The 139,469-nt window shown below is 41.6% G+C and overlaps 4 protein-coding genes across 13 annotated transcripts; 2 read left to right on the plus strand and 2 right to left on the minus strand.

Moving 5' to 3' along the window:
- Nucleotides 1-5,631: 5,631 nt before the first annotated feature.
- On the plus strand, nucleotides 5,632-59,771 carry ZBTB8A (zinc finger and BTB domain containing 8A). Of its 4 annotated transcripts, none has more exons than XM_036885258.2 (6): nucleotides 5,632-5,656; nucleotides 5,912-6,005; nucleotides 15,998-16,097; nucleotides 52,071-52,891; nucleotides 55,404-55,573; nucleotides 59,177-59,771. In XM_036885258.2, exons 4-6 carry the CDS (start codon nucleotides 52,072-52,074, stop codon nucleotides 59,510-59,512), a joined length of 1,326 nt encoding a protein of 441 aa, XP_036741153.2. In that variant the 5' UTR covers nucleotides 5,632-5,656; nucleotides 5,912-6,005; nucleotides 15,998-16,097; nucleotide 52,071; the 3' UTR covers nucleotides 59,513-59,771. The 4 variants fall into 4 exon arrangements, with proteins under 4 accessions (XP_036741153.2, XP_057355934.1, XP_057355933.1 ...); XM_057499950.1 differs by lacking the exon at nucleotides 5,632-5,656 and adding an exon at nucleotides 14,602-14,637 and having other exon boundaries at nucleotides 5,701-6,005; XM_057499951.1 differs by lacking the exon at nucleotides 15,998-16,097 and having other exon boundaries at nucleotides 5,640-5,656.
- On the minus strand, nucleotides 59,291-86,964 carry ZBTB8OS (zinc finger and BTB domain containing 8 opposite strand). Of its 4 annotated transcripts, XM_036885267.2 has the most exons (8): nucleotides 86,531-86,958; nucleotides 75,845-75,869; nucleotides 75,455-75,576; nucleotides 75,151-75,233; nucleotides 74,283-74,335; nucleotides 73,023-73,059; nucleotides 63,910-64,047; nucleotides 59,291-59,440 (listed from the first exon to the last, which is right to left on the minus strand). In XM_036885267.2, exons 1-7 carry the CDS (start codon nucleotides 86,643-86,645, stop codon nucleotides 63,916-63,918), a joined length of 567 nt encoding a protein of 188 aa, XP_036741162.1. In that variant the 5' UTR covers nucleotides 86,646-86,958; the 3' UTR covers nucleotides 59,291-59,440; nucleotides 63,910-63,915. The 4 variants fall into 4 exon arrangements, with proteins under 4 accessions (XP_036741162.1, XP_057355935.1, XP_036741163.1 ...); XM_057499952.1 differs by lacking the exon at nucleotides 59,291-59,440 and having other exon boundaries at nucleotides 63,183-64,047; nucleotides 86,531-86,964; XM_036885268.2 differs by lacking the exons at nucleotides 59,291-59,440; nucleotides 63,910-64,047 and adding an exon at nucleotides 70,088-71,709 and having other exon boundaries at nucleotides 86,531-86,698.
- A 290-nt stretch (nucleotides 86,965-87,254) lies between these two features.
- RBBP4 (RB binding protein 4, chromatin remodeling factor) lies at nucleotides 87,255-105,219 on the plus strand. 2 transcript variants are annotated; one of them, XM_036885264.2, is made up of 12 exons: nucleotides 87,255-87,416; nucleotides 88,005-88,149; nucleotides 92,155-92,300; nucleotides 97,320-97,493; nucleotides 97,826-97,941; nucleotides 98,056-98,216; nucleotides 98,325-98,451; nucleotides 98,589-98,666; nucleotides 100,437-100,513; nucleotides 100,609-100,666; nucleotides 100,758-100,868; nucleotides 104,220-105,219. In XM_036885264.2, exons 1-12 carry the CDS (start codon nucleotides 87,401-87,403, stop codon nucleotides 104,283-104,285), a joined length of 1,275 nt encoding a protein of 424 aa, XP_036741159.1. In that variant the 5' UTR covers nucleotides 87,255-87,400; the 3' UTR covers nucleotides 104,286-105,219. The 2 variants fall into 2 exon arrangements, with proteins under 2 accessions (XP_036741159.1, XP_036741158.1); XM_036885263.2 differs by having other exon boundaries at nucleotides 87,256-87,416; nucleotides 88,002-88,149.
- A 277-nt stretch (nucleotides 105,220-105,496) lies between these two features.
- SYNC (syncoilin, intermediate filament protein) lies at nucleotides 105,497-118,882 on the minus strand. Of its 3 annotated transcripts, none has more exons than XM_057499949.1 (5): nucleotides 118,770-118,882; nucleotides 112,863-114,039; nucleotides 107,741-107,865; nucleotides 107,481-107,557; nucleotides 105,497-106,384 (listed from the first exon to the last, which is right to left on the minus strand). In XM_057499949.1, the coding sequence occupies exons 1-5, from the start codon at nucleotides 118,781-118,783 to the stop codon at nucleotides 106,374-106,376; spliced, it is 1,404 nt and encodes a 467-aa protein (XP_057355932.1). In that variant the 5' UTR covers nucleotides 118,784-118,882; the 3' UTR covers nucleotides 105,497-106,373. The 3 variants fall into 3 exon arrangements, with proteins under 3 accessions (XP_057355932.1, XP_036741150.2, XP_036741151.2); XM_036885255.2 differs by lacking the exon at nucleotides 118,770-118,882 and adding an exon at nucleotides 117,958-118,294; XM_036885256.2 differs by lacking the exons at nucleotides 107,481-107,557; nucleotides 118,770-118,882 and adding an exon at nucleotides 117,958-118,295.
- Between the last annotated feature and the right edge of the window lie 20,587 nt (nucleotides 118,883-139,469).

Consider the following 139,469-nt stretch of genomic DNA (forward strand, 5'->3'; position numbering starts at 1 on the left):
CCCTGAAGCTATAGTTCAAATAGATGCATTCACATGAGACTGGAAAGCAAGAAATGTGATGTAGAAAGCATGCTCATAGGTAGATCAGCTCTTCTTGCAAGCATAGTTTGAAATTACATGGTTCTGAGGCAGAGATGTCAGTGTCTCTTCCTAATGTCATAATATCAGGCGGTGGCAGCATTGGGGTTCTATGTCAATAGCCATATGGTATGGTTAGGGGTTTCTCCTGGATGCTGTTGTCCTGAACTTTCAGTATCTAAACATGATTCTCTGGCCCACCTGGACATTCATAAGCCACCTAATATTGTCTAATAAAACCCTTTCTATTTAAACTACCTAGAGTGGATTCTATTCTCTACAAGTAACAATATTGACTGTAGAAGACTGTTAGTTATCCCCCAATGTCTTTTCTCTCTTTCTTACTTAGTAATAGAATATTTATCTATACACATTACTACCCTATATAAAGATTATATTTCCCAGGCTCCCTTGCAGCTAGAAGTGACCATGAACTAAGTTCTGACCGATGGGATGTAAATAAAAATGTAATGTGGCAGATTCTAGCAATCTTCCTTAAGAGAAAACAAGTACATGACCTTTACATTTTCTCCCTTCCTCTATCCTACTTGGAATGTGGGGTTTGGGGTCCATTTTAGAATAGGAGCATGAGGGAAACACTCTAGGATTGGTGAAACAGAAAGTTAGTAACAGCCTGGTACCCTGGAGGGCTTCATAGAATGGAGCTCCTACACTAGCCTTGGATCATCCACTCCAGATTTTACACAAGAGAAAAATAAACTTCTATCTTGTTTAAGTCACTGTTATTTTGGGTTTTCTGTCACTCTCTTAAGCTTAATCTAATTCAGATCAATCAGTGACCAATAAATCATTGCCCCAATTCAGAAAATATACAGACTCCTTGTCCATAATCTCTGGTTCATATTTCAGGGATTGGTTTAAAATTCCATATCATTCTAATCCACATCTTACAATCACTGACAAGAGTGTAGTACCTTAAGTACAGCTCCTCATATACAGTTCCTCTTGATCTTAAGTCCCGTGAACTAAAGAGACAAGTTATCTGCTTCATACACATCCAACAGGGAATGGTGGTACATATAGGATAATCACTACAGACATTCCTGTTCAAAAAGTGTGGGAATTGAGGTACAAACGAATCCCTGGTCCATAGCAATTCTGAAATCCACTGGACTTAGTTGGAAATTGCTTGGTTAGAACTCAAGACCTGGGAATATTCATCCATGGCTCTTGGTTCTGCCCTCTGAGTTATCCCTTCTTTTCATGAAAGACAGCCCATATTTGCAATTGCTTAGTTTTCACAGATTTCATTTTACCAGTAGAATTTGGGAAGGCAAAGCTATCTTTTCATTTTGTATTGCCCCTGACCCTTTCAGTCCAAGTGGACAGTGTTCCTCTGAACACTCTCTTAAAAATGTGGGTCTCTTGTGAATTCTTTTGGGGTTCACTCCATTAGACAAAAAGTCACCCTCACAAAGTTCTTCAAGAGAAGCTGTTCTCTATCTTGGGCTTCTTTTGAGAACAGTGCCCTTAAGTTTCTTGAAATTCTATTGTTTGATTGAGAGGATCCATGAGTTATAACCTTAAATCTTTAGAGGACTGTTTATCTAAATAATACTCTGAGGTACTACCTCAGATCTTTCTTAGATCTCAACAAAGGATTTTACAGCTACTGCCTTGACTTCATCTTTAGACTGTGTTTTCCTGGCATTGCCCTGGATTTAATCTTTGTTCAGAAGCCATTTCTTAATTTTAGTATCATTTGCCACCTGGATGGACTGGGAATATTCAAAGCCAGCAAGTTCTGGCTTCCTTTTGTTTAATAGTCCTTCCTTTAGCTTATCTCTCTCCTATCATATTTTACTACTAGTGGCAAGAAGAGACCAGGTGGCCCCTTCAACACTTTGCTTGGAAGTCTCCTTAGCTAGATTACCAATTCATTAGGTACACTTTCTACTTTTCACTTTACTGCAGTAAACAGTGTTGCTAAATCTTTGCCAATAGATAACAAGGACCCCCTTCAGTAGCCAATAAAATTTTTATGATTTTCCTTAAAGCCCTCACTTGCAGCTTCCTCAAAGGCCATCAGGGCTCTACTACTGAAAGGCTCAAGCTTTCACTAACATTCATCTCAAAGTCCTTCCAGTTTTGACCTTTTGCCCAGTTCCAAAGTCACAATTTTGGGTTTTTGTTATGGTAGCATTTTTAGGTACCACAAGTTATCTATTGTTGTGTAGCAAATTACTCCCACAACTTAATAGCTTAAAACAACAAACAATGATTACTTCACAAAATTTTTGAGGTTCAGGAATCCAGGAGCAGCTTAGCTGGTTGGTTCTGATTCGGTCTCTCATGAGGTCTCAGTCAAGCTGTTGGCTGGGGCTGCAGTCAGCTGAAGGCTTGTCTGGGGCTGGAGGATACATTCCAAGTGGCTCGTTCACATGGCTGTTGGCAGAAAGCCTCAGCTCATCTCCTCATGGCTACCTGAGTATTCTCAAGCAGCTGTCTTCTCCCAGAGCAACTGATCCAAGACAGAGAAAGAAAGGAAGCTCCTTTGCCTTTTACCATTAAGACTAAAATCACACACTATCATTTCTGGTTTATTTTACTCTTCAGAAGCAAGTCACTAAGTCTAGCTCACACTTGTGCACAAGAGAATAGGATGGACCTCTTGAAGGGAGCAGTGTCAAAGGATACATAGGTATTTTTAAACCACCACACCTATCCATGCCCTTCTCTTTGACCTCCAGTTTCAATGGGGATAGTGGAGTTATCACCCTTCCTATCTAGGAGCTATGCCCCTATTTGAGATTTTAATCTCCCAGAATTTGCAGAAATTCAGCCACTATTAATTATTCTTCCTGTATATTCAACATTTCCCTCTCATCTTCATGCTTTCCATAAGCATTTAGACATGGGTCTTTAAGTGTTTCATCTATTTACCTTTCTAGCTAATACCCTCTCTGTTTTCCTGCAGTAATATAAAACAAGGCCCCAAATTCTCTGACATTCTTCCCATTAAGACATAGCAGCTATATTCCCTTCTGTATGAATCTTGGTAGGCTTGTGACTACATTAACCAATGGCAAATGGCAAATGAAGCAATACAACTTGTATAGAAGGGTATAAAAAATGAGGCTGCTCCTTCCTGGTTCTCTTGGAATATTTCCTCCTGGTATGCTCTCTCTTGGGGACACTCCCTCTCAAAACCCAGCCACCATGCTGCAAGAAACCCCTCAAAGAGAGGCCATGTGTAGGTGTCCCAGATAACAGTCACAGCTGAATTCAGTTTTCAAGTGATCCCAGCCTTGGTGCGTGACCTGTGAGTGAAAGGAGCCTCCAGATGATCCCAGTTCCCAGCAGTTCAAGTCACCCCCAGCCATTTGCATCTTCTCAGCTGAGACTCCAGACATTGTGGAACACAGACAAGCCATCCCTGCTGTGACTTGTCAAATTCTTGACCCATAGAATACATGAACAAAATAAAAGTTTTTATTTTATGCCGCTAAGCTTAGGTTGGTTTGTTACACAGCAACCGTATCTCAATCTACAATTTTGAGAGATTTACAAGCAAATCTCTCAAAAGAGGTGTTTGCATCATCTTTATTTTTTCATGCACACCTCCCCACTTATTCTTCTAATCTGGATTTTGCTCCCCTCTTTGAGGTTAATAATGTTGTCTGAAGTCAATGATCTCCAAGTTGTTAAGTCTAATAGACATGTTCTCTTAGGTTGCTAAGAGAAGCATTTAACAACGCTGTCCAATTCTTCCTTCTTGAATTACTCTCTTCTCTATCTCTGGTCTCTTCTGTCCACTCTAGTCACTTCTCAGTCTTACTTACAATTTTACTAACCAGTAGATGAGGAAGTTGCTCCACCTTGGTTTTAAGCCTTCTTCTCTTCTCACTTTATATTCTCTCTCACCATTCATATGTATGGTTTTAATTCCCATCTCCATGACATTGATGACAACATTTCATATCAAGTAATTTTATCTGTTAAGCTCCAGGCCATATGCCTTCTTAATATTTTGTACTAGTCAAAGTTCTTAGTTGTACAGATTGGCCTTGGCTGATTTAAGCAGATATCAATGTGTTAAAAGTTCACAGAATCACAGGGAAGCCAGAGCACAGGGTTTGGAACCTATGCTAAGCAGGCAGAAACAGTAACCAGGTTGCATTGCAATGTGGCCTGGTGAGGATACCAACACTGCTCTCAGCAAAGAGACATAGCATCTGGCACTACTGATAGCATGAGCACTGGACCGTGGGTGCTGTCATTGCCACTAAGGCACCTGGAGATATTATCTTGACAGCTGCAGCTGACACCACTCTCAGAAAAGATTCTTTCAGGTTCCAGCTTCTTGGTGGTGTCACAGCCAAGGACTCGTCGAAGTCCCTAATGGGTGCATCTGATTAAGTGTAGACCATCACCATTGTCTTAGTTGCAAGGGATCCTGGGAAAGCAGGTCACTAGCATTTCTGTTGCACAGGGTAGATTCTACCTTCACCAATTAATCATAACATAAGGAATTCTCCAAATACTCATGAGTTTTGGAAGCTAGGAGGAAGTAGGTAAGGGAAAAAGTCCCATTACTTCTTCCTTGCAACAAAGAGTTTATTACTAATCTGATGTGCTCACTTGAGGAACAGGTTTGTAGAACTCTTCTGCACGTTTTAATTAACTAAGGCTAAAATAAAACCATTTGCTATTACAATGCCCAGGTATTTCTGAGAGAATTCTCAATGGGGATGCCAGTAGAGTAGCTTGACTACAACCAGTACATAATGGTTTTCAAACATATTTCCGTTACCTGTACAGATTGTAATAAAATGCAACTAAACAACAAAACATCTCTAATGTAATACCAAAGTAATGTTAAGAGATCAGTTGTTAATATCTTGTAACTTTTTCATACAGCATGTGATCCTCACAATGCACAGCTAATTGTTGATGAAACCAAAGTAATAAACTTTGCCCAATATGAATGAATATCAGATAAGAGAGGAATCCATCAAGAAATTACATATTTTGAATTTTTGTCTTTTTTTTATTTTTCAGTTTAACTACATCACAGTACTTTTCAGTACCTGACCCAGGCAGGCATAAGGAACTAGAAAACTAACTTATTTTATGGAATTAATGTTTCTGTAGTAACAGTGAAAACTCAATGATTTAAGATTTTAGCAAATATATAACCTGCTTGTACTCTAAATATTAGGGACATAAAAATGTCAGAAGGCTTGATGTACAATGAACTTTAGTATTTGAAAACACAAAACCTGCTTGCTGTTTTTACTAGTTTTGTATTTTCTCTGAACTTAACCACGAATTTCTTTTATCTCAGCCTTTGGGTTTTCTTGTTCAAGTAAAATGCTTGTGACCTGTAGAGATTTAGAAAAGGTTACTCCCTACTAAAATAAGTGCTTCAATAAAGGGGAAAATTCTGTGGAAATCTCTTACATTTGACGTTGCTAAACTTAAGTACAATAATGTCACATATACTTATACAGTAATTGTGGGCACGCCTAAATCCCTCCCTCTTTCCTAAACCAAATTCCCCAGATCCTAGAAATCCAGCCCTTCTGCCCTCCGGAGGCGCCTTTCTCAACGTACAGTACGATTTTAAATTTAAGCTCCTGACTAAATAATGATTCCGTGGTCAACTGCTGGGGAATGTGGGCACCCCGGTGCGTCCGGAGGGTGCAGCGAGGTGTAGGCAGGGGCAGGGGGAGTGGGCGAAGCTGCTGGTTGGTGCCTGAAATCTGTGCGTTGCCCCTTTAATTGTGTCCCCAGCCCTCGGGCGTTTCTGTCCAACGCCCACGTCAGCAAATACCTTTTGTTTCTCTCACGCTGGGGCTACTTGTTTTAGGGCGCAAGGGAACGGCTTCGAAAGTGGGTATTTCCCCCTGCTGAGAACCAGGAATCTTCCCCCAGCCCGCGCGCGCGACCCGCCGCGGCCCGCGGTAAGTGGTTGCGCGCGGCGCGGGCGGAGGACGGGCGGGGCGGCGGGGCGGCGGGGCGTCGGGGCTCCCGGGACGGGCCGCGAGCCTCGCTGCGGGCGGAGGCGCCGCGGGCTCGGACCGCGCGGGCGGCAGCGGCGGCGGGATGCAGCCCGGGCGCGGCGCCCCCAGACGTCCCCGGGCCGGCAGAGCGGCGGGAGGCGCAGAGGCGGGCGGGCGCCATTTGCAGCCCCGGGCGCAGCGGCGGCGGCCCACCGGCTCCGAGGGGCTGGAGACAGTCACAAAGGAGGAGGCGCGGGCGGGCGGGCGGCCGGCGGCGGAGGACGCGGCCTCGGGGCGGCGGCCCGTGCGGCCCGCCGGGACTGGCGGGCGGCGCCGGGGCGCACCGGCTCCTGGACCCCGCGGCCGCCCCTCCTCGCGCCCGCCTCGCCTCGCCTCGCCGCCCCGCGCGGCCAGCCCCTCCTGCGCGCCCGGGAGGGGCTGCGGGACAATGGCCGCACCGTCGCTGCCCGCGCCCGCCTGGTCTCCGGGCCGGCCGCGGCGCGGGGAAAGGCGGGAAGGCGCGCGGAGCCTGGCGGCGGGAAGGCGGCGCGGGGACGGTGCCCGGCGCGTGTGGAGCCGTCGGGCGCCGCGGACTCCCGGAGGGTCGGCGGCCCGTGGGGCTCGGGCTGCGCTGCGTGCGGCGTGCGGGCCCTCCCAGTAGGGCGGCCGAGGGCGGTCGGGTCGGGGGCCCCGGGCGCTTGCTTGGGAAGGTGGCTCCCTGGGCAGTAGTCCTGGTTTCTCCGTATATCCTCCATCCTTCGGTTTTACATCGTGATGCAGTAGATCCGGGCTTAGAACCGAAGGCAGGCTTACTACACCCTGCAAATACTGAGCTGTATTATTGTTTTATGATGGAACCTCACACACGCACCTTCTGCCTATGTAGACTGCCTCTTTTGTAAGTTAGTTAGCGGTGTGGGCCCTTTTCCTTCGAATGTGCTTATTTATTGTTGATGGTGATAGCAGCCAGACTCCACATCGTTCAAATACGAGTTTTTGTTTTTTCTTCTTTAAATTGAGATATAATCGACATATATAACACTGTATTAGTTTTAGTCCAAGAGGTTTTTGGAGAGGGTAGATTCCCACGTAGTGGCCTTTTGTTTATACACATCTTTATTCTATGCTTAATAAACGTGTTTTTTTGCAGAATTTATGGAGTGCTTTCACCTATATGAAGTGTTTCACTTAGTTTTGCATAACACAACCACCCATTAAGGCCGATGGTTACTCCCCTTTCCAGTTGAAACCAGAGTTTAAGCCAGGAGGTGAAGGAGGGCAGCCTCCCAACTCCCTTGCCTCCTGGTCTTTCTCTTCATTCCTTCCTAATGATACCTCCAGGGCCTTCCCCAAAACAAGGTGGTCACATTGCTCTCCTGCTCTAAAAACTTTAACTGGTCTTAATGAGAAAAAGTCCAAATCCTTAGCAGAAAAACCAAGACCCAAACTTCATCTGTAGTCTAATCTTCCCCAAGCCTCAGATATAGGTAGGTTTGTGGGACCCCTGGAGTAAGAGCCCTTCACTGAGAACCAGGGGTCAGATTATCTTTATTGCTGGAACCTCCCTGGCCACACAAGTGGTAAATGAGAAGTGAGAATCTAACCTGCCACCCTTGGCCAAATGGGCACATGGGTGAGGCTGTAAGATGTCAGTGTGCATCATAACTACCTGGGCTCCTTCCAGGTCATCTAGATTTCCCACCCTAAGAAAGAGGGTACCCTGCCAGACCTCATTTCATAGCCTTGAAATCAGGAGCTCTGCTGTTAGTAATGTTTTGGGCCCAACAAAAACTTTGTAAGATAAGGTAATACTTGATTCATCCTCTATCATTTAAATCTTATATTCTAGATGAAACTGGATTTCTGCCTAACAGGCTTAAGCCCTTTTAGTGACATGTTTCTAATATGTAAGGGATTTGATGTAAGTTTTTGATTCCCCTTGAGGAATGTTTTTATTCTTCCTCAAAATTCGTCAGTGGCTCCCCATTTTACTCAGATTTAAAGCCAAGACCCTGCAAGGGCTGGTCCCACGATGTCCTACCTTTCTCTCACTGTCTGCCCTTCTTTCTGATTCCGTCTCTCATTGCTCTTCCCAGCCCTCTGATGCTTTTTCTATCCTCCTTAACTGCTCCACCTCAGAGCCTTTGCTGTTCCACCTGCCTGGAACACTCTTCCCCCAGATATCCCCTTCTCTATCTTCTTCTCTGTCACCATATTTGGACTTTACTTAAATGCCATCTTCTCCGTGAGGCTCTCCCAGTTATGATGTTGATTCTCTTAAAGTTTATGCTTAATTCTAAATCTTTTCAGGGTTAAAAGATGTTTATCCACCAAGATATAAAATTACCATGCTGACAGAACCCAAGAATGGACTAATAGTTACCAAAGGGAAAGGGACTGGGGAGGTTGGGTGGGAAGGGAGGGACAAGGGCGGGGAAAAAGAAAGGGGGCATTACGATTAGCATGTATAGTGTGGCGGGGGCATGGGGAAGGCTGTGCAACACAGAGAAGATAAGTACTGATTTCATAGCATCTTACTACGCTGATGGACAGTGACTGTGAAGGGGTATGGGGGGGGGACTTGGTGAAGGGGGGAGCCTAGTAAACATAATGTTCTTCATGTAATTGTAGATTAATGGTACCAAAATTAAAAAATATATATGTCTAAGATTTAAAAAAAATTCCATCCACAAGAATCACAATTAAATGCTGAATTAATAGTTTAAAAAAAAATTACCATGCTGAAGTTCTTTATGTATGACCCAGGGATTTTTGCAAAGGAGACTCATAGGTTTGTTTTGGTGACCTTGATGGGACACTAAATTCTAGATTAATGACTATTTCTTAAAAGTGATGGTCTTCTAGCTCACAACCTTAATTCAAATTACACTTGTTACCTACATCTTCAGCCTGGCATAGAAATACCTCTCTTCTATTCCAAAGACCTTTGAATTTAACGGTTCGTAAAATATGTAATTGTCTTTTCCATTCACCTTTTTAAAGATCTTTGAACTTGATGGTTATCTTGACTTCTTTAATATTTTTAGGGCTATATAGACATTTAACTCTTACAGATATTTAAAAGGCTAATACTAAATATTAAAATGAATTTTGGGTTTCCCACATGAATCAGCATAACTTGCAGTTTCAACTCATAAGGTCAATCTACTGAAAGAAAAAATTTGAAACATATTACTAATTATGTATATTACTAATATTACTAATGGACTAATTTCCATGAATTAGTCACATATTTTTTAAATAAACCTTTCTTCCTCAAGAGTACTGTTATGAATGCAAGGTATGTTAATATCCTGTAGATGTAAATGTTATCAAGTTGTAACTGACCCTAATTTATAGGACAATTCCTATTTTCTTTCAAGTTTCTATTTTTGCTCCTTCCTCTGTCTGCACTACCTTAGTTCAGTTCCTCACTGTTTCTTGCTTTGACAATTGCATTAAGCCTTTGCATTTGTCTCCCTGGCCCTGTCTGTCCCTTCCTCCGTGCTGTCTCAGGTTTTCTTCTAGGTATGCAAATTGATTATCCTAACAATAATGCCTAGTATTTATTGAGCCCCAGCTGCAGGTCAGGCATTGTGCTAGGCAATTTACATACTTTATGGTCAGAAGAACACAGACTTAGGAGTGCTGGTTGGAGTCAGCCTGAATTCCAGTCTCTGTTCACTTCCTCCTTGTGCAATCCTACGGATTTTCTTTTAATTTCTGACTGTCTCACTTTCTGTATCTATACACATGGGTCACAGCAGCACTTACCACATAAGGCTATTGTGAAATAAAATACTGACTATAAAGTGTTTATCATAGTGCCTAGTAAATATCCAAATAATAGCTATTTTTGTTGAGATATAACTCATGCCATAAAACATGCCCTTTTAAAGTATACAATTCAGTGTTTTTAGTGTATTCACAAATTTGTGCAAACATCGCCACCCTTTAGTTCCAAAACATTTTCATTACTGCATAAAGAAACCCACTACCCATTAACTGTCACTCCCCATTCCCACATCTACCTAGCCCCTGGACAACCACTCAACTACTCTATCTCTGTTGTCTGTGCATTCTGGACATTTCATATGAATGAAATCATCAAATAGATGGTCTTTTGTGACAAGCTTCTTTCACTTAGCTTGAGGTTTTTAAGTTTCATCCAAGTTGAAGCATGTATTGATACTTCATACCTTTTTAATAGCTGAATAGTGTTCTGTCATGGTGGAGATCCCACAGTGCTTATCCACTTACCGGTTGATGGACATTTGTTTTTTTCTATTTTTTGGCTGTGATGAATAATGTCTCTATGAACATTTATGTACAAGTTTTTATGTGGACATATGTTTGCATTTGTTTTGGTTATATATCAAGGAGTAGAACTACTGGATTAGGTAACTTTTGAACAGCTTTATTGAAGTGTAATTCACATACCATGCAATTTACCTAAATAAAGTGTACAATTCAATGGCTTTTAGTACAGTCATAGACATGTACAGCTGTCACCAGTCAATTTTAGAACATTTTCATCACCTCAGAAGGAAACCCTGTACCCTTTAATTATCATGTCCCTCATCCCATCCCCCATCCCCGATCCCTTTCTTCCTAGCTCTTGGCAACCACATACCTACTCTCTGAATCTATAGATTTTCCTATTCCAGACTTCCATATGAATTAAATCATATAGTATGTGGTCTTTTGTGATTGGCTTCTTTCAATTAGCGTAGTGTTTTCAAGGTTCATCCACAGTGTAGCATATACCCGCACATCATTCCTTTTTGTGGCTGAATAGCATTCCACTGCGTGAATGTACCATGTTTTCCTACTGGTGGACATCTGGGTTGTTTCCATCTTTTTAGCTATTGTGGGTAATGTGCTGTAAACATGTGTATACAAGCTGCTGTGGAGACATATGTTTTCATTTCTCTTGGATATATATCTAGGAGTGGAACTGTGGAGTCCTGCTGTAACTCTGTTTTATCATTTGAGAAACTGCTAGACTGTTTTCCATAATGGCTGTACACACATTTTACATTCCCACCAGCAGTATTTAAAGGTTCTGATTTCTTCACATCCTGGCTAACACTATTTTCATGTGTGCATGTAAGTGTTCATTGTAGCCATCCTAGTGAGTATGAAGTGGTATCTCATTGTGATTTTTTTGATTTGCATTTCCATAATGACTTATGATGTTAAATGTATCTTCATGTGCTTATTGCTGTTTGTCTTAATTTATTTCTTATTGTTATTAATCTTATTTATCTTAGCTGTTATCTTATTTAATTCTCTTAACAGACTTCCATAGAGCCTCTTAACAGTTAACTATCCTCATTTCACAGAAAGGCAACTGATGCTTAGAGTTAAGTAACTAAGTCACACAGCTACTCATTGCTAGACTATTGTCAGTCTTCTTAAAATCCTTCAAAAGTGTCCCAAACCTGCAACAGTGGAGGGGGTTCAGGATCTGGTGCTCGCATTCTTTTCTCTTTTCAGCTTCCATTGTCCCTTGTCAAGCCCTAAGTCTCTAGCTGTAGCAAACTTTGTATCACCCCTGAAGAGGCCACAGTGTTTAATTCCTCCCTGTGTGTGCCTTTGGCCTTGTGCTCTCTGTCTACAATGCCCTTTGCCTTTTTTTCATGTATGAATTTTCACACATCCTTTGAGACCCATCTCAACTGTCACTGCCTTTTGGAAACTTTTCTGGACACTCTCAGGCACAGACATTTGCTTCCTTGGCTTTATAGTTCCCCTCTACTAGTAGTATTTTCTTTACTGTGTTGTAACTTTTTTTAAAAACCTCTCTCTGTCTTCTTGTCTCTCTCTTTCTCTGACCCTCTCCCTCTTGATAGGTGTTGAGGTGTTCCAGAGCACTGACCTTTGACATGTCATCATCTTTGTATCCCCAGGGCCAGGGATAGCCTGGCACAGATCAGGTACTCAAAAAAAATCCATCGAGTGAATACATTTCACTTTTCAGTTTGAATACCTGCCCTTTTCAGTGTCCGCCTTTGTATGTTAACATTCTGTAGGCCACAAGAAAATGTGTAGCAATCAAATTATAAAATGTTTACATTTTTTGTTCACTTAAAGCAGTATTTTAAAGTGTGCATAATTAATAATGAGTGATTATTGTATTATTTCTATAAAAAAAGCTAACAATCTAGTAAGGGCGTGTGGTAAGCCAGGCACTATTACAAGCACTTACTTAGATTATTTCTCATTTACTTTGTCCCATAACTCTAGAAAGTAAAGGTAATACTACTATTCCCATTTTACAGGTGAAGAAACTGAGGCACTGGAGGTTAACCTCCTATGTTATCCAGATAGCACGTGGCAGTCAGAATTTGCACCTAGGCAGTGTGATTCCAGAGCCAGAACTCCCGAGGACACTGACCTATTACTGCTGCTCACAGACTGCTCACCCTTCTGCTTAAATTTTGAGGCCAGTGATACACGATTATGTCTGCTGCACCCAGCTGCAGGAAAGGCAAACCACTTGAGTGTTTTAACTTGCTTACTGAAGGGAATTGAGTGCTTACAAAGTCACTGAAAGGGCTGGGAGGACTGGGCTCCAGGCTGGGCCTTCAGAAATGATTCCCAGAACTAGACTGCTAAATAGGCCCTCCAGGGGAGGGAATCGGGAGCCACCACCCTACTCCATCTCACCCCACCACACCCCACCACACCCCACCCCCAGCACTGCTGAGCTCCCTCCAGATGATGTTGCTAGCTGCAGTTCAAGGGTCAAGAAATTGCGACCCTGAAACCACCCCTCAACACCCACCAACTAGTGAGAGCTGTCTCCACCAAACTTGTCTCTTGATGGCCAAGCAGCTCTGGACACTGGAAGCCTGTTGCAGAAAAACCCAGTGTTTCCACCACTGTGTTTGCCAACATTAACAGTCCAAACGGAAGATAGATGGTTCCCGCCTCATTTCTGCCTTCCAAATCTCAGAGCATCTGATGAATGGACCCCATTTCACATGGGGAAACTTAACTGTAAGGAGTCTGGGAAATGTATTTTAATTTTCCAGAGGACAGTTAGAAAGGATGCTAACGGTTAACACACTATAATCTACTAGGGTAGAACTTGGTGGTATCCCTAAAAATGACATTTTGTCAGCATGTAAAAACTGTTTAGGCCACAGACCATGTTCCAAAATCAGTTCTCTTACAAAGCCGCACAACTGACTTTTGCCTACCACCCTAAGGCCCAGCACACTGGACCCTGGACAGTACTAGTCAGTGTGCTTTTAAGGTAGCATTGTTGAAACAGTGAAGCTAAAGCTATCAAAGTAAATAATACCTTTTACTGAATGTCTTCCTAGCTCACTGGGGCTAGGTGATAGATGGAGTTTTTAGCGTAGCAAGGAGTTGTTCTCAAAAGTTATTAATTCTGTTCCCCCAACCACAAAATCCTAGTTTATCTTCAAATTTGATCCTGATGTTTAATTACAGGTGTTTCTTAAAATCTTTTTCATAAAAGCCAGTTCTGTGCTTTATTATGCTTTAAATGCAACACTTAAAAAGCTCTTGACCCTTTATTTAAATTTCTTTTTATTTTTCCCATTCTTCCCATTTATAGAGACTGTGGGCCCTTTTTTTCTTTTAAATAACCTTTGCCTATCATAAGAAGGAATCGCATTACATTTTATGGGATACTCAGATCATCCAGGCTATTTTCCCTGTTGCTTTCTGCTCAACCATTTTTTTGTTAAGCCTTAGGTCATCGGTGTTTTGAATGGTGTTAAGTTGCCAGAATTTAGACCTCCTCATAAGTGGGGAGTTGATGCATTTGTTTTACTAACTTGAAGTATAATTGAGCAGTTTTCCTCTCTTTAGTAGTGTTTTTAGGATGCTCATTTAAAACTATTTCCATTTCTCTTCTTTATACTTGCCTGTGTTTTCTAAATTTTCTATAAATACATATTTTTATAATCAGAAAAAATGCATGTTATTTAAAAAAGTGATTCCATTAATGTAGTCAAAATTATTTTGGTGAGAATTCTTAGTTCAATTGATTGGTTTAAAAAGCATCAAATTCATTTTTCCACTGCCTATGGACAGGAAGCCTTAACACTTTACATTAACAAAACTTGGTGGTCGATTAAAAAAATAGTTGACTACATATTTTTTGTAATTAAAAAGGTTTAGAATATAGGAGAAACTGAAACTTTTATAACAAGAGTCGTTATAGCAGATGTTACAAATTGTGGCAAACTCTGGTACAATCTGGCAAATTGAACTAAGAGTTTAAAAAGATCTGGGTGACTGCTGTGGGACTTTCTGAACATATGTAGTAGGATTTTTTTTTCCCACTTCACTCTTAATCATACAGTTTTTAAGAAATTTGAATTTTTCAGGTTGAATCTTTAAACCTACTCTGTTTGGTTTTCGTGCAAATCACATTGATGCCACATGCAGGAAAGGGTAATTAGGATATATGTTGCTCTTTTGGTATCTCATCTGCTGGCCTGCCTTTGAATAGCTTTTGTCCTAGTAAGTTTATGTCAAAGTTAAAAAGTATTTTTCCTTAAATCTCTTCTTGCAGATTTTAATATCAAGGTCCAGGATAAAAAATAAATAAGTAAGTAAGTATAAGTAAGTAAGTAAGTAAGTATAAGTAAGTAAGTAAACAAACAAACAAACAGATCCATCCGTCTATCCATCCATCCATCCATCCATCCATCCACTAGCTAATAATCTGCCAAGTTATCTATTTTTATATACTAAAAATGATACCTAATGAACAAAGCTTCTGTACAGCACAGGACACCATCAGAAGAACAAAAAGGCAACCTATATTACGGGAGACTATATTAAAAAACAGTTTATCTGATAAGAGATTAATATCCAAATTATATAAAGAACTCATACACCTCAACACCAAAAAAACAAATAGCCTGATTAAAAAATGCACAGAGGACCTGAATAGACATCCCTCCAAAAAAGAAATACAGGTGGCACATGAAAAGATGCTCCACATCGCTAATCATCAGGGAAATGCAAATCAAACTCCAATGAGATACCACCTCACACCAATTAGAATAGCCACCATCCAAAAGACAAGAAATAACAAGAGTTGGCAAGGATGTGGAGAAAAGGGAACCTTCCTACACTGTTGGTAGGAATGTAAATTGGTGCAGCCACTGTGGAAAGCAGTATGGAGGGTCCTCAAAAAACTAAAAATAGAAATACCATATGACCCATTAATTCCACTTCTAGGAATTTACCTGAAGAAAACAAAATCTCAGATTCAAAAAGGATATCTGCACCCTTATGTTTATCGCCGCATTATTTACAGTAGCCAAGTTATAGAAGCATCCTAAGTGTCCATCAATAGATGAATAAAGAAGATGTACATATACACAGGGGAATATTATTCAGCTGTAAAATAAAGAAATCCTGCCATTTGCAACATTTATGGACTTAGAGCGTATTATGCTTAATGAAATAAGCCAGGTGGAGAAAGACAAATGCCATGTAATTTTACTTATTTGTGGAATATAAAGAGAAAACAAAACAAAATAGCAGTGGACTCGGACATGAGAAGTGACTGGTGGTTACCATCGGGGAGAGGGTAGGGTAAGTGGGTGGAAGAGTGAGGGGTGTAAAGGGGCACAAAAATTCTCAATCATAGTTTAAATTGGTCATGGGGATAATAGTACAGCCTGGAGAATATAGTCAGTGATTCTGTAACATCTTTCTACGTTAACATCTAGTAACTGTACTAGTGGGAGTGAGGATTTAATATGAGTAACTGTTGAACCACTGTATTGTTTATTTGAAACCAATGTAAGATTGTTTATCAAATATACCTCAATTAAAAAAAGATAACCTGATAAATGTACCTATGTAATTAATTTAAATAAATATTATGTACCTTCGCAGATGTTTCTGTCTTTTATTACAAAAGTACATTAGTAATAGCTTTTTCCTCTCTGCAGGACAATCCTTCATACACAGACAAACACTTGGAATCTCCCCTCCTTTACTTCATTCAGTTGACTTAGCAGGATTTCCAGAGCAGCATTCGTAAATTTTGAGGTATGAAAAAGCTTAATTCTTGATATTAATCCTAATTTAGCTCTATGGGTAAAAAGTGGAATTTTTAAATTATAGATTTCATATATCAAAGTATGGATTTACTGCTTGAAAACTCAGTGTATAAAGGATTCAACATTCTGGTTTTCTTAGCCAGGTCTCCCTTCTGACTTATTGCTAAATTTTTAATTCATTGCTTCTCTGTGTATCTCTTCTATTCTACCTTAATCAAAGATTCATATTACCTAAGGGCTGGAGATTACCTAGACCAATCACCTCAATTTGCAGAGAAGGACATTAAGCATAAAAAAGTGAAGTTACTTATCTGTAGACATACAGCTAATTTAGTGGTACAACTAGTGTCAGAACTCTACCTCCCAGCTCTGCCCTGGCAACAGTGGTGGAGTATAGCTCAGCAGTTATACACCCTCAGCACTGGAGTCACTGTCTGGGTCAATACTCTTCTCTGGAAAATGGGGATTATAATACCACTTCCTTGATAGGGTGTTGTGTGAAAGGAAAGGAGCGACACACAGCAGGAATTCACCGGAGAATTCCGCTTATTAGGGAAAGGTGCTGGGTTATATAGGAAGGGGCATGGGGTGATTGTGGTATTACTTCTACAGGGCTGGTGGCTATTGGCTAGGTACTGGGATTAGGGGGGCGAGGGGTGATTGGGCTTCAGGTGGCGCCGGCGGGAACTGAGGACCCGGAAGAGAAGCAGGAGGTTCGCCATCTTATGGGTGGGGGCCCTTCATTCTCCCCTTTCTCCTCTATGGGGTTGTGGACGTTGCTTTCTCTCTGACTGCTTCCTGCTGAACGGGGGCGGAGAAGGGAGTGAGGGCTTGAGGACTGGGAGGAAAGGGTTGATAGGACTCCCCACAGTAAGGACGAGTAGATGTGGACTTCTTCAGGTTGGAAATCAGTGTAGGTTCCCTGTAACTATAGGTCGAGGACTTGTTGATTCTAATGGTGCCAAGAGGATACGAGTGCCAAAAGCTAGGCATCTGCGGCCATTGTTTCCAGGAACAGTTTCCAACGGAGAGAGGGGTCCATCTCAGCGTGTGGTGAGGAGGTTACGTGAGGGTGAGGGATCTTCTGTGGCTAAAAGCTGGTAGTTCCTGAGTAAAAGCTGGTTGAAAGTTTGATTAGAGATTTTACCGACTTGGGATTTGATAAACTTTACTATACAAGGTAAGAAGAGACAGGCGAGAAGAATGATTATTATAGGGCCTGCAATGGGCCACAGCCAGGTGAGGAAGGGGTTTGTTAGTATTGAAGAGAATGGGTTGGAATTGGAAGCAGAGTGGAGGCTGGAGGCAAGGTCGGTGAGTTTGGTAATGTCAGTTTCTACAATGCCGGATTCGTTGATGTAATAGCAGCACTCTTCCCGAAGGAAGACGCAGGTGCCGCCCTTTTCGGCTGTAAGCAGATCTAAGGCCCGCCGGTTTTGAAGGGTGACCTTAGCTAGCGAAGTGACCTGTCTTTGGAGAGAGGCCAGGGAATTGGCAGTGGATGTCAGGGCGCCCTCAAGTTTGGCGTTGCGATCTCTAATTGCCCATAGAGAGTGACCCAAGGCTCCTCCCGAAAACCCTGCCCCAATGGCTGAGGTGGTCAAAGAGATACCAACCATAGTGGGAAGGAAAGCAGCCCTTTTTGTGCGCGAGGGCAAGGGAGGTTGGAGCTCAAGAAATTCTGCCATGCTGTAAAGTGTAAGCTGTGGGATTAGGGTGACAAGAATGCAGGGTATATTGGAGTTGGGAGGCAGTGAGTTAAAAAGACTGGCATTGCACCAAAAGAAGTGACCTGGTTGCGTAAAAGTCTTGAAGCCAGAGGTAGGGGTGTAGATAGAGAGACAGTGAAGTGTGCTGGAGGGGGGAGGGGTTGGGCCTACACAGTGGTGGATGGTGAGATTATCTGCGTATTCTGGTTCCCATAGGGGTATGTCTGCCAGGGGACGGAAGGGTTGTCCTTCTGCATGGAAGGAGTAGTTGGAAATATTAAGGGGCACGGCGGCCAGCAGTGGGCGCTGTAGTGATGCGCACAAGAAACAATTGGCGGTGCTGAGGGTGTGGTTGAGAAAGATGGTGGTGTCTTGAATGAGCTGTAACCAAGAGTAGGAGTGGGGGTAAGAAGATGAAGAGGCGCCGTCAAGAGTTTGGACAATAACTTTTTCGGAATGTCCGATATCTGATGCAACTTGAGAGATCTGGGAATGAGAGGGAACATACTTTCGAGAGATATGAAGGGTACCGTGGGGGGTCGAGGACCCCCCATAGTAAACTGAGGCTGTGACTCTGGTGGCCCATCGAGAGTTCCAGGGATCTGGGATTGATAAGGAGAATGAGCTGTTGGGATATTTTATGAAACGGTTGGAGGAGTAATACTGTGGGTACCGGGAGTTACCCATGTAGTGAATGGCGCAAGACCAGTAGGGACATCCCCCGTAGGTGTCTGGCCATCTCCTGCAATAGGCTTGTTTTTGGTCATAGACGAAGCAGAGGTAGGGAGAATAAAGGTAGCTGCTAGTGAACACTTCGGTGGAGGGAGGAAAGTGGAGGTACAAAGGCTCGGAGCAGCCTTTCAGAGGGCAGTCTGATGTGGCAATGAGGGCAGTAATTTTTGTTTGATGCTGTGTGTAAGTCTGTCTGACTTTGAATCGCCATACAAAGGAGGCTGGGGTGGCGGGGAAGACAATAGGAATGAGGAAAAAAAGCGAGAGAGAGCGAGGGAGCAGTAAAGGAGGAAAAAGTCATGATTCGGGTATGGATGGCAAAGGGGGTGAATGGGATTTTGGAGGAAAGAGAACAACAGTAAGGTCAGGAGTCTGGAGGGAGGGAGAGTCTGTAAACTTTTGTAGGTTAAGAGATCCTTTAGATGATGTGGGGACAGAATGGTAAGGGGCACCCCGAATGTCAGTTTATGAGCTTCCTTCTGCAAGAGCTGTCCAGCGGCTAATGCCCGTAGGCAGGGGGCCCATCCCCGAACTGTGGGGTCTAGTTGCTTGGAAAGATAAGCTACTGGGGCAAAGAATGGGCCATAATGTTGGCCTAGGACTCCTAGAGCTTGACTGGACCTCTCATGAATGTATAATGAGAAGGGCTTCAACAAATCAGGAAGATGGAGAGCTGGGGCTTCCACAAGGGTTTGACGGAGCTTAATGAAAGAGTGTCGGGGTGAGGAGGATAATGGTTCTTCAGGGGGGCCCTTGCTGAGGTCGTATAGGGGTCTTGCCAACAGGGAGAAGTTAGGGATCCACACTCTAAAATACCCAGCCAGGCCTAGAAAGGAAAGGATTTCTGTCTTGGTTTTGGGAACAGGCAGGTCAGAGAGGAGCCGTTTTCTGTAAAAAATCTTGGGAGGAGGGGTCCAGAGGGATAGAAAAAAAATGCATCCTTGACGTCTAGGACTGAGAAGTGGGAGGCCGAGGCAGGGATCTGCGATAAAAGGGTGTATGGATTTGGGACTAAGGGATGGATAGGGACGATGGCCATGTTGATGAGGCAAAGGTCTTGGACGAGGTGGAAAGATCCGTTGGTTTTTTTTAACAGCTAATATGGGGGTATTAAACAGGGAGTGAGTGGGTCTGAGGTAATTTTTGTTTAAAAGATCTTGAATGATGGGTTGGAGGCCTATGAGGGCTGAAGTGGTTAGGGGGTATTGGGCCTGACAGATATACTGAGAGGGGTCATGTAATTTGATAGAGGCAGGAGGACACAGAGCCACGGAGGGGCTTGTAATGTCCCAAACTCTGGGATTTACAGGGTGTATGAGGGCGGAACTGGAACTTTCATTGGGTAGAGGGGGGTCATCGGCTATGAGGGCCATGAGAAAGGGGGTACTGGGGGCTGTGGGAGTGGATATAGTTATGGAAACATGGAGGAGAGAAAGGATGTCCCGTCCTAGTAAGGGGATGGGACACTGGGGCATAACCAGGAAGGAGTGGGAGAAAGGTATGGGATTGTCCTGGATTGTGCATAAAAGGGGGGGTTTAATGGGAAAATCTGTTTACCTCCTACCCCGACTATAGGAGTAATGGCAGGCGTGGTAGGGCCCCGGTATTCCCGCAAGACTGAGAAGGTGGCTCCTGTATCTAGGAGGAAGGAGATGGGGCAACCGTCTACTATCAAAGTAACCCTGGGCTCCTGTTTGGTGATGGAAATGGTCGGGCGAGAAGCCCCCGGGCCCCGTCAATCTTCTTCTGCCAGCCCCACTATGGCGGGCTTAGGATGGGGGTTGTTCGTCCAGCCTCCCCTTCGGGTGGCTGGGCAATCAGACCCCCAGTGGCCCTTTTTGTGGCATCTGGGGCGTGGGGTGGTAGGAGATCTGGGGGAGGGGCACGCCCTTGACCAATGTCCTTTTCCGCACTTGAAACAAGCTCCTGGGGGGTCTTGTTTGTAGAGGGGCGCCCAGGTTGTGGTTTTATCAGCTGGGCCAACATTTGGAAATTGGCCTGATCAGCCTTTTGTTTACGGCGTTCCTTCTCCTCCTCCCTGTTATGGAAGACTTTAAAGGCCACTGTTAGGATCTCAGTCTGTGGGGTAGCGGGGCCCTGTTCTAACTTTTTGAGTTTAGCTTTAATGTCGGGGTAGCTTTGAGCTAGGAAGTATGTCATAAGGACGTGTCTCCCGTCAGGCGTTTCTGGGTCCAGGCTGGTAACTGTAATAGAGCTTGAGTGAGTCTGTCTAAGAACTCGGAGGGAGCTTTTGAAAATTGACTCTTTACAAGCTGCCTTTTTCAGACCTGCTATTAAGCAGCAGGCGAAGATATCTCGAGAGCGGAGACCCACGGCGGTGGGGGACTGAAGGGTTCTGGCTCAGTCTGTGGGGGAGAAACAGGTGATGGGGGCAAAGACGGAGGAGGCTCCTGGGACTTAGAGGGGGGCTGAAAGGCTCAGGCTTGATCTGCAGGGGGGTGAGGTGGGGGAGGAGATGGTGGTGGAGGAAGGGGGAGGGGCTGAAGTAGGAGAGGAGGGGGAGGGGAGTGGGCGGGAGGCTTCTGCGGGGGAGACGGCTTGCAGGCTAGGAGAACTTGGGGGGAGGCGGGGGAGGAGGCGGAAAGCTTCGGTATAGGGAATCTCCTTCCATTTTTTCAGGCGCTGGCAGTAGTTAAAGAGATCGCGAGTGATGTTAGGATCAAGAGCTCCCCCTGCGGGCCGTTGGTTGTTATTGTCTAGGGTCTATGTCGGCCAATCTTGGGAGCAGTATTTACGGAGAAGTTTTGGTTTTATATCAGGCGACAGGGAGAGGGTGGCTAGATACTTGAGCAGGCATTCAAGAGGTGAGCTTCCAGGGAGGGATGAGGAGGCTCCCATGGCTAAAGGACAGAGAAGGAGACGAACAGGGGAAGACGAACGGAGATCCTCGGACTGGGAGCAGACGGCAAGGAGACAAAGGGCGTCCCCGGTGATCCTTGGGGGTCTGCGGAAACTCGTATACGAGTCGGAATTTCTTAGTTAGTGTGGGTCATCACCCCGACTTCTCTAAGAAGGCAGAGTGCCGGAGTCTCGAGGTACCTAATACTAGGAATTTTCAGCGGAAGGAATTTTCGACGGAAGGGTGGGGGGGGAAGGGAGCATTCTCATCCGCAAAGGAGTCACCTCGTTTATGGCTGTTGGAGGGGGGCCTGAGGGTCCGCCGCAGCCGTGAAGGCCTGAGGTGGGGAGAGTTCCCTCCTCGTCCCCGAGCATCAGGGCCTTGCCGGACGATCACGGTCAATGGCGCTGCGATAGCTCGGGGAAGAGCGGCCCACTCCAGGGGAAAACTTACCCAAAGGCCAAAGAGGAGTGGTGAGTGTGAGGAGCCAGCGCTGGAAAAAGAGGACGAGGGCAAGCTGCTGCTGGTGTCGGGGGGAAGACGGGGTCCAGTTGGGGTGTCCCGTCTCCCGGGTTTCGGCACCAATGAAAGGAAAGGAGCGACACACAGCAGCAATTCACCAGAGAATTCCGCTTTATTAGGGAAAGGTGCTGGGTTATATAGGAAGGGGCATGGGGTGACTGTGGTGTCACTTCTACGGGGCTGGTGGCTATTGGCTAGGTGCTGGGATTAGGGGGGTGAGAGCTTCAGGTGGCGCCGGCGGGAACTGAGGACCCGGAAGAGAAGCAGGAGGTTCGCCATCTTATGGGTGGGGGCCCTTCATTGTGTGTGAAGATGGAAGGAGACAGTGCATATTGCTATTATTCTTCTTGCCTGTGACCCTTTCCAATCTCATGGGGATGAGTCCTTCACTCCTTGAAACTCTGCAGTCTTGGCTAACATGTCACAATGCTCTGTTGAGCCTCCCTGAAATTCTCTGCAACACTGGCTTCTCTTCCCCATCTTGCTGCATAGTCGTGAGCCATCCTCCAGGTTCTCATATACCAGCCCGTGTTTCCTCAAACCCCTTCATCTGTATTTATAGTATCGCCCATGTCTCTATCTTCAAGGCTGACTTTCCTCTAACTTACCACTGGATCAGCATTTCCAGGGGCCCTTGAGTCGTCTCTGCCTGCTTTCTTACTCACTTCAAACACTACGTCCTTAAAACCAAAGTCACTGGTTTTCCTCTAGACTAGTTCTTCCTCCTAACTTGCTAATTTCTGTTAGTGCTACTAAACACCTATGCTTTAAAAATCACTGTGTTCTCTTTATATCACTCTAGCGTTCCACAGCCAGTTACAAACTGTGGCACACTCTCTACCATTTGACAAATCAAATAGAGAAGATCGGGTGACTGCAGTGGGGCTTTCTGAACATACGTAGTAGAATTTTTCAATCGGCCATCAAGACCCACGAATTTATTTCCCATTCAGATCTTTTGCATCTTTTCCTTCCTTCCCATTCCTGCCATGATCATGGTGTTCAGGCCCTTAACCACCGTGTTCAGGCTGACAATTGCAGCAGAGTAGCTGTTCCCTTTACCTGAAAGTAGCTGGATACCTTTTCGCCCTCTCTCTCGTCTCCACCCACCTTTTCCCAAGAAATACAGCTTTTTGACTTTTTATAATGGAATGTCAACTTGTCACTTGTTCATGTAGCATATGATTTTGATTTAAGTAAAGAAACAGAATATCATTGCTTTGAGAGTTCCCAAGATACCTTAATCTTGAATTGCAACCTAGATCTGGCTAAATGTGACTGATAGTTAATATTTCACCCATTTGTTTGACAAACTTTAAAAAAATTTAATTTTAATTATGTTTATGTGATTCAAGACTCAAAATATTAAAAAGTATATCATGTAAAGTCTCTCTTCCATCCTTTTCTCTTGCCCCCCAGTTCCCACTTCACCTCCAGTTGACAACCACTGTTACAGGTTTCTTGATCATCATTCCAGGGTTTCTGCTTATTTTTTTCATATATATATATATATATATATATATATGCTTTATTCTTGTTTTTTAAAAAATTTAACAATGTGTGCTAGCCGTCTTGCCAAATAACTGTCCCCTATTGATGGACATTTTTCTAATCTTTTGCTATGACAAACAGTGCTACAGTGAAGAACTGTGTACATGTGCTGTTTTGATCATGTGCCAGTATACCTGAAGGATAAATTCCCAAAAGTGAAATTACTTGGTCAGAGAATACATGCTTCTGTAATCCTGGGAGCTATTGCCGAAATGCCCTCCATGGGCTTTTATATTCCCGCTGGTAATGATTGAGAGTGCCTATTTTCCCACAAACTAACCGATACTACCAAATTTTTGGGTTTTCTTGTCGACTTGAAAGGGAAAAGAAACACATCAGTGTGGTTTTTAACTTGCATAGATATTTTTGTGACACAGGTTGGACATCCTTTCATATGATAAGGGGCACTTGTATGTCTTTTTTCTGTGAACTGTCCTTTGTCTTACTTTATCTTAGGTTTTTTTTTTTCCTGGCCAGTTTCTTAGAAGCTTGGCGTATGTTACAGAGATGACCCTTTTCTCTGATAGACCTTTCCACCATGTTGACATTTATCTTTTGCTTTTGCTTGTGGTATTTTTTGCCACACAGAATTTTGTTTTATATTCGATGTAATCAAATGTATCAATCTTTTATTTTATGGCTTTTGTATTTTGAGTCATGGTTATAAAGTCTTTTCCGACACTGAGTTTATGGAGTCTTCCATGTCTTCTCTTAGAACTTTTATGGCTTTGTTTTCACACTTAAGTCTTTGATCCATATGGAATTTATCCTGGTGGGAGGTGGGAGGTGTAAATCCAGCCTACTTTTTTTTTCCAGAAGTCTAAAAATTGTCCCAATGCCATTTATTAAAATGCTCATCTTTTTACCACAGGTTCATCATTTATTAAATCCCCACAGATATTGGGGCGTATTTCTGGATTTTCTGATATACTCCACTGGTCTTTCTCTTTATCAACAGCATGACAGTTCTAATTGTTGAGGAAGTATAGTATATGGAATATCTGTTGGTGCCAATTCCCTCCCTTTGTTCTTCTTTTTTAGAATTTGACTGGCTACTGTTGTTTATTTATCCATAGAATGTTAGCATTGACTTATATTGCTCTTAAAATAATCTCCTGCTATTTTTATTATGATCATGTTACATTATAAAGTAATTTAGGAAGAACTGACATCTTCCTGTGTTGAATCCTCATACTGAAGGAGTTTGGCTTTTCAGGCTTCTTTTAGTGGACATCCTTGCTCTGTTGCTGACTTTACTGGGATGCTTCTGTTTATAACATTAAGTTTTGGGTTGGAATAGATATATTTTATCACTGGCAAGTTTTGTTGAAAACAGATTATAGACCAGACTCTGTGCCATTAAATAGAGATAAAAAAAGAAAATGAATATGACTCTACCACTTTGAAGAGTTCATAGGGAAAAAGCAGACATAAAAATCAGTGTTCAGGTGTCACAGTAAAGTTATGTATAGTACACAATGGAGACACAAAAAAGGGTGAGATATAATCAGTTGGAGATTCATGTCAAGATAAAATTCCAAAGAACAGTGTATGAAAGCATATTATCTTGGTTTGCCATTGAAATGTTTTCATTGAATTAATTATGGGATGTCCTTGGCTTTAGAGGGAACATATAGGGAAAGTCATATGAACCTTTGTTAGTTCAGAAAAATAAAGACACCAGTAAAGACACTGGTGAAGATATTTCTTGAATACTTCCAAAATACCAAACATTAAACTAAGGCTGAGCATTCACATAGACATGGTCTCTACTCATACAGATACTATAATGTAGCAGCAAACATACATTAAAATAGGCAAATAAAATGCAGTCCATCAATCGCCATGAAATACATGTATAATAGAAATTAACTAAGTCAGCCCAGGGAAGCCAAGGAAAGCTTCCCAAGGGAGGTGCTGTTTGAGCTGAATCTGAAGGAGTTAAGAGTTTCTTAGATTAAGAAGGGTGGTTTTATTGTAGCACAGAAACAGTATGAAAGCTTGGTGGCATGAAGGGTATAGTGTGCCTGGGACTTGGCATATAGTTTAAAAATGGGAGGTAAGGTAGGTGGTAGTAGATAAGCCTAAAGAAATTATCAGAAGCTGGGTCCCAAAGGGTATTAAATCCATTCATAGAAATGTGGACTTTATCCAGTAGGCAGGAAGGAGGTATTAAAGAATTTTAAACAGCAGAATCTGAAAAGATAACATAGTTCAGGATGAATTGAAGGAAGAAAGATAAAAAGCAAGGAGACCAATTAGGAAGTTCATTTGTTCTCTATGATGACATTTAATGTCCTCATATAAGCGTTTATATGACAAATTTCCTGTAGAAGTTGGTGCCAGAAAAATGCTCATTTCTACTGCAGAAATGATGTGAGCATTTTGTAAAGTATTTATTTCTCTGTTTTGTTTCTGTTTCTGCCATGGATTCCAAGACAAATGGGTTAAATGTAAAGTACAGATACCATCTCATCTCCATGTTAAATTTCTAATTTCTGTTTCAAAATGTGTTGCATGTATATTTATTTAACACTACTTTAGATCACTTTAAAAAGGATATATGATCATTTTGGAAAACATACACAAATATAAAACTATACATAAATTCCTGAAGTCATCTAGTCCCACCTCTCACCAAGTGCAATCACTCTAAATCAATGGCATTCTGCCTGCACTACAACAGCAACATAGAGTTTGTTACTTTGCAAGGAGGCAAATTCTGTTGTTGAACACCTTAGCCCAGTATTTGTTTTTTGTTTTGTTTTGTTTTGTTTTTACAAAAGACTACAGTAAGACATAATTTTACATCATGACCCAGTACACCCATATTTGTGATTCTGTGTATTAATTTATCTGAAACAAAAAAAATTATGGGTGAATTTTCACTAATAATATGCTCTATCATATTTTAAATTCTACTTTGTGTTCTTTAAAGTCCTAGTTGTGACCCACTAAATTGATTTCAAAACCCACTAATGGGCAGAGACAAGCAGTATGATAACCACTGACTTAAAACTTTCCAAATCTTAGTTTACTTGCATACAGATATGAAGGCACTAAATCAGCACACCTAAAGTCCAGAAATTCCGTTAAGTTTCATTTTTAGAAATCTGTTTTTTATATTGAGCTGAAATCTGTCTCCTTTTAATCCTATCCATTGGTCCATTCTGCTTTTCAGAAACACACTGAACATTCACTTAACAAACACTGAGCACTCTTGTGCCAGACATGCTCTGTGCAAGAATGCTAAGATGAACAAAACAAAGTCTTGGCAAGTAGTGACTCTGTGGCATCTTGCTACGCTGATAGACAGTGACTGCAGTGGGGTGTATAAGGGGACTTGATAATATGGGTGAATGTAGTAACCACAATGTTGCTCATGTGAAACCTTCATAAGATTGTATATACCTTAATTAAAAAAAGAATATAAGAAATAAAAAACAAAACAGCCTTGGCCCTTTTGGAGCTTACATTCTAGTGATCAGTCAAGAGGACTAGTTTGCTAAAGTCTCCTTATCTACTAAAGCATAGTTCTACTTGTTCGTCCACACAACCACCCTTCAGTATTGAAAGATAACTATCAGGGTTCCTTTTTATCCTTTCCCCTTGTTTCTAAACTGTGCCTCATATGACATCATTTCTATGACCATAGCTATTGAGCTGTAGTGATAAAGTGGCGTTCCCCATATTAAAGATGAGGTTGTCAAGATAACCTCTGATGAAGTGACATTGAAGCAAAGGCTTTTATAAAGTTGGGGAACAAATAGTATGAAGATCTGGGTTAGGAGTGTTCCTGATACAATGGCCATCAGAAGTGAATTGGAATGAATAGAGCTGGGGTGTGCAGGGGTGGGAGGAAAGGAGTTCTTGCAGCCCTTTTAGATCAAGGTAAAGGTTTTAAATGTCTTTCTGAGTGAGATGGAAGCCATTGGAGGTTTTGAGTAGAGGAGTAATATGATCTGACTTACATTTTAGCAGAGACCAGTGAGGAAGCTACTACATTAGTCTTTTTTGTTTTGTTTTGTTTTTTTTAGGAGAGCAAGTCAGAGGCTTTTATTTAGAGAGAAAGTGCTAGGACAGAGCTCCTGGCTCAAGCCGGGAGGGGACAAGAGAGCCCCAGGGTTGGTGCCTTGTCTAGGGGTTTTATAGGCAGTTGAGAGACTAAGGATGTACACCTGCTAAGTGGTCCCAAAATGTTTGTCTTTGAAGGGGCATTTTCTTATTAGTCTTCCTGGTTATTTACAAGAATTTTATTGCTCTGATTTCCTCCCAGGATAGCAGTTTCCTGGTCTGGGAGCATATCACTCAAGGCTGCCTGCTTTGCTCCCATGGTGGGCTGAGTTATTTTGTTTGTTAAGAAACTTACTTTTTAACTAATTGGGTTTTAAGATGTAATCTTATTTTCAAGATGGAATCCTTCCTGTTTTTACTACATTGTTTTGGGCTTGCTTGCTACATTGCCCAAGTTGCAAATCATTTGTTTAGGGCTGGGGGAAGAAAAGCAGCACCTGGGTAAAGTCAGAAAAATAAGCTGGGCCCCCCAGCAGGCCAAAGCAAATCCCACAGTGGATTATCTTGCTTTGTTTTTTCTGGAGGCCCTCACCCTACTCTGACTAAGCCCACCTTCCCTGTCTCATTCCCCCCTCTACAGATGGAAACCCTAGCTGCTGCTAGGGGAAGGGGGTGACGACTGCTCTGACTGCTTCATGCTGAGAGGGAGTGCAGTAAAGGGTGCGGTTAGGTCTCCATCACTTGTCAGTCAAGAGGGCCTCGGAAGATGGGCACTTCTATCTGGGGTTCCATTTCCATCACCATTTGCAGTTTTAAGGCTTCAAAAGGATTTAGAAAACCAGCTCCATATCGTAGTAGAACATAGGACACCTGGGCCTGACATAGCTTGGACTTGCCTTTGGAGGTCCTGGAGTGAATCAGAGACATTTTGTGAATAATCTGGAATGTACACACAACACTCAACTTTAATTGTAGCACAGGATCTACCCTGGGCTGCTGTTAAGATATCTAGGCCATTCTATTTTGTATAACTTCTTGGTGCATCAGTTTAACTTTAGTATTAAGGCCTTTTGAGTAAAATTGGTTAAGATTTGATATGCCAAATTACATCTTCTAAACCGAGAGATGGTATAAAAATGGAGGCTAGGTGATCTACCAATGAAAAACACTCCTCATCCATCGATGTTGGAGGCTTGGGAAGTTTGCAGGGAGTGGGATGTTCTTAACTCAACATCCTTGCAATCAGTAAGTTCAGTTACTACACTTACTTAAGTTCACTTGTTCTTAACAACCATACTAGGTTACTTACAAAACCTTCACTAAACATGACAAAGTCAAGCTTCTCTTTAAGCATTTTTTCTCTTGAAAGCCGGGCTGTATTACAGAAGATAAATTTCTGTCTCAGGGAGTCTAGTTCAAAAACTTCCCAATTTTTGAGGATAATGATGAACCCAATAAGTAGAGTAGATTTCCAATACAAAGATTTAGAAAACCAGTTTTATATTGGTAGTAGTTCACGGGACTTTTGACCATTTTCCTCCCTGTGGCAAAATAAATCTAGCTGTATAACCTTATTATATTGTATACTTCTCTCAGGGGCCAAGCCTCTCTAATCAGAGAGTCTGTATTGAGGACAGGCTTGTATGCAGAAGATAAGACACTTCCTTTTCAGGGTTTGGGGGTCAAATTGCTCCCAGCTCTTTAAAATGCATGCCAAAGGTGTGTCTGGATTTAAACTTGAAGAGGATGCTCCCATCTGGAAGAGAAAAAGACAGATGTGCGACACCTGGTCGGCCTTTTCTCTGTGTGAGGGCGTCCCCTCGCCTTGGAGCTTGGGTGACAGTGGCCAATCACCTCCTCTGCCAGGCCTACTGGATTTAACTTCAAACACTCACTCCTTACCAGCGTGGCCTGTACCTTGCCTTGATTTGATTTCCCTCTTGCTTTCCCACTAACCAAGAGTTGCCTCAGAGCTCTGAATTTAGTGAGGCCTTACCAATGTGCTCTTACTTTACGCCTTTTGGGAGTTCTAACCCTGACCCTAATTTCTTCTGTACGGGCTTTAGCATAGTGTGCTTGGGATCATTCTTTGAGAGGCCCCTGCCTGTCTGGTAAGTGCAGGGACTGTGACCTCTCATTGCCAGAACAGTGGTTGGTCAGAGTCACAAGCCTGTTCCACTTCCCTGGGACTGCAGAAAAGGAAATGCCACACTCCAGAATGACTGCCTTTAAGGAAGAGAGGTCAATAGTATAGAGCCATTTACATGTTGGTCTCAGTTTTCAGCTTGACTACTTCACAAACCTCATTTACACTACACAGGAGAAAGTGGCACAGTCCCAAGAGGACTGCTTCGAATGAGGAGCAAATGTATTTGCTAACTATAGGCCAAAGATAAAATCCAGACAGAGGCTGCCATGGACAGTTATGAAGGGGGGGATCTATACTCTCAAACACCAGTTTCTGCCACTGCCTGGGAATTATCCTACTAGTCACCCATTGTAAGAAATCTGACTTGTCAAAGAGGTCAGGGGTCAGCTGCTTCTCTCGGATAGGCAGGAGCCTAGCTGGAGGTTCACTCAGCACCATCGGATCAATTGGCTGGAGCTGAGATCCAAGGACCACTGTTTACTAGTCCGTTCTGCCCTAGAGTCTGCAAATTAGGATAATAAAGTAGGAAATCAGCTCAGCCACTCCCCAACATTCCTGTCCAGAGGTGGGGGATCAGGGAGTGGCAGACACCGGGAAACCTTTCACCTGAGACTTAAGCCTGGTAGCCGACACTAATCGTCTTTTAAGTGGCTAACAGATTCCCAGACACACTTTTATGGGCTGAAAAGTACAGCATTTAGTCAAGAATAAGAGCAAGAATAGATCTCCTACCTTGCGGTGGTGAGCATCAGGTTCCATGAAATTGATGAAGTTAGAGGCGCACACAGAGCATGTTAAGAAAGTAAAGAGTGGCCCTGCCTCAGAGGCCAGGCTGGAAGTCAGAGAGACACAGAGAGACACTCCTCACAGATACCCAGTCGGGCTGTCGGGGCCTGATCCCAGACACGCGGCCCTTTGAGAAGCCACTGAAGTGCAGCCTCAGCCTAGACTCTCGCAGGTGCCCACGCTGCCCACGGCTTTCCTCAGCCCCTTGCATCCAAGGAGAGGCTCTGAAATGGAATCCTGGCCTCCACTCGGCTGACTTTCCCAGCTCCCAAGGGAGACGGGGGATCCCCTGAGGGAAACTCAGGGGAACCTATCACTCGAGACCTTGAGATTGGCAGCCGGGCTATTCCCATTTAAGTGGCTGACGAGCACCCGATTTTGAGTGCCATAGATGGCTTCCTTCTATAAGGAGAGTGAAAGAAAAAGGCAGGCTCAGATGCCAATACTCACCTCCGAAGTTATCCCAGACGAGCCCCCAAAAATGATGCTGGGGTTCTTGTTCGCAGAGTTGAAGAATGAACCTTGCAAACACTCAAGGTAGGAGAGCAAGGCAGAGGCTTTTATTTAGAGAGAAAGCGAGAGGACAGAGCTCCTGGCTCAGGCCAGGAGGGGACAAGAGAGCCCCCCAGTAGTCTGTTTATTTAAGTGTTCTTTTATGACCCTCAGTACAGAGTTTTATCATTTTCTTAGTAAACTTCCTGCATATTTCTATTTAAAATATTTAATTTCAACTGTTTGTGAAAGGGATCTTCCATTGTATTTGCTAACTATTCATTTTTGTGTATTAATTTTATAACTGGCTATCTTACCAAATTCTTTTGTTTCTAGTTTTCATGTAATTGACTTTATTATGGTATAATTTATATATAGTAAAATGGTGCCCACTTTAAGTGTACAGTTCAATGAGTTTTGACATCTATTCATGAATAATAGTCACCATAAATAAGATATAGAACATTTCTATCACCTAAAATTTCGCTAATGTCTTTTTTTCCCTTGTGCCTTTTTTGTAGTAAGCTTTCCTGTCTCACTCCCAGCCCCAGGCAACTATGAATCTCCTTTCTTCACTCTTGATTAGCTTTGCTGTTATAGAATTTCATGTAACTGGATCGTACAGTGTGCACTGTGTTGTGTTTGGCTCCTTTTGTTGAGACTAACGCCTTTGAGATGCATTCATGTAACTGTGTATATCAGAGGTTTGTTCCTTTCCATTGCTAACTACTATTCGATAGTGTGGATGTACCACAGTTTATCTGTCCATTAATTGATGGACATTTTCTTTCCAGTTTGGGGCTTAGTATGATTGAAGCTGCTGTGATAATTCTTGTACAAGTCTCTCTTTGACACGTTTTCATTTCTTTTGGATAATACTTAGAAATGGAATTGTTAGGTAGGTTAGAGGAAGTTTAGCTTTATTAAAACTGCTAATTGGTTTTCCAAAACAACTGTACCGTTTTACATTCCTACTGACAGTGAAGGAGATCTAGTTTCTCCACATCGTTTTCAACACTTGGTATGGTCAGTCTCTGTAGTGTTAGCCATTATAATGGGTATGTAATGACATTTTATTGTGTTTTTAATTTGCATTTTCCCATGACTGATGATGGCAAACATCTTTCATATGCTAATTTGTGTATCTTTTGTGAAATGTCCAAATTGTCCTATTATTAAGTTGTTTGAGGTCTTTGTATATTCTGTTTTTTTGTCACTTACATGTATTGCGAATACTTTAGTCTAGTTAATGGCTTGGCTATTCATTTCCTTAATGTATCTTTCATTATTAAAGAGGAGAATTTCCTTATGGATTTAAGCATACCATCCTGCTATTTGTTTTCTATTTATGCCATCTGTTTTTTATTATTTTTCTCCCTCTTCCTATGCTTTCCTTATCCTTCCTCAAAAAAAGATGTTGAGTAATTTTTAGTATTCTATTTTATCTCTACAATTGGTTTATTAGCTTAATCTCTTTGTCATATTTAGTGGTTACACTAGGGGTTACAATATACATTTTCCCTCATCACAATATGTATTTCACTTATTAATCATCGCATATTATACCACTTCATATATAGCAAGGGTTGGCAAACTACAGCCTTCGGGGCAAATCTGGATCACCACCTGCTTTTTATAAATAAAGTTTTATTGGAACACAACCACAACCATCCATTTACGTATTGTTAATAGCATATTTTGTGCTACACTGGCAGAGTTGAGTAGTTGCAACAGAGACAACTAGCCTGCAAAGCCTAAAATATTTACTTGGCCTTTAAAAAAAATTTTTTTTATTAAGGTATTATTGATATACACTCTTAATGAAGGTTTCACATGAAAAAACAAGGTGGTTACTACATTTACCCATATTAAGTCCCCACCCATACCCCATTGCAGTCACTGTCCATCAGTGTAAGATGCCACGAGTCACTACTTGTCTTCTCTGTGCTACACTGTTTTCCCTGTGATCCTCCACACCATGTGTACTAAACATAATACCCCTCAATCTCCTTCTCCCTCCCTCCCCACCCACCCTCCCACACCCCTCCCCTTTGGTAACCACTAGTTCCTTCTTGGAGTGAGTCTGCTGCTATTTTGTTCCTTCAGTTTTGCTTCATGGTTATACTCCACAAATGAGGGAAATCATTTGGCATTTGTCTTTCTCCACCCGGCTTATTTCACTGAGCATAATGTCTTCCAGCTCCATCCATGTTGTTGCAAATGGTAGGATTTGTTTCTTTCTTATGGCTGAATAATATTCCTTTGTGTATATGCACCACATCTTCTTTATCCATTCATCTGCTGATGGGCACTTAGGTTGCTTCCATATCTTGGCTATTGTAAAAAGTGCTGTGATAAACATAGGGGTGCATATGTCTTTTTGAATCTGAGAAGTTGTATTCTTTGGGTAAATTCCAAGGAGTGGGATTCCTGGGTCAAATGGTATTTCTATTTTGAGTTTTTTGAGGAACCTCTATACTGCTTTCCACAGTGGTTGAACTAGTTTACATTCCCACCAGCAGTGTAGGAGGGCTCCCTTTCTCTACTGTCTGGCCTTTTACAGAAAAAGTGTGCCAACCTCTGATGGATAATGTAAGGATCTTAAAAGAGTATATTTCTGTTTCTCATCTTTTCTTCAAATATTTTTTCTGCCCCCTTCTCTTCTAGAACTTCAATTACAAATACATTAGACCATTTCGTACTGTTCCATGTATCACTAAGACTCTGTTCATTTTTTGTCGGTCTCATTTTCTTTTACTTCAGATAATTTCCATTGCTACGTCTCCACATTCATGAATTATTCTTCTGCAGTTTATAATCTGCTATTAAGCCTATCTAATGAATTTTTAATTTCAGATATTGTATTTTTTTGTTTCTAGAAATTTTATTTGCTTGTATTTTATGGCTTTTATTTCTCTCAATATCTTCATATTTTTCTTTAAATTTGCATATATGTATAATAACTTTTTATATCCTTGTTTGCTAAGTCTAGCATCTCTTTCATTTTGTTTTCTTTTTCTTTTGACTAATTTTTCTTCGGATTTTAGGGTACTTATTTTCTTTTTCACATGTCTAGTCATTTTTGATGGAATGATAAGGCATTGCAAGTATATTGAAGTTTCATTGTCTTTCTTTAAAGACTTTTGAATTTTGGCTTACTTGTTAAGTTGCTAGTGGATCAGCTTGATGATTTTGAGGCTTGTTTTCGAGCTTTGAGGCAGTTCTAGAGTGATCTTTACTGTGGAATTAGATTAGTCCTACTACTAAGGTGACAGGGATACTACTAAATGCCCTAGTGTTCAGTATAGAATCTTTAATCTGGCTGGTCAAAATTTGTCTCTCATCCCTGTGTGAGTTGTGGAGATTTTTCTGCTCACAGTTCACCAATAGTTCTTTACCTGGACTCTTGAAGTTTCACCCTACACATGCATGGATTAGTATTCAGCATGGATTCTAGAATATTCCTATATAGATTTATTGATTTACTTTCCTATGTGGTTGCTTCCTCTGGTACTTTGCCCCACAACCTCCAGCACCTCAGCCTTCCTGAACACCAACTCTCTCTGTTCAATCCAGTTTGATTTTCCCTCCCTGTATTACAATCCGAAAAACCAAAGTGATAATAGCTTTACCTCATTTGATTTCCTTCTCTCAGAGAGCATAGTCGCACTTTTCCTGTTTTCATTGTTTGGAAATAATTTTTTTCATATATTTTGTCATTTTCTAATTGTTTATAGCAGACAGCCAAGTCTAGTACCAGTTACTCTTAACATGGCAAAAGCCCAACAATTTTACTTAAAAAATAGTTTTCTAATTTTACTTTTGCATTTTAAAGATATTTAAAATCATCTGCAATAAAAATAACTGTTTCATCTTTTCCAATATTCATATTTAATATTTAGTTATCTTGTTTAATTCATTGGCTAGTACTTCTAGGACAATGTTAAATAATAGTATTGACATTTTCCTGGTATTTTTCCCCAAGAATAGATGGCAAAGCATTTTAAAGAGTTAATATCCAGAGTTAATGGAAGTATTGGGGGGAAAGGGCACTATCATATAGTGTTGGTGAAGACACAAATTGATAATAATGTTTTGGGAAGGTGATCTGTCTGTATCCACTTAGCAACTCCACCTGTTGGGATCAAATTCACAAGTGCTCAAGTATCTACATGCGAAGGTATTCATCATACCTCATATATGATAGCAAAAAATTGTAAAGTCATGACACCCGCCATGTTTGAAATGAGAAAAGGGAATTATTAGATTTTTAACTGACAGGATATGATAGTAAAAGATTGGATATTGATTTGGTATTTCTCTAGCAATATTCCTAGATGTCTTTTTTTGGCAGTGTATGACACAACCCTGAATATATTCTAGCTCTGTTAGTATCGTATCCCTGGTTTGTTTGTACTCCACAGAGACATGGTCATATAAGGACTCAGCAAAAGCTGGGTCTTTGGACACATGAGAATGTGAAAACCCCATTATCTAGCCAAGTGATTCAATCTTTTTTATAAAAAATTTCCTGGGAGTTTTGAGATTTCAAAGTCTACCATTCACTAGAACCTGGATTACAGTGAACATGGAAGAAACTTCAGTATAAACATAACTCCTGGAGCTCTAATTTATTATCGTATTCTTCATCTCTAAATATGTTCATATTTATAAATTTGATACAGTACCAACTTTAGTTAGTACATTTTAAAAATAACTGTTCAGCCAGTTCAACACAGCACTAATGAGAGCTGATTTAGCAGATTGTATGTGCCTGAGTTTGAGAGCCTTCACTAATCTATTCATGTTTCTAAGCCAGGGTCTCACTTTCTGTCATTATTTCATGTTCTGCTGATTGATTTTGACCCATGACTTACCACAGGTGTACAAGTATTAAGGCTGAAGTTACTGTAAGAGTACGAAGTGCAAAGTATTGCTTTGAATGTTGAAATGGATATTTAACACTGTCTAGAGCCAGGAAAATACCTTCAGAAAACTGATCAACTGTTAAATTGAGGTCAGTGGAAGATTTCTGACATCATACCATAACAGTTATTGTAGCCAAAGAAGAAATGACTCACAACTATCTGAAGGAACAAAGTTGAAAGAAACTTTGCCTGGAGGCATGCCAGGTTTTCAGAGGATATGAAGGAAAAAAAACAGTTGCAATATTGCAATATCAGAAACTATGCTTTGGTGGGTGAGCAAGAAGAAGGATTCTAATCATAGATTGGAAGCTGCTGTGCCCCTGAGTTGGAGTCCCCAGATCTGCACTGGCTGCTGTACTCTTGGAGTTGCTGACACAGTCGGTTCTGTATTTGCCAAAGAGGTGCCACTTCTATCTGAAATGGAAAGTCCAAAGAATGGAAAGGCTACTGGAGTCTAGAATCACCCACCCCCACCACTACACCAATAGCGAGCAGCTACCAGCAGTTGCTGCATTCCCTCTACTCAAAGCTGAAAACTTCCTTTCCTTTCACTGATCTCCTATCCATGCCCCCTATTGATAGAATCTAACAGGAAGCCAGTTGCAAGGAAGGAAGCCTGGAAAACGTCATTTGCAGAATTCCAATTCCATGCATAGAGAGTAAAGTAGAGCATGGCAGGCATTGAGCTGAGAGACAGCAGGTAAATAATCAGCATAGTCCACCCTTTGGCCACTTGTCATCCATATACAACACTCTTCCCATACTTAAAATTCCAAACAAGTTCACGAGTCTGCTTTACAATATGCAACTATCCTTCATACAAAGATGGCTTCTTTCTCCCCAAGATGGGTGATGCTAATTCCTCTTTTAAGTCAGTCATAATCAAATTTAATGGAACCATGCAATGCTTTCCTGGTGGAAGCATTCTTCTCCAAGGCTTCTGCAGGGACAGAAAGCAAAAATTCTCTAAGTGGGTTATTCGAGGTAAAAGTGAAAGAAGGTACTGCCACTTTCATCCCTTGATTTCTAGAGATGAGTATTCTAGCTGTGGAAAAAATAGAATCAAATATTGGTCAGTGGTTAAAAGCACATAACACACGCATTTGGATGGCACCCTAATATCTCAGGGTATCATCTCTCAGATGGAGCCATAGTGGAATATTTTGTTGGTTATTCTGCTGTTTTATCAGGCAAGCTGCTTCTGGGTGATGCAGAACATGGCAGACTTCATGGTGACTAGGGAAAGAGGCTGGCTGACATCCACAGAACAGGTCGTTTTATCTGCCTGCTTTCTGAGAGCCTCCTCTGCAGTGGGTAGGTACCCTTTATTAAGCATTCACATGAGACATTAAAACCTCATAACCTGTTCCCATTCCAAAAGGTACATCTACCTGCTTCTTGGCCACCAAAAGGCCACATGCCTTTTGGCTAGCAATCTTTCTATCTGGTTCTTTCTAAATCCTTGACCATTTTTCCAGTTTACTAGCCACTGTCCATGAATCAGGGTAAAATCTGTACCTGTATCTGTCTCTTTGTCAGTGCAAAGTGGACAACCAGATGCTCACTAGGGAGATTTCCCTTCCCAGTGTCTTTCAGGGACACTGATTGGAGTTGGGATGTCTTAGCCATCTACTTCCAGCTGGTGCCAGCATATTGTGCAGAACCATCTCTAAATCAGGCCTTGACTTTTTCTTTCTTAGTCAGCTACTTATAGAGAACTCACCATGGAGCCATATGTGTGAGTTGAGGAAAGGCAGCAATATACTAGGAATTAGGTGCTGTGGGTAATGTGTATTCATGAATTCAAGACCTGTTCAGTCCAGTCTTGTATACCACACTTCCAGATCTCAGAGTCTCCTTCACAGTCAGTGCCCATCACATAAAGAGACTTGGTTAGGATGTAATTTGTTTATGTTGTAATTTTGCAACCCACACAATTAGGTCTAATTTTTAGCTATATCCACCCTGTGGCTTCACAGAAAGGTTCCTTTAGGGCTACTATCAAAGTTCTCTGGTTCTCTGATGTTGACTGAAGCTGAGTTTAAAGCCTGGAGCTTATTATTTACTTATTATAAGTGCTCTAGTACCGTCAGGAGCAGCTAGCCTCCAAGTCCTTACAGTCATCATTACTATCATGATGGTCAAATGTAGCAGCCACTTGGTCTCTCAGAGTTGCCTTCAACAGGACTTTATCCTAAGCAAACACAAGTGATAAGTATCATAATGCCATTATATGACATGGATTACCCATTATTTCCATTTTCCACTGGCAGTAATCTAAAAGTAAAAATGTTATCACTCTGCTCAAGCTCAACAGGCAGCAAACCAATCCCCAAATCCTATTTTGGAGGATCTATTTTCTGGGATCTTTTCTTTCACCAAGATGATATAGCAAGAGTCCTACCGAGAACACCCTACCGAGAACACAAAATCCATTCTAGATATTCCAGACAGAGATAATTTAATAGAGGAAATTGCAAGGGTGTGGGAAGGCCTAGAAGAGCACATGAGGGTGGGGACTGGAAGAACAAAATAAAAAAAGGAGGAAATGACAGTGAAAGATCATAAGCTGCCAATGCCCCATGGAGCTGGCACTCATGAGCATATGCATCTTGCTGCACTACTGGACACAGTCAGTCTTGGATCCACTGAAGAAGTGTTACCTTGATCAGAGCTCAGCCCACCAGAAAGTCTCTGCGTCTGCTGAGCTGTGTAATCCAGAGTGACTCCACCCTGTTGCTCCAACCACAGCCACCAGCCATTGTGAGAGCCAGAAGCAGGAAATTTCCCTTTTCCTCTGGTGTGCTGGTTCCCACCCGTGACCCAGTTAGCATATCCTACAGGAAGCCAGCTGAGGACAGGTCCTGGGTAATGTAGTTTGCAGACTCTCAGCCCCATCAGAGCAGAGCAGAATATTTAAAAAGGACAGTGGTGGGACTTAAAAACAATAGGTTAATAACCAGTACAGAAACCAAAGCCAGTTGCCTTACCTAATGAGGTCAGTGCTTCTCTACAGGAACAAAGAGATGAATTTATTCATCCACAGATGGTTAGGTTAAAGAAAAATGGGAACTATGCCTGTCAGTTGCTACAGTCTACCAGTGGGAAGTTTGACCGATGGGAAGCCACCAAGTATTTATTCTCTACTGTGGATTAAGCCCAACTTGGGTTGTGATGCTTTAATCTTGTGAATTAAGTGAAAAGTATGTCAGACTTGATTAGAAATCAGATACACGTTTTTATACTAACTACTGTCATTCTACCACATTTCCTACATCATCATTTTCAAAAATAATGATATTTTACTTAGAGATCAAGGGCAGCAGAATGAGCTCCCATGTTATCCCTTCCCTTAGGTATCTGCACACTGTTTGCTTCTCTCCTCCCATTGCAAAGAAGGTTCCTCTCCACCCCTCACTAATCCTTTCTAATGATAACCTTTTTAGTGTGTTCTCAGTCTCATCTCTTCCTGCTTCATCTGGAGATTTATTTCTTGAGTTACTTTTTTCTCTCCAAAATAATTCAAATTCTTCAGTCTTGACCCCACTTCCCCTTACTATCACTTTCACTCACTCTCTTTCCCTTTACAGCAAAACTCTTTCAAAAGAGCTGTGTACTTGTTTCTCTCATCACACACATGCACACACACATGCACTGCTGATAAATCCAGTGGTCAGCTCTTCATCCTCATCTGACCAAACTAACACAAAGGTCACCCCTTCTTCCTTGAAATGCTTTCTTCATTTCCAGGATACATTTCTTCCTATCTTTCTGGCTTTCCTCTCTGAGATCTTTGCTAGATATCTGCATCTCTCTGTTCTCTAAATGTTGGAGTGCCAGGGACTCGCCTATCTAGGTAGCCTGCCTCCTTTGGCAATCACACCTAATCTCATGACTTTAACTACCATATACATGCTGATGATTTCCAATCTTATATCCCCAGCCTGGACCTCTTTCCTCAGCTCTGCTCATATAGCCAGCTGCCCATGTTTTCTCTCTTATTGGATGAATAACAGGACATGTTAAACTGAAATGTCCAAAATGTGCCCCAGATACTCCATTCTGCCAGTTCTAAGGTCATAAACCTTGGAGTCATTCTTGATTTATCTTTCTCCTCCCTCCTATATGTGTGTTACCTTAGTGTGTGTGTGTTGCCTTTTCCCTTTTATCTGTTGGATCTTTTCATTAAGCCCCTTAAACTCACTCTTAACCCTGTCTTGAAATTATATCCTCCTTTACAAGATGGAGTACACAGCACTAGGAATTCAGCTGCCAACTTGGGGTATTTCACTTTAAGGTATAGTGTCGTGACTACCCTTTGACACAGTCTGCTGCTGAAATCATCCCCACAGCTCCCAACCTTTTCTTGCAGAAGTTCTCTGCTGCTCCCTCATTTGTCAAAGGCAATGCTCAAGTCTCTCCAGTCATGAAGAGATAATTTTCCACTTTCACTGTTCAGTATCCTCCCACTCCCCATCAACTCTTAGGAGCCTGTTGAAATTCACACACAGTGACTACTGTTTGCGACTCTTAACAATACTGATGCTCATTTATAATGTCTACAAATTGCCTGGAAAGCAAATTCTGATTGAAACTTAAACTAAAAAAAAATTTTCTTTTCCTCCAAGGAATTAACTTTTTATAGAACTTTTAAGAATAGAATTAGTGTTTATGTAACACTTTTATGACTGAAAAAGACCTGGCAATGACTTGGACATGTGAAAGACCAAATATTTAACAAAAGATGCTGTCATTTCTATTTCCAAATGAAATTACATTCTGAGGTTCAGGTAGACATGAATGTGGAGGGGACAGTATTCAATGTGCTACACAGTTCAATCTAATATTATTGGAGAATTGAGGAAACAGAAAATTTATCTTTTCAGTCGAATAAATAGACTGATAAAGGTAAAAACTAGGCTAGGGTATTCCAGGAATGCAAAGCACATTCAACATCCAAAAAATCATTAATGTAATATAACATGTTAACAGATTGTTATGGGTTGAATTGTGTTTCTCAAAAAAAAGATATGTTGAAGTCCTAATCTGCAGTACCTTATTTGGAAATAGTTGTTACAGATATGATCAGGTAAGATGAGGTCACGCTGGAGCAGGGTGGGCCCTTGTATGACTAGTGTCCTCCTAAGCAGACACTGTGAAGATAAGAGGAGAGGGCCCCTTGTGAAGACACAGGGACACAGGGCAAGATGGCCACGTGAAGGTGGAGGCAGAGGTTGGGGTTAGTCAGGCACAAGCCAAGAAACACCTGGGGCCACCAAAGAGTAGGAAGAAGGAGAGAATGATTCCTCTACAAATTTCAGAGAGCATGGCTTGCTTACATCTTGATTTTCACTATCTAGCCTCCAGACTGTAAGACAATAGATTTCTATTGTTTTAAGTCACCCAGTTTATGGTACTTCGTGACAACAGCCCTAGGAAATGAATACATAGATTAAGAGGAAAAAAAAACATACAGTACAGAATAAGCACTTAATAAAATTTTAAAGCTGGCTTTTTTCCTGATAAGAAAGAAGATAGACTGGGCTGGTAAATTACCTTTTGCCTTCTCCTCTTCTTCCTGCCAGGACTGTGGACAGGAGGCTGGGATGTCCATCTTGCAACATGGGGTGTTTCATTTTAATTAATTATAGTTTTCATTTTTTAAACTCATTTGGCTCCTCTTCAAATCTACCTCTTGCCCCCCCACCCCAGTTTATTTTCTTGTGTATATTATATAAGAATATTGAAGTAAAAAGAATGGGTAACATTTATGAAGTTCTACATGTTCAACACTGTTTTGAGTGCTGCATGTACATCATTCAATCTTCATAATAATTCTATGAAATAAGTGCTATTTTTCATTCCATTTTACAGATAAAGAAACAGGGATACAGAGGTTAAATAAAATTGCCCAAGTTCACACAGCTATTGAGTAGTGGTGCTAGAATTCCAAATCGAGCTACCTGGCTGTCGTGTCTGTCCTCATAACTTACGCTAGACTATATCATCTTTTATCTCCGTGACCATTTTAAACATATTTAATAATCTCTAAGATTTTTATTCTATTTTCTGAAATTCTTGGGGTTCTAATTCTGTTTGTTATGTTTGCTGATTCTTTATAAAGAACGATTTCCCTGTATGTTTTAACATTTTTATTCATTCATTCAGCAACATTGATTGAGCATCTATTGTGTGCTCAAGTGCTGTTCAAGGAGCTGGGGATATATAAGTAAACAAACCAGGCAAAGTCTGTTCTCTAGAACCTTAAATTCTAGCAGGAGGCAACACAATAAACGAATAAATAACAGGATAGAGAGTGGCAGGGAATGAATGCTTAAATAGGATGGTAAAGGAAAGCCTCTCTGATAAGGTGACATTTGAGCACAGACCTAAAAAAATGTGAGAATGTGAGCTATGTGTGTATCTGGGGAAGAATTTTCCAAGCAGAGAGAATAACAAGTAAAAGACTGCATGGCAGGAACATGCCTGGAATGTTCAGGACTGAGCAGAGTTCCTTGTAGCTGGAATGTAGTGTGTGACGGGTAGAGCAGAGGGGATGAGGGCAGACAGGTGGTGGGGGTGGGGGGGTGTAGATCATGTACGGCCCTTTTAGGTCAAGAGAACTTGGGTTGGATGGAGAAACTTTGGGTTGTTTTGCATAAAAAAGTAACATGATTCCACTTATGCTTTAGAAGGGTCAGTCTGGCTGCTGTGTTTGCTGTTGATGTTGGGTGATGGCAGCTTTCATCAGGGTGGTAATATCAGTTGTGGTTTGTTTTTAACAACAACATGGAGTCATGATTCTTAATGTTTTCGGTCTAAACAGCTGGAATGGAGTTAGCATTTCCTGAGATGGGTAAGACTGTAGGAAAGGCAGGTTTAGAATGAGGGTGAATGAGGAGTATGTTTTTGGATATACTGAGCTAAGGGTACCTATTAAATATCTAAGAAGATGCAGATAAACAGATATATGAGTCTGAGGTTCAGGGACTAGATATGTAAATTTGTGAGTCATAAGCTCAAAGGTAACATTTACAGCTGTGAAACTGGATGGGCTCATCTAGGGAATGGTTTAGGTGGAGAAGAGGTTGAGGCATGCCAGCCATAGGGGTAGAAAGACTTCCCTTGACCCTCTTCCTGGGTGGGCATGAAAATTAAATTTACAAAGACTGATTAACAGGAGAAACACATACCCATCTTCTCAGTGTAAGTTTTCTGTGACATAGAAGCCTTCATAAGGAAATGAAGACCCAAAGAAACAGACCTGAGTACTTTTGGGTTGGTGAAGGTGGACAGCATGGAGGGGCATGGGAGGATGGGGAGTATGAGGTAAGTTGAGGAAACTGGGAAAACAGCACAGCGTGTTTGTTCAGATTCTTCTCGGACTCCCTTCACCTTCTGAAGTAAGGGCCTCCTTTCCTCAGGGTGCAGGGAGGGCACCTCTCAGGAGCGTGGAGGGGGGTGTCAGAGTGACCTTTCTGCTTCTACTGTTTTCTCAAACTCCTTCAGGTCAAAATACCCAATATGCCAAGGTGCCATGTTTTGGGGTAGCATGTTCTGAATCCCACAGATTAGGAAAATGAAGCACCAGCAAAGGCGAGTGAGTGAGGAAGAGGAGTGGCCAGTGGGAGAACCATGAAGGGGTGGTGTCCTGGCGGGTGAGTGAAGGTGCTGTGGGATAAAGAGAGTGATCCACTGGGTCAGTAAAATGAGGACAAAGAATGACCATTGGATTTAACAACATGCAAGTTACTAGTGATCTTTTTAAAAATGGTTTTGATGCATGGGGATGAAAACCTGATAAGAAAGGGGTCAAGAGAGAACGGAAGGAGATGTGAAGACACCAGATGAAAAAAAAACAGCAAAAAGCTCTTGGGTAAATTTTGTGTAAAGGGAGCAGAGAAATGGAGTAGTAGTCAGGGGAAGATGTGAAGTCAAGGGGAGGTTTTGTTTGCTTGTTCTTTCTTTTTTAAAATTTTTAAAATTAAGTTATGATTGATATACACTCTTAGAAAGGTTTCACATGAAAAAACAATGTTGTTACTACATTTGCCCATATTATCTAGTCCCCACCCATACCCCAATGCAGTCACTGTCCATCAGTGCAGCAGGATGCCACAGATTGACTATGTGCCTTCTCTGTGCTACACTGTTTTCCCCGTGACCCCCCACACCATGTGTACTAAACATAATACGCCTCAATCCCCTTCTTCCCTCTCCCTCCCCTCCCCTTTGGTAACCACTAGTTCCTTCTTGGAGTCTCTGAGTCTGCTGCCATTTTGTTCCTTCAGTTTTGCTTCATTGTTATACTCCACAAATGAGGGAAATCATTTGGTATTTGTCTTTCTCTGCCTGGTTTATTTCACTGAGCATAATGTCCTCCAGCTCCATCCATGTTGTTGCAAATGGTAGGATTGGTTTCTTTCTTATGGTTGAATAGTATTCCATTGTGTATATGTACCACATCTTCTTTATCCATTCATCTACTGATGGACACTTAGGTTGCTTCCATATCTTGGCTATTGTAAAAAGTGCTGTGATAAACATAGGGGTGCATATGTCTTTTTGAATCTGAGAAGTTTTATTCTTTGGGTAAATTCCAAGGAGTGGGATTCCCGGGTCAAATGGTATTTCTATTTTGAGTTTTTTGAGGAACCTCCGTATTGCTTTCCACAATGGCTGAACTAGCTTACATTCCCACCAGCAGTGTAGGAGGGCTCCCTTTTCTCCACATCCTCACCAGCATTTGTTGTTCTTAGTTTTTTCAATGCTGGCCATCCTTACTGATGTGAGGTGATATCTCACTTTGGTTTTAATTTGCATTTCCCTGATGATTAGTGATGTGGAGCATCTTTTCATGTGTCTGTTGGCCATCTAAATTTCTTCTTTGGAGAACTATCTCTTCATATCCTCTGCCCATTTGTTAATCGGGTTATTTGCCTTTTGGGTATTGAGGCATGTAAGTTCTTTATATATTTTGGATGTTAACCCCTTGTCGGATATGTCATTTACAAATATATTCTCCCATACTGTAGGATGCCTTTTTGTTTTGTTGATGGTGTCCTTTGCTGTACAGAAACTTTTTAGTTTGATGTAGTCCCATGAGTTCATTTTTGCTTTTGTTTCCCTTGCTCGAGGAGATGTGTTCAGGAAGAAGTTGCTCATGCTTATATTCAGGAGATGTTTGCCTATGTTGTCTTCTAAGAGCTTTATGGTTTCATGACTTACATTCAAGTCTTTAATCCATTTCGAGTTTACTTTTGTGTATGGGCTTAAGCAATAATCCAGTTTTATTCTCTTGCATGTAGCTGTCCAGTTTTGCCAATGCCAGCTGTTGAAGAGGCTGTCATTTCACCATTGTATGTCCATGGCTCCTTTATCATTTATTAATTTGGCTATATATGGTTGTGTTTATATCAGGGCTCTCTAGTCTGTTCCATTGGTCTATGGGTCTGTTCTTGTGCCAGTACCAAATTGTCTTGATTACTGTGGCTTTGTAGTAGAGCTTGAAGTTGGGGATGGTAATTCCCCCTGCTTTATTCTTCCTTCTCAGGATTGCTTTGGCTATTCGGGGTCTTTTATGGTTCCATATGAATTTTAGAATGATTTTCTCTAGTTCCTTAAAGAATGCTATTGGTATTTTGATAGGAATTGCATTGAATCTATAGATTGCTTTAGGCAGGATGGCCATTTTGACAATATTAATTCTTCCTATCCATGAGCACGGTTGTGTTTCCATTTATTGGTATCTTCTTTAATTTCTCTCATGAGTGTCTTGTAGTTTTCAGAGTATAGGTCTTTCACTTCCTTGGTTAGGTTTATTCCTAGGTATTTTATTCTTTTTGATGCAATTGTGAATGGAATTGTTTTCCTGATTTCTCTCTCTGCTAGTTCGTTATTAGTGTATAGGAATGTCACAGATTTCTGTGTATTAATTTTGTATCCTGCAACTTTGCTGAATTCAGATATTAGATCTAGTAGTTTTGGAGTGGATTCGTTAGGGTTTTTTACATACAATATCATGTCATCTGCAGACAGGGACAGTTTAAATTCTTCCTTGCCAGTCTGGATGCCTTTTATTTCCTTGTGTTGTTGCCATGGCTAGGACATCCAGTACTATGTTGAATGGAAGTGGGGAAAGTGGGCATCCTTGTCTTGTTCCTGATCTTACAGGAAAGGCTTTCAGCTTCTCACTGTTAAGTATAATGTTGGCTGTTGGTTTGTCATATATGGCCTTTATTATGTTGAGGTACTTGCCTTCTATACCCATTTTGTTGAGAGTTTTTATCATGAATGGATGTTGAATTTGTCAAATGCTTTTTCAGCATCTATGGAGATGATCATGTGGTTTTTGTCCTTTTTGTTGATGTGGTGGATGATGTTGATGGATTTTCAAATGTTGTAACATCCTTGCATCCCTGGGATGAATCCCACTTGGTCATGGTGTATGATGCTCTTGATGTATTTTTGAATTTGGTTTACTAATATTTTGTTGAGTATTTTTGCATCTATGTTCATCAGGGATATTGGTCTGTAATTTTCTTCTTTTGTGGTGTCTTTGCCTGGTTTTGGTATTCGAGTGATGCTGGCCTCATAGAATGAGTTTGGAAGTATTCCCTCCTCTTCTATTTTTTGGAAAACTTAAAGGAGAATGGGTATTAGGTCTTCACTAAATGTTTGATAAAATTCAGCGGTGAAGCCATCTGGTCCAGGCGTTTTATTCTTAGGTAGGTTTTTGATTACCAGTTCAATTTCGTTGCTGGTAATTGGTCTGTTCAGATTTTCTGTTTCTTCCTTGGTCAGCCTTGGAAGGTTGTATTTTTCTAGAAAGTTGTCCATTTCTTCTAGGTTATCCAGTTTGTTAGCATATGATTTTTCATAGTATTTCCTACTAATTCTTTGTATTTCTGTGGTGTCTGTAGTTATTTTTCCTTTTTCATTTCTGATTCCGTTTATGTGTGTAGACTCTCTTTTTTTCCTGATAAGTTTGGCTAGGGGTTTATCTATTTTGTTTATTTTCTTAAAGAACCAGCTCTTGCTTTCATTGATTCTTTCTATTGTTTTATCTTCTCGATTTTATTTATTTCTTCTCTAATCTTTATTATGTCCCTCCTTCTACTGACTTTGGGCCTTATTTGTTCTTCTTTTTCTAGTTTCATTAATTCTGAGTTTAGACTGTTTATATGGGATTGTTCTTCTTTCCTGAGGTAAGCCTGTATTGCAATATACTTTCCTCTTAGCACGGCCTCGGCTGCGTCCCACAGATTTTGCAGTGTTGAATTATTGTTGTCATTTGTCTCCATGTATTGCTTGATCTCTGTTTTTATTTGGTCATTGATCCATTGGTTATTTAGGAGCATGTTGTGAAGCCTCCATGTGTTTGTGGGATTTTTCATTTTCTTTGCATAATTTATTTCTAGTTTCATACCTTTGTGGTCTGAGAAACGGTTGGTACAATTTCAATCTTTTTGAATTTACTGAAGCTCTTTTTGTGGCCTAGTATATGATCTGTTCTTGAAAATGTTCCTGATCTTACAGGAAAAGCTTTCAGCTTCTCGCTGTTAAGTATAATGTTGGCTGTTGGTTTGTCATATATGGCCTTTATTATGTTGAGGTACTTGCCTTCTATACCCATTTTGTTGAGAGTTTTTATCATGAATGGATGTTGAATTTGTTCTTGAGAAGAATGTGTATTCTGCTGCTTTTGGGTGTAGAGTTCTGTAGATGTCTGTTAGGTCCATCTGTTCTAATGTGTTGTTCAGTGCCTCTGTGTCCTTACTTATTTTCTGTCTGGTTGATCTGTCCTTCAGAGTAAAGGGAGTGTTGAAGTCTCCTAGAATGAATGATAGCATTTTATTTCCCCTTTTAATTCAGTTACTATTTGTTTCATATATGTAGGTGCTCCTGTGTTGGGAACATAGATATTTATAATGGTTGTATCTTCTTGTTGGATTGACCCCTTTATCATTATGTAATGTCCTTCTTTGTCTCTTATGCCTTTCTTTGTTTTGAAGCCTATTTTGTCTGATACAAGTACTGCAATCCTGCTTTTTTCTATTAGTTTCATGAAATATCTTTTTCCGTGCCTTCACGTTTAGTCTATGTATGTCTTTGTGTTTAAAGTGAGTCGCTTGTAGGCAGCATATAGATTGGTCTTGTTTTTATATCCATTCATGACTCTATGTCTTTTGATTGGTGCATTCAGACCATTTACATTTAGGGTGATTATTGATAGGTATGTACTTATTGCCATTGCAGACTTTAGATTTCTGGTTACCAAAGGTTCAAGGTTAACTTCCTTACTATCTAAGAGTCTAACTTAACTCACTTAATATGCTATTACAAACACAGTCTAAAGGTTCTTTTCTTTTTCTCCTCCTTTTTCTTCCTCCTGCATTCTTTATATATTAGGTATCATATTCTGTGCTCTTTGTCTATCCTTTGATTGACTTTGGGGATAGTTAATTTAATTTTGCATTTGCTTAGTAATTAGCTGTTCTACTTTCTTTACTGTGGTTTTATTACCTCTGGTGACAGCTATTAAACCTTAGGAACACTTCCATCTATAGCAGTCCCTCCAAAATAGACTGTAGAGATGGTTTGTGGGTGGTAAATTCTCTCAGTTTTTGCTTATCTGGAAATTGTTTAATCTCTCCTTCAAATTTAAGTGATAATCTTGCCGGAGAAAGTAATCTTGGTTCGAGGCCCTTCTGCTTCATTGCATTAAGTACATCATGCCACTCCCTTCTGGCCTGTAATAAGGTTTCTGCTGAGAAGTCTGATGTTAGCCTGATGGGCTTTCCTTTGTATGTGATTTTTTTTTTATTAAGGTATGATTGATATACACTCTTATGAAGGTTTCACATGAAAAAACAATGTGGTTACTGCATTTACCCATATTATCACGTCCCCACCCATACCCCAATGCAGTCACTGTTCATTAATGCAAGTTGCCAGAGATCCACTATGTCCCTTCTCTGTGATACACTGTTCTCCCCGTGATCCCCCACACCATGTGTACTAAACATAATACCCCTCAGTCCCCTTCTCCCTCCCTCCCCACCTGCCCTCCCACACCCCTCCCCTTTGGTAACCACTAGTTCATTCTTGGCATCTCTGAGTCTGCTGCCATTTTGTTCCTTCAGTTTTGCTTCATTGTTATACTCCACAAATGAGGGAAATCATTTGGCATTTGTCTTTCTCTGCCTGCTTATTTCACTGAGCATAATGTCCTCCAGCTCTATCCAGGTTGTTGCAAATGGTAGGATTAGTTTCTTTCTTATGGCTGAATACTATTCCATTGTATATATGTACCACATCTTCTATATCCATTCATCAACAGATGGACACTTAGGTTGCTTCCATATCTTAGCTATTGTAAAAAATGCTATGAGGAACATAGGGCTACATATGTCTTTTTGAATCTGAGAAGTTGTATTCTTTGGGTATATTCCAAGAAGTGGGATTCCCGGGTCAAATGGTATTTCTATTTTTAGTTTTTTGAGGAACCTCCATATTGCTTTCCACAATGGTTGAACTAGCTTACATTCCCCTTTGTATGTGATCTGCTTTTAATAGTCTGTCCTTATCCTTGATCTTTGCCATTTTAATTACTATATGTCTTGGTGTTGTCTTCCTTGGGTCCCTTGTGTTGGGAGATGTGTGCATCTCCATGGCCTGAGAGACTATCTCCTTCCCCAGATTGGGGAAGTTTTCAGCAGTTACCTCCTCAAAGACACTTTCTATCCCTTTCTCTCTCTCTTCTTCTTCTGTCCCCTATAATGCAAATATTGTTCCGTTTGGATTGGTCACACAGTTCTGTCAATATTCGTTCATTCTTAGAGATCCTTTTTTCTCTCTGTGCCTCAGCTTCTTTGTATTCCTCTTCTCTAGTTTCTATTTAATTCATCATCTCCTCCACCGTATCCAATCTGCTTTTAATACCCTCCATTGTGCTCTTCAACGATTGGATCTCTGACCTGAATTCATTCCTGAGTTCTTGAATATCTTTCCTTACCTCCATCATCATGTTAATGATTTTTATTTTGATGTCATGAGGTCCATGTCATCTTTCTCAGGAGTTATATTAATTTTACTCTGGACCAGGTTCCTTTGGCGTTTCATATTTGTATATGGCGCCCTCTAGTGCCCAGAAGCTCTACTCTCTGGAGCTGCTCAGCCCCTGAAGCAGTGTTTGGGGTCACAGGGGAGTGGTGTTGGTGCCTCACGGGAGGAAAGAGCTGTTTCCTGCTTCCTGGCCGCTATACCTGTCTCCACTGCCTGAACCAGTGGGCCAAGCATACAGGTATAAGCCTCTATGCTTTGCATTTGTAGTTGCTGTAGACAGATCTTCCCTCTGGCTGGCCTAAAGTAAGGGTAGGGTTTGCCAGTTTGCGAGCCAGGTGGGGCTGGCCGGGGGAAAGGCGCAGTAGGCTGTGTGTCACGGAGGGGGTCCTTGGAGCTGTGTAGCCAGCCAGGGAGCTGGAGCACCTGGAAATCGTGAAAGCTCCCAACCTGCTGGGCAGAGTGCACCTGGATAATTTTGTCTACCTGTCCTTTCTCCTGAGCAGTAAGCTCTGTGCAATCCTTGCCCCTTTAGCAGCCCTCTTGCTAAGGGCTTCCTTGTTAGGAAGTCTCTCAGACTGCCTGCCTTTCTTTTGTCCCAGAGCAGCCGGATATGGATCCCTGCCTTCCACAAGCGGCTGGAATCTCAGTCTCTCCAGGAATTCTGCCTGTCTTAGCTTTCCAATTCCCTAATCACGAGACTATCATGAAAGCACCATGAAATGCAGGTTTGTGCTCACAGTGCAGATCTCCAGAGTTAGGTATTCAGCAGTCCCAGGCCTCCACTCCCTCCCCGCTCTATTTCTCTTCCTCCAGCCAGTGAGCTGGGGTGGGTGAAGGGCTTGGGTCCCACCAGGCCACAGCTTTGGTACGTTACCCTGTTCCATGGGGTCTGCTCTTTTCTCCAGGAATATGCAGTCTGGCGCAGCCTTCTTTCCTGTTGCTCTTTCAGGATTAGTTGTATTAATTATATTTTTGTATTATATGCGGTTTTAGGAGGAAGCCTCTGTCTCACCTCTCATGCCGCCATCTTTAATCCTCTTGCTTGTTTGTTTTTAAGACAAGGAGATATTAGGCATCATGGTTGTATGCTACTGGAAATGATCCACTTTGTATAAAGAGGGGCAGATTTCAAGTTCAACTTCAGCAGAGCTTATTCCCCACCTGGCTTGGGGTCTGAGGGCATGCATCTCTCCTAAGCAGTCCTAAACCCAGGACTAATTTTCATGTTAATTTTTCAACTTGAGGCTTCCTACACCAAGCAGGTAAAATAAATTCGGACTCCAGAACCTCATAAGGCACAATCTTGGGTTTGATATCTCACCTAGGTACATTTTTTTTCCCAACAAAGAGCCTGCAAAGACAAACTTTCTTAGGTTTTTTCTGGGACTTATGAGCAAGTTTCCTAGTCCTTTTTCATTAAGGCTGTGGTCCTTAGAGAGTTCCAACTTCTGTTAGTGATAAAGACCAGAACCCATATTGCTGCTCTGGGCTGTTCCCTTTTCAGTGCTGGCATCTAGGGATTTCTTACACTTTCCTGCAAGCCCAGCCATACACTTAAAAAGTTTCGGTTATACTTTAGCCAGCATCTCTAGAGATTTGTGGCAGGAAAGTTTCAGCACTTTCTAGACCATCATTTTCTGGAATCAGAAATCTTCTCCCTTGATTCTGTTGATTTGTAATCACCTAGTTAATTCCTGGTCATTTTTGAGGTCTCAGTTTAAATATCACCTCTCAAAAGAGGTACTCCCTAACCCTCTCTGTCCCAGTCTAAACTAATTTACACTATTATGCTGCTCATAGCACCCTCTTTCTGTCTTAGCACTTGTCATTAATAACTTCATACAAGTACTTATTTAATGCCTGACACCCTCTCGAGATTGAAAACTACATTAAGGCAAGAATCAAGAATCAAGGGTGGCATACAGCAGGTAGCCTGACATGCAATAAAGCTGAGTGATGGAGACAAAGAATTGTCTACACATCTAATAATTAACAGGACTGTGTTAAATGATGTCCAGGAATTGTTATCTTCTTTGTCTTGGAGACCATATTCTCTAAGAAGAAAAAGTTTTTAATAGATTGTTATTTTAGTTGGCTCATCTTAGAAAAACAGCATTATTTCGTTTTGGTAACCATGTCTTTCCCTCTTTAGGATGGAGATCTCTTCTCATCAGTCTCACCTCCTGCAACAATTGAATGAGCAGCGCCGGCAAGATGTATTTTGTGATTGCAGTATTCTAGTTGAAGGGAAGGTCTTCAAAGCGCATCGAAATGTGTTGTTTGCTAGTAGTGGCTATTTTAAAATGCTTCTTTCTCAGAATTCAAAGGAGACAAGTCAGCCAACCACAGCTACATTTCAGGCTTTCTCCCCAGACACGTTTACAGTTATCCTGGACTTCGTCTATTCTGGCAAACTGTCTCTTACTGGGCAGAATGTCATAGAAGTGATGTCAGCCGCTAGCTTCCTTCAGATGACTGATGTGATTAGTGTCTGTAAGACCTTTATTAAATCTTCATTAGACATTAGTGAGAAAGAAAAAGATCGCTATTTCAGTCTCTCTGATAAAGATGCCAATTCTAATGGCATAGAACGTTCCTCTTTTTATGGCGGTGGCTGGCAAGAAGAAAGCAGTTCTCCACATTCCCACCTAAGCCCAGAACAAGGGACAGGTGTGAGTGGAAAATCCTGGAGTAAGTATAATTACCATTCAGCCTCCCAAAGGAATACTCAGCAGCCTTTGGCCAAGCATGAACAAAGGAAAGATTCCATTAAAAAGTCCAAACATTTGAGGTTGTCCCAGCCTTCTGAAGTTGCCCATTATAAGTCAAGCAAACGAGAAGCACGGACATCTGATTCTTCCAGCCAGATTTCCCAGTCTGAAGAACAAGCACAAATTGGTGCTGAAATAGACTCTACTCCTATTGGCTATCCATATGGTCAAGGATCTGATGTCACCTCCAGAAGTTTCCCAGGTACCCAAAAAGAGAATCATTCCCATTGCTGGGTTCTGGGACTGCCTTCATTAATCAGTCCTATCTCAATATACCCTTACTTTTTGGTGTTGTAGACAGTTGAACCAAGTGATTTTTATTTTTTGTCGTACTTCTGTAATGAAATTTGTTTTACAAAACATGATTTTTTCAAAATTAATTTAAAATAATATTGGATAAATTTAATAACAGTCAAAACAATAAGAGTTCTGAGGTTCAAAAGCGATGATTTTCCAAACTTGTACCTGTGGGTAATTAGATTACTGTTAAATGTTTAAAGCTCTTTTTAAATGGTTCAATCCCTAACACACATATTTTCACCTTAGTTTTTTTTTTTTCTGAGTGTTCACTCAGGAAGAATATTTTTATACCGAAAAGTTAAACAGAGCAACCATGCATATTTGCAGTTTCACACCCAAGAGCTAAAAGAAATTAGACTATATCCAATAAAAAGATAATTTATAAATAAACAGTTTTTTTAAAAAATGAGGTTTTCCCATCTCCCCTAGGTCCTATTCAGTTCAGTCAGATGTTTCCTATATAAATGTTTTGTTCTGCCTGTTCATTTTGGTGGGTGGCCTTTCCTCCCGGCCGTCACCCATCACCCTCTCCAGTCTGCCCTGGCCTCTAGCCCCTGGGAGCAGCCAGGCTGGGGTCTCTGAGTCTTCCCTCTTCTCTCCTTTTTTTCTGTTGGTTGTCACTCCAGCTGGCTGTATTGCTTTTTAATATTGCACCAAAGGTTTTTTAAATAAAATAAAATGCAAAAAAGAACAAACAGATACAACTAACACACACCCCATAACACTGATGTAATTTCATGTGCAAAAACTATGTGAGACATCTCATTTTTATGATAGTAGTAAAATGCAGAAAGATATTATAGGTTGATAGTTTCAAATAACCCCTCCTCGTAAGACTGAAGTAGAGAACAGGGATTAGAAGTGCATGCCATCAAGTTTACCACACTTAGCAAATTTACTTAATAGTTTACATGTGAATTTAAAGGAAATTATGGTAAAATGAAACTCGCTTAGGTTACATGATTTGGATTATATATTAAAAATTTTTTATTTTAGAAAATTTTCAAACATATACAAAAGTAAAGAGAAAAGTATAATTAACCTCCATGCTCCTAATCGTTACCCAGTTCCAACAACTCTGAACTCATGACCAATCTTGTTTCATCTATACCTCTACTTCTGACCCTCCCTTTATTATTTTTAAGCAACTTTCAGACATCATAGGTTTTTATGTGTAAATATTTCAACATGTGTCCCTAAAAGATATTCTTTAACAGAAAAGTCCACTACAATAGCATAATCATACCTAAACAAAACTAACAATTCCTTAATATCCACTAAATAACCAGTCAGTATTCACATTTCCCTGGTTGTTGTATAATTTTTTTAAATTGAAGTATAGTTGATAGTGTCATATAAATGTTTTTAAATAGTGTGATTGTAGATAACACATTTTAAAATAATAGGCAACCTAATTAATCTTTACTAATCATATTTTTCTATGGGATACTAATTGAAAGTACATGAAATTATATTGTATTATAGAGCTTTCTGAAAGTCCTTTTGAACTCTGACTGTTGACCAGGGCATACAGAAATAGCAGCACAATGGTGGGGGGTGGGTAGAGGGGCACAGTGATTTGCAATCACAATGTAAGTCGGTCACCTGGATGGTAGTACTGCCTGGAGAATATAGTCAGTGATTCTGTAACATCTTTCTACGTTGCCAGATAGTAACTGCACTAAAGGGGATGAGAATTTGATAATATGGGTAACTGTTGAACCCCTGTGTTGTGTATTTGAAACCAATATAAGATTGTATATCAACAATACTTCAATTAAAAGAAAAAAACAGCAAAAATGGGAAATCTTCATTGTATTTTAAAACAGTAAAAAAGTGATCTTTTCTTTATTTGGGCATTGCACTTTTAAAATTCTAGGTTATTTTAAATCTAACTTTAATACTGAACAGTTTAATTTAATACATGTTAAATTGATAAAGTTTGCTTCCAGTCACAGCTAACATTTTGAGTACATATGTTTTAAAACAAAAAATTAAAGATTCTTGACATTTTTTTCACATTTAAAAGAAAAGTATTAAACGTGCATGCAAAGTAAAGGCAAGGGGATAAAAATATGTAAATACAGCAACTTACTTAAAAGCTTTAATTGGACTTTTACTTTTGGATTGTATATAGTTTTAAAATCCAATACTGTACATTAAATAAAACGATAAGCATGGCAGTCCAGATTTACCCAGACTTGTACATATATCAAATACTGAAGTTATAGTTTTATTCTTAGGGTTAATTGATAATCTAGTTTTAATAAAACTCCTTTCTGCTCCTTTTTTTCTACCTTTCCGAGATTGGACTCACCAACTCCTTTTGGATTCTTTATGTTAATAGAATTATTTTTATGAACTTCCCAGTGATTTAATCAATCACTGTCCTTAACCACACTATCTCCTGACAGATGATCTGCCTAGGATGCGATTCAAATGCCCATACTGCACACACGTGGTGAAGCGGAAAGCAGACCTCAAGCGCCATCTTCGTTGTCACACAGGAGAAAGGCCCTATCCATGTCAAGCTTGTGGGAAAAGATTTAGCAGGCTAGACCATCTAAGTAGCCATTTTCGAACAGTATGTATATGATTTTTCATCATCTTCTTAAGAAATATGCACATTTATCTGCTTTAAGATGATCTAATTTACTGAGAAATCTTTTTACACAACTCTACCATGTTAAAAAAATTTTCCAACTTAATGTGCTTATTTTGCACATAATGCATAATTTTACATATATTTATTTATTTTTAATTATCCCTTGGAGACCTTAAAGTAAGAGATATGCTTTTGGATATCCATTTTAGTTCACTTAAAATCGAATATATTTTTATATACTGGTCTTTTCAGAGCCATAAACAATATGAACTAAAAATGTTTCAGATGTCTAGGTCAGCATCACCACTTGAGATACTCCACATCTTGAATCCTTATCTGGTAGGATCTCGGCCTAGTTTCTGCTGTCTGACCTCTCTCCTCTGTACACCCTCTAGTCTCTGTTTCTGTAGTTTCCTGAAGTAAGGGAGCAAGGTGGACAATAGAACCATTCCCAGTAGGGGAATAGACTGTCCGCAGTCAGAAAAATCTCAGGGAATTGACAGTTCAGTGCTCTGGTGGTTTAATAAGGTAAATGGCATTGGAATTATGCTGCTGTTCCTCTAGCAGTAAGAATTTTTCCTAAAATCTGTGTTTCTTTTTAGGAAAACCAAAAACTACTAATACTTACAATTCCTTATACAAGCTCCTTTTAATTTTCAAGCACATTGGGTCACTTAAGGTGATTTCTTCATGCATTGCTTTATAATTAGTTATTCAACAAATATATGTTGAACACCTGTGGGTCAGCCCCTTTCTAAGTGCTAGGTACACAGCAGTGAACAAAACACAAAATCTCTGCCTTCATTAATCTCATGAAGCTAGATTTTTTTAGTAAGAAATTTTTTATTGAAAAAACAATACACATACATTATAAAAAATAAAAATAAATTACCCTATTTTTACCACCCTGATATTACTATTCTTAATTCTTTGTCATATGCATATATATGATTATACTGTTTTTAACCAAATTAGACCATACTGTACATGCTGTTTTGTAACCTTTTTTTAGTAAATTATTTCTAACTTTCCATCTCAATAAAATTTTATCTAACATCCAGTACAATTTTAAGTTTCCCAGTAGTCCTCCAAATACCTTTTGTAGCTGGTTTGTCCAAACAAACCAATCCAGGACTGTGTATTCCATTTTACTGTTAAGTCCCTTAAATATGTTTTGAAGCTAGCACAGTCCTCCCTGCCCTTCCCTCACTGACTTTCTGAAGATATCAAACCAATTGTTTTACAAAATATTCTACCTCTGGATTTCTCTCCTTGCTCCTGCATAGAATTATTTAGCTTGTTCCTCTATCCCCTATCCATTTTCTATAAACTAAGTTTTATAGAAAACTTTTGGCTTAATGGATTTAAGTTAATACTTTTAGATAGAAGGAATACATCAAGAAGCAAAATTATTTACTTCATATTGTGTCATATTAGGAGACACATAATACCTGGTGGACCCATCATTCATATTGTTGAGATTGATCACTGGATTAGGGTGATGATACTGTATTACCACCATTGTATGGTTAAAGGTGTATGCCTTGTGATTAGGAAGGAATCTTTGTGGAACTATTTTGATGTTTTAACACTATCCATTTCCCCATCAACCATTCATTTAATGGTATTGACACCAGTTGAGAGAGTCTGTTCAAATTATTAATGTAACTTGGAGTTGTAGAAAGATGTATTAATTTTAACATTCCTTCTACATTATTAGCTGGAATTCTATAAAGTAAAGCTTTTCCTCATTACTAGGGACTATTTGGTTACTTTGAAATACAGTTCCTACAGGAGAAGCAGGATAAATAATTCATTCTTTCCCTTTAATTACCAGTTTTAAAAGCAAAGAGTTGATTTAATAGTAGCCTCAAATAATACGAGTTTTTCCTGGCATTATTTTCTTAAACAGCATATGGTCTCATGAATTTTCATTGGTTCATTGTGTTTGGGTGTACAACAATTACTATTTTTGATATTCAAATTTTAACAGTTTTGTTCAGTGGGGACAACTTGATTCTGGCTCTTGTGTCCTTTTGTTGTAACTCCATTAAATTTTTGAAGTGTCCTGGTTCTCTGGCCCCAAAAGAGCCTTAGGCTTACCTTGTACTTTCTCTGCCACAAAACTGTAATCAGCCATTTCTCAAAGAAGCCTTTTGGTGGGGAATGAAGTTAGAGACCAAAATTTGGACACATAGGATACTCACTGTTATTAGGTTATCATTCCTTTTAGACTGTTTCAGTGGACAGAACTAGAATATATATATATTTTAAAATGAATTTATGATGATATTTTTCTATTCTAACATTATGGTGTTTTACTTAATTTCTTTGACTTCATTATTGTGTTAGAATTGGGGGGGATGAAAATGAATCTGTGTCAGAACTTTGTAACAAAACAATACCATATATGATACCCATAATAATATCTCAGGAGAAGTAAGGGTACACTCAAATTATTTACTTTGAATATTTACTGATTAATATGTCAATGTTTAAGCAAAAGATAACTTTTGAGTGGTAGTCCCATATATTTTTAAAAAATTTTTACCGGACTGCATTAAATTTTGTGTTTGATGGTCTACTTCCATACTGATCTGACTTTATCTAAATGAATACACCATAAAAATTAATTCAGTATTATACAATTAATTGTAATAATTTTTAGATTCGAACCCATAATCTGCTCTGACAATGACTGAACAAAGTCGTTTATTACTAACTACAATTATTCATTAATTACAACTTTTTCCCAAAGCATTTCATACATACTAACTCATTTGATCCTTAACAACCCGAATTGTAATAATGAAGTAGGTAGGGATAATAATAGGCTGCTACATAGCAGAGCCACTGTGGTGGTGTAATGACCAGTGTCTATTCTGATTAGTCAGGTTTCTAGTCTTTTTGGGTAGTGTCCTTACCTTAGTAGTTGTTAAATATTTTGACTATCACCCTAGAAACAGGTTTATATTGTTTTAAATTACTTGCTTCAAGGTACATAGTTAGTAAATAACAAAACCAGGACTAGAACAAAGGACTTTAATTTCCTAGTTCAGTCCTCTTTCTACCAAATCTTTCATTAATAAAAGTGGCAAGGAATCCTTATATCCAAAAATAATTTTTTGATAAATTTACAGTTGGGACAATGTATTTTCTCTAGTGAAATAACAAAAAATTAATACATGAAACAAAGAGTTTTTTTCCCCAAAAATTAAGATATGAAAAGTCCTTAGAATAGTACATGGCCTATATTGTTTGCATTTTATTATTACGCTGGAAAGGTGGTGTCCCTTATTACTACCTCAGATATCAAAATAGTATTGGATTAAGGGATATGTGAAATTATTTAGTATATATTAATCATGAAAACAGCCATTATTTAGAGAAAACTGGTGTTTAATATTTCTCTGATATCAATTTATCACCAAAACCTGTGATCTTTTACTAATAACTAGGTGTTAATTTAATATTAATGCTTGGCTTTGGACATCTTAAGTATATGAATTGGTACCTAAAATATCAAACTGTCCTGCTTTTGAAAAATCTTTTTTTTTTATCACTATTTAAATCTCTACACAGATTCACCAGGCATGCAAACTTATCTGCAGAAAATGCAAACGCCATGTGACTGATCTAACAGGGCAAGTGGTACAGGAAGGAACCAGGCGCTACAGACTCTGTAATGAGTGCCTTGCTGAAGTTGGCATAGACAGCCTCCCCATTGATTTGGAAGCTGAACAGCATCTTATGTCCCCTTCAGATGGAGACAAGGATTCCAGATGGCACTTGAGTGAAGATGAGAATAGATCATATGTGGAGATTGTAGAGGATGGGTCTGCTGATCTGGTCATACAACAGGTTGATGATAGTGAAGAAGAAGAAGAAGAAAAAGAAATAAAGCCCAACATTAGGTAGCTGTAATATGGACCACTAGAGCTGGAATGTCTGCAACTTAGATTGACTTCCTGTCTCTCTCTATTTCCGTGGTCAGAGACAGATTTATCAGACTGACTGAAAAGTAATGACCTGATACAACTTGCATGCTTTCTGGTTAGGCCATTGTATCTGCTCTGAACTTTGTTGCCCTGAAATGTGTTGCTGCGCTGTAAGAAAGATGTAGCTGGAGTTGGCGTGATAGCTAAACAAGTCATCTTTAATGAATTTATTAAAGAGATACCTTTTTTCTTTTAATATTGGAAATTCTGCTTAGCCAAGTTTTTTCAAAGGAAATATTTTAAATAAGTTTACCACAACCAAACTTTATGTTTAAGATAATTTCAAGGTGTTTCAAAAACATATAAACTACCAATATTGAATTTTCACAGAGAACCAGGTAAGAGCACATTTAAGGCTCTGGCATCCTAAGTGACTGAAGTCTTTCTATGAACTTGGGATCTATAACAACCTATCGTTATTCCAGTATCTTGAATGTTTTAGGACTATGGCAGAACACAAATCTAAAATATTTGAAATCATCATATTTGAACTTTAGTTATTAAGTTGAAAATTACTCCTATGTAGTCAGTGTTGTTCAGCAAAAACAAAAACCTAAAGTACAGGCTGACCAGAGATTATATACAGATATCATTTTCTTAAAGTAGGGAACCTAATACTGCTTTAAGGTCACGGTAGTTTGCAAAGATCTGTCAGTATGGTTCTTTTCTTCCCTAAAGAAAAAAAATTTTTTTAAACCAAGAAAACTGGAGGTTCTTACCAGTTTCTATGATTAATTTCTAACATTTTATTGTACTGCTGTATTATTTATAAAGTGCTCTCTTACATATTTTCTCATTTAATCGGCAAGGTAAATATTATTGTTTCTGATTTACAAATGAGGAAGTTAGGGTCAGAAAAGTTAAGTGGTGGGACTGGTGACTGGACAAGTTTTAATTTTAGACAGTCCTCTTTCGACTGTCTCCGTATTGTCTCCTGAAATGGCAAAGAATGGAAGTCAAACCTCACCAATCTGTAGTAATTAAAAAAAGAAACCTAACAGAATTAGAAAGTATGAAAGAAGAATTTTATCATCTTCAACATACATCTTGAACTAGAGTTATTCAAATAGTACTAAGTGATGTCCCTATGGTATCTAGTGATATGATTTTATGATGGGTTATTTATATGTAAATTTTACATATAAAACTATTTGAACAAGTTATTCTCTTAAATGCTTTAACCATTTTTACTTTATATAGTTTTTCAAAACAAACATTTCTCCTAGGCTACAAAGTTAAGTTTAAACTCCTTCCCTATAATGAACTATGAAACATTCCAAAATTATACAGTTAAATTGAGGAAGCATTGTTGAATTCTAAAAATAAAATCTAAATACCAGAATAACTGACCTTCATGAAGGTCTCTGTTAGTTATCACAATTAAGCTTGATATACTTTAATTTTGGTAGAGGCACCATGTATATTATATTGTATTTTTAAATGCCATGATTTACCTCAGATAATATTTTTTATGTTATTTTCTCTTATTCTTTAAGGTTGTCCTTGATACCCATTAGTGGGCTAAAATGGCTAATTTCTAAAAACAAAAATTATAAATAGATGAATAACCACTGTGTTTTTTGGTACTTAATTCTGAGACTTTGTAAAGATTGCCCTGATGGTAAATATCCAGTTGCTTCAAGACTGGATGGTGTGCACTGAATTTATTGTTCTCCCAACATGACTGGTCCTGACTCATGAGTCCTGACAGATTAACTTGTATTCAAATGAGAAAGAGAACATGTCATTCTGTAGTCGCACCAGATGATGTGACTTATAAAATTATTTAAAAGATGCATCTTTTAAAATTATGACCTGATTTTTAGTTGTTGGAGCCAGTAGGAAAAATGACTGGAGCTTTATTCATAGAAATGAAGTAGTGCTTGCATGTGTATACTCTAACAACACACTTTAGTCTATGATCTAAATGTTCTTTTATGCTACTGTCTTCTGCATGGAAACTTTACATTCATCAGCATGAAAGTCAGCAAAGTTCACTGAACACAGTGCCACCAGCACTTGTAAAGCCTTATCAGAAGTAACGCTTCTCATCATTGTTTATAACAAGCATCAAGCAATACCCACAGGACAACTATCAAGTTCACCAAACTAGATGGCACATCTGTCTATCATTTCCATGTCATAAAAGAATAACATTCCTGACATGTTTGTAAGCTGTAAATAATGACTTCGTTTGTCATGTCATCTATGTCTAAGACATTAGACACTAGTTCTTTTCCTAGAGTAAAACTTGTCTATTAATGGTTTCTGAGAAAACTGAATTCTTTGGCTTTTAAAAGTGGGAAAATGTTACATAGGGGTATAACCAATCTGTTAATATAAGCTTTACTTATGCCAAGGACTTTTTTTTTTAATATTAGGGAAATAGCGGGAGTTGGTTAGACCAAAGTTTGCTCTTGCAGTAATGCTGTTTTGTTCTGAAGACCCTTCTAACTGTATGGTCCTCAAGAATGTCTGTTTGATGGGATGAAGTTTTGCAAAAAAGGACCACTGCAGTCATGCCTAGTGTCTGGAGAAAGCAAAATTGACTAGACAAGTGGTTTAGAAGATTTTTTTTTTTTAACCAAGAAACCCTTTCGTCAAATGAATGTTTCATAGAGAAGCTCAACATTTAAGGGAGAAACGCTAAAATCAGAGCTGCTCTGGCTAAAGCCCCTACGAGCCTTTCACTAGACACCTCTGCTGGAGAACAGCATGAAAACCTTGGAACTCGCTAATGTTTTGAATTCCCTTGAGCATATAGAAGTGTTCCTTCTATATTTATTGTTTAAGACTTTTCAAGAATAAAATTTTCAATATTGTATTTTTTGAGTAATGAAATCAAAACAAACATAGTTAACTGCTAATTTTTATGTGGCCAAGTTACTGCTTAATGGATGAAAAAAGTTTGGTGTTTCAATCACTTATGGGCTCAGAACTTCATTCATTAAAGATATTTTGCCAAGTCATGGTAAAATATCCTCAAATTTCCACTCATACTGGGTTTCTTAATATATATTTTAAGTCCTAAAATTAATATGATGGAAAATGACTAAAACAGTACAGGCATAAGACATGTTTAACTGGGAAGGGTGATAACAATAGGTACTGGAGGACCAAACTTTCAACTTTAAATGGAAAGTTCTATGTTATTTTATATTAGAGTGGATCAGTATTACTATTTATCATTTTATATTTGTAAAGTATTTAATAATGTTATTCCTTATATATCAATGAAATAAGACAGTTATCCACATGAACGTTAAAAAAAATTTGAGGCACAGCACAGTAAAGCAACCTACCAGCGACAACCCAGTGAAACAATGGCAAAAATAGGAACAAGAATGATCAGACTTCCTGAATCCTAGAATATCAACTGAATTCACTGACATGTGTTGTGTATTACTCTATTTTATAAGATGACTTGATACAAATAAGTCAATTGTTTGTAAAGGTGGTATCATTGTATGTGGATAAATCCTATATAGAATAAATATGTAAAGGATGTGACTTTAGTTACAAGAGTTTCAATGATAAAATTCAGGTTATCACAGAAATGGCACTATTTAGATAGCTGCTTCATATATTGTAAAGTATAATTAATATTTTATTTTGATGCAGGAATTTTCTTAACTATTCACATTAATGGAGCCATGAGTAGACCAGAAAAATGAAATCCACAGAGAGAATCTGCAAACTTCATTTTCTAACATGTTAGTGTTCTCCCTACAGAACTTATGTTAATGCCAACAAAAGTCAAATATGTTAATAAGCAATAAACCATACACAAGAGAAACCAAGGGCCTCATAACTTTTAAAGGCAAATTATTTTCAAGTATACTTACATGCTTTTCCCCATCCCTTTTTTTTTTATACCAGCAAAAGCCGCTGGATAATTTGCCACCTTTAGATAGGAAACCAGTGACCAGGGTGATGGATACTGGTCACTTCTTTACTAATGGGCTTAATCAGATCATTTGCAAAGATAATTACATTGAATACAGCTTGTGAAGTACACCAAACAATTTCCTACACTTTGCTCTTTCAGATTTCTAGAGAAACAAATCCATTATATAGTTTCTTGATTTTTCCCTTGGGAAAGTCTTTTAATTCCTTGTTGGTATGATTTACAGCTACTTAATTCCTTTATTAAAGAGTAACCTATTTTTATTTGGCTCTTAAGGGGAAAAAAAATGGAACATTTCTGCCTAGACCATAGTTCTCAACCTTGGCTGCACATTAGAATCACTTAGGGAGCTTAAAAAAAATACAGATGCCTGGGTAAATCAGAATCTGGCAGATGAGACCTGGACTTACATATTTTTAAAAGATCTTCCCAGCTTTTTTTATGTGCAAAATAGGTCCCCTACTCAAGGATTCCCTCTGTTCTCTCAGTACAGATGCTTGGGACAGGCAGCTGGGCCATCTGACTTTCCAGTCAACTGATTCTCCACCCTATCAGTAAGGAAAAAATTTTAAATACCAAAGCCCAGATCAAGAAAATACTGATTTTTGTATCAACTGTGTATGTTCCCTTATCTAAAGTTTTTATTAGGGATCATTGACACTCTACATTACTGTGTAATCTTAAAGAACCCACTAAATGGGATGCATTTAGATTTCATTTGATTATGGACATTCCACTCTGGGAATTCACAGAAGTTCAGATTAATAAAAAATTATATTAAGAATATGTAGCTGAAATAGTATGCCCTGAGATTTCGCAATCTTTAGTATTTTCCTTGCTTTTGAAAAAGGATCCAGAATGCTCCCTAATCATTATGGAGCTTAAATGCTGCACTGGAGCCTTCTGTCAATGAACTGACACAAATAATTTTTTAAGTTAAATGTCACACTAAAGAAATACGACTCAGTACTAAAATGTGTTCATTAAAGAAGCCTTCAGTCAGATTTGGAATTCTTCAAGTATTGCTATTGTTTTTTTTTTAATAAAACGACTGTTGCGTACCATCCTCATTCCCACTTCGAAGGTTATGTTTGCTATTCAAACATAATTAAACCCTTTCAGCAGTAATTGTATATAGACACTACGTCTCCCCCCAAAAAAATTTCATCCAATAATGATGTGGCACTTTTTTGCATAATTGAAAAACGTTAAATGCTTAAATAAAATATATACCATGCCCTTTTGTTGTACGTACGTTCGAGTTGACTTACAACTTTTTTCCCCTGGTGGAAAAGAATCCACTCAGAACACCGCCAGCGGCACCTGACGCTCTAGTATTTGGGGGGCCATGTCAAAAAACGAAAGCCTGGGTTTTCTCCCTGTCCAGCAGCGACATTTATTCGCGCCCAAGCAGGTGGCCGGCGCGTGGCTATTTATCTTATTTTGGGGGAAGACTACATAACAGTAAATGTGGTTAAGGGATAGGAACCTTTCTTTTTCCTTCCGTCCTGTCTTCCCCACAACTGATTTTCCTGGGAAGTTCTAACAGGGTCCGGCAGCTAGACCCCGGGGAAAGGCCAGACCCACCAGACAGCCCGAAGGCTAGTATTTCGGGGGCGGGGGAACAAAAGTCTTGCGCATGGTGGGTGCCCAGTGAACAGCCCACATTTGCCGGGTACCGCCGGGGTCCCGGCCCTCTGGGGTAGACACTCAAGCCGTCCTCATTTAAAACGAGGAAACGGGCTTAAGACGTTGACCGATCCGAAAGCCACCCACGGCCCAGCGGCGCGGGGCTTCGGGCCCACGCAGCGTGTCCCCACCACCAGGGAGCGCTGGTCTTACGCCCCGGCTCCTCTCCGTAACCCCGGAGTCGCCTGCGTCCCCGGTCTCCACGTCCGCTGAGCGGCGGCCGCGCCACGGGACACCGGGCGGAACCCGGCCCGCGGCTGGAGGGGAGCTGCGGCCGGAGGCCAGGCTGCCGCCCGCCGCGCCGCACCTGCGCTGTCAGGTTCACCCAGCGCGCCCTTTCTCTTCCCTCCCTCCTCTCTTCCTTTTTGAGGGCCTCATCTCTCTTTGAGAAACAGTGAGCAAAGAGCATTTTAACCCGACTGCCCTGAGGTAGGTATGCCATGGCACGGGAAGGAACTGAGGCTTAGAGGTGAAAAGATCAGTTAGGAAATTTCAGGAAGGAGACGAAGCAGAGGCCTTGGCTCCTACCTTATGTGGCATACATAGACATAAATATAAGCATATTGGAAGACAACGCATTTATGACTTTGGAAACCCCTATCACGTGCAAGGCAGAGGAATGAAATTAAGTCTTGAAGGAAATTTACATTCCAGCTGGGTTCATACATAGGGCCAACTGTGATGTGAGGCAGTAGGTACCAGGGGCCAAGCACATCCATTCATTCAACAAGTATCTTAGTATCCACCAGTTGAGGTCTTCTCCAAGCACCCATAGATGGAGTTCACACAAACTGGGTGGAGAAAGTACACAAAAATGAAAATAGGCAACAGAAACGGCTGTTACTCCAAATGCAAATAACCTCTGCAGATAATTGAAAATTAAAGATGACTTAGAGCTATGCCTTGAGGAATGGAAAGGGCATCCAATTAGGAGACACAAATGAAGAGAACGGAGTTCATTGATACAACTAAGGAAAACTAGCAAATAGCTGAGTGGAGGGACTGGAAGTGTAAGGAGTCCAGGACAACTGTTCTCTGGAGACTGGAGTATAAGGGCAGTATTATAGAAATAAGGATGGTATTTGGGTATGAAAACATGACATTAAAGATCTCTCCTTATGAAGCATATCACCAGGGGCTTTAGAATCAGGAACACATGGATTAGGTGTTACTGAAGTAGACCAATAAAGATAGAAGGTTCAAAAAAGGTATATAAAATAACCAGAAGCCAGTTTCCTTGTTCCTTAAGGTGCTTGAATCTTGAAGGAGAGTTGTGACTACATATGTTGATTACAGAACTTTATGCAGCAACAATGTACCCAAAAATGTAATGTAGGGCCAGCATTGCACTGGAACAAGACCCAGTAAGGAAAGATAAAGCAGGTGGGATGAGTCCAAACAGCCTCTAAGAGGTGCATTTCCAGTTATATTTAAAAAGGACAAGATTGGCAGGTAAGAATCTGGGCAACAGACTAGACAGATGTACAGAAGAGAAGGTAGATCAGTGGTTGCCTAGGGCTGGGAGGGATGGCTAGAGGTGGGTATGAGTGCTTAAAAGGTAAAAAGGTAGGTTTCCATTTGGAGTGAAAATTTATCTAAAATCTGTGGTTATGGTCGCAAAAACTGCAAATATACTAAAAATCACTGAATTGTACACTTTAAGTGGGTGAACTGTATGGTACGTGAGTTGTATCTCAATAAAGTTGCTGCAAAAACAAAGAATCTGGGTGAAGACTTGAAGGCAGGACCTGATGAGTTGTGTGCTTTGCTGGTGGGTGATGGTGGGTGGGGTGCACCGGTACTCCGGGAGGACTCTGGAGAGGCTGTGGGAACCATGATAAGGCAGAAACAAAAGCATCCAGTTATTTGTTCCTCTTTCTGCTCGTTATACTACACCTCTTGAATGGTTAATCCTGAGCCGCCAGGGAATCCGGAAGGGAGTGGAAGGAAGCTCCCTAGAAGGGTGAGTGGCATGACATTAGGGGGCAGGGAGATTTTGAAAATAGATGTTCAACTCAGATACAGAATAGGAAAAACTAGATTGACACAAGAAAAACTTGGAGCGGAGAAGCAGGAAAGGAAGTCCGAAGAGAAAGCAGGAGAGGGGAGCAGCAGAGAGGAGTGCCTTTGCTCTTACACGGAGACCTTAGCAGAATGGCTACCAGGGAGTCTCTAGGCTGGCCCCAAAACACCGCAGACTGCGAACTGAGAAAAAGGAGCTGTCCGTATTTATGCTTTTCCCAGTAATAGTATCAGCCCATACTGAGCATTTACTATGTGAGGCACTGTTCTAAGAGCTTTATGTGTATACTTTTTACTCTTCAACAATCCTACAAGTACTACCATCACCACCTAAAATGAGAAAATTAAGGCACAGAAGGGTAAAGTGGACAGTAAGTGGCAGACCTAGGACTTGAACCCATGATCTGGCTTCAGTTTGGTGGCAGAACCCCAATGCTCTGGCTCCAGTTTGTGCTCTTAACCACTGTATCCACAATGTCCTTGAAATAAAAATGTTAGCCTAGTACTATTTAAATTCCAAAATGACTCCCTTTCTTTTAATTTACAAAATAAGATTCTTGACTACCCTAGCAATGCTGGGGCTCCTGGTCTGTGAGTCATTCTCCCCATTTCAGAGTTGAGGAAACTGAGCCACAGCGAGGTTAAGAAAATTTCCCAAAGTCATTCAGTTAGTGAATGATGATCAGGATTTGAATCCATGACCCTAATGGCCTTAAAGTTTATACTTGAGATAATTTTAAAACCACACAGTTATGTATTCACTTGGCAGTGGGAAGAAACAATAGAAATCTGCTATTCCCTACTGCCTTGTTCCAGGAAACCAAATTAAAATATTTCATTAAGTAACATTAGCTTTTGAACTTTCCGTGTCAGATAAAATGACACTACCTTTGTCAGTCATCTTTTTTGAGTTGTACCTTGTAAGTATTACCCAAATGTGTTTCTTTACATATAAAACATAGTAACAGCTGCTATACTAACCTCACAGGGTTATTACCCAGAACAGCAGAATAGAACATAAATGTGACTTGTTACATATTAAAGGATATGGTATGAATACAGTGAACAGAGTCAAAGTACCTCTTACAGCAGGTAGTTTTAGGTGTTAGGAATCTCTTATGTACAATGCAGGCTAGACGGACTACATACAGAATTGCTGGAAGGACAAATACCGTGATAGATCAAGAGCATCTTGAAAAATGTTTTGTACAGAGGAGACATGGATACGTATTTATGACAAAATAAATGTTGTTCCTTTCTAAGAGTACTCTCCTGCACATCGGAATTTGACATTAATTGTTCACATTACAGATAACCAAACACATAAACGGCATATTAGATGGGAAATAACACCGATAAAGTATTAAGGTCACTAAATTCTGAGGATGCTTGTTCTGGAAGGAGCTTCTGAAGGATTATCTTTTCAAACTTCCTGGTTTCTTAGATGAAGCAACTAAATTCTCAGTCTCAATCTGGATTCTTAAAGCTGACTTCTGAAAGGGGGAGAGGGCAGAATTCTCAGGGTACAATCACCACCTTAAGGAGGGTATAAACTGTTCTTATTTCACTTTCTTTTTGAACATTCTCTTCCAAAGCCCCAGGGGTAATAGCAAGGGGGAAAGAGCAATGACAGAAGAGAGGCTGTAGGGACATGTAACCACTTGGCCTTCTTAGAGGGAGAGGCACCAGTGAGAAAAGGTCATCATACCACTTATTGCTACTTTCCTTGAAAGTCATCGTTGTCATGCTGCACGCCACATACCTATGACAAAGGCTGTCAGTGAGCAGATGTGGATGGTGATTTGGACTTTAAGGCTAAACAACCAAAAACTGTTGCAGTAATAGATATCTTCTTTCTCAGCTCAGTTTAAAATACAGTATTACTGGATCACAGAAACTTTATATATAAAACTTAGAACTGGAAAGGAATTGAGAAATCACCACTAATACTTATTAATACACAGACGAGGAACTAAGCCCCAGGTCAGACAGCAGGGCAAGGACTAGAAATCGAGGCTTGAGACTTGTGATTCTGTTCTTGTAGATATGCTCAAGGAGCTGACCTGCAGCCTCTGAGTTTGATGTAACTCTAATCTAAGATGCTTAATCCACTGACCCTTAAACAGTACTGATCATTTATTATGTGCCATCGGGAAGCTTTCCTTATGTTCAGAGAACAAGACTAGCAAATATCCAACAATTATAAAATTGAGTAAGCCTGCAAATCTTTAAAGCTAACTAGAGAGGCATAATAGTTCAGAGACCACTGAGGCTGGAATGGTTAAGGGGCTTCACAAAAATGTGACCTGCACTGGGCTTTAAAGCAAAGCTTGCAGACGAGCGACCTGTGGGCCAGATTCAGGCCATACACAATTTGTTTGTATTTCATTGTGACAACCCATAGTAGTTTTTCTTTCTTCCCCCAAACTTGGGAGCTTTCACATAGAAATCCCAATTTTTGGAGTGTTATGAAAAACTGCAACAAGGCTTATATTCATACTTAGCCACTGCATAAATCCTCAGCTGAACACCCACAGCCCGTTTCCATTACCATGCTGCTCCTCTGTTTTCAGAAATGTAGAAGGCAGCCCAGAAACAGAACACAGAAGTAAGGATGGGTGGGTATGTTATAGAGTAGGAGAATTAGGTCTGCAATGGGGGAAAAATCTGTTCCCTAGGCCAAGACACACACCTGAAACTAGCAGAAGAATCCGGTAAGAGCCTGGCACAACCATCTCAATACATAAACAAAAAATAAACAAAATGTGTACTGCTGCTTATGGATCAAGAATGCCAACTTCACATATAAAGGGTAACATACTCATTTTCCTTCTAATCAATATCTTCATTTTGGCCTATTTTAAAACAAACACAAACTAAATTTTAAATTTTAATGAAATTGTATTAAGTATAAATTTATTATGAATAAAGAAATAAAATTTGTATTCCATCACGACATCTGACTTGGTTTTACTGAACCCCATTATATAGTACTGGTGCTAAAAGATATCGCTATGCTTTTATTCCTAATCAGGTTGTACCGTACTTGGCGTAATACATCCCAAAAACTCTTCTTACTCTGGGTTCGGCTCTTCCATTGGCCTCATGGTATCCTACTGTTGATTTTCATAATCAACCCCCCACACCATCCAAGAAACCCCTGATGTGCAAAGGGATCTATGGAAAAAAGCCCTATCTCTGGCTGGAAATTCATCTTAAAAAAAGTAAAGAGGTTCTTCCAGGCACCTTTTGCTTGGAGGGCCACAATTCAAATTTGCAAAATATGCCCAAGATTAAAGAAGGTTAAGCAGCACTATGCTGGTGACCCTGCTATGTATGCTTTTGAAGAGGTACTACTCAAACCACAGGCTCCTAGCCTAGTCTTCACTAACTCTGCTTTCTGTCAACTATGCAGAGAAAAATAATGCAGTGCTCACAGAACTAGAAAGTTCATAATCTCTTCCTTTCAGGTCAAGTTTACCATACTATAATGACATTTGGCACCACCCAGTGGCAGTACTTTCTCATGTATGTGTGAATAAATAACAACTTTGCAAACTCTTGTATCATAACAAAGCATACAACAGAGAATAGAATAATGTTGCAAATCAAATTAAAGCAGTTCCATTTCTTAAAAGCTATCTACTCTGAAAAATTCAGATCATTTTAAAGTTGTTTTCCTGGCCTAATGAAGAACAAAAAAATTTTTTTTAATTCTCCTTTCTTCTCTAATTGTATAAATACTCTGGCTTTAATATAAAATTACATGTTAGAAGGAAGGGCCCATTTATAAGGGCATCAACTTTTTCTTATGGGAAAACAGGCAAGTGTCAATACATTAGTGCTTTAAAAAAACATGAAAGAGAAATTCAGGGCTCTTTCTAGGGAAGTCGTTGAACTATTCAACTATATTCTAAGAAAACCAACTGGAATACAAGATGGCTCTGTCCCTCGGCAATGTAAAACACAACCTCTCTTAATGTACATGTAGAAAGCATACGATTTTTAAAAAAAAGCAAAATCCTGGTTGTAGGATTTCTCTAATTATTTGTCTTTCAAACTGGATTCATTAAGAGTATGGAAGCTTTAGTCTCTTGGCTGCTGCTTACATCAATCATCCCTCTTGGCACCAGATTGGAGGGCTTGCATTCCACTGGAAGGGTGGGCCTACTGCCACAGCAGGGGATTAACATATGGGGACCACACTTGCCACCTGAAGAATTCTTTGAAGTTTGAGTATTTGGGTCACAGAGACCAAAGCTGTGCCTTGATTTTCCATTTCTGAAAATCACACTTTAAAAGTTTCTGTTCTGCAAATCTCCATATATCAACAGATACTGCAGAATTTATATCAAGTTATTTTCTCAAAAGGAAGAGAAAGTTCTTCATAAGAGTCTTTTTTGGTTGTTATCTTAAATGTCAATGATCACAAAAACTTCTGGCTTGTCTTCATTATACACTTGCATTGCTGAATATGTTATTGCCTTGACTTCAGTTCCCTTAAATTGGAGTTAGAGGAAAAACAAATAGGAAAAAAAGGATATCAAATTCAGAATCATTAATTCTAGCAACAACTGGCATAAAATCAAAATTGTAATGTCATTCTGAAAAACTAAAAGCTCACAACAGTTATCAAATTAGTTTAGTATTATATACACGTACCCAACGAGCACTGAACTGGAGTCAGCCTTGTTTCCTGCTGCATGTGGACACTGACCTCTCTGGGCAGCAGTTTTTCATTCATCAATTGGGTTGCATCAAGAACACAAAGCATTTCTGATTGGCTCAGGGCTCCTTCTCAAGAATTCCTCCTTGCAGTCTAAGCTGGGCCCTCGGAACACAGCCTCTTCTCCTCAGCTGCCAACACTCACTTTACCTTATGGAGGTCCCTCTCCACGCTTCTGATACATGACACTCCCCCTACCCTGCCCCAGTTTAGAACCACAGGATTAGATGTTCTCTTAGTTCCTTCCAAATCTAGAAAAAATCTACAATAACCTGTGCAACACAGAATGTGCCAGGGAATAGGTGAACTGGTGTTTGCTGAGTCTATAGCACAACAGAAATTTGACGATTTCACAGTGGCATCTGCACAGCACCCACCTTCCTTTCCCCTCTGCCATAATCACCAGTAAAGCCACAACCTAAATCAAATTAAACTCTCTGCCTATGTATGGCAGCACACATCATGCTAACCGGGATCACCTTAAACGTATGTCCACAAATCTCAAAAGGGTACTCAGCGCCGAGCAGTAATCCTACATGGGGCGCTAAGTTCACTTTCTCACTGTCTGAGGCAGTATTTCACAGCTTCACCTCTAGTACCCATCCCTCATGCTCACTCTCAATCAGCTCTGCTTCCTGGAGAAAACGAGCAATCAGTAAGAACTGACGCACCTTCCCGCATCAAAGCTACCATCTGTCCTCACATCAGCCTTTCTTCCTGTTAGAATGCATGGTCCACCCTGTTCCTATCAGGAGTCTGATTTCTCCACTGGCATACTCTATCCCATACACCCCAACTTACCAACTTAAGGTCTTTGCTCTGAAATTATTCTCTCCCACTCCAGTGTGATCAGTTTTTCCCAATTTCCTGGATCACTCCCACTCAGCATTCAATAGTACTACAAAACTTCCTAGCTGATACGTGAAATCAGTATTTTAACCTATGTCCGAGCAGGTAAGAGAAATCTGAGAAAAACCTACCACTTTATACCAACTTATTAAAACTCACTGAAGTGTACTGTCATATATGCTGACCTTATGGTAAGGAAGTATAACATGTTTTTAATGGCAGGGTTTAAAAACATACCTGAGGGTGCTTGGACAATGAGAACTCTTCTCCCCACCTTGAGAAGGAAAATTAAAACATGATTAAGATTTCCAAGATTTAATATTTGTTTTCTCTACACTTTTAAAATAAGCCTTATAAACATGGTTAAGAAACTAGAAAGCCGAAAGAGAAGGGAGTGTTAAGGAAACTGTAAATTTAGTCTGATGGCCAACAGTTACAGCTATTGAAGGACTTATGTACAAGAGCCATTTCAACAGTTGACAATTGCTCTAAAAAAAGTGCCCTAGTATAGTGTGCATGTGGTAGACTCTCAATAAATATTGAGAATGGACAGTTTCATAATACAGTAGCACATTCAAATTTTTCTCTGTATTCAGGGCTACAGAATTAATTAAATAATATATCCCAATGGAGAAAGCAGGTCTGAGTACCATAAAGGCAAAATACTAGATTCTGTAAGATAGTTTGAAATTGGTGTGCCTTTAATAACTTTTCAAAAAATGCCCACGATCTGTATAGAGAAAGTCCTAGATGGGGAGTCTCCTAGAACTTGGGATCAGTATCCTCTCTGCCTTCAACACTAATGTGGCTAAGATCACAATAGTAGAAGCAATAGTAGGAGTAGAAAGAGCAAAATTTTTAAATTCTGTTTAACCATTTCTTAGCTAAATATGCTTGGACAAGCCTGCTTCCTTACCCATTTGAAAAAAAAAAAAAAAGGAGGGAGATAATAAAAGACCTCACTTTACAAAAAGAAACAAATAACATTCAACAGAAAACAGAAAAAAAAGGCTTTTATAGAAATAAAAGATATCACAAAGGGACTGAAGAAACTTGAACAACATCAAATCCAATCAAAGCGACCTAGTCAAGTGTTTGCAAACTGGAAGGAAAAGTATTTGTCAATAGAGGGACCAGGTTTAAGTGATGTTCAGGTGTGAGGGCCTATGAGCAAGGATGCATCAGTGTTCCCTATCACTGAGTTGGGCTTTATGCAAATATCTGTACCATCTGGCAATTGTGTATTTTTTGAGCTAGAGATCACATATTGGAAATCAGGTTTAACAACCAAAATCAACTTTGCTCTGACAGATTTCTGGTCTCCAAAGCTGAGGTGAGCCCTTGCTCCTAGGGGTCTCACAAAGCTAACCTGCAAAGCCCCAGTGGGATGCAACTGTTCCTCTGACTTAACGTTTCTGTCTTCCTGACCACTAAATTCAGGAATGAATACAACTTTACTATCTTTCATGACTTACTTAAAAGATTTTCAAAACTTACCCAATTGACCGTACTTTGAAATTTCTTTGATCAATATTAAGTACTTTTACTTCCTGAAGAGGAAAAAAAATTTTCTAATTTTAAAAAATGTTCATAATAGACCATCTACTAAAACATCTAGCTATCAGCTTTTCTAGAAAAGAATAACATATAACTTCTCTGAAGTAAAGAAAAAAACTAAAATGTTAACTAAAATAGAACAACAAACTAAATACTTTTCCAGGAAACAGGGTTTTTTCCCTACATACTTAAGGGAAGTATTCTCAAACAAGTACAATCTAAAATCATGAGTCAAGAAATTTATATAATCTTGTAGGCTAGAACTCTGTAGGACAAATGACCCAGCTGGAAGAATATATGTAGTGGAAGTGGAATGGAAGGGCATGGAGGAATTATGGAAGCAAGGAGGACTGTTTGTGTGTCATAGCAATGATGTTGGAGAGATGTTCCCTTCTAGAGGTTGGTCGCAAAAAGCAATTTCCATGTGGCTTTCCCTTTTTCAATTAAGGAAAACTAAAGGCAGCAATTTTTAAACTTAAGCCAACAAGGCCGAGTTGCTAAACTTCAAATGAGACAAAAGGAACACATGGATGGACATAAATACAGCTCAAACCTGCGTGACATAAAAAGTGTGTATGAAAACAGTAGGTACATTCTTACCATGTAATCCTGATTCGTGGTTGGTAAGTATATGATGAGATCCAAACACAAATGCATCTACATGGGCAAACTCACCTTCACCAAGTGCCTATGGTCATTACACTATCATCTCACATATCTTTAAAGCCTGGTTTTGCATCACACGTTCTATTTTAAAATATGAACTAAGAACCCATTTGCTCAGTGAAAAAGAAAATCCCTCACTTACCCGGGGTATGAAGAATTCATCAGCACTGAACTTATAAAGCCACTCATCCAAAAAGTGAAACAGAAGAGACTGTAAGTCATCTCCTACACAGCATCAAAAAGAACCATAATAATAATATATTTAATAATTCTTGTCTCTAAAAACTTGTTCAAATTTAAAAAGGCAATGAATTTCTTAGGTTAGTTCAAAGAGGAACAACAGGCTCATAGTCAATTTTCTTGCTCTTATTGTGAAAATATATTGAAATCACACGGAATACTACACATTTGTATAACAATTTCTTCCCTGTGAATAAATTGGTTACCTTGGGTTTCTACTTCTATTGTTTGGAGAGGCTCCACAGTCCCAGTATCTGTCATGTAACCAAACATGGCCATTGCACACTGTTCAAATGCTTCCTCCAGAGTATCTCCCCATGCGTGTAACCTAAAGAAGTACATTCATGCCCTGTGGATTATAATCCACTGCAAGAGAGAAGACTTGACAGCAAAACCAAAATAAAATCAGTATGATAAATACAAAACCAAAGGCCTCAATCGGTTTAATGGTACTGAAACCGGATTCTTTTAAACCACCATTTTCATGTTCTACAGGAACCAAAATAGAAAAATTTAAACTAGGGACATTAAGATTAAAACACAAGACTTCCTACTTAAGTACCCAGTTTCAAAGGACAAACTTCAACTATACTCACTGGACATCCGCTGTATGATCCAAATCTAAGGAAGAGAGGGAAAAACACTTGTAAATCACTAAACTTGACTTGCAAGTCACAAGAAAATAACTCTAGCTCATTATTAGGAACATCATCCTTGAAGAGCAAGAAAATGTGCCGCAAGACCACACCTTTTGCCATCCATTTACACGACAAATTAATTGCTTTGTTAAGGGCGGTCTTTTAAAAAGCCAAGACTTACATTTAAATGATTGACAATTTCTGGAAGGCAGCAAGGCCAGGGTCTTCTAGAATCTAAAAAGTGTCTCATCATTGTAGTTTCTCGATAAATAAAGACTATTTCCTGCCATTTGAGTTACTTTACCTCAACAGATCAGATTTCTAAATATCTACTGTGCAAACGATCGATTCTAGGAACTACCCAAAGATAGGAAATGCCAGATTTCTCCATCTCACCTTTTTGTGAACAGCTAGCCAAATCCTATTAAAGCAGGTTGCTTTTTTTAAGAACAAGAGTCAAGTTTATTTATTGGTGTCTTGCACTTCAAGTACTCCTCAATGATGTCCCTGGCTGATAAAAGTTTTAGACAGTAACTCTACAATATGCACTATGAGCTTTTTCCTGATACTCTCATAGGAATACCAGAAAGTAACAATTGTGAGGACAGTGAGCTTCCACTGGGGGTTATTATCTTAACATTCCAGAGTCCATTTTTCACTTGTATCCTGACTTCAACAATTCTTCCCGCTTAAGATTACAGAACATTCAGGCTAAAAGGAAGTCTTGGGAGACCATTTAATATAATTCCTTTATGTACAAGAAAACTGAAATCCAGAGATTGTGTGACTTGTTTAGGACCACACTGTTGATGAGAGGCAGAGTTGGGATTAGAACTGAGGTTTCCCAATTCCCCATTTAGTCTACTTTGCACGATAGCACACAGTCTTTCGGTGGCATTCAAGGTTCATATTCTTCTCTAATTCACTCAAAAACATTACTGTGGACTTAATACGGTTTAGGCACTAAGGGGCTCATGACCCCCAAAGATGACAAACAAGTTAAAAGAAAATGATATTTATTAACCCTAGAGAAATGAAAGCATGTGTCCACAAAAAGATGTAAGAATGTTCACAGCAATTTTATTTATTAAAATTAAAACCTAATGTCCATCACTAGGACAGATAAACTGAGAAATAATTATACAGTGCAATACTACTTAGTAAGAAAAAAGTGTGACCTACTGATACATGCATTAACATGAACTGCAAAAACACTAAGTGAGAACTGTGGAACTCTCGGCACACTCAACCCCATCCAACCCCTCCTGCAGGAAGGGACCTGACCATACTTGAACCCAGCTTCTAGCAGCACAAGACTGTGTTCCTAAGATCACCCCAGCTCCCTCATTACAAAACCTGCTTGAGAAAGCTCGACACTGCCAGAACTTACTGTTTGTTCTAGCCAAAACCTGATAATAGGCCTTGACCTCCCTTTTTTCGAACATTTACTAGAAAGGGCTTACAACTGTATTTCTCTCTTAAAATTCAACAGTGTCTTTTTCAAGGACTCCAGAGCCATTCCTTTGAAATGTAATCATTAAGAGAGACTCCCAGTCTCTGTGGGAAGATAGAATCCCAACTTTGATAGCTAGCAAACACTGCTAGCCTAATCGAATTTACGCTGACCAACTGTTGGTAACTTTCCACTTCTCTGACTCTACACTCTCTCCCTTCCCTCAATTCTCTTGAAAAAGCCCGACCACCTCTGCACAAATCGAAATGCAGCTCAGCCTTTTCCTACTGTCAGTAGTTAAAATCTATTCACCACCAGCCATGTTTATTTTTGATAGAGTTAAGACACCAGACACAAAAGAATCCATACTATGTCAGTCTACTTCCATGACACTCTAAAAAGGCTAACTTAAAGCTATGGTAATAGAAATCCAATGTTTGCCTCAAGGTAAGTGGATGGGGGCTGATTGGAATGGAGCAAAAGGGAACTTTCTGTGGTGACAGAAATGTTCTATAGCTTGGAGTGTCGGTTACACAGATATATCTGTTACCAAAACTCACTGGACTTTACACTTAAGATCTGAGCACTTTTACTATGTATATTATACTTGTTTTTAAAAAAGAAGACAATGACAGATTGCCGTAAGGCAATGGTTCTCAAATCTTTTGATCTCAGGAACTCTTTATTCTCTTAAAATTTGAAGATCCCAGAGCTTTTGTTTATATGGGTTGTGTTTTATGTGTCAATACCCACTATACCAGAAATTTTAAGTGAAAAGTTAAAAAATACTTACTCATTTAAAAATAACAATAAGCCCATTTTATTTCACACAAATTGCATATTTTTATAAAAAATAACTGTTTCCCAAAAAAATTAATGAGAAAAGTGGCACTGTTTCGTATTTTAGCAAATATTATTAATGTCTTTCAACATGTTGCAATATGCTTAGCTGAAGTACATAAATAAAATTCAACCTCACAGACATGCAGGAAGAAAAGGCAGGAGTATCTTAACAGTTTTTCAAAAAACTGTATATAGTGTTCCTTGATGCTACACCAAATCTAGAAACCTGGTAGTTTTTTAAAGGTTGGCTGTAATGTGGAATCTGAAGCTGTAACAATGACCTTTTCATACTCTGCAACATTAAAATCCATTGCTGTTATCTTCTGCTTAGAATGGACCTTATCTATGCCTTATTGCATAACAAGTATTGGTTTTTTGGGAAAATATTAGTACATTGAGTTACACAGATAATGTTGAAACATTTAATTACACAGAATTTTTAAAAACATATTTTTTAATTAATATTACCACCGATCTCATCAGAAAAGTATTTAAGTACTGGGAACTGTCAAGGTCATGATGGCATATACAAGTTTTCTAAAATCCTAATTTGAAATTTCTAATTTTTTCACTTGCAAGCTTGAATTTTATCATTATTAACAAATATTTTCCTTGATGTGACAGATCACTTCCTTTATTTTCAAGAATTGAGATTGACGACAGTATAGCTTTCAGTCATTCTTTTGAGAAAAAAATGGTGTTCCATGCAATACAAAAAACAGCTCATAACTCAATTATACAAGTTCTTTTCCTCAAGGTAATCACCAATACTTTAACAGATAGTAGAAACACTTTATGCATACTTCCCAATTTGTTACACAGAATATTAAAAAGTACTACTCAATGGTCAAGATTTAAAATGAAGTTTTTACTGATTTGTCATGGACATTTCTAAGTAAAAATGCTTTTCTCTTGTTTTAATAGTACATGGTGGTATGGAATGCAGTGACTACCAAGATGACTCGGTGCTGCTGCCTCAATTTGTGCTAAGGAGCCAGCATTTTAACTTATTGCACTTTTGTATCCTAAGTGCAGATAACATGTCAATGTTATTCTCAAAATAATTTTGATATCACAGATCTGAAAGGATCTGGGGAAGCCCAGGGGTCCACAAACCACACTTTAAGAACTGCTACTACAGGGGAGAATAGGAGGTAAACTTAACCTAGACTAAGGGGTTCAGGTAATAAGTACCAAAAGAAACAAGATTTAACACTGGAAGTGCCAAGAGACTAAAGGTGATCACTATCTGCTCGTTCTTTTATTCCTGTTAAAAAGAAAACCACAGGCCCATATGGAGTCACTTCCGCTAGGCCAAGTCCCCAAGCCAGGGTTTAATACATTTACCTAACTGCAGTTTCAACCTCCCCCAGAAAATCACTCACAATTTTCTAGTTACCATAAATAAGATAAACTGTCACATGTGCCCTCTCCATCCCCCAAAGGAATCCACCCTTTGTCCCCAGAGGAAAGTGACCTCACCTGAAATAATTTTTCTTTCTATTTATGACATCCTTGTCCTGCCGTCCAGCCTTTAAAAACCTCTCTCTTTCTATATGTAGCCTTTTGAAACAACTCTACTTGCTAGATGGGATGCTGCAAGATTCATGAATTGTTTAATAAAGCCAATTAGATCTTCAAAGTTGCTTGGCTGAATTTTGTTTTTTAACATTCCTGACTTCTGCTCAGTGCCTGATACACAACAGGTGCTCAATAATATTGCTGAATGAATAAATGCAATGACAACTGAGCTGAGTCATAAGGGAGAAACAGAGCTACAGGGAAGGTTTGAGGGTAGATCTCGGGGTGATCAGTGACAAGAAATGAAGCTGGAAGAAAATACAGACTTATTTCACATTACATCAACGCAAAGATTCTGCACAAAACGTTGGCAAGTATAATCCAGTATGACTAAATGGGATTCATTCCCGGAATGCAAAGATTCAATTATTAGGAAATAGATTAGTGTAAGTCATGTAAATGTATATATATTCTACTCCACAGATGTAATCACAAAGCATGTAATAAAAATAGTAAGATTTTTGAGCAAAAGGTTTTTTCAGCACAATAAATAAAGTTAAACTGTTGTAGTTTTTTTCTCTCATTCTTAATTGCTGTTTTTTACTGAATGTTTTGTGGTATAATAAAAATTTGCATTTGGTCTTTGCCCCTAGTTCCTGGCAGAGAGCTCCTAAAACCCTTGCAATTTCCGGAGGGATAAGAGTGTCTTTTGTTCCATGAAAACACTACTAGAACTAATAACTGAATTCAGCAAAGTTGCAGGATATAAAATTAATACAAAGAAATCTGTTGCATTCCTATATGCTAATGATGAACTAGCAGAAAGAGAAATCAGGAAAACAATTCCATTTACAATTGCATCAAAAAGAATAAACTACCTAGGAATAAACCTAACCAAGGAGGTGAAAGACCTATACCCTGAAAACTATAAGACACTCATGAAAGAAATTTAAGAAGACACCAATAAATGGAAACACATCCCATACTCATGGATAGGAAGAATTAATATTGTCAAAATGGCCATCCTGCCTAAAGCAATCTACAGATTGAATGCAATCCCTATCAAAATACCAATGGCATTCTTCAATGAACTATAACAAATAGTTCTAAAATTCATATGGAACCCCAGGAGACCCTAAAGAGCCAAATCAATCCTCAGAAGGAACAATACAGTTGGGGGGATCACACTTTCCAATTTCAAGCTCTACTACAAAGCCACAGTAATCAAAACAATTTGGTACGGTACAAGAACAGACCTGTGGAACAGAATAGAACCCAGATATAAACCCACACATATATGGCCAATTAATATATGATAAAGGAGCCATGGATATACAATGGGAAAATGACAGCCTCTTCAACAAGTGGTGTTGGCAAAACTGGACAGCTACATGTAAGAGAATGTAACTGGATTATTGTCTAACCCCATACACAAAGGTAAACTCGAAAAGGATCAAAGACTTGAATGTAAGTCATGAAATGATAAAACTCTTAGAAGAAAACATAGGCAAAAATCTCTTGAATATAAACATGAGCAACTTTTTCCTGAACGCATCTCCTCAGACAAGGGAAACAAAAGAAAAAATGAACACATAGGACTGCATCAAACTAAAAAGCTTCTGTACAGCAAAGGACACCATCAGTAGAACAAAAAGGCATCCTACAGTATAGGAGAATATATACATAAATGACATATCTGACAAGGGGTTAACATCCAAAATATATAAAGAGCTCACATGTCTCAACACCAAAAAAGCAAATAACCTGATTAAAAAATGGGCAGAGGATCTGAAGAGACACTTCTCCAAAGAAGAAATTTAGATGGCCAACAGGCACATGAAAAGACGCTCCACATCGCTAATCATCAGGGAAATGCAAATTAAAACCACAATGAGATATCACCTCACACCAGTTAGGATGGCCACCATTGAAGAGACAAGGAACAACAGATGCTGGTGAGGATGTGGAGAAAGGGGAACCCTCCTACGCTACTGGTGGGAATGTAAATTAGTTCAACCAGTGTGGAAAGCAATATGGAGGTTCCTCAAAAAACTAAGAATAGAAATACCTTTTGACCCAGGAATTTCACTCCTAGGAATTTACCTGAAAAAAAAACAAGATCCCTGATTCAAAAAGGCATATGCACACCTACATTTATTGTAGCACTATTTACAATAGCCAAGATACGGAAGCAACCTAAGTGTCCATCAGTAGATGAATGGATAAAGAAGTGGTACATATTCACAATGGAATATTATTCAGCCATAAAAAGAAAACAAATCCTACCATTTGTAATAACATGGATGGAGCTAGAGGGTATTATGCTCTGTGAAATAAGCCAGGCAGAGAAAGACAAGTACCAAATGATTTCCCTCATTTGTGGAGAATAACAATGAAGAAAAACTGAAGGAACAAAAGAGCAGCAGATTCAACAGACTCCAAGAAAGGACTAGCAGTTACCAAAGGTAAGGGGTTGGGGAGGGTGGGTGGGGAGGGAGGGAGAAGGGGATTAAGGGACACTTAATTAGGACTCACAATATAGGCAGGTCATGGGGAAAGCAGTACAGCATGGCGAAGACAAGTAATGAGTCTGTAGCATCTTACTACACTGACGACAGTGACTGCAATGCGGGGGGGACTTGATGATATGGTTGAATGCTGTATACCAAAATGATGCTCACATGAAACCATCATGAGATTGTGTATCAATGATAACTAAATTAAAAAATAAATAAAAGAATGTTTAAAGAAAAGAGTGTCTATTGTTACTCATAATGATCCCTTTGTGTGCACACCTGAGTCTGTGCTAAAGTGTGACTCAGGATGTGGCCTCTCAATAGCTTTAGAATGGGGTAGTCACTAGTAAAAGAAAATGAAACATGATTAAAGGGTGGGAACTCTTAGCCTCCTCACCCCACCAATGGGTGTCCTGTGTGAAGGGTGGAGCAGGAGAGTGGATTATAAAATTCTTGAACAAAGAGATTTGGAGAACACCTAAACTGGTGAACTCATCAAGGTGCGGTGAGGATGACAAGTCCTGAGAGGGGCAAAGGAAGCTCCAGACCCCTCCCCTTGTACCTTGCCCTATGCAGCTCTTCCACTGTGGCTGTTCCTGAGTTTTATCCCTTATAATAAACTGGTAAATGTAAGTAAAGTGTTTACCCGAGTTCTGTGAGTATTCTGCAAATGATTGAACCTGAGCCTACGGGGGAGGTCATGGGACCACCAGAATTTGCAGCTGGCTAGGCAGAAGTGTGGGTTGCCCGAGTACCCCATTTGGGGCTGGCGTCTGAAGCAAGGCAGGCAAGTTTATGGGACCGAGCTCTTCACCTGTGGGGTGGGTGCTAACTGCGGAGTTACTGTCAGAACTGAACTGAACTGCTGGACACCCAGTTAGTGACAGAGAACTGAGAATTGCTTGGTGTGGACAAACCACACATTTGGTGGCAGACGTGGTGTCGGGGGAAGGAAAAGAGTTTTATAATGCATACAGTATGATAATACAGTACAACATACAAAATTTACAGTGTGCAATGTAAAAAGTTTGAAGATGACTACCCAAACTTGGTAGATGACTACCCAGAGATGAACTGAAAATTATACTGTAAGAGAATTAATAAAGAAGCAGTGTAAAAAATTACAGAACTCAATAGCTTTCACAAATATAATCAATAACCACAGAGAGAACATCATGGAAGAAAAGATTACTTACATCAGAAACAAAAAATGTGAGATACCTAGAAATAATCTCAGGTTATACAAGATAAGGTTTGAAAAATGGAAAGGCATACCTTATTCCAGGAGAAACAGACTCAATATGAATATTAATTAATTTTAATATAAACATTAACACTTCAGTTCTCCTTAAGTTCATAATTAATATGATTGAAAAAAACCAACAGCAATTTTTGGCCTATGGTTTACTTTAAAATAATAGGAAAAGAGGTGAGAGCAGAATATACTACCCCAAAACATGCCACTTTGGCATAAAGATTCTCTTGAGCTGAAGACAACTGAGAGAAGGAGAAAGAAGAAAAGTTCTCTGCCCTCTCACTATTTGCCTGAAAGTGGGACATAAATTTTGAAAGGTGTTCCCCTTTGCCTCTTTATCAGCAAGGACATAATTAAATCACCAGAGAAAACTTTAGACCCTTATGTGCCCAGTCAGCACGCAGGAATCAATTTAAGAAACTTTACTAACAAGCCTTTATATTCCATTAGTTCCCCCATATATTTACCTTCTGTTAGGATGCCATAAAAGCTCAAGTTTGAATGACCCCTTGAAGTTACTCATCACTGAGTACTCCTGTGTGTCTGCACAATGCAGTGTTAATAAACTTTGTTTTTTGTAGTGAATCTGTCTTTCGTCAGTCTGATTTGGAGGACCCCAACAAATGAACCTAAGATGAGTATAGGAAAAGATTTTTTTCCTCCCCTACAGGGGAATATGGGTGGTAGGTGTAGATGGAAAAAGATAAACCATTAGTTGACAACTGCTGAAGTTGGATGATATGTACCTGGAAGTCATCACACTATCCTCCCTAGTTTTGTATTATTTGAAACTTAAAAAAAAAAGTTAAAAAAATACCAATACTAATTTTTATGGACCTGAGCCAAGCAGATTTTTATCTCCATATAGAAAACAAAACAAAACAAAACAAAACAATAATACCAGGAAAAGGGACAAAAACTGAGAGGGAGATTAGCCGACAAGATTTTAAAAGAATGAATCTTCAATAATTAAAACTGTGGCACTGGCATATAAAAAGAGACGTAGAACAAAGGAACAGAATACTAAGTCCAGCCATAAACCAAAATATAGGCAGGGGAATTATATATATGATAAAGAGGTCACATTTCAATATCAGCGGAAAAGATAAACTGTTGAATAAACATTAGAGTATCTGCTAAGTTTTCTGGAAATTAAATCAGATACTTAATTTCTGCCCTACCCTAATCCTGACATATTCAAGGTTCAAATGGTAAAAATAAACAAATACATACTAGAAAAAAGAACAGTCTATAACTATCAGTAAAAATATGGTTCTCACAAATCTAAGCAAAAAAAAAAAAACGCCAAACACAAAAGGAATACACATTGTATGATTCCATTTATATAATGTATAAGAACAGGCAAAGCCTATCTATGTTGCTCTCAGTCAGGCTAATGGGAGGAGTAGGGAGAGTGATGGCGATTGTAAAGAAGCATAAGAGGGCTTCTGGGATACTGTAATATTCTGTTTATTGATCCATTTACTACTTACACAAGTATATTCAGTTTGTAAAAATTCACTTATAATATGTGCACTCTTCTATATGTATATTACACTTCAATACAAGTTTTATTTTCAAATGTACTAGATGAAAACACAATTATTTTACAATCTGAGTGGACAAGGCCCTCCTAAGTATGCCATCCCAGAAGCCATAAAAAGGCTTAATAAACTTCAGTACATAAAAACGAATTTCTACATAGTAAAAAAAAACCAACCCAATAGAAACTGGATTAAGAATTTGCATATACACATCCCAGAAAGAGAAACACAAATAGCTCCAAACATACTAAAACACATTAAACATCACTTACAAGAAAAATGTAATTAGTATGATAAGATACTTAAATTGGAAAAGACCAAAAAATATGGTAACACAATAAATCGATAAGTGAGGAAAGGGGCAAGCTCATACAATGCTAGTGAGAGTATAAAACGGCACAACCTCAATGGAGAGAAATTTGGCAATAATTGTTAAAGCTAAAAATACCATACTCTTTGATAAAGCAATGTATCTCTTGGAAATTTATTCTACAAATACACTTGAGCATGTGCAAAACAAAGGATACACAAATGTATTCACTTCTGCATTGTTTCTAACAGCAAATGAATTGAAATAGAAATGTTAATCAACTGTAAATTTGGTAAATGAAATAAATGTTAGAACATCTTTGCATGTACACACAGAACACAGCAAGCATCTAAGAGACAAAATGATCTAGAGAGGAAGACTAGGTAGTAGGCATCAGGGCTCTTCACTGCATACCTGTTGTACTTTCTGAATTTTTAATCATATATAGGATCTATTAAAACTAATTTTTTTAAACTGTTTTTAAGTGAGAGAAAAATTAGCTAGGGAGATATGCAGGACCCAGAAATTAAAGTATAGTATGTTATGGTACATGGTTGGACTCTATACAGGAGACAATGGAAAATCATTTTAAGCAGGGAAATAAGGTTAGATTTGTGCTTTTCAAACCACAGCCACCTTTAGAGACGATAGCTTAATGTTTATACAGAATTTCAGAATCTGCACTAAACTTTCATATTATTTATTCCTCAGATGAGGGAACTAAGATACAGAGAGAGGTTATGTGATTGCCTAAAATCACTAATCTAATAAATGGCAAAACCACGTTTCTTTACTAACAACACAATGCCGGTAAAATACCAAGTTAGAAGTCCCCTACTTAGCTTTCGAGTCCTCAAACTAGTCACACTCTATCCCACTGCTGGAGACATATGGGGGCGACAACCCCGCAAACGCTTGAAAATACGGTTAACTTTAGAATTAATACACTAGTAAAATTCCCACGAAACACATGTGATTAGGTATACGTGGAAAAAGTTCAAGAGACTGTTAAGTGTGGGAGCCCATGTTCCCCACTCTCAGGCCAGGTGGGTTTCTCCACCAATCCCTGGATAAGTACGAAAGCGACTACAATACAGGGCGAAATGGAACCATGCCTGAAACGTCCTACCGGGCAAAGTGGAAAGCGAGGCAGGAAGACCCAGACAAAGGAAAAGGAAGAGAGAAGCGAGCAGCCTACTCACACTCGTACTTCCGATTGACTGGAGGATACTTGGCCTTGATCGCCTTTTGCTCCTCAGTCAAATTATAATCTCTGACATCCTCCTCTGCCTGCGCCATAGTTGCAGCACTGGGCATGTACTTCCGCCCTTCATTTGCCGGACTTCGGCCTTGATTTACAACTTCCGCTCCAAACCCCGCCCCTTGGACTCTTAAAGGACCAGGAGTGCAGTATCCTGGTAGTACTTTATCCCCTAGGACTTCCGTACTAGGCCCCACAGGTTGGAGCACATCTTTCAAAGGCTAATGTCCTATTTTCTGCTCTTGCTTCATTTATAAACACTAAGGAAACAAATAAATTGGAGGGCTTGGGAGCAGGGGACACTTGAATTAGACACGTCTAGATCTGAGTGACAGAGACCCTTCCTCTCCTCACCCCCGGAGTTAGTAACTAGACCCGAAAACATCCTTGATTTCCCATCTCAGTATTTTGAAGGGAACGCGAGCCTAACAGCCTTTAAGAAAATGGCTGCCCCCAGGGGAGTGCGGATTAAACCTCACGTGACCCCTGGAGGGCGCACTCCCAGCAACTCCGCGCGCGCGCAATCGAAGGCAGTCAGCTCCAGGCTGTACGGGGACAGGGGCGGAGCGCGCGCTTCGGACCCGCGGAAAGAGACTTCGCGCCTCCGGATAGGCTGTGAATGCAGTTTCCCCGCCTACCCGGCCGATCTCTGCACTCCGATTGGTCGGTGTTGGCGCGAAGGTGCGCAAGTCGGACCTCACGCAGGGCAGCAGGAAACAATAGCGGCCGCGCGCGCAGAGCGAGCGCCCGCAGCCTCCCCGCCCCTCCCGCAACGCTCGACCCCGGGATCCCCCCGGCTTGCCTGCCCGCCATGGCTGACAAGGAAGGTGAGGGTGCCGGGGTCGCCCCAAGAGGGCGGGGGGTGCCGGCCTTTCGCTGCGGCCTCGACTCGGCCTAACTGTGAAGGCAGGCCCGACTCCGCTGAGTGCCGTCTCCACCGTCGAAGGCGTGAGAAATCGCCTCGCGGGGCGAGCTAACGGCGCGCCAGTTCTTCGGAGCGGAGGCCCGTCACCGCGGCACGGAGCAGGCGGTGGGGGGCCCCGGCGGGTATTTGGGCCCTTCCCCCGCTCCCTGTCGTTCTTAACCGCCTCTCCTTGTTCTGCGTGCACCGCTGCGTATCCCCAAGGGTTCGGTGCTCGGGCCTCCTCGCAGTTTGCGTAGACCTAACCGCGCAAGGGAGCGTGCTCCCGAGGCCCTGCGCCGGCCCGGGAACAGCTACCGAGTCTGGCCTGGATGCCCGAGAGTAGTTACGCCCCTGCGAAGGTGCTGAGGGATGTTGGCACCTCCGCCTAGGGGAGATAAAGAATCTCCTTCGTTTCAGAATCAGGACTCAGGAGCCGTGCGGGTGGCTTTGAAGGGTTGACGCGGTTTTCCGTTTGTGTTCGCTAACTTAATTTGCTTTTATTTTTTAGCAGCCTTTGATGACGCAGTAGAAGAACGTGTGATCAACGAAGAGTACAAAATATGGAAAAAGAACACCCCTTTTCTTTACGATTTGGTGATGACCCATGCCCTAGAGTGGCCCAGTTTAACTGCGCAGTGGCTTCCAGATGTAACCAGGTGATGTGAATCTCTTGAACATTACTTTCTAGATTTCTCACATTGATCTTCCCAACTTTGCTCTCTAGTCACCCGTAGAGGGAACGTAACCAAAACCTATTGGTGACTTTTTTCTAGGCCAAAAAGTAACGCAGAATGTAGTTTTGTAATTTACCTGATAAGAGAAGATGTGTCTCTTTTCCTGATCCTGAATTGAATAATCATACTATAGTTATAGTTGACCAAATAATGATGTGAAAAGGGTCAGCTTTCAAAAAGTGTTATTATGAGTCCAATTCTTTAAAACAAAACGTTTGAGTCTCATAGTCATTTTGCTAGTAGCTGGTTTTGAAGTGTTGCCTGCCTTCAGGGAGCACCGTGTAGTTAAGGCAGATATAAACTAATAATTATGTGTGCTAAGAGCAGTTTCAGAGTGATACTTAGGATACCTAGAAATAACTGAAGGTGGGATGGTTTTCCTGTAGGGGAGTTATACATAGAGATTAATCACATATATTTCTTACATGTGGGAAGCTTTTTCTCTAAATAGAAGAGATAAAACATTTCACCTCACATTTATTAAGTGTCTCCTAGGTGTCACATATTTGGGCATATAAATTTAGATAAGACACCTTCCTTGCCTTTATTTCATGTGTATGAGTACAGTAGTCCTGATCTATAGGGAATATGCTCCAAGGCCATCCCCAGTGGATGCCTGAAACCAATGATAGTACGGACCCCTATGTGTTTATGTTATACATACACATCTACAATGAAGTTTAATTAATTGGTCCCAGGAAGAGATTAACAACTAATAATAAAGTAGAATAATTTTAACAGTATATCGTAATAAAACTTGATATGAATGTGATCTTTCTCTCAAAATATCATACAGTATTGTACCCACCCTTGTGAGGAAGTGAGATGATAAAGTGCCTGTGTGGTGAGGTGAGGTGAATTATGTAGGATTTGTGGATGCGATGTTAGCTTCCTATTGCCCTTTTGACATTATCCTCAGGAGGAGGATCATCTGCTTCCATATCACAGTTGACTATGAGTACAAACCGCAGAAACCAAAAGCGAGGTTAAGGGGGACTACTGTATTAACAGCAGAATATAATAGAGTGGCACAGATGAAATTTCAGAGGAGAAAGATTAAGGTCTCAGGAAAGGCTTCCGGAGGAAGTGACAATGCAAAGATAAAGGTGAACTTAGATAGTACTTATTAGTAGAAAGTTTTAGCAAAACCATTGTGTCTGTTGGGATAACAGGTTTTTTATTATAAAATCTGTTCTTCACTATTCAGAATAACATTTAAATTTATATTGTGAATTAACCAAATTCCTTCAAGACTCAGGTCTTTAGAAGTCAAGATATTTGTAAACTGATTATTAGGCTATGCTTCAGCTCAACCAGTAATAGAAATTTGATATGTTTTATTAGTAACTTAAGAATGAGGCTGCTGCCTTTACAATGACATGAGAAAATGGGGCAATCTGTCCTAAAGATGTTAAACAAAACCATAATACTTAGAAATTCAGGTTGTAAGCTTCTTTATCATGACCCGGAGCACCCATATTAAACTGAGTATCAGAATTACTTGAGTTCAGGATAGGTAGAGTCATTTCTGTAAGGAGTTCTCAGTGTTCAAATCGTTCAGCAACTTGTGGCAGAGTACTTAATGAGAAATAGTTGAATGATGGATCCAGATTTACTGTAGTCATGTGCTAAATTATATTGGACTAGTGGATCACAAATACTGGCCACCCCATACTGAATCATTTTGGAACACATTTTTTAAAAGCTTCCTGTATAATGTGATTAACTAGGTTAGAATTAAACTAAATTCCCCAAGGCTGAAATCTGCACTATTACCTTGGCTTTCTACTTTAGCAGATCTAGGTAAGTAAATAAAACTTTACTGCGACATTTGACATTGGTCCAAATACCCTGCCTTTTTCCTTCCTTTTTTTTGTATTCTTATATAACAATGTTAATTTTTCAAAAGATTAGTATTACTTACAAGTAAGCATCCCTAATGTCAAGTGTTTGTTTTAATATTTTGTGTATGGTTGTTAGTGTTTGTATCCTCTTTTAGTATATTTTAATACAGTTGTAGTTCTGTGATCTCGTGTTCCCTCTTCTACTTCCTTTGGTTCTTTGTTTAACCTTCTATATGCACCATTTGAGTTTTATGTTGACAACTCTCTTTTCTTTCCTCTACTTTTTCTGTGTAAGATATAAATGCTTGTCAATTCTTTTCAGAGGAATTCCTGTTGGTTGTCTCTAGACCTAACTTCTGAGCTCTTGCTGAATCTTCAGCTGCCTACTAGTGTTTTCTCCGAAGTATCTCACTCGCTTTCCCAACATGACATTTTCCAAACAGTGTATTTCTGTGGTGATCCCACCCCAACTTTCTAGTATTGCTGTTTCTCTTTATCATCGTTGACTTTGGTTTGAGATTTCCTAGATTTTTCCCTTTCTCTATTTGATGGTCCATTTATAATTTGTGATGAATTCTACTTGTGTTAGCATCTTTCCCATCTAGACCAGGGGTTCTCAAACTTGAGTGTGCATCATAACCAGCTGGAGGAATTATAAAATACAGTTGACCCTTGAACAACACAGATTTGAACTGCATGGGTCCCTCTTATACCAGATTTTTTTGATAAAGATATTGGAAAATTTTTTTGGAGATTTGCAACAATTTGAAAACATTCTTTTCTCTAGCTTTCTTTATTGTAAGAATATAGTATATAACATACAATATATGTGTTAATCAACTTTTTATGTTGTTGGTCAGCTTCCAGTCAGTAATAAGCTTTAGTTAAGCCCCACCCCAAATTTCTGATTCAGTAGGTGTAGAGTGGATCTGAGAAACACCATTTCTAGCTAAAGTTTCAGATGATGATGATGCTATTGATCCTGATACTACACTTGAAGAGCCTCTGCTTCACACCGTTAGATTAATCCTTCTCAGGTACTTCAAATGATGCCGTGTCTCTCAGAAATTTTACATAGTCCTTTGTTTCTTATAGTGTGAGTTCAGAATGCCTTAAGCTGGCATTCAGAATCCTAGAGTTTGATTTCAATCTGCTTTCTAGTCTTCTCTTCCACTGTTTTCCCATATCCAAAGTCAGATTTGGATTTCAGTCATTCTTTTCCTTAGTAGTTGTGTGATTTTAGGCAAGTTGCTTAATTTTCCTAAACCTCAAATATCTTCATCTTTAAATTGGAAAAGTATTTCACAGTGTTAATATGGTGTTTAAATGATAAAAGGTATGAAGTGTTTATTAACATGGTATTTGACACTTGGTAGACTTTCCCCTCTGCTCAATTCCCTTTACTTGGAATACTGTTTTCCAAAGCCCTATCCACTCCTTTTTGGATTTTATCTCATTTTGAGACCTACTCAGGTATCATCTCTTCCATGAACACTTCATTAATTTCAGAAGTAATCTTTCTTACCTAAATTTTCATAGTTTAGTATATCTTTCATGGTCACAGGTATATATTGAGTTGTATTGTAATTATCTATGTACATGACTGCTTAATTGCCCCTGGTTTTTTTGAGGACAGGAATCATGTCTTAATCATCCTTGACTTCCATTGTATTTGGAGCAACATGTGCTTTGATTAGGCACTCAGTAAATATTTGAATAAGTAGTTTACCTGTTATTTCCTTTCCTCTTAATAAATTTAACCTAATGAAGTAACCCAAAGGTTAATGCACCCAAAAACTGTTTTCTTTCCCTCGGGTTGAGTAGGTAATTCTCGTTTTATTCTATTAGACTCTTCCCCAAAAGTAATTGAATTTTTGGCCAAGTTAATAAATACTTTAAAAATTAAGTGTTGTGTAGTCCCCCCTTGTCTCTATGGAAAATATATTTAAAGTAAAAAATGTGGTTCTTGATAACTTTCTCTTCTCAAAACCTGATTATAATTTTGCTTACATAGGTATCACTTGACTTTGTTGTTTCTCTTAGTGTTACTAATTTGAATAGTGACTATGTATTGCTGTTACAGACCAGAAGGGAAAGATTTCAGCATCCATCGACTTGTCCTGGGGACACACACATCGGATGAACAAAATCATCTTGTGATAGCTAGTGTGCAGCTCCCTAATGATGATGCCCAGTTTGATGCTTCACACTACGACAGTGAGAAAGGAGGTAGGAATCTTAAAAGGTGAAAGAAGGAATGACATATGGGTTGTCTTTCATATCTTTGAGTTATCACAAAAAGGATCTACAGTTTGAAAAAGCGTTGTCAAGTTAGAAACAAGAGTTTAAGCTTTAGGAAGCCTGAATTTGCAGTATAAATACTGATGTCAGAAGACATACCTAACACATAACTTCATTCTGTACCTTTTCTGTAAACCTGCCTGTACTAATTTGGTGGTGGGGTGGTGGAGAATTTCTAGAATTGAAAGAAGCAAAAAAATCCACCATATATTGCTCTGTGTGCATGCATTCTCAGTTTGGGAGATATTGCCCCTACCCCTAAGGGGGTGAAAATTGGTTCTTCGAGTATAGTGTGTGTGAGAGAGAGAAAATGGTTTTATTTTTTGAATGTGTAAGGTGTAGATACACATAGCATATGTTAATATACAGGATATGTGTGCTATTAAAACTTTTATCGTGTGAGGAAAATATTTCACACCGTTTTTTACAGGGGCAATAATGGGGCGGAAAATTGAGAAAGTGGCCTTTCCACTTTTAAATTGCCCTTTCCAGGGTTAAAGTGGTAGAAATGACTTAACCATGACCCTTGTTATGTGTATAAAACTAAATGAGCCACACAATTATATTCTATTTTTAGGAGGCAGCCTAAGGGTTTAACTGTTCATGAAATAATTATTCTTTCCCTTTCAAAAGAGCTGAAATCAGTGAGTTTCCTTTATTACTGTCCTTGAATTCAAATTGCTACCAGGAGGTAGAAGATGGACTCCAGTCGAGATTTGTGCTCTAAAAAATGGATGTATTGTTTCTTAAATTTCTCCAGATTAGCAAAATCCATTCTTGTATCTAAGTCTTTTGGGCTCCAGTTATTCCACAGTATTGTGTAATGTACAGTCCCTTTTTTTTTAATGTATGTATGTATGTATGTTGATACCGTTAAATGTACAATCACTTGAACAACATTATGGTTAGTAGACTCCCCCTGTTATCAAGACCCCCCACATACCCCATTACAGTCACTGTCCATCAGCGTAGTAAGATGCTGTAGAATCACTACTTGTCTTCTCTGTATATACTGTCTTCCCCATGTCCCCACCCCCCTACATTATGTGTGCTGATTGTAATGCCCCATTTTTCCCCTTCTCCCTCCCTTCCCACCCATCCTCCCCAGTCCCTTTTCCTTTGATAACTGAGTTCTGTGAGTCTGCTGCTGTTTTGTTTCTTCAGTTTTTTCTTTGTTGTTATACTCAACAGATGAGTGAAATCATTTGATACTTGTCTTTCTCCACCTGGCTTATTTCACTGAGCATAATACCCTCTAGCTCCGTCCATGTTGTTGCATACAGTTATTTCTTTTATCATTACATATTTGGCTTAGGGTGACATGGTATGCAAAATAAATTATTAAGATAAAGGTCCACAAAAATGATACTGTATCACTGACCCAAGTGTGTAACTGCAGGATATGATCTGTGTAGGCATCAGTGATGGGGAAAAACTCTGAGACCTGTTGTGCCACTTGCTAGCTGTGTGGTTTTAAGTAAATCATTTAGCCTTCTCTGTGCCTCGGTTTCCTTTCTGTTAAATGAAGATATATTGCCCTTAAATAGGATTTTTGGTAATTAAATCACAAAGGAAATACTCTGGTAATGTAGTAAGTTATTTTAAAAATGAAAGCAAATATAAAACAATATGCCCCCTCCCTGCCATAAGCCTATCCCCCATAGATGAAGTTGATAGTTTTCTGAATGATTATCCCATTTATTTGATCACTTGTTGAACAATTATGTTGAGTACTTACTGCAAGCAGGGCTTTTTTCTTGGTACTGGGTATACAGCCATAGAATGTTTTTCTGGCCTGATGTATCTTGGACTTCTTTTTGTGTGAGCATATGGATCTATTTCCTATTGATAACTGTATATTATGCCACAATTAACCATCCTGTATTTGTTGACATTTAAGTGCTTTCCAAAATTTTGGCTTCAAAAGCCGTTCTTACATAAATATATCTTGCATAAGAATAACTTTCTAAGTGGAATGCTGATCAAAGGACAAGAACAGTTTCAGATATAATTGATCCTGTTAAATTGCCCTCCAAAAAAGATTGACAACCCTTCCGTAGCCAGTGTATTTGTTTCTCCATGCCCTTGCCAACATTGGACTTAATACTAAAGTCTTATTTCACTTGCCCAACTTTCCTCTGATGTCCCTCAGATTTTGTAACATTCTTTGAAAGACCTCATCATTTCAAGATTTTTAAATATTTAGCTGTTGTTTTCTATTACTTTTATGTTTTGACCATTAAAACCTTAATCTATTTGTTACTTGTTTTGACATTCGGTATGGAATAGGAATCGAGGCTTATTTTTAAGTGGTTAGCAGTTTAAAAAAACAACCGTCTGCTGACTAATCCATTTTCTCTTCTGGTATTTAAACAACATTTTTTAACATATATATTCAGATTATTTCTGGTGACCAAGTGTTTTGAGTGGCATCCAACTACTACACTTGTATGTTTGAATGATATTTTTATCCCTCTTACTAATGCTTAATAATAGAGGAACAACTAAAAATGTCAGTAATGTATACAACCATGTAAATCACCCTGTTCAATTCTCACAAGGAAACTGATACTCATAGATGGTTTTGTAACTTACCCTAAGGTTATATGGCATTTCATCTCATTCCTTCCTCTTCATTTTGCAGCCTCTCACCTCTGACCCCCACCCTCAGCAAATCTTAGGTCACTGGATAGGCTTGGTGATTTAATTGTGGGGGGGAGCAGTGCTCCCTTCATATGGTCTCAACAGAGGTGGAAGTAGGTATATCTTCATTTTAAGTTTCTTGGGTGGTGTTAGGTAGATAGCTTCCTAGTCTCCCCTTGCTCTTAGATGAAATGTCCTAGACTCTCAGATTGAACTACTGTAATCAATTACCATCTACGTGGCCTGATTTAATTTTGAGGTCCACTTATTGATAGCAGACAGCTTCAAAGATCATTGAATCTTCAAAATGAAAGAACTATAAAAACTGGCTTAGGCCTGTTTTTATATTAATAATTTGTACGTTTATATTAGATTCAGCTGCCTATTGCCACATTCTAGATAAAATACAGAATTTTACTTCTGGCTTTGTTACCAAGATTTTCAGATCACCAAATTTATCTGTAACAACTTATTGGGGAATTGGTTTTGAACATTTGGGGGCTCAAAAAGTGGCTTGTGGTAGAAATCAGAATGCTAGTTACCTAGATTTGTGGGGAGAGTATTGGTTGGGAGGGACATAATAGTGCTTTCTACCTCATTTTTTAACTACTGTTCATTATGTCCTACCTCATTTTTTAAATAGTGTTTTATATTGAAAGAAGCAAACAAAAGAGAAATAAAGTTGGACCTTGATAGTCACTTAACTTACTGTACATTAATACCTTAATTTTTCTTTCCTACTTCAAATTTCGCCTTTGACTTTACCAACTTGGGAAACCTGAATTATTTTTTAAATTGATAAATCCTCATGTTCATAAAATCAACTGTGAGTCCTCTAAGCTGACTTCTTACTGTACTTCACAGCTAGGGAGGCCCTCTGTTTAGTATATATCCAATACCAAAATAACCTGCATTATGTAGTTGATTACCCCTTGCTCAGGCTCTGTGCCAGCTACTGCACCTCCCTTGTTTTTGGTACCCCTTTTCTGGCCATTAGGTTTTGTTGTCGTCATCTGTAGTTGTATTCTTCTCTCTCTGGGTTTGAACTAAAAGTTCTTTGAGATCATGTATTATGTCATGCCTTCTTGTTCACATTGTAATTGCTCCTGGTCTAGAGTTCTGGGGAAAAATGAGCTTAATACAGGTTTTTTTTCCTCCTCAAGAGTTTTTTCAACTTTAGGTTTTCATTTCTTAGAAGTTATTTGGAAGCTAAAGGTCACCTAATCTGTCAACCATATTACCCATCTATGACCTTGCTTTCTGAAAAGATTTTTGTCTTTCAAAGTGTTACACTTGTATAACAAGTAACAACACTTTTATTTACAAGTTAATCTCATAACTTTGCTTTATGGATAAGATATTTGAGACTCAGAGAAATTAAAAGCCTTCTCAGAGTCCACCAGCTAGTAAATGGCAGAATCAGTTTGGCCAAGGTCTAACCTTCTCTTAGGTTCCTTAGTATAATTCTTTTGAGTAATCATTAACTATCTTTGTTTATATATTGCTTTGCCAAGATTTATATAATCATTAATTACGTTATACATTTTATAATGGAACTTGGGAGAACTAAAATGCATACAATAGTCAAATGTGAATTTCAGATTTTTTCTCTAGTCCTTGCCTACATGGTTATTTGAACTAAGGACTATGGTTGGCAAGTATAATTGGAGGGGTGGGAGGTCAGAAAAATGGAACTAACTTTTTTTCCCCCCTCACCTAAGAGAAGTGGCGCAGGAAGAAGATACAGTGTGATATTTCAGAAAGGTGATATCAGACAAGAGCTTCAAGTGAATGGTATAGAGGGACTCAGTAGTACCTAGCACACTTTGTACTTAATATTCATTAACATAGTTACTTAGGTTTTACTTATTAAGCTCACTTTGGGTACTTTAAGATTTGAAAATTGCTTATTAAGAACCTACTTTTGAAGTGGGTTGGTAGTGTTCCTTATTTTAGATAGTAATATATTATAACTAGCTAGAGCCATTATAGTATAGCCAAAAGGATACTAAGCTAGGAATCAAAAATAGGGATTTATTTTAGGTTTTAACTGTAGTCATGTCACATGAACAAACTAGGTACTCTAGGCTTCTGTTTCCAGGGTAAAATTTGGGGGAATAATAACTGTCTTTCCTACTATGTATGGCTGTGGTAAAATTCAAGCACTTTATAGTGCTAATAAATGTCTAGATTACTTCTTATATTATACCAGTTCACTTATAAAAAGCCTTGCCCATGTCATACTTTGAGTGGCATATATATAGAGTAACTCTTTGTCTTCATTTGCAATTATCTTATTTACAGAATTTGGAGGTTTTGGCTCAGTTAGTGGAAAAATTGAAATAGAAATCAAGATCAACCATGAAGGAGAAGTAAATAGGGCACGTTATATGCCCCAGAACCCTTGCATCATTGCAACAAAGACTCCATCCAGTGATGTTCTTGTTTTTGACTATACGAAACATCCTTCTAAACCAGGTACCTGCCTTCTTCAAATACAAATAATGAGTCACTATGGGATTAGTCTGTTGTCCTCAGTCTGAGTTCAATTTTTTTGTGTAATTTAACATCTGGTGACTTAATACTGATAGATGTGGATACTCTTTCTTCATGCTTCCCTAGGAGGAAAAAATGCTTCTTTAAATAGAACAAAATGATGGTGCAGCTTAAGCATTACATACTTGGTCTTAATGGGTCTGTATTGTTTATAAATATTAAGAGCTGTAGACCTCTTGATGGAAATTCTGTTATGCTTGTAGACCCAAAGAGGCAGTGAACTGGATGGTCTTGATGTGTCTGTTACTTTGCAGACCCTTCTGGAGAGTGCAATCCAGACTTGCGTCTCCGTGGACATCAGAAGGAAGGCTATGGGCTTTCTTGGAACCCAAATCTCAGTGGGCATTTACTTAGTGCTTCAGACGACCATGTGCGTATCCTCATTTTGAAGCAAATCTGGGCTAGTTGTTAGTTGGTTTCTTTTCTGGGGCGTGAGGGGAAGTGATAATCTTCCTTTTATATAACAGTTAATTTTACATTTAAGACCATCTGTCTGTGGGACATCAGTGCTGTTCCAAAGGAAGGAAAAGTTGTGGATGCGAAGACCATCTTTACAGGGCATACAGCAGTAGTAGAAGATGTTTCCTGGCATCTGCTCCATGAGTCTCTGTTTGGATCAGTTGCTGATGATCAAAAACTTATGATGTAAGTGAATCCCCTAAAAAAATTTTTTTCATATGTTATCTAAGTTTGATGCATAGTTACCCATTTAAAGCTCTATCCCTTTTCCTTTTTTTCTTTTTTTAACTAAAGCTGGGATACCCGTTCAAACAATACTTCCAAACCAAGCCACTCAGTTGATGCTCACACTGCTGAAGTGAACTGCCTTTCTTTCAATCCTTACAGTGAGTTCATTCTTGCCACAGGATCAGCTGACAAGGTCAGTTTGATTTATTTTAAGAGAAACCATAGGATGAATTTTTCTGGCTTCTTTTAAATATATAGAGGTCTTTTAGTTAGGGGTTTCCTTTTTTCTTATTAAAAAATTATTGATCTTGCTTTCCTTTTTGTATGTAGACTGTTGCCTTGTGGGATCTGAGAAATCTGAAACTTAAGTTGCATTCCTTTGAATCACATAAGGATGAAATATTCCAAGTAAGAGAGACCAACGGTTTTTTCTTTCTTTTTTTTTTTTTTTTTAGTAGGCTCCCTTGTGCTTTATCCCATTGTTATAAGAAATAGTAATCTATATGCCTAAACTAATCTCTTAAGGATTTGGGATTGTTTATCCTGTTGTTTCTATACTTTCTCAAACTGATCATTAACCACTGACATTCTTGAGATATTGAGAAAACCAGTGCCTGATTATTTTATCGGCCTTCTTCTTGACAATTGTCTCCTCCCTTATTTCCAGAACTTGCCTGTTGATTTTGCAGTTCAAGCCTGAAGTGCTCCATGTTTTCTAAACTCCTTTCTTAACATGCAAAGCTCTGTCTCAATTCAAGTAATAATTGTTATACTATGTTCAGAGTTTACTGCTAGGGCACTGTGAGCTATTACATTACATAGTCTCTGCTGTCAAAGAGATTAAGATTTTATAGTGAGAAAAGACCCATTTTGTCAAATGTTAAGAACCTATGAGTGGTCAAAATTAGAGTTTGAATGTGGCATCTGAACAGGGCTCTAGTGAGTCATACTGCTATGCACTTAATCTCTTAACCTTGTTTTCTCCTTGTCAGCCTGGTCCAGTGAACATTTTGTCTATTTTAACCTATCTCTTTGTACTTGGCTTGTACAGGTGTTCTTGCCTGGCGAGTATTCAAATTCATCCCTAAATACTGGTCACTAATGTCCTCTTATCTGTTACCATGAAGCCGGGACTTCTTACCAAACAGTGTAACAATATGTGATTGTTACATTTAGAGTGGCTTTTAATTAAGTCCTTGTAAGAAGTCCTTTTTAGTCACTCTTATGTGCAATATTGAATTCATAATTTGTACTTGGGAAAATATTGTGTATATATGTTCCATACTTTAGTTTTTAGGTCAATTTAATTATACTTGGCTAGAAGCCAAAATTAAATAAGAATAAATAAGATGGAATCTTCAAAAGTATAATATAAAGTAGAACATATCCTATGTCTAGTGATAGGTTATTTTCATCCAAGAAGTGATCTTATTTAGTTGTCAGTTTTAACCATAACCATAGTGTCTAAAACACTTGAACTTCATCCCTCCTGTTTTCAAATTTTTTAAATGGTTAAAATTATATTTAGGTATTTTTCCCTCGATTTTTAAAAAATTTAGAATAAAATTGATAGACAGTATTATATTGGTTTCAGATGTAGAAGAAAGTGGCTCAGTAATACATTACTAGATGCCACATAAGTGTAGTTACCCCATTATCATACCAGTGTATTAACATTATTAGTTACATTCTCTATGTTGTACTTCCATTCCTATGTTTATTTTACAGTTTTTAGTTTGTACCTTTTTATCCCCTTCTCCTGTTTCACCCATTCCCCACCTCCTTTCCTGTGGTAACCAACTGCTTATTGTCTTTATTCGTGGGTCTATGTCTTTTTTGTTTTGTGTTTTAAATTCTGCATATAAGTGAGATCATGCTACTGTCTTTCTCTGCCTGGCTTATTCCACTTAGCATGATACCCTCTAGATCCACCCATGTTGTCACAAATGGCAGAATTTCCTTCCTTTTTTTATGGCTGAGTAATACTCGTTGTGTATGTGTACCACATTTTTATCCATTCATCTATCAGTGGGCACTTGGGTTGCTTCCATATTTTTGTTACTATAAATAATGCATTTAATATAGGTGTGCATATTATCTTATTGAATTAGTGATTGTTTTCTGTGGGTAAATTCCCAGCCCTCAATTTTCTGACGGCCGTGTCCTTCAAACATGTAGGTTCAGTGGTCACCTCACAATGAGACTATTTTGGCTTCCAGTGGTACTGATCGCAGACTCAATGTCTGGGATTTGAGGTAAGGCCTGTATTAGTTAGTCTTTGTGGCGTTATTTTATTTCTACTTTGGATATTAGGGTAAATGTTCTAACTTCTAAAAACTTTTTGTGCTAGTAAAATTGGAGAGGAACAATCTCCAGAAGATGCAGAAGATGGGCCACCAGAGTTGTTGGTATGTTACAAACATTGAGAAGTATTGAAATAGTGTGTAATTTATTGTCCTCTATCTGCTTTTCATATCTTTGTTTTCCTCCCTCTTTCAGTTTATTCATGGTGGTCACACTGCCAAGATATCTGATTTCTCCTGGAATCCCAATGAACCTTGGGTGATTTGTTCTGTATCAGAAGACAATATCATGCAAGTGTGGCAAATGGTAAGTCTTTAGTCATTTATTTGGGAGAGATTAGATGAATGAGACGTTGTCTCACTTCAAATTTATATGTCATGAATACAATTGATAACACTTCAGTTTACTCCTCAGTCTGCATATTATCATTTCCTACTGCCTGCTCTTTATGTTTACCTAGTTGTCCCACTGGTATTTGAAACTCAACTAAATGAAACCAAACTTTTCCTTGCTCCCCTTTCCTCCTGACTTTCCTGTTTCTGTACAGCTTCAGTGTTCCCACAGCTCACCAGACTGAAAATTCAAAGACTTCTCCATTATCTATTCACCTCTAAGTCCAGTTCACTTACCAGATTTTAGCTTGTCTGTTCTTGCACTCTTTCTTCTATCTGTACTCATCCTGCAAATACAAACAGATGCCCAACTTTCCTTTTTCTCCTTCCCACCCTAGTTATGTGGCCAGGGTCTCATTATCCCTTGCTGGACTGTTATAGTGGTTGTTGGTTTGCCTCCTGTTCTATCTCGTTGTTAGCAGTTGAATCTTTAGGAATGGTCATTCCCTTGACAGTGCTTGTGAACATGCCTAGTACAGCACCAGAACATTACCGTTTCTTCATTAAACTATTAGATTTCAAACATTTCCTTCTTTATACACCCAGTTAGAGGTGATCACCCTTCTTTGAATTTTCAGAGTGCTTGTAATTTAATAAAGATGACTGTAAACAACATGGGTTTGAACTGCATGGGTTGGCTTATATGTGGATTCTTTTCAATAAATAACATTGGAAATTTTTTTTGAGATTGTAACAGTTTGGAAAAAAACTTAGTAATTATGTATAAAATATGTGTGACAGTGTTATTGGTTAAGACTTTTCTGGTCATCAATAGGCTATTAATAATAAAGTTTTGGTGGGGAGTCAAAAGTTTAATTCAGATTCTCTATTGTGGGGGGGTTGACACCCCTAACCGTATTGTTCATGGGTCTGATGCCTGATGATAATATAATGTCTACTATATAGCAATATAAGAAACAGTTGCATTCTGGAGATGGATGGTGGTGATAGTTAGCACACAGCTGAATGGTCCTAGTGCCACTGAACTGTATGCTTAGGTTAAGATGGTAAATTTTGTGTTTATGTATATTTTTAACTTTTGGTGTTTGAGGGTAGATCTAGACCCAGGAATAAGTTCCAGAGGAAAGTTTTTGGCTCACCCTGAAGAGGCACATTTTGATAATCAGACCTTTCTTACAGAATAGCACTATAAAAGATAAATAAAATGAAAGTATTTACAGCCTATGAGGTTAATTAATAAATTATATACTACTTCCTTACTTTGGAATATTATCTGTCAAAAAGAACTATGCTTCGTTTTATAAGATATTCATGGCATTAAACAAAAGGCTGTTTGCCAAAATATGGTTGGTATATTTTAGGGAGTTCTTGATTTCCTTGATTTCTTTATATCTTTCGGTATTTCAGTTTTTTAAGGTAAGGATTTATTATGTGTAAACAGAAAATCCACTTCAGCTTTTCCCTTGTAATACAAGCACATAAAATGTATATAGGAGGTTAAGAGCTCTGGCAGGAAAGTGAAATGGGCTGCTTTGAATAGCCTGTCAAAGGTATTTTAGTAGTTGTTGTGGGAATGTTGTAGGAAATTAAACTACATCACCTCCAGGCCAGGTTGTAAATTTATTTGTGTTTTTGTTGTTGGTTTTTTGTTTTAAGAATTACTGTGATTTAATAAGTAAATATTTTGTGTTTGTCCAAGTTTCTGGCACAGAGTTCCTCAAAACATTGGGATTTCCTGAGTGGTAGGAATCTCTTGATATTTGTAAGGAGCTCCTTTTGGCCATACTTGAGGTTAGGCTAAGGAGGTGACTTAGGGGACCCTGAGATAGCCTCAGGATGAGGATGGTCTCCTGAAAGACCAAGCATATGATTAGAGAGTTGTAACTTTTAGTCCTGCTCACCCACAGGGTGGGGGGGTGACTCTATACAAATATTTGAAAAGGCTCTATAAGAAGCTCTTGATTTGATGAGCTTCTGGGTTGGTAAATATACTGGTACCATTTGGAGAGGGCACAGAAACCCTGTGCTCCGTGCCTGCCTTGCTCTATGCATCTCTTCCATTTGGCTGTTCCTGAGTTGTAACCTTTGTGTATTAACCCAGTGATAGTAAGTAAAGCGTTTTATTGAGTTATGTGAGTCATTCCAGAAGATTATCAAAACTAAGGGGATGTTGTGGGAACCCCCCAATTTAAAGCCAGGTTGGATAGGGGTGCATGGGTAGCATTGGCAGTCAGGGCTTGACACTGTCCTCTGAAGTGAGGACATTCTTGTGGGACACTGAGTCCTTAGTCACAGTCCTTGGACCTGTGGAGTCTTGACGCTACCTCCAGGTAGTTTGTGTCAGGGGAAATGTTTGTTGTCAGAAAACATCACACAATTACATGGATTCCTTACCTCTGCAGTCAGATCGTAGCTCTTTGAAGACAAGATGATCCCATCTTGCAGCACCTAGCCTAGTGATTTGTGCATAGCAGATGCTAAGCAAGTACAGTAAATTTTGCCCAAATGAAAGTGGTTTCTGTATTTAAGATTATGCTTTTGAATATAGGTAGTTCATCAACTAATAGAAGTAGAGTTTACTTTATGCAAGAGGAATACCTTTTAATGCTTGTAAGTCGAGACTTGGAACATTATGGTTTTGGTCGGAGGGGGAGGGTCTCCCTTTATTTTTAATGCACAGTTCACTGATTTTTAATATATTCACAGAACTGTGCAGCCATCAAAACAGTTACCCCAAAAAGAAACCCTATACCCATTTGCCACCACACTCCCCATATTTTTCCAGCCCACCTAGGAATAGACAGCCACCAATCTAACTTCCTTTGGATTTTGCCTGTTCTGGACATTATTAGTATAAGTGAAATCATACCATATGTAGCTAGGGTTTTTTTATTGCCAAATAATCTTCCATTGCATGGTTATATAATTGTATTTATCCATTGGTCAGTTGATGGACATCTGTGTTTTTACTTTTTAACCATTATGAGTAATGTCCTGTAAAAGGACTTAGGAAGGTTGAGTATGAAGACAAATGATAAGCATACTTCAGTTTTGTGGAAATGTCCTAATCCAAGGAGGTTGGCTTGTGGGCAGCTGCCTGTTTTTATGGGAACACAGCCATACCCATTCATTTGCATATTGTCTATGCTGTTTTCATCTAGCAACTACAGAATTGAATAGTTGAAACAGAGACTGTATGGCCCACAATCTCTCTCGCTGGTCTAATCTACTTTTAAACCTTAACTTCGAGAAGTGGCCTTTATGTTTACTAAATACTCCTCTCTTTTTCTTGTTTCTTGGGCAGGCAGAGAACATTTATAATGATGAAGACCCTGAAGGAAGCGTGGATCCAGAAGGACAAGGGTCCTAGATATGTCTGCGGTTCTTGTGATTTTAGACTCCCCTTTTTTCCTCTCCACCCTGAGATTGATCTAACACTGGTTTTGAGACACAGACCTTGTTTGGCTGTCCCTCTACAATAGGTACCATCAGCCAATGCCATTGGCCCAAACAGGGTGTTTTCTAAATATTAACTGGGGGATTTGATTCATCAAAGCCACTGGCTTGCTTATATTTAAATTTTCTTAAGGAATTTTTTAGTAACAAAGGTCTAAACTAGCCACAAAAAGGGGAATACTGTGTGTGGTTATTTTTCTTCTTAGGCTATATCCCCTGGTTTTTCAGACCCATTTAAATAAAGGCTAGAGTGAGTAAAGAATAAAGCCAAGTGAGGTAGGTGTCTGAGCCATGAAGTATAAATACTATACTGCAAGATGTCATTTTTATTCAGGAAATAGGGGAGATTCAAGTCACATAAATTCCTACTCTAAAATCTTCACACTTGACTTTCCAGGATGCACATTTTCCTATGTAGACCAGTTTCCTCTCAATTTCTTCAGTTAAGTCATAACTTACTTGTTCCTCTTGCCCCGTATATTTTTGCTTGTTAGTGTATTTCTTGAGCTGTTTTCATATTATTTCTTTCCTTTCTGTGAAATGGTTTTTTAAAAAAAAAAAAACTTGGGACCACCAAGTTGTAAAGATGTATGTTTTTACCTGACAGTTGTACCACAGGTAGACTGTCCAGTTAAGTTGAGAAAAGAGTGAATCAATAGCTTGTATTTGTTTTAAAATTAAATTAATCCTGGTTAAGAGTTGCTTTTTTTTTTTTTTTAGGAGTTAGTCTTTGACCACTAGTTTGATACCATCTCTATTTTGGGTGACCTGTTTCACCAGCAGGCCTGTTACTCTTCATGACTAACTGTGTAAGTGCTTATAATGGAATAAATTGCTTTTCTACATAACCCCATGCTGATGGGTTTTATTTTGTTTATAACATCCTTAAGCTAGTCTCTGGTTTCTAGAAGAGTTGTTCAGAAGACAGTTTTTGACTGTTGAGAGCAGAATTAAATATGATAGACTCAGAGCTACGGAAACGAATTTTACTCGTTCCCAGGCAAAATGAAAGACATAAAACACTGAATCAGATGTGTGTGGATTAGTCTTCAGAATAACATCTTTTTGAAGTCTATGCCTAGAGAATTACGTGGACTTACAAGAATGTCAAAGGCAATGTAGCAGAATTTAAGGCAAAATTTTAATTTGGAAGAAGTTTGAACTTGCTCTCATAAGGAGGTTGAATCTCCCCAGTAAGTTTTTCACTGGGGCCTGTACTTAGAGGGTAGAAATAGGCACTTAAAAGTCTTTTTTCACCAAAGGCCATAACCAGGTAAAATTACTGGTTCTTTGCCATTCATTTTCAGTTTAACTGAGTTAAATTGAACCAACCCTTTGACCCAAATCATTTTCATGAGTCAAGATCTTGGGGGGAATCTGACCATCCTTTACCTTTAGGTTCAAATCTGGATTGGTTCCTTTTTTCCAAGTCATTAACTCTTTTAGGGTATAGTGAAAATTATCTTGACACAAGAGTACACTATATGAGTGAGCATAGACCTAAAAAACTTTGTAAGGAATTAATTTAAAGCTTAACACTCATGGCACAAAACTTAAATTGTAAACCCATATTAACATAAACCACCTGTCTTTTTGACCCACCTGTGCTCCAAAAAAGTGTTTTTGGCTTGGATCAACACAGGGCAAAATACATTCTTCACAACACAGTAAGATATGTCCATGTATACATTCATCCTTTACTCAGTGTGCATGTAAGGGATGCTGCTGAAGGACAGGAGGCTCATTTTTCTGTTCTCAGCACATTGAGGTCAGTACCAGGAGTCTATGAAACAATCCAGCTAAGTGTTGACTGATGGTGTTCACCTCCAGCCATCCCTAGAATCTTTTTAAAACAGGTCAGCCAGTATTTGTAACTTCCCCGGGGTGAATTGCTTGCCAAGTTCCTTCTTTGTTTGGAAAAAAGTGTGTCCAAAGGGTATTTAGTGATCCTTTGCAAAGAATTTTTTGGTTGTTTCTGGGTTACAGATTTGACCATAGGTTTCTAAACAGCCCCTGTAAGGTTGAGAGAAAAAATAAGTTTATACTTTCTGTAACTTGAAATAATACAGAGTTTTTAACTGAACTTCTGAAGTTGTTAGTGTGGGCTCTGTTGGGGAGATATTGCTCAGGTGTGATTTACATATGATTAGGAATGACTTTACCTTAAGAAATATTTGAGTACCTCCTTATTTGCAAAATAAAATGAATAGTAACCTATGTAGTAGTGATCAGGGGCTTGCTAAATATTTTCTCTACCCATGTTAACTACATGGGTATAACAATGCTTGCAATTCTGTAGTTTTCCTTTTTTTTTAGATTAATCATTGCCTTTTCCCTGCTATACTTTTAGTATGATTCACATAAAGGTGTCTAGCATATCACTTTCCTCATTTACAAGGTTCTAATAATCTCCCAAACAATAAGTGTAATCAGTTATGCCTGAATAAAACATAGTAAAAGAAAATCCTGGTATGTTAGGAAAAGCATCAGTTACACTAGTTACTTGTAAATTTGTATCCAAGGTGTAGGATTAACTAGGAAATTAAAATGTATGGGCATTTAGTATACAACTTGACACAGACCTTTTTTATCCTTAGTTTATCTAAGAGTATCTAGGACTTTATACAGAATATGGGAACATACTGATATGTAAAGAAATAATGGATGTGTTGCTTATTTCACATATTAAGCATTAATTCTGCCCTCCTGCCTATAAGTGGCATCCACTTCAGCTTTTCTGGTGGTGGTGAAGATTAATTTAGCCTTGGTCTCCTTTGTCATAGTCTGAATTAGGCAGCATAACTAACTGCCTTCTGTGCTATTCTAAGGAAACTATGCAAAGCAGATGGCGTGAGGAAAGTTAGAATGCACAGCACCTAGATGTCTTATCCCCTTACAGAATTCCTGGTGGTGATTAGGGCATATTTTGAGTCCTAGAAATTGAAACTTCCCAAGTAAACCCTGAATGCATGAACCAGGCAATTTGGAGGCATGTGTTATCCCTAAGTGACTTGTCATTTGACACACTTAATTTTTTAAAGGCATTAGTATTGTTAAGTTAGGAAAGCAGCAGCAGGGCAAACACCACTCTTGTACCCATAAGGATCACCTTGAGACTGCTTCTCGATTCCACCTGCCTGAGAAGTGGGAGCATTAGCCTGTTCCAGGCTCTTGGGTAGCATAGCCCTTTAAAAAGAGAAAACCATTTTCCATCTGTTCATGGATGAGCACAATTTGAAAATCATTTCCCAAGTCATTTTTTGTTTTTGTGTTTCGCTGTTAAGTGAAATTGCCTCAGAGCAGCATCTGCCCTCCCCACCATCCCCTTAGCCAGTGTTAGTTGAGATTTGAGTAGCAGCAAAAACTGACTTGTAAGTTGAGAGCTCCTCAGCAAGGCTGATTCTTAGCTGCTCCATTTCTTTGTTTTTTTGTTGCTGGAGTTGCACCCCACTTCTTAACTGCCTCTGTCGTTCTTCCATTTCCTCTAGCTGTTCCTGCATGAGAGGGCCAAGAATGTAATAAGGCAAACAATAAAAACCTGTGGTTGTCCATTACAGTTTATAAAGCACTTCCTTATACATCGTTTAATCTTCACAGTATTAAGGTTGGGAAACTGAGATTCCAAGAGGTTGTGTTTTGACAGAGTGATAACTGCTTTTGAAATGGTGACCTGAAAGGAGTCTTACCTGCTCGTTACAGCTTGCTTCTTAATAGAATCCTGCAAAGGGTGGATGGGTACTCAGAGGGACTTTATTATTTCCCAATTTTGAAAAGTCTTGTTGGGGAGGATTTTGATCCTTGGTAAGCTGAGAATGTTATGGACCTCACCCTATATGTAGGTTTGTTTCCATTAAGATAGTCAGCTTTTATAAAATCCTACAACTTAAAGGATTTAAGTCAAACAGATTTAAGAAAAAGATTTAAGTTAAAAATGCAGTTTTGCATTTGAACCTCTAAAGTCAGAGATACCTCTACTTAGTACTTACTGAAGTCATACACCAATAGCCATTGACTGTCAAGGTTAATTCCTGTATCCTTTACTCATTACACAAAAAGACCAAATTTGTTTAAGTACTAAGCTGGAAGGTGAAGATGCTGTGCCCTGGAGGGCCTGCCGGAGCCTTCAGGTGACTATCCATTTCCCATTCTGCCAAAACCGGTTGGGATGTATTCTGTGAGTTGTCTCTGCCTAAGATTAATACCTGGCTTGTGAAATGAGGTAAGAAAGATGTCAGCAAGTCAATCCCTTCTTAGTTAATAGCTGGCATAGATCCTTGGGAAAGGAACAGAGGGTTGAACTTGGAAGGTGTATTTTAAAGAGGCAGTGACTTCCCCTCAGATTTTGAAGAATAGTAAGATTAGGATCCAGATGGGTACATGCTATTATTAGAATGATCTACATAATTTGTTCTCTGAGCCATTCTTGGTATATCTGTGTCACCTCTGCAGTGTTTGATATTCTGGCTGAGTCTCAACTTACATCAACGTTGTCAAAAGGCCTTTTTTTTAGTGCCTTAGCCATGCTTTGGTACCACACAGAGATGTGGCCTTACCCTCTAAGAAGGTGTCATCTGAAAGAAAGCATCTGTATACCTCTGTGCCCCAATTTCCCAAAACCACTATGTAGCCAATCATTTATTCCAGTGAGGCACAGAAGCACATGGGGAGGCAGTCTGTACTGTCAGTGATAAACTGCCAGGAATGAAAGTCATTGCTGCAGTGGCCAGCATTTAGGATGATCTCCAGGCTTAATCCTATGTAGCACTACTGGATTAGCTGCCTGTAAAGTATACTGTCTTCCTACAAACTGCTTTATCATCTCAGTCTTCCAAAGACTTTCTGCTTTCTTAAATTTTCTGTATACTTTACTCACTATACAGAAAGACTAAATTAAATTGTGTGGTGTTCCTATCCCCACTAGTTTGACCCCTACCTCTAACTAGAACCTCCATTACTCTTTTCATATGAACATTTTCCATTACCTGCACTGTCCAAAATGGAAGCCTTTAGACATGTGGATATTGAACACTTGAAACATGGCTAGTCTGAGCTCAGGTATGCACTGAGTATGAGATCTACAGCATGTTTCCAAGACTTGGCACACACATAAAATGTAAAACACTTTGAAATTTGATATTGATCCTGATGTAACTTTCTATATGCTGGGTTAGGTAAAGTATTTCACCTATTTCTTATATATTCTTAAAATGTGGCTACTAGAAGATTTTAAATGACAGCTGTGGTTTACATGGTACTTCTGTTATATTGGACAGTGCTAGAGATCTAGCCTGTCCCAAGGATCTCTGTACCTTTATTCCTGCCACATTTCACTGGACAGCGTCTACTGTATTACATTGCTATTTATCCTTTTATTCATATCTAACTCCCAGTCAGATTGTAGGTTCCTAGTTCTTAGTATGTCTAGCGGCCTACACATGATGCTTGATGTGAAAGATGCAGAGATTAAGCATGTTTATACTTCATGAGCAGTCTGCCGATTGCAGCTAAAAATCTTGAGATCATTCCTAGCAAGTTCCTCACCCAACCCACAGCACCAGTCACCAAATCCTGTCCATGTTAACTCGGGTATCACATTACCACTTGTAAGTGGCCTTTCCAGCTCTTGTCAATCCACCCTCCATGCTGTCACTTTGTAAGAGTACATACTTATGTGCCAGGCACCATTTCACATGCTCTACAAATATCAGTTAATTCCTTGCAACAGCCTTATGATGTTTATTGCCGTATTTTACACGCAAGGGAGCTGAGCCACAAAAGTAATTTTCCAGATTTTGCATTGAGGAAGTCCTAGAGTCAGGATTGGCCATTCTTAACAACTGCTTTGTGGCCTTCATACAATAAGGCTTTTCAGTGGTCCTCAAACTACCATGAAGAGTTCGTTCTTCCAGGCTCACCTCAAACACGTAATGGTTGAGTATGGTGAGCTAGATGGTACAGGGTCATATCCTTCCATACGTTGTAGCTGAATAAATAACCTAACTGCTGTCTCACTTCTGTTTCTCATTTTTCAAATTGTAGTAATAGTTCAGACCTATCTCACAAAGGTAAGAATTAAATGTATTACTATACATAAAGAACTTTAAGTACATGCTAGCTACTGTTAATCCTCTTAGGAAATTTCCCCAGGTAGGGGTAATTATACCTGCTTATCAGTACAATGTCTTATTTCTACAATTATTACAGTGTTTATCACACTGAATATATTATCACAGTGATTTTAGGCTTTCACTTTTTTACAGATCAGGATGCATCTTAAAATCAGTGTCTTAATTTTATGAAATATGTTCATTCTGGTATCCTTGGACTATAAACTAAAGGCAGGAGTGCCTCCCCACACCCATTTCTTATCCTCTTGCCTGCGTATAGCTCACTGTCTGGTACATAGTAAGCAAGCACTTAGAAAACAATGTGTTGAATGTATGGATAATGATGAAAGTTAAAGTTTACAATTATAAGTGAAGTAAACCCTTGAAAAGTAGTCAGATGCCATAAGTGACCTTTGGCAAACAGTTTAGGAAGCTGTTTCAAAAAGAATTACCTCCTTCAGACCTTGATTTCTACTTTAACTATGGTATAGAAATAGGAAACACCAAGAGCATTTTTCATAGAATGATCTTTGGAAAGCTGCACAAATCCAATCAAAAATCCACTACAGTGATGAAAATGATGGGAAAAGTCTAATTCCTGTACAGTGTCAGAAAACTAGTTCAGAGAACTCTCCCCATTTAAGTCACCACCATCCCAGTTAGCCTTGCCTCGTCTCAGCATCCTCTGACTTCTAACTCCTCTGCCCCATTCAAAGGCCAAGTTTATTCTGTCCATTGTTTCTTCTTAACCTATAGTTGCTTCCTAATTATTCTCCTTTGCCTCTAGTTCTGTAGCTCATTTTATATACTGCCACCAGTATTTCTTTTTCTAAGAGAGAATCGTGTTGCTCCCTTGATTGGAGATATTTAGTGATGCAACTGACTACTCAAGTCCAGTCTCCCTAGTTTGGATTTCAAAGTATCATCTGACCCATCCTACATTTATAGTTAAACTTACCTTCAGTTTTTCACCTTTTACATGCAGGTAAGTTACTAATTATGTTTCGGAAATGTTGGGTTAAATACTTTCACCTTATTTCTCTTTACTTTTTAATGTGGCTATTAGAAAATTAAATTATATATGTGGCTGCATATTACTGATTGATAGTGCAAGTCCAGATCTTGCCTCTTCAATACATAGCTCACATACCTCTTCTGGAAGGGTTCTCTGATTTAACCCATGATTAAAAATAATCCATAGCATTCTTAACTGCACCTCTCTTAAGTCATGTTACTTTCTAACTCTGGGTTACAATTATTAATGTAATACCTGAATATAAGCTGGTGAGGACAATGTTTATGAAAAAAAAAGTGCCCTTTTGCTAGATTGTAAACCAATAAAGCAGTTGGGGTGAGGGGTGGGTAATGCATATAGGCATACCTTAAAAACATTCAATATATGTTGAAAACACCCCACTTTTCATAATACAAGGTACAGAAAGCTTGACAAAATCTTGAGTGAAGTGAGCACAGTCCTTTTCAATAAAGTACATGTTCCCTTAAGGGTGTATCAGAATCTGGGAGAGCATAACAATTTTAAGTTTATCCAAAGGAACATGTTTCAGTAGATAAAAATACTGCTTAAGAAGGCCCCACTTTGTAGTCTTCTCATAGTGCCCAGCAGCACTTTGAGTCAGCACTTAACTAGTAGTGTCCTGAGTCTGAGTGGCAGAGATAAGTAAAACATACTCCCTACCTTCTGAACGCTCATGGTCTGTGGGAGAGAGACATACTTGTTTGTTCACATAGCATTTACATCCCACTCTGTTCTATCAAAGGATTAAAACTGGCTCACAATCAGAAATAACTTGAAAGTAAGTGAAATGGTGACAAATGCACAAAAAAGAAAAGTGAAGAATAGAGATTTATGAATTTCATCCCTTTTTTTTTTTTTAAGACTGGAAAACTTCAAGACATCAGATAGGAGGGACTTGAGGATGAATGTGGTGGGGAGGGAAGAGTGAATTCCACCTAGCCTTATTCCTTCTCTGAACCCAAGTGTGATTCACATAGAATTGGGGAATTGTGCCAATTGTGGGGAAAGGGCACAGAAGTATTTGGGGTTGGTCAGACAAGGATTCAGTACTCCAGCTCACTGAGCTTCCGTTTCCTTATCTATAAAAATGTAATACTTGGAGGATAAATGAGTGGATCGAATGAGAAAATTGGTATAAAAGAGCTGTGTACAACTAAGTACAAGTAATTTTCAGCTTCTAGTAGAGGCCTGAGCGAAAGAAGGGAAGAATGGAGTAGAGTGAGTGAGTGGCCTCAAAGTTACTCTTCTACCTATAATAGTGTACTTCACACCCAGGACATTTGCTTCCAGTCACCTGTTCCTTCCCAGGCTAAAAGACTGCACTTTGTGTCATGCCCAGCGGGCCTACCCGGTACTGTTGCACTTCCTCATCGCGTTTCTGCCTCACAAGTGTGATCTGGTCCTCTAGGTTCCTGTTCTGCAGATGGAGCTGCTGGGCCTCTGCTTGCAGGGGTCTTAGAGCCTCCTTCATCTCCTGGATCTCAGCCTGGGTTTTCTGTAGAGCTTTGGCAGCAGCTTCTTTTCTCTCTAGGAGCCGCAGCAGCTGAGGCTCATACTCCTCCTCCAGGCCCTGGCGGCTCTCGGCCATGAGGTTCTCAAACTGGGTGGACAGCCGCCGGCTCTCCTGGAGAAAGTGCCCGTCCCTCTGGCTTGGAGGTGCTTCTAGTTGTTGCTGGAACTGCTCCTTCTGCTTCTGATAGGCATCCTGGAGCTGGGCCAGCTCCTCAGAGAGCTGGGCTGCCCGTGTAGTCAGCACTTCCCGGAAATCAGCAAATTGGGCCACATCCTGCCGGCGGCACTCCAGCTGGTATTGGTAGGCCACACATTCCTTTGTCACCTTAAACAGCTTCTGCTTGACCAGCCTGATCTCCTCCCTTAACCCATCCCTCTCCAGCTCTGCTTGGGCATGCAGTTTGTAGGCAGCCAGGATGTCCTGATGGACTTGTTGCACCTCTTGTAGGGCTGGTTCCCGGAGCAACACGAGCTCATGGATGAGCTGATCTCTCTCCTCTTCCAGCTGGGCCACAGCTTGTACACATTGCTGGAAACGTCCCTCTAGCAATTCCAGGTCCTCCATGCTCAGCCCCTCCTCTGTGCTGGAACTAGGCCCAGCTCGGAAGCCCTCCTCAGGGTTAGGTGTCTCCTCACTCATGACCATCTCTCCCCTGTAAATGGTCTTCTCTGGGCTTGTGGTCTCTTCTGGCTTCTTGGGCTCTGCCACACACAATATCTGCTCTGGGTTCATAGTTTCCTCCATACACAGAGGCTCCTCAGGCTTCCCAGGATCTTCCACATACATGGCCTCATCTGGCTGCTTGGTCTCCTCAATATACAGTGTCTCCTCGGGCTTCTCAGTTTCTTCCAAGTACAGTGTCTCATCAAGCTCTCCTGTGTCTCCCAGGTAGAGAATGTCCTCTAAGTTCAAGGTCCCCTCCAAAGATAAAGTAACTTCTGGGCTCACTGTCCCCATCTCATCCAGGGATTCAGAGTTCTCTTCAAGAGAACTGGGCTTTGCTTTTGTTTCCCTGCAAGAGAAAATTTAAAGTAAGAGGCAGCCATAATCTCAGGGTGGTTTATGACGGGCCATTAGGCCACAGGCCCAGACTGTCAGGTTCTCATATCTCAGAGGGCACCTGCCTAATGCCTTCCCTCCATCAATCTCCCCTTGCACAGCCCATTGCTTGGATCCCCTGACTACTCCATGATGTCAGTGTCTAGTTTATGCTCACATAACCTTCAAGGGCAGAAGACTCACGTCCTAACCACCAATTTGTTCCACTGCCATAAGAAAAATCTAATGTTGAAGTAAAACTTCTGCAATTTTTACCTAGATTTATCTTTCTGGAATCAGGCAAATCTAACTTCTTTTTCATATAAATTCCTTAAACACTTAAAACCATCTTAATTATTCCATGCCCTCTTCATTTGTGTAACTTGTTACTCTTGCTTCAAATTGTCAGTGTTCCTTGGGGAGGGGTACTGGAAGCTGTACCAAGGTGTGCTCTAAGCAGTGCATCCCTGGACATTATACTCCTGGTGATGCAGCCAAGAGTCCGTAGGGCTGCTCCATCACATTCTTGGCAAATTTTGAGTTTGACCAAAATCCTTAAGACTTTCACACCAAGTACTTCCCTTAAAGTTAGGAATTATGTTTTAGTTATGTTTATGTTCCTCTATAACTTGATTCGGAAACCCTCCTCAGGGTTAGGTGTCTCCTCACTCATGACCATCTCTCCCCTGTAAATGGTCTTCTCTGAGCTTGTGGTCTCTTCTGGTTAGAATTGGCCCATCGTAGCCTATCAAAGCCTCTTGAATTCAGATTCTGTGATTCTAACAGATGAGTCCCTTAACCCAGCCTCCTGTTGCCCGCAAGCTTAAGCAGTTCCTGTTAAGGAATGTTCTGATGCTTTGACCCTCGAGTGACTTTGGTCTTTCCTGTTTCAAGTGCATCTTACCTGCCTTGGATCTCTGAGCAATTGTTTGAGAATAAAAAAATACCATGGAAATAATAATAAATTAGAAAGTTTTTATATGTGTCAGGTCCTGTTTTAAATATGTAATGAACTCATTTACTCTTCATAACAATTCTATGAGGTAGTTACCCCATTTACAGATCAGGAAACAGATTGAAAGAAATTAAGTGATTTGCTCATGGACACTCATACTCTGTGCACCAGTTAAAGCAAATTTGAATGTAGCCTTCAAGAAACACTTTTTTAGATATAAAGTATGAAAAGCCCCATCTATCAAAGAATTTGGTTTATCTGTCTTGGAAAGGCCTACTTGTATCCAGGTTTTTAAGCTCTGTATCTTAACTCTTTTAAGTTTCCAAGAAAGATTATTTTTATTCTGAGTCATTGTGTACTGTCCTCTAACACCCTAGGAATCCCTGGCTTCCTTTTCTGTGTCTTATGGTGGCCTCTGGAAACCACAAAAGTGGGGTTTCACCAGGTCCCAGACATCTCTGGCCTCACTGAACCCGGCACCTGCACCAAAACTTAATGCTTGAAGACAACTTCCACAATCACCTAGTCCCTTCACATCACTTTACCAGAGAGGAAGTATTTTTTAGATATCTTCCACCTGGTGTTCTTGGTATCTCAAACTCAACTGCCCGAAAACTATGCTCTCCCCGAGCTTGCTACCCCTGTATTCTCCAACTCAGAGCAACATAACCATACTAGGTGGATGAGGCAAGAAATCTCTAAACAGCACATTGCCTCCCTGGTACGGCCAACTTGCTGGGAACTGACCTTTCTGTCTCAGTCTCCAGGCTCCATCCCCCTCAGCTCACTGCCAGGGCCCCTAGTCCACATCCTCTCTGGCCTGCACTTTTGTACTGGCTTTCTAACAGGCCTTCTGTCTCATCCCACTCCATTCTCTACAACGCCACAGCTTGCTATAACATAAAGCAAGCCATGCACTCCACTTCACCCATAGATGGCCAACTGCTTAGTTGGCCCTTAAGGTTGTGGCCTCAACAAACCTTTTCAGCTTCATCTCGTATTTCCCCAAAGCACAACCACTGCTTGACAATCCAGAACATGCATTAACATTGTATACCTACTAGCCCACAATGTATCCAGCTGAAAAATTAACAGCTCGTTGTACCCCACCTGACTTAGAGGTCCTGCACTACTTGGAAAGGCAGAGCTCTTAGTGCCAGGAAGGATGTACCTGCTCAGCCAGGCAGACCCACCCTGATCCTCCACAGAGTCCCTGCTTTCCCAGCAGATGGCTCTCACACTGCTCCTGCTAAGTCCTCCCCCCTGGAATGAATTCACTATTCAAGACAGTTTTCTAAGCGTTTTCTGTGAATACTCAATATGACGCTCACTTATTATCCCCATTTTATAGATGAAACCAAAGCACAGAGTAAAGAATTAGCATTTGAGGTTCCACAACTCCTATGTGGAGAAGCCTGGTGAAGGTAGGCCGTCTGGCTCCAGAGCCAGAACTTTTTACCACTCTCCTATTAGAACAGGCATGGGGTCTGAAAGGGGTCAAACAGCCACGGCAGGTAAAATAGAACTGGGTCCATAACAGTGAAAATACATTTTGATGGATTTCTACTCATCCTTCCAGCCCTGCTCAAACTTCATCTCTGTGAAGTATTGCTCGGACAGCCCCCACCCTTGCATTCTCAGGGCATTAAAGCTCATCTTTGCACTCAATGCATTGTATTTTAGAAGTCCGTGTGTCTGTCTCCCCTGATAGTTTCCTAAGGACAAGTCTAGTTCTTGTTCTCTCTCTATCCTAGGGTGGGTGGGGCTCTGTAGGAGGGAGGCAGGCTGAAATCCACTAAGATCCAAAGAGGAAACTTGCCTAAGGGCGAGTGGCAAAGCTGGAAGTAGGACCCAGGCCGCCTGACTTCCAGGTTGTGCTGTACTGCACACCATGCTGCTTCAGTCACCCCACCCACAATGCCAGGCCTCTGCTAGAGCCCGCCCTCCCACAACTGCCTCTCTGAGGAGCTGCAGAAGACGATTACGGGAGGCTAGGGGCAAGGGAGCCAACTCATTGGGGCTCTTGACCTCCAGCTTCTTTGGGCCGCAAGCAGTCTGCCTTTACCATTCCGTCCCTGTCCCTGCAGGACTCCAGCAGCCTCCAGTCTGTCAGGGCTGTGGCTGGGCGTGTATGTGACACTGCAGGCATGAGTTAGTGTGGGTCTGACTGTGAGTACTTGAATGCAGTACAAGTGAGTGCATGTGCAAAAAACTGCTCAGCTATGCGCCAGGTGACAGTTAAGGGGTGTCAGTGTGTATTTGTACCTCCACCTCTTGGTACACAGGGAAAGTCCCCAGCCTGACCTCGGGTAAAAATGCTCACCACTCACCTCAAATCCTGAGCCACAGGTACTTTCCCACTAGACAGTGGTAAGATGACAGTGTGCATGGATGGGGGAGGGCCTCCCCCCCAAGGGCCCTAGCCAGCCAAGGCTCTCCTGCTGGCCTGGAACAGGAGACCCTCCCTGCCCCCCCATCCCAGACCCCAAACAAGAGAGAGAATAAGCTGCCTGAACAGATTCTTAAAGTTGGCAGCCCTACAACCTTGCACCACCTATCTTGAACACAGCGAATGCAGCAGCTGGAGGCCTCCATCTCCAGTTGCATTTGGGGTGAGGAACGAAAGAAAAAAAAAGTAGTGTCTTTGGCCACTATGAGCCAAATGGCACTTGATGGCTGATGCCCACTAGTCTGAAAAGGTTAATTCTCACAGAGCCTGGAGGAGCAGGAGGGGGAATTATAAAAAGCCACGGTCAAACGGAGGTGCCTGGATCTCGGACCTCCCCCATCTCCCTTCGCCGGTGGCTCCGCCGAGTGCCCCACCCCGCTGGACCGCTACCCCCAGAGCCGAGGGAAAGGTGCTGGCTCGCGGTGGGGGAGGGAACTCGTCCAGCACCCCTTACCCACATGGACGACGCGGGCCCGGGACGGTCCTACCTCGCGGCCTGGGCGGCGCCGTCCCCGCCGCGCCGCGGCTCCGGGCTGGCCATAGCTGCGCGACCCGGGCTCGCCGGCCGCGTTATTAATAGCCGGCCCCGCCGGCCGCTTGCTCCGCGCCCGCCGCACTGCCAGCTGCCGCCGACACCGGATCCCGGCTGCCCCGGGCCGGGCGCGCCCATTTGGCCCGGGCTCCTGCCCGCGGGAGGAGGGAGCGGGCCGCGCTGCCCGGGGGGCGGGGAGAGGCCGCCCCTCCCGGGACCAGCCTGGGGTGGGGGTGGGAGTACATCTGTTCTCTAAAACCAGCCCGCCGCAAGATCTTCCCGAACCTTCTTTCTTTCCACCCTTTCCTGCCAAGGGTCCCAGATGAGGGGGGCAGGGGAGGAGGTGCACCGCAGGTCCAGGGGAGCAGTTCCCCTGCCCGGCCGGCCGGGGAGGGGGCCAGGGTTTGGGAGGATGGTACAAAGAGGGACTCAGCAGCCCCGCACCCCACTCCCGCCAGCGAGAGTTTGGGGGTGTCCGCCATGGCTCGGCGCCCTGCGATCCCCACCCGCTCACGGGGGAGGTCTGAGCGCTGTACCCCGCAGCTGTCGTGAGGGGCTGGGGGAAGAGGGTTAACGGCCACACCCCGTAAGTCTGGGGACAGCCTGGAGCCTGGGAGCCTGTGGCCGGGGTTAGGAAGAGCGGTGTGAGGGCTGCTTGGAGAGGTTTAAGCCTGTAAGGTTGAGTCCATATTTAACACCGCTTTCTGCACCCACACTGCGAGGTTTCGTGGGGTATCTCTGCTTGCTCCACCTGTCACCCGCACTCACCCACTGTAAGGCATGCCCCTTCTGCCAAGTCCTTAGCCCATCAGCGTCAGGGACAGACTTCCACCCTGAGGTCTTTCTCCCTGGATGAGAATGTGCCGGCCCCTTCCCAGACCTGGGCCCTGGGCATTTCCCTTCTGATGCCTTTTTTCCACTTAGCCCCTCTGTCTGCGGAGGGCTTTGACTGCATCGCAGAAGAATGCTGTGCACTCCAACGAGCCGAGGGGCTGGCTGCGTGTTTAATCAGAGAGGCCTTGAGCAGTGGTGGGGGTGGGGGAGTGGTTGGGGTGTTGAATGCATGTGGGCTGTGTTGTGATTAACACGTTTGTATGTATTGTATGTATGGTGCGTGGAGGGGAGGTTGTGGGATTGTGTGCCCATGTGTGACTCCGTGATGATTGTGGAGTGCACGTCTGTGTGTGGGAGTGAGGACGCGGGATTTTATGATAGTGGGAGGTGTGATTATGTGTGTGGTGATGTGCCTGTTGTGGAGTCTGTGTGGCCAGCTCTAGTGACTGTGTTGTGGGGCATATGTATGGTCCTGTGTGTGATTGCATGCCTGTGATGGGCTGATGTGTGAGTGTGAGAGGGGGTGCTCACAGATGTGTGGGTGTCCTCTGTGTGTTACAGGGACTTTCATACGTGTTCATTAATCCATGTATCTGAGCGAGCTGCCTGTGGCTGTATATTTATATCTCTCTGTCTAATTCAAGGAGGGGTGGGAGATTAACACCCAGGGCAGTGAAATACACCCTTGTAAGGTATGTGCCACAAAAAGTCGGGTTTTGGCGGCTGCTGGTCATTTTCTGACTTACCCCTAAAATATTCCAGGGGAGGAGGTTGGCAAAGCCTCAGCAGCTGGTCATTTGACAGCTGCTGCCAGTCAGAGGGGCACTGAGGGAGTGGGGCTAGGCCTGCCAGCAGCGCTGTTTGCCGTGGGTGCTAGGCAACAAATGTGGCCTTAAGAAAGGCGATCTCTTCCCCTCCAACCCCCCAGCGCAAGAGCTGGCCCTGGGCAGGCCCCAGGACTGAATTCCTTAACCCCTGCTCACCTCCCGGAAGCCCTTCTTTAGACTGAAACACTGAATCCCCCAGGATCCCAGAAACTCTTCCACCTCCAGGCCTTTATTCTTGCTTTTTCCTCTGCCTAGATACCATTTATAGCTCCTCACAGCCCATTTTCTATTCCACTTTGGGTCTCAGCTTACATGTCATCTCCTCAGAAAAGCCTTCCCTGATGTGTGTCCTCCCTTGCCCCTGGCCCAGCATAAACATCCACTCATTTACTGTTTATCCTATCACCTTGTTTATTTTCTGTACAGCACTTATTACAATCTGTGACCATATATTTATTTCCCATTCCTTTCTTTTCTGCTTCCCCCCGTAGAATGGAAACCCCATGTGGGCAGGGACTTGGTGTTCTTTTTTTTTTTTTTTTTTTTTTAAATAATTATTTTTTATTGAAGGGTAGTTGACACACAGTATTACATTACATGAGTTTCAAGTGTACAACACAGTGGTAGAACATTTATATACATAATTCTAGGTTCCAGCTATCACCCTACCAGGCTGTTACAATATCTTGACTATATTCCTTATGCTATACATTACATCCCGGTTACTAATTTATTTTACCATTGGAAGTCTGTCCTTTTTTTTTTTTTTTTTTTTTTTTTGTGAGGGCATCTCTCATATTTATTGATCAAATGGTTGTTAACGACAATAAAATTCTGTATAGGGGAGTCAATGCTCAATGCACAATCATTAATCCACCCCAAGCCTAATTTTTGTCAGTCTCCAATCTTCTGAGGCATAACAAACAAGTTTTTACATGTAGAACAAATTCTTACATAATGAATAAGTTACATAGTGAACAGTACAAGGGCAGTCATCACAGAAACTTTCGGTTTTGCTCATGCATTATGAACTCTAAACAGTTCAAATATGAATATTCATTTGGTTTTTATACTTGATTTATATGTGGATACCACATTTCTCTCTTTATTATTATTATTTTTAATAAAATGCTGAAGTGGTAGGTAGATACAAGATAAAGGTAGAAAACATAGTTTAGTGTTGTAAGAGAGCACATGTAGATGATCAGGTGTGTGCCTGTAGACTATGTGTTAATCCAAGCTAGACCAGGGCAATAAAACATCCACGTATGCAGAAGATTTCTCTCAGAACAGGGGGGGTGAGGTTCTAAGCCTCACCTCTGTTGATCCCCAATTTCTCACCTGATGACCCCCCTGCGACTGTGCCTGTCTTAGGTTGTTCCTCCCTTGAGGAATCTTACCCGTCTCTGGCTAACCAGTCATCTTCCGGGGCCATACAGGGAGGACTTGGTGTTCTTATTCACTGCTCTATCCCCAGAGCCCAGCACAGGCCCTGCACATATTAGGATCTTTGTAAAATTGTTGAATGACTAAAGGAAAGAAGGATGGTCCTGCGCAGGCCAATCAGGCAACATTTGATTCCTGCTGTGTGCCAGGCCTGGGCACTCACACCAGTAGCTCCAGTGTCCTCAGGGAAACAGACACACACATGTGCCCAGACTATGTATACCAGGGTCAAGTGAGAGTAAAGACATAGGACTCTGTTCACTTGGCAAACATTGGCACTTGGCCTGTTCTAGGTCCTGTGTCAGAGCAAACGGTCTTATTTGGCCCAGGTCCCTGCCTGCAAAGAGCTCACAGTGTAGAGGATGCTAGAATTTTGTCTGTTGGGGAGACAAGCCCATGCAGAGAATAATGCCAAAGCATTGAGCTGAGTGATGTGATAGTCACTGAGACACAAGGAAGCCAGGAATGGGGATTAACTCCAGGACTGGAGACAGCCTTGTGCACAGAGTAACCTGGCCCTGAAAGGATGAGAAAAGATATTCTGGCATCAGGCACAGAACCCTCTGAAAGAAGCGCAGCCACTCTCTCTCTCAGCCCTTTCACAATGCTGAGTCCAGGAAGAGAAGAGAAGCCCCCGGGCTGGCTGTTCTTTGCTTGACCTCCATTCTCCCTGCTTCTCTGCCCTGCTATGCGTTGTGAGGCTCACTCCTGCTGACAGGCTCACCTGGGCCCTCTTGCCTTATGGTTTCAGGGGGGAGTTTGGCTAATAGGAGGGAAATTCTGACAGGAAATCAGAGGGAAGGAGGAAAGTGAGATCAGGATATTTATAATACCACTCACCTCCATGACTTCAGCAGTTACCATGTTCCTCCATTGAAAGCCACAGCTCCTGTTGGGTGGCCTGCACCCACAGGTACAGCTCTCGCCAGGTGAATTAACAAGGCTCCCCACCCTGCCCTTTCAGGCCCCAGGGTAGAAGGTGACTGTATCCCACCATTGTGAGCCCCATGGTGCTTCATCTTTCCTGCCCCCACCTCTGTGAATAGTCCCTTAATTAAATCTTCCTGTGGCGCCTGCTTCGAGCGTTGCCCTGTGTCCTGCTGAGACCTCTAAGGTCTAAAGCTAGGGAAGATAACCCCTTGGCAGAGAATTTCGGGAGACCCTCTTTCTAAGTCAAAACCTCAAACCAGAATCAGAAAAGTTGTGAACTGATGAGAATCCTATCCTAGGTGAATGGTGACCTCCTGGGTTCCACCCAAGGCAGGGTCCCAACCCAAGAGGTCCCTCTTAGCTCATCTTACTCAGGATTAGGCCTACTGTTACCCTGGCCAGGAGGACAGGCAGAAAGGGGGCTCTGAGAGTGGGGAAGAAGTGGTGGGCAGCACAGTCATAAGTTTGGAAGTGGATGTACCAGAGGGCAGCGAAGGGTAGGGGTGGGGGTGCAGAGCCTTGACAGCAATCTCTGCCATACCCCAGAACATGCCCTGCAGGACCTTGGGAAGCCAGCCCCCCTGAACCTCTGTTTCCTGTCTGTGAAATGGACAATTAATACCCTCTTCACAGGATTGTTGTGAAAAGTGATCAGATGTGAGGCTTAGCACATGAGTGAGTGGAAGTGAACTTCCTCCAAAAGCTTAGTAGCACATTCCCTCTTACTACTGGTGCAGGCAGAGGCCTTCCTGCTGAGTTTCTGTGTGCCAAGAGCTCCCATCCAGAAGTGGGAGGAGGATGGAGAGAGAGGCTCCAGCAGGGCCCTCCAGCTCTCTGCTTCAAGGAGGCCAGGATACAAATCCAAGCTTTGGAGGTGGCCGGCCCAAGCCTAAAACTTGCTTCTGCACAGACTCACTGTGTGACCTTAGGAACATCACTGCCTCACAGAGACTGTTTTCTCCTCTAAAATTAGATAACACTTTTTACCTCATGGTTTGTTGTGAGGATGAACTGAGAGCACAAAAAGCATACAGCCAAGTACCTGATACACTGTAAGTGCCCAAGAAATATCAACTATTACTTTTAAAACTCCCTTTTACTCTCCCCAAAACTCCAATCAAGGACTGACTGCAGTATGTCCCTCCCTTCCTCCCTCCCTCCCTCCCTTCCTTCCTTCCTTCCTTCCTTCCTTCCTTTCTTCTGCCAGAAAATGTGCTAGAAACCTAGGAACACAGAGACTATGAAATTATTAAAGCAAAATTCACCTGTATTTCTTCAGTGCTATAGCTCTAGCCCTTAAGTTTTCAATAGTGGCCAAACAAATTATATTATTTTATTGAGCACCTACTACATGCCAAGTGCTAAGCTAAGCATTTTATCTGCATTATTGCAATGAATCCTCAGAATGACAGCCCTATTACCTAAGCCTGCAATAAAGCTCATTTACTGATGGTAGAACTGAGGCACAAAGTTGTTAAGCAATTTAGTTGACCGAAGTCACACAGGCAGGAAATGGTGGCACTCAAATTCAGTATAATGCCTCCACTAAGTACAGAATTATTATTTTTTATCATATTGTTGTCATTATGCCTGACCTCCAGTGCCTTATCTTATAGTCTAGTGAGAGTCCCGTGGCCTTTTCCTCCCCAGACTTACCTGGGAGGGGCCCAGGCATGTTTGCAGGCTTGGGTTTAAATCCACATCTCTGGGCAAGTTATTTAACCCCTCTTGAACCATAACTTCCACTTCTGGGAAATGAGGTTGGGTGGATGTTAAATGACAAAATGTGTAGGAAATGCCCAGCGCCTTACCCAGTATACAGAAGACATAAATATTCTCCTAATTTCCTCCTTCCCCGCCGGCTGGGACCGCCTGGAAGACAGCGGTCTGCAGGGTGCCAACCGTCCCTGAAGAGCACACCGCCCTCGAGGGTCAAGCTGTCGCGGCAATTCCGAGCGCTGCCTCCAAGGGGCGCCACTACACCGACCCTGCGCCCCGGGGGGTGGTTCCCCCCGGCAGCCTCACGGGGCTGCTTGGGCCCAGAGTTTTCAGGGACAAGGGCACCCAAGCGGCAGGGAGGTCCCGCCTGACCTGAGTCAAGGATGTTTTTGGTCACAGTGATAATTAATAGTAAAAGACTAGTAACGCACCAGGTCCACTGGTAAACAGTTGTTACTGAAGTAAGAGGCCTTTTGGTGAGGTGGGAGGCTGTGGGACTCAAGGAAAGAAGCCAGGCTTAAACCCAAACAGGGTTTCAATGTAGACCGCTCACTCTCTCTCTGCTCTGTAACCCTGGGCCTCGCTGAGTCTGCTTCCTCAACTTTAAAATGGAAAATACAGTAAGATATAGTGGAACACGCCGGGATTAGGGACGCTGACAATCCTGCCTCCTCCCAATACTGTGGAAAATGTGTGTATAACTTCAGACTCCCTCCAAACTCAACTGCTAATAGCCTATTGTTGACCAGAGCCTTACACATAACAGTCAATCAGCACACATCTTCTATGGTATATGTATTATATACTGTATTCTTACAATACTTTACAATAAAGTAAGCTAGATAAAAGAAAAATGCTTTTTCAAATTGTCACAAATCTCCAAAAAATTTTCCAATATATTTATCGAAAAAAATTCTGCATATAAGTGGACCTGTGCAGCTCAAACCTATGTTGAGAGGAAGTAATGAGCTTCTAGAGAGCTCATTGAGAGCAACTTGGAAAAATGTGTTTGTTGTAAATCTTATCTCTTCCCCATGTGGGAATTCTATTAAATTTCCTTTACAAATGATGATCCACTGGGGGCTTTTCCCAGGCTCCCTGGCCTCCCTGGGTTTCTCTCTGTTTCCTAGCACAATCCAGAGGCCAGAGCAGGAGCTCACCCCCTGAACCCACTACCCAGCAGCATCTCCTCTCCTCCCTGGAGTTGCCTGTTCACCTTTAGACCCTCAGGCTCCTTTGGACATTGCCCTTCCATCCCCAAATGCAGGCTCAGGTCAGAAAACTTCCTTCGGCTGTATTCCCACTACACCTAATCCCCACCCTCAAACTGAAGCTATACCCTTTCTCTTGCATATCTTCTTCTTCCAAAACCCATCCAGTGACCTCCTCCAGAAAACCTTTCCTGGGCTCTCTCTTGCTAGGTCCACAATCTTTGCACATGCTGTTCCCTCTGCCTGCACACCCTTTCCCTGCTCCCTGAAGCCTGTTACACAGGGCACAGCTTAAATACCACTTCTTCCAGGAAGTCCTCCTCCCATATGTTCCTGCAACTCCCTGTGCTTCCTTTAAACAGGTCACAGCACAGGGGGTGTTTGTTCAATGCTTCATCTACCCCCGTTACACAGTGATCCCTGAGAGCCGGAACAGCATCTGTTGAGGACTCCATGGTATCACAGGGCTGAGCCCAGTGACTGAAACAAACCGAACAAATACATGTCCAGGGTGAGTGATTCACACCAGCTGATTCACTGAGCCTTCTCAACAGCCTCAGCACAGAGACACAGTCACAGTCACAGCAATGGAGGTACACACTCAGAAGCAATTCACACATAGAGTCGCACGTATGCACAGAGTCACAAATGGTCACATGCGAGAGGCACATGCACAAATCCAAATTCATCTGTGCTCATTTCTGCTTCTCTGTGTCTGGCTATCTTGTGTCCTAGGTATACGTATTCACCCTCTTCTTTTGTGACTTGTGGTCTCTAAGAACAAGTGTTGGGTCTCCTTTATCAGCCTAGTAGCCCCCGGAAGAGGTTGAATCACCCCCTTCAGATTGGGAATCCCAAGGGAAGTGTTATATCTCCCCAGCTAGTTTGTGGGCCTGGGCCAGGGAGTGTCTTCCCCACCAGCCTGGGAGCCCTTTGATTAGGCTGCCTCCCACATCAGAGTTGGAGCCTATGGGAAGGACTGTATCACCCCCACTAATTCTTCTTGGGGCCCCAAGGACAGAGTGGGTCTGACAAGCCAGGAGCAGAGCTGAGCTAGATCTCTCCCATCAGACTGGTGGTTCTCATGGGCATGGCTGTGTCTCCCTGACCCTCTCTGCCTCTGCCACCTGCCCACCAGCCAGGCCCTCCTCCCACCACAGTACAGTGATTAGGGGCTGCTGGGTTGGGCTGGGCTGCCAGGGTTTGGGAAGCAGCACAAACCTAACAGTGAACCACATGCAAGAGGCTGATCCTGTGGGATCCCTTGAAGGCGGCAAGTCAGAGAGGCTCCAGCAGGGGGTGACCTGGCTCAACTCAGTATGTCCTGGCGACTCATTGTAGGTCTTTCATTCACTCACCAAAACGGTCCCGAATCCCTGGGCCTGGCCATGCAGCACTCTGCCTCTATTATGTTGTTTAATTGTCTCACCAATCTAATCCTGAGATGTAGGTGTGACCATCACCACATTTATAGTTGAGGAAACTAAGGCTCAGGAAAAAGCAGTGACTTGCCCTAAATCGCCTCTACAGAGACCAGGACTGTCGGAGGATGGGCGTGCCCTTTGCAGAGATTGGAACAGTGAGGAGGAGCAGGTTTGACAGGCCTCCAGCTGGGGCAGGCAGGAGGCAGTCTGGAACCCAGTTTCCCTGTTCTCAGTTCCCAGCATGAGCATAACCTCCCAGCTAAGCTCCTAGCACTGGAGTCCTGGATTCGAGTCCCATTCACCACCTGACTCCTCTCTGGGCCTCACTTTCCATATGTGAGAAACAAGGGCAGAAACCTGGTGAGGTCCGAGCCTGGGATTCCTGCTCCTTTAAGCCTCTGACAGTGTTGGGTGCAGCCTTCTGCAGGTGAGCAGGAGGCCACATCAGCAGGCCCCGCCCTGCCCCAGTCCCTCCCAGCTCTGGAGGGAGGCCCCAGAGGCCCCGGAGGACAGTGGGAAGTGGGTGGGGAAGAAGGGCTGAGCCTAGCCACTGGACGTGGGGCATGGCCGCAGGGGTTGAGGGAGACCGTGCTTGAGTACCTGACCGCAGTAGCCCCTGTGTGTCTAGAGGATGTCTGTGAATGTTCCAGAGTATACAGGAGTGTGTACAAAATAGGTGTGTGCCTTTGTGAGGATGTATTCACGTGTACCAGCTTGTGTGCTCAAATATGCGAGTGTCTTTGAGCCCGTCTTTGTGGGCCTCTGTGTGTGTGAATGGCCCTGGCTGTGCAGGAGTGAGAGTGACTGTGTCCGAGTGTGTTCCTTTTGGCATCTGTGTGGGTACTTGAGTGTACAAGTGTGTGTGTCTTTGTGTTTGCCCTTTTTCTGTGTGTACGTTGTATACAGGAGCGTGTGTGAACAAGTCTGAATGTGTGCCCTTGTGTGGATATACTTGAGTGTAAAAATGCATGTGGATGAGTCTGTGAATGTCTCCGAGTGTGTCTTTGTGTCTGTGGGTAACTGTGAAAGTCCCTGAGTGTGTAACCGTGTCTGTGTGTATTTCCAGAGTGCCTTTGTGGGACCACCTAGACAAGTGTGTGTTTGGTCTGTGTGTCCCTCACAGAGTCCTCTCAGAATAGGTCCGGAACTTCTCCAGTCCACATCTAACAGACCCCTCCAACTCACCCCTGATGAGGCATAATGCCTGCCCCACCCTTCAGAACAGCCCAGCCCCTGTGCCCCCCTTCCTGGTGACTCATCTCCCTGCCATTCCTGCCCCTGCCCCAGCCTCCTGCCTTAAAGGGCAGTCCCTCTCCTGTCTAGTTTGCCACCCAAAGGGAGTCTCAGTCCCTTCCTCCAGGCAGCCTTCTGTGCCCAGAGAAGGGGGACTTAACATTAACTAAGCACGTGCTATTGCACCCCCACCCAACGGATGAAAACACAGGCTGGAAGCACAGCAGTGACCTGCTGGAGGTCATACAGTAGGCACATGTGCTTGATCCCATGACTCCGAAAGCTCAGGAGGATGCCCGGACCCTGGGCCCATCAGCATCCCAGCCCAGGGCTCTGGACCTGGGAAGGAGAAAGGGAAGCTGACACTCAGGGCATCCCCAGCCACTTGCTTGGCCCTTCCCAAGCCATCGATACAGGCACTCCAGTCTTGCTCAGAGAGGTGAGGCAGCTTGCCCAGAGTCACACAGGCAGGAAGTAGCGGAGTCGGGATTTGAACCCAGATCTCTCCAGCTCCAGAGCTCATGCTACGGGGGCAGGGGTAGGGTGGGGGTCATTCCAGGGCTGACCGGCTGCTGGTTCCCAAAAGAAAGAGGGAAAGATGATGAGACAGGGGTAGAAATGAGGAGAGGTGGTTCAAGACAGTTCACATGGGGCATCACGCCCAGAGCGGAGGTGACACAGTCTCATGTGAGCCCCGGCAACGGCCTGGTGGGACTTCCTGTCCTAACCAGAGTCCTGCTCCCTGCCTGGGGCCCTTTACCCTGGACTGAGGCTCTGGGTTGAGGGAAATATGACTAAGTGGGCCCAGGCTTGAGTAAACTCCACACTGGCTGGTCACAAGTGTTTAAAATTCCACTGTTGCACTGACCTTTGTCCTGGAGAGGCCCCTCTTTTAGATCAGAACCCCAGGCTCCAGGAGAGGTGGCCAGAGCCCTCAACCCAGCCTGAGGGAGTCTTGCTGGACCTGAGGGTGTCAGATTAATGGAAGCCCTGGATTCCCTTCCATGACACAAAAAGAGGCCAGTGATGTGAAGGGTGGACCCCAGGGAGGCTGGAATGGGCTCTTTCACCCGCAGTCTCATTCCATTCTCCCAACAGCCTCCAGGGTGGCAGGCATTACTCCCATACTTCTGATGAGGAAACTGGAGCTCTGAGAGGCCGATAGGTGGTAAAGCAGGACTTAAATCTTGTCTTTGGACTTCAAATCCATGCCTGTTGCTGCAATGGGTGGCTCCCTCTGGATCCCAGGCCCACTTCCACTGGAGGGGCGATAGGCAGGGATGTGAAGGCAGTGTTCCTTAGCTCTTTTGGGTGACGAGGCTCCCTCAAGTGCCTCAGGAGACAGGGCCTGCTGTGAGGCCGTGTGGGGAAGTAAGGAGGGTGGGGAGGGGCCCTCAGCTCCAGGCTTCATGGCATCTCCACGGCTGTTGAGGGAGCAGAACAGCTCCGCTGACCTGGATGGCTTCGCTTTGGCCACAGGCCTGATGCTCCGAGTCTGACACTTAGTGTCACAGAGGCTCTGTCGTTCTGGGCCTTCCCTTCTGTTCCTCCTGCACATGCAGCCTGCCTAGTGTCATTGCTGTGCTTGGCTCCTGCAGCCTCATGATCCCGCTAATAGCTTTCCCTGGGTTGTGTCCTTACGCCCTGAGAGAGGAGCTACTTGGTTCAGTGAATCCAATTCCTGGAGGACAGTTTCCAGCCGGACCACTTCATGGGCGGCTGGCCAGCTGGGCGAGGGCCAGGCCCACCTCTGGACCAGTTAGCAGCAGGACAGTTGGGTCAGTCAGTTCAGAGTATGGTGAACTAAGAAACCCCCGAAAAGGACTATGGGCAAGGCAGACACTTAGAGCATGAACAACTCCCTGTGATCCAGACCCTGATTTCAGCTTCTTCATGAAGCTGGGGACAGTGACTTTTCACCTCTGTGCGTCTAGTGCCCAGCCCAGGGTGACAGAGTGGAGTTGCAATGCATCTGTCTGTGGTCAGCCAAGGAGGCTGGGGCTCTGTGGAAGGCTGTGGCTGTGCCATGAGACCTGGGATTCCTGTGTCCTGGTCCAGGGCACTCCAGGACCACCATCTCCTTGCGCCTCCCAGCGCTGATGCCAGTGGCTTGGGTCTTCCTCACGTGGGCTTGCTTTTCTGTGTCCTGGAGACACCTGGAACTCTTGGCGGCCACCCCTGCCTGCCACTCCAGGCTCGGGGTGTGAGCACACAGCTACTCCCTGCCTGCAGGTCTGACTGTATATCCCTGACCCTGGGACTCGCAGCCTCTCTCCCTTGCTCCCTCACTGCCTGGGTGTCCTGTTTCCAGCCTCCATGGGTGGCCCTGCCTGACCCTGCCCTGGCCTGAGGGGTGGGGTAGGGGGATGGGAGGGGTGTGCACAGTGCAGCTCTTGTTCAGGGGATCAGGGTGGGACCAGTGCCTGCTCTTGTGTTCCAGTCCCTGGCTTGATTCTTGGCAGGCCAGAGGGTGAGCTGCCTCTCTGCCTGTGGCATCATCGCAACATCCATTCTGCTGGCAGAGCAGGCCCAGAGCCATCATGGAAGCTGACCAAGGAAGGCCCTTAGCTGGGCTGTCCCTCCAGGCCGTTACTGATCCCTTTGCCTCTGGCTCCTCTATCTCACGACCCGTGCCCTGGGCCATGACAAAGACAAGGATGTAGCTGGTGTGGCTGGAGACTGTGGGAACACAATACGGGGCCCAATGATACAGTTTCGAGGGCCCCATCTGGGAACTGCAGGTTTACCAGCAAGGCTTGATTAGGTAGTTAGGGAGTCAGTGAATGGGTGAGGATCAGTGAGGTGACGAGGGCCTGGCGAGGGGAAGGGCACCCAGTGAGGGGGAGTTGGCTCAGGAATATACACAATGGAATATACAATGGAATATTATTCAGTCATAAAAAAGAAAGAAATCGTGCCATTTGTGACAACATGGTGGACCTAGAGGGTATTATATTCAGTGAAATAAGCCAGGCAGAGAAAGACAAATACCAAATGATTTCACTTATTTGTAGAGTCCAAAAACAAAGCATAACAAAATGAATAAAATAACAGTAGACTCATAGCCCCTGAGAAGTGTCTGGCAGTTACCATGGGGGAAGTGTTGGGATGGGTGGGTGGGAAAAAAAATGGTCCTTCTGGGTGGAATTACAGGTGATTTTTACTTATGACTGTTTTTCTGTATTTCCCAGAAAATTTATTGGAGCATGAACTCATTTTGTAATCAGAAATCCCTCAGAAATAATACTTGTTCTCTCTTTTTTTTTTTTTAACACTATATGCTACCTGCTTTAGGCATTATCTAAATCAGCCCTGACAACCTCTCTGGGAAGGAGGTAGAATTATTGTTATTCCCATTTTAAAGAGGAAGAAACCAGGATATAGGGAAGTCCAGAAATTTGCCCTAAGGTCTCACAGCAGGTGGTACAGCTGTAACTCTAGCCACAGTAAGTACTATTCAGTCAACCCAAAGTTAGTATCAGGGATGGTCTGGGTCTATAGAAGCATGCTGATTTGCGTGCTCTTCTGTGTAATATAGGTGGGAAGCCCCATCTGGGAGGCGGGAAGTGACTTGCCCAATGTCATGTTGGATGTTGTGTGCAAAAACAGCTTGGGCCCCAGAGAAGGCTGCTGAGTGGCCTGGGGAGAGAGCGGAGGCCTGGTATGGCCTTGCCTGTCCCCGGGACCTGGACACCTCTCTCTGCTCAGGTCAGTAGGAACACCGTGCCCTGGCAGAGTGCAGGGTGGCAGGACGCCTCCTGCCCAGGCTGCTGCTCTTCCTCTCAGCATGACAGGTGATGGGTAAGGAGAGGATGAAAGGCACTGAGGAAGGAGGTAGGGGTGGCTTGGAGCTGAGCCACAACTGCAGGGGCACAGCAGGGCGTGGGGAAGAATCTGGAGGGTCTTCCCTCCACTGGGACTTTGGGAAGGGGCCATTTTGACAGGAGCATGGGCTGAGTGCCTCCTCCTACCCAGCTTTTGTGGGCATCACCTCCTGGAAAGCTTGAGCTGCTCAGCCCCTTTGTCCACTGTCCCCAAACACCACCCCCTCCGGTGTGCCCAGAGCAGGGAATGGGGACACCAAAGGACTAGCTATCCAAATCTGTGTGACCTTGCTCTTTATCTCTCTGAGTTGCTTCACCTGTGAGAGGTGATGAGCCCTACTTTTCCTAGATTTTCTGAGCATTAAAAGGCAATCCCAGGAACAAAGGACCCCAGCTGGAGTGGGTGAAGCAGCCCAGCATATTCTGGTGGTTTGACATGACCGGGGTTCTTCTCTCTTGGCTGGCCCACCAAGGCAGGCAATGAGAGGACTGGCCAGGAGAGCCTGTCGGGGAGGCTCCCTCTTCCTTCCTGCCCCTTCCAGCTGGGTATCAAGATCTGAGACCAGATGTGTGGCTGAGTGACTCAGCCCTTTCCTGCCTGGAAGATCCTCCCTGCCTGCCTTACCAGGCAGGGCCAGGGAGGGTGAGACAGCAGATTGCAGGTTGGGGGCAAGGGGGCTTGGTCCTGAACAACCTTCGGGGAGCCATGAGGGCAATATAGGGGAGGGAGAAGGAAGGAAAAAGGAAGATAGGGTGGCTTGGCCTGAAAGATGGGGATGGGATGGAAGAGGAGGGACTGTGTCCAGGCTGCCCTGGAAGAGAATGAGGGTGTCCTTGAGTTGTCACTGATGACCTAAAATGCTCACATGCTCGTGCCTCCCCGCCCCCCACCTGCCTGCATCTCTGCCCCAACCTTTCCAGGCCAGCCCAAACCCGTTTGCCTCGCCCTCCTAGGCCCACAGAGCCAACATGGTGCTCCCTTCCTTCCCTGTTCTCTCCTCTTCCCAGCCACCCACCTCCACTTCCTCACCTCCCACTCAGCAAGCCCTGGGCCTGACTCCTCGAAGCACGAGGAAGCAGCTCTCTGGAAGGTTGCCGGAGTTGCCAGATCCCTCACCAGCTTGATCTCTCAGGGACGGGAGGCGCTTGCTGACCCAGCCCTTCTCTGAGCTCTTTTCCTGGCCTCAAACATGACCTTGCTGGGTTCCCTTCTGTTGCTCAGACAGTTCCCTCTCTGACCGTGGCTTCCTGCTCTGCCCCTTAAAGGCATGTGTTCTGTGAACTCAGTCTTTCCTAGTCCATGGTATGGAGGAGTGGTTAAGTACATGGACTTTGGCATCATCTGAAACCGGGCTCTAATCTTGGCTCTGCCTTTTACTAGCTGTGTAATTTTGGATAAATTAGTTTACTTCTTTGAGCCTCAACTTCCTCCTCCTCCAAATAGGTTGATATTGTCCACCTCTTGAGGAGCAATTGGGATAACAAGCAGGAAGCATTTAGCACTGGGTCTGGCACACAGAACATACTCAGTTACTGGCTTGTGCTGTTAACATCCCCTCTTCCTGGTTAGCCTTCCTTCCCACCCACTCCCAACTCCTGCATGTCCAGCTGGATGTCCTAGTGGCATCTCAGACTTCAAATGGCCAAGAGGAAAATCCCATCCTTTTTTCTCCTCTGCAAACACCAGCTTCTCTTCTTGAAGCACCTATTTCTGTTTATGCTCCACCTTCTTCTTGCAGGCCCAGCCCTCAGGGATATCATTTATTCATTCAAGAAGCACTTACTGAGAATACAAAGGAAGACAGACTTGAGAAATCATTGTCTTTGCCCTCAAGGAGCTCATAGTCTGGTGAGACACAATTAAATATAATAAGATAATTGCTTTATTAGAGGTTTGTATGGAGGAAGACAATCAAGGAAGCCTTCCTAGAGAAGGTGGCATTTGAGTTGGCACTTATAGGCTGAGGGGGAGCTTGAAAAGTAGACAAGTCAGGGAGAGCCAAGGAATTGGCTACGGCAAAGGTGTGGCTGCTTTAGGTATGAGGGGGCAGAGACTGGCCAGGCCCTTAGAACTAGAAGCTCACATTTGTATTTTAGAGAGCTCCCTTGGGGCAGCTTGGAGGACTGTTGGGAGGAGGCAGAAGTGGAGGCAGCAGGGAGACCCAGGAGGAGGATTAGGGTTCAAAAGTTTATTCCTGCTTTGCTGTGCATAGGCTGTGCAACCTTGGGAAAGTCACTTGACCTCACTGAGCTTCCATCTCTCATCTGTCAAGAGGAGATATAATAATAGGCACCCAAGGGATGTTGGGGAGGGCTGAATGAGCTAATGGAAGGGAAAGTGCTGCACAAATGCAAGCTGATGTTATTGTAGAAAATCCGCCAGGGTAGGCTGTGTTCCAGCTGCAGCCCCACCTAAAAAATGGCTTCCTTGAGTCTCCTCTGAGCTGGGCCCACATTCTCTTTGCTGGGGGATGGGTGCAGGATATAGGGAAACTATGTGCACACACCTGACTCTGGGTCCTGGCTTACCCGCTGTGTGACCTGGGACCAGTGTCTCTCCATCTGAGTCTCATTTCTCCAGCTGCAAAAATAGGGCTGAGAACCCAACCTGGAGGGCTGTTGGGAGGATTCTGTGGCACCTGGGAGGTGGTCGTTAACTGTAAACAGTTCCCTGTCCCCTGCTCTCTGGTCCCTCCTCCAGAGCCTGGCACCAAGTTGTGCAGAGTGGGAAACAGTAAATATTTAATAACAGATTGACTGAGAGCTCCTGACTGAAGGGACACGTGGAGGAGCCAGAGGACACCTGCTTCCCTGGCAGGGCCTGCACAGATATCCCTGAGCCCTGGGGCAGCCACAGCCAGATCCTGAGGGATCTCTTGCCTTCAGTAACTTCCTGGGGAGTTCCAGTTAGCAGGGGCCCTCCCAGGGCACACCAGGCCCCCAGAGGGCCTCTCCTATCCGCTCTTGTTCTGTTCACTCAGGGGACAGCAAATGGATGGATGCATACTCCATTTAACAACCATTCACGGAGCCCCTCTTCACTGTGCCAAGCCTGTGCCAGCACCAGATTCAGAGATGAAGGAGGCCAGTACTACCCTCCAGGGCTTCTAGTGTAGCTAGGAGGGTGATGGAAACATGTTTGCTCTAATGTGATTGTATGTGGCTTCATTGAGGACTGATTTTGAGAGAATCAGATCTTGAGGAGGGGACTTAACCTCTCTGGGCCTCCATTTAACCCTCTGTAAAATGGGGACTGTACTGCTTATCTCCTTAGGGTTGTTGTGCAGTTTAACGGAGGTGATTATGTCGTGCACTTAGGGCAGGGCCTGGAAGCTGAGCAGCCTATCGGTGGAGAGGCCTGGACGTGATGGCTCTGAGTCCTGTGGGGGGATTCTGCATGGGGAAGTTGGGACAGGCTCAACAAGAGGAGTATCTGAGCTGGTCCTAAGGAGAAGTACTTTGCCAAATGGAAAAATGGGGCGAGACAGGTCGGGGCCAGAGAGTGAAGGGCCCTGTGTATCTCAGAGGCTTGGATTTATCCTGGAGACAACAGGAAGGGATTTAAGCAGCAGAGGGACACGGTCCAGATTTAGCCCTAGAACGGGACCCTCTGGGGGTGTGGAGAAGGGATTGAGGGGAAGAGAGAGGTTAGGAGACTAGGGGATGCTGACAGACCTGGGACTTGGAGTGGTGTGTGTATCACTTAGTTACGTGCCCAGAGTTCACCTGGTGTCAGTGATTCAAAGGTTCCAGCCCCAGGAATACATCTGCCCCTCAACAGAAACTTATAGAGACAATGCCTCTAGCCAGGGGAGCCACCGAAAGGACCCAGAGCCATCAGGCAGAAAGCCTGTCCAGCCTCCCTTCCCCTCCAGCCCAGGGTTCGGCCCTTCCCCTGCCCCTGGGCCTCCTCTTTGTGAATTTGTGTCTCTGTGGTTGTCTGTGGGCTGAGGCAGCAAAAAGAGCATTTTGAGTGAGCCAGAGCTAAATCCAAATCCTGATTCTGCTACTAACTAGTTGTATGAACTTGGTCAAATATCTTAATCTCTCTGAGCTATTTTTGTGGAAATTGTTCAAACTTGTAGCATCTTAAATGCTTGTATGTAGAAGCATAGAAAAAGTGTTGGGTATTTGTGTATCTGTGCTTCTACTTCTGTTTGTCTCTTTATATCTAACTTTGGGTAACAGGGTTTCTGTACATCTCTCTGCTTTATTGGCCGGTGAGTATGTGTGTGTGTTCTATTTTTGTATCAGTGCATGTCTGTGTGTGAGTCTGTGTCTGGCAATGTGTGCATTTGTGTATCTATCTATGTGTATCTGTATCAGCATGTCTGTGTATAATAGGGTATGTGTTCGGGTCTGTAGTGTGAGTGTGTGTGGTACATCTGTGTATAAGTTTGTGTTTCAGTGTATGTCTGAGTCTCTGTGTTTATATGTGTTTAGAGGTCAGTCTGTCTTAGTGTGCCTGAGTGTTTATGGGTATCTTGATGTGTATGTGGTTTTGTGTTTTGGTGTGTGGATTCATGTATGGGTATGCCACTGTGAAATGGTGTACATGGAGTGTGCCAACCTGCATTTGTGTCTGTTTTTGGAGGCCCCTGTGTGCATGGGGTTGGGGGGGGGTCTTTGAGAATCCACATATAGCTGTATCCCTTTGTTCCTGGTCAGGGAGCTCTTCCCATGCAGTTTGACCCCTCCCCCAGCTTCCAGAAGGCTCTGAATGTGGGTTTCTCCCTCCTAGCTTGGGCACAGGGCCAACCTTGCTGCCCAGGAGTGGTGGAGTGGGTGTCTGCAAATACCTTGAGGGCCCCACCCAGCAATCTCCTACAGGAAACCTTATCAGCTGGCAGGCTAGGCTGGTCGTGCCCCTCTTTTGGGGCTCAAAACTGAGAACTGAACCCCTCTCGTTGGAAAGCAGTGAGCCCTGTTGATCCTGGGGTCAGGAAATGCCTGCTCTCTTGGCCTAGGTCAGTGTCCATCTGGCTCAGCTTTTTGTGCTTGTCAGATGCAGCCAGACAGTTGGGAAACAAAGCATATCTCCATAGCAACCTGCCTCTGCCTTTGAACTTGGGCAGTTTAGGGGTTCTGTGCCCCCTTCTTCAGATCCAATGCTGGGATGAGCAATGGGGCTTCCGCTTACGTGTGCTGCACCCCCACCCCGACACTCAAACACATCCACACACACACTCCTTTCCTTGGTGAAATCAGATGTTCAGGTGGGGAAATGGGCCCAGAGAGGGCAAGTGTCATGCCCAAGGACACCCAGCAAGTTAGCACCAGGACTGTGATGAGAACCAGGTTAGGCTAGGTTTTGACAAGCCATTTATCTGGGCTTGCTGAATAACTCATTTCTGTGCACACCTCAGACTAAAGCTTCTTCTGATATTTCTGCCAAGTTCTTACAACTCTTATCATTTGCCCCTGCTTGTCTATGACACACACTATTTTCTGATTACTGACTAAACCAAGAACCAGATTTCATGATAAACTGAATGTTGACTCTCAGTTAAAACCATAACCATCACCTATAACTCAGATTTCAAAATTTTAGTCCATCAGAATGTTGTCATTGTTCCTGCTGATTTATTCTGTGCTAAGTAAAGGTTGTAAGTTTTGACTTATAAGTAAATTTATACTTGTAAACATTCTTTTATCCATTTTTTTCTATCAGATAAAATTTGGGTGGCTTTTGTTTGAGGAGAAAAATAGAAGGTCTACTGCTAAAATAGAGAGTTGAAAAAAAAACTGGCTGATCACAGAAAAACTGGTCAGTCTGGAAGCTCAGAGCATAGATCTGGTGCTCGGGAGATATCTGTTGAAGGACTGAAGGGAATCTGAATTTGTTCCACACTGGAGACTGGGCAGTGGCCACAGCTACTTCTCCTTCTATCATCTCCTCCCACCTCAATTTCCTTCCCTCTCCTACCCTCCTAGGAGTTGGCACCAACTCCGAATGGGGAGCCCATGAGACTCCACTAGCTCTTTGGGTTAGTTTCCCTCTCAACCCAGCAGGGAAAATGGATAGAATTAGGCTTGGCAGGATCAAAGGACCTCAGCAGGGAGGTGGTTTGCAATGTTAACACATTGCCACAAATGCCAGGGATCCACAGAGTAGGGGACTCTGGAATGCCTGCTGTGGAGATGGGACCGCCCCCACTCTCAGGGAGGAGAGAAGAGGAGGGCATCAGATGCAAGGAGCCCCTTCCTATCTTCTCGCAGTGAAAAGGATCCAAAGGTAGATTGTTAGTTCATTCTGAAACAGGAACCTTTGCGAGAATCTGTTTAAAGCTGGGAAACTTTCCCCCAGAAAATGCATGCAGGTGCACTCAAAGTTAAGATGAACATTTCTGGAGGCTCTTAGAGGCCCAGCTGTGGCCCCAGGATAAGTATTCTCTTTTCCAGGATCTTAACTGCCAATCCTTGAAAGCAGCTGGGGTGAGGTTAGGGGTGCCTAGCTTGTGCTCAATTAGGAAATACACACAAACACACATATGAACACAAATCAGTTTTGAATTCCACCTCTGCCCAGAGGCAGCTGTATATTGTTGGCAAGTCACTCCACCTCTCCTTAGGCTTTTTGTCCAAGGAACAGGAATAACAATCTCTCAATGTCTTCAACTTTGCAGAACTGCTCCACCCTTCACAAAAATTCTGGCCCCTCCAATTGCTCTAAGAATTGAGGGAAGCCACAGGTGCTCCCACCTCTGGCTGTAATTTACAGGCTCTTCCCCTTCTTGGTGTTTTCTGTAAAATGAGGGAGGCTCAGTGACACCTTGTCCTGGCTGCCCAGTGTGGATCTGAGGGGAAGAGGTCAGGCTTAGCAGGCTACAAAACTGGAGCCTGTGGGAGGCAGGTCTTCCAAGGATTAGGAGGTGGGGAAGTATTGGGTGAGTGTGAGGGCAACTTCAGGGTGGTCCTAGGTTTTCCAAAAACCCAGGGGACAAAGCTGGAGGGCCCCCAAGTTGTTGTTAGCTCCTCCCTGGGGTTGCAGCTTCCTGCCTGGTTAGGTGACAGACTGGCTCCAGGATGGACTTTGGACCCTGCCAACCGGGACTACTAGGAAGTCAGTTTTCTTAGCTGCCCATAGAGCCATCAAAGAAAAGTAGCTGAGCTGACATAGTCATGAATCCAGAGAGCAGGGTTGTAGGCTAGCCATTCCCAGGTAGTCCTCTCTGGGTGTCTCATTAGGCCAGGCAACAACAGGAAAAGCTGGGGCTGCTGGTCTGAGGGTAGCCCAGGTTGGAGATGGGAAGTGAGAACATCTGGGTGCTGGGACCTAGGAGCAGTGAAGGGACTATAACCCTGACCTCTCCTCATTCCCTGACTCCATCTCCCCACCTCCAAATCAGGGTTCCGATCTAGGGTTGACTCCTGGGGTTTGTGGTTTGAGGGGAACCTTTGCTGAGGAATTAATATGAGCCACTGGCAGGGCCAAGTTCCTGGGCATAGTCACACATGGCCCTGCTCTCAGAAAGGCCCCAGGCTTGGTTCAATGCTCTGCTGTTGCCTTCTTGAAACTTTTAATAATTTTTGAACAAAAGGCCCAGCATTTTCATTTCGCACTGGGCCCTGCAAACTATGTGGTCAGTCCTGGCCACTGGAAAGAAGGAGGTGCTGAAAGGTTGGTAGGGGACAGAACTGACCAACACTCCTTTCCTGATAACCCCTTCCAAAAGCCAGAGTGTGTTTGCCTTCCTCTCTCTTCCTTACCCAGTACATCCAGACTATCCCATAGGCCAAGGTCCTGAGCATTGCTCTCTTCATGTCTCAGCCCTGCCTATAAAACTTCTCCTTTGATATTTACCAAATGAGGGAGAGGCAGTGTCCTTAGGCTAGTGCTGGGCTGGGCAGAGAAGATCCTGAGGACAGGGTCCAGCAGTGTGATCCCTGTGTGAGACACAGCGCCTGACCCAGAATGGGTGCTCTGGGATTGTGGGCTGGATCTGACTGAATGGTAGTTAGATAGGAAACTGAGGTCCAGCAAGGGCAGTGTGATTTGCCCCAGGCTCCCCAGGTTTGC

Source organism: Manis pentadactyla, chromosome 4 (assembly GCF_030020395.1).
Source record: "Manis pentadactyla isolate mManPen7 chromosome 4, mManPen7.hap1, whole genome shotgun sequence".
Lineage (NCBI taxonomy): Eukaryota > Metazoa > Chordata > Mammalia > Pholidota > Manidae > Manis > Manis pentadactyla.

Bases quoted from the DNA above. Each gene is read 5' to 3' on its own strand.
- ZBTB8A (XM_036885258.2), top strand. From the start codon at position 52,072: ATGGAGATCTCTTCTCATCAGTCTCACCTCCTGCAACAATTGAATGAG. The intron at 52,892-55,403 runs GTACCCAAAAAG...ATCTCCTGACAG, and splicing joins CACCTCCAGAAGTTTCCCAG to ATGATCTGCCTAGGATGCGA. The intron at 55,574-59,176 runs GTATGTATATGA...ATCTCTACACAG, and splicing joins TAAGTAGCCATTTTCGAACA to ATTCACCAGGCATGCAAACT.
- ZBTB8OS (XM_036885267.2), bottom strand. From the start codon at position 86,645: ATGCCCAGTGCTGCAACTATGGCGCAGGCAGAGGAGGATGTCAGAGAT. The intron at 75,870-86,530 runs GTGAGTAGGCTG...TCTCTTCCTTAG, and splicing joins AGTCAATCGGAAGTACGAGT to ATTTGGATCATACAGCGGAT. The intron at 75,234-75,454 runs GTAACCAATTTA...GATGCTGTGTAG, and splicing joins AATAGAAGTAGAAACCCAAG to GAGATGACTTACAGTCTCTT.
- SYNC (XM_036885255.2), bottom strand. From the start codon at position 118,139: ATGGGCGCGCCCGGCCCGGGGCAGCCGGGATCCGGTGTCGGCGGCAGC. The intron at 114,040-117,957 runs GTAGGACCGTCC...TTTCTCTTGCAG, and splicing joins GGCGCCGCCCAGGCCGCGAG to GGAAACAAAAGCAAAGCCCA. The intron at 107,558-107,740 runs GTCAGTTTTTGC...CTCTTTTTAAAG, and splicing joins GAGGAGCTCTCAACTTACAA to GGCTATGCTACCCAAGAGCC.
- RBBP4 (XM_036885263.2), top strand. The intron at 92,301-97,319 runs GTAGGAATCTTA...TCTTATTTACAG, and splicing joins CTACGACAGTGAGAAAGGAG to AATTTGGAGGTTTTGGCTCA. The intron at 97,494-97,825 runs GTACCTGCCTTC...GTTACTTTGCAG, and splicing joins GAAACATCCTTCTAAACCAG to ACCCTTCTGGAGAGTGCAAT.